The sequence below is a fragment of the Haliotis rubra genome, unplaced genomic scaffold (assembly GCF_003918875.1).
Source record: "Haliotis rubra isolate DU_JTF1 unplaced genomic scaffold, ASM391887v1 Scf31, whole genome shotgun sequence".
Classification (NCBI taxonomy): Eukaryota; Metazoa; Mollusca; class Gastropoda; order Lepetellida; family Haliotidae; genus Haliotis; species Haliotis rubra.
In genome coordinates, this window is record NW_025766980.1 from 2251881 (window position 1) to 2396059 (window position 144179).

The 144179-nt window shown below is 41.0% G+C and overlaps 4 protein-coding genes and 1 pseudogene across 4 annotated transcripts; 3 read left to right on the forward strand and 2 right to left on the reverse strand.

Moving 5' to 3' along the window:
* Positions 1–4342: 4342 nt before the first annotated feature.
* On the forward strand, positions 4343–8202 carry LOC124283102 (RWD domain-containing protein 2B-like). The gene is made up of 3 exons (XM_046719128.1): positions 4343–4708; positions 6189–6371; positions 6941–8202. The coding sequence occupies exons 1-3, from the start codon at positions 4649–4651 to the stop codon at positions 7622–7624; spliced, it is 927 nt and encodes a 308-aa protein (XP_046575084.1). The 5' UTR covers positions 4343–4648; the 3' UTR covers positions 7625–8202.
* A 1293-nt stretch (positions 8203–9495) lies between these two features.
* LOC124283101 (coiled-coil domain-containing protein 22 homolog) lies at positions 9496–30508 on the reverse strand. The gene is given in 17 exon segments (XM_046719127.1): positions 9496–12296; positions 13625–13699; positions 13849–13908; positions 14226–14321; positions 14830–14937; positions 16161–16262; positions 16761–16877; positions 17988–18227; positions 20051–20110; positions 20358–20435; positions 20437–20565; positions 21138–21307; positions 21570–21654; positions 22146–22276; positions 22777–22909; positions 27024–27195; positions 30438–30508. Coding segments are annotated over 17 exon segments (1923 nt in total). The 5' UTR covers positions 30488–30508; the 3' UTR covers positions 9496–12179.
* Positions 30509–30703: 195 nt separating this feature from the next.
* LOC124283103 (sodium channel and clathrin linker 1-like) lies at positions 30704–60757 on the forward strand. Its single transcript, XM_046719129.1, has 23 exons — positions 30704–30870; positions 32010–32071; positions 33782–33822; positions 35153–35225; positions 35463–35518; positions 36269–36419; positions 36999–37070; positions 37637–37687; positions 37952–38022; positions 39252–39342; positions 41454–41545; positions 43178–43264; positions 48562–48652; positions 53257–53355; positions 54059–54130; positions 54488–54562; positions 55100–55248; positions 55907–56099; positions 56579–56715; positions 57175–57313; positions 57944–58039; positions 58464–58564; positions 59242–60757. Exons 1-23 carry the CDS (start codon positions 30834–30836, stop codon positions 59378–59380), a joined length of 2175 nt encoding a protein of 724 aa, XP_046575085.1. The 5' UTR covers positions 30704–30833; the 3' UTR covers positions 59381–60757.
* A 3551-nt stretch (positions 60758–64308) lies between these two features.
* On the forward strand, positions 64309–75410 carry LOC124283133 (acylglycerol kinase, mitochondrial-like). Its single transcript, XM_046719162.1, has 15 exons — positions 64309–64467; positions 64895–64922; positions 66271–66310; positions 67259–67338; positions 67988–68063; positions 68403–68501; positions 68803–68835; positions 70570–70664; positions 71831–71965; positions 72160–72240; positions 72414–72625; positions 73007–73110; positions 73654–73724; positions 74007–74109; positions 74681–75410. Exons 1-15 carry the CDS (start codon positions 64359–64361, stop codon positions 74792–74794), a joined length of 1380 nt encoding a protein of 459 aa, XP_046575118.1. The 5' UTR covers positions 64309–64358; the 3' UTR covers positions 74795–75410.
* A 486-nt stretch (positions 75411–75896) lies between these two features.
* Positions 75897–114907, reverse strand: LOC124283134 (annotated as a pseudogene).
* Between the last annotated feature and the right edge of the window lie 29272 nt (positions 114908–144179).

The window sequence follows — 144179 nt, forward strand, 5'->3', positions numbered from 1 at the left end:
TTCCAGCTATATGGCGAGGCCTGGAAATAATCGACTCTGGACCAGTAATCCAGTGATCAACAGCATGAGGATCGATCTACGCAATTGGGATACGATGACATGTATCACAGTTCTAGCTTGGTTGGAATCTTACCTGGACAAGAGATCTATGAGCGTACAGATTGACGGAGTCTGTTCTGATCCTAGGGACCTGAAGCGTGGAGTTCCACAAGGATCTGTGCTGGGTCCTGTTCTCTTTTCGATGTCGATGTACATGTACATTCGCAGCTCTTCCACAGCATAGGAAGTATACCATTCGTCAGCATTCACTCAACTTCCACAGCTATGCAGATGATTAGCAGTTGTACATTGGCATAAAGCATAAAAGAATCCAGGATGGAGTTTACCAACTATAGATATGCATCAAGTGCATCCAGGACTGGATGTCAGCTAATTTTCTAAAGCTCAGCAGAGATAAAACTGAGTTTATCGTCATAGGAACACCTCAACAGCTAAACAAAGTTGACAGTACCAGACTATTGGCGGGAACATCTTCTGTGACTCCGTCATCCTCAGTCAAAAGTCTTGGAGTTGAAATGGACAAATGCATGTCAGGAAAAGCACAGGCACTCAAAACAGCAAGAACCGCTAATTTCAAGCTCCACACCATCGGTAGAATCAGAAAATATTTAGATTCTGATACCTGCAAAACGTTGATTCATTCTTCCGTCTCGTCCCATCTGGACTATTGCAACTCTCGTCTCTCTGGATCCGGCATTGTCTCACATCTCCAGAGAGTTCAGAACAAAGCAGCCCACCTCATAACCCGCACTAGACTACATGAACGCATCACTCCAATTCTCAGAGAACTGGCTACCCATCAAACAGCGAATATCCTTCAAGATCCTGACCATCTGCTTTTCTGTTCTCCACTGTGACACTGCTCCAGCCTATCTGAAGGACCTCCTCACTCCCTATCTCCCTGCTCGTAGACTCCGCTCATCTGATCAACTCCAGCTCTGTGTACCCTTCACGAGGACAAAGTTAGCTAGCCAGGCTTTTTCTGTTGTGGCTCCAACTCTGTGGAACAGCCTCCCAACATCTCTTAAATCTACGGACTCTGTCCAGTCATTCCGCCGTGACTTGAAAACCTATCTCTTCAACCAATAACTCTGTTTATTTTATTTTTAACTTTGTTAAGCACCACTGAGGAGCCACCGGTTGGAAATCAGGTGCTATACACGTGCATTATTATTACTATGTGTCAACCAAGTCAGCTAACCTGACCACCCGATCCCGCTAGTCGTTCTTGCGACAAGCATAGATAGCTGAAGACCAATTCTAATTCACTTCGACTAAAAAAAAAAGATTAGTAAAACAAGATTGTTATGATGTTCTTGGACAGTCACCTGAACCAATCAGTCAGTCAGCCAGCCAGTCAATCAGTTAGGTGATATATTATCTTTTGTTGTTATTTTTCCCCTCATGCGGATCAAGAGGAGGGATTGGGTGGGTAGGTGCAGGGGTATAACATATTAGGGGCGGTGGGGTTCTATTCCCCTACATGGGTATAATGTTTTAAGCCCGTTTCAGGTGTCCACGGTCATGATATTGAATATATGCTTCTTCTCACAGAAACAGCCCTGAATGTATTTTACGAACGCTTCGGTAACTAAAGGCAACCTGGTGAGTGAGCATGCCTTTACATTGCTTCTAGAAATATTCCAGCAACAACACGACACCAGAAATGAGTTTAACCGATTGTGCACATATGAGGAATCTAATTAGGACCTTCTGTATATCTAGTCTTTGTATATATATCGGAAGGTAGTATGACAAGCCATTTTGCGAGGGTGGCGTTGCTATCGTGAAGGATTTTTAAACCGACAAGTGTTGCTCCACGATATCTCTGAATCGGCGGGTTTCTTTTAAGATTTATAATAAGTTGAAAAGATCGGGGTCGGTGAAAAGGTGTATTCACAGGACGTAGACATCACTGTATGAGAATCTGCACAGCAAGATAACACTGCTGGTCGGATTACTGAAGTGGAGCATTTTCTGAGCACAAAGTGGCTAGGTACAGAATGACACACTTATAGTGACTTCAACGTAATGAATATGTTTACAAGATGCTTATCGCCGTATACATGTACATGTATATCTAAACGTAAGGTCAAAATTTACCTTATGTTTTGATGTCGCGTTATGAGAAAACAAATACGTGTATAAAAAATGCATATTGTGGTGAAATAGGCAGTCAAGAGATGTACTCATCAAACAGAGTGAGGTTAGATCATAGCTATGTAATACCACGGTCATTTTAAAATATGCCTTTTATTCTGAATAATGAAGGAGATATTAACAAAAACTCCAAATAAGGTGATGCACAGCCTGCTACAATGATTCGGTGCACGTGTACTAGCTGATATGGCGCAGCACATAAAGCATCGTACACACTGGTCAGTGCTTTCTCGTACACACTGGTCAGTGCTTTCTCGTACACACTGGTCAGTGCTTACTGACTTACTATTCCGAATAATGGGCTGAATGTCACATTCCATGACAAGTGCTCTGTATCAGCAACACTGCTCCTTGTCAACATTTTCATTCTGTAGAGCTACCCACAAGGTGGATCCGTTCACCAGAATCAGTCACTGGAATGTAGACATGAGGGCCTGCTTTACCCCTGCGAGAGGTGTCCTTATACTTGTGTTTGATTTTGCTTTCAGCTTCTTTATCTACTTTTCAAAATATTTATGTTGTTTCGAATTTGTCTGTACATATTTATGCTTCTCAAAGAATTCCTGTTTCCAAAGGCAGAGTATACATCTACAAGAAATGTGTAGAATTTTATATGTTGTACAAAGCGTGACACTGTCATAAAATCACCATCTTCTTCCTTTTTATTATAGGATATTCATATAGCGCATACATCCACGCAACTAGTACATGCTCAAGGCGCTGGTATTTTTTTCCTCGATAATTGGATGTCACTCTCAGCGCACAATCTCAACTCCTTGGGGTCATACAACTCTTGCAGCCACTAGGCGCACCGAGTTAATGTAGCTTTCCATCCTTACGCATTCTCTTCCCACAGAGGTTACTTGTCATATCTTTCGTAGGAAGAAATGACAAGTAACCTCTGTGGGAAGAGAATGATCCTTACGATGTAATAAATCAATCCATTTGGTGAACATTTAATTAGTCTTGCTTTGGCCACGACCTCCTTCTAAACCCGGATTTAGCAAGATGTTATAACTGATTTAGGCAAATATTCGCTCAACATCCCAAATAAATTCAGATTCATTTCTGGAGAATAATCCATGATTTGTTCAGTAGTTATATCACAAAGTGTGAATACATATTATTTCATATGTATTTGCCATGTTTTATAAATTTCTATTTCCAAGCCAACACGTCGGCCTTATGAATCTTGGGTTCATTTCCCCATAAGGTGATGAGCTGTATTGGAAAAACTTTACATATATATAGAGGTAAACTGAAGTCTTTAGATGTAAATACGTGATATTTTTAAGTTGATTTTTTGCCAAGACAAAAAGAACGTAAGTGGGGTATTGCAGAACTGGTGACTTGAGAGATTCGGGAATTTAATAAAAGAAACATATTAACTGAGACAAACTTTATGGATAACATCTTCTTCATTACGAATGTGCATTCCTGCTTGACCACGGTACAAGAATCTGTATCGAAACGTCGCACACTCGTAATAGAGAAGTTGTTATCCACGAAGTTTGTCTGTATTGTACTTCCCAGTTTCTAAAATGCCACTCAAAGAAGATATAAACTGAGGGTAGGGATTGTGTCCAGTTCCAATTCTTTCCGCATATTTTAGACGAAATGAAAGAGAATTTTGTTGAAACCCTCGGATGTTGAGAACTTGACCTTAGTGTAAAGGTGGGTATGTATTGAGGGCAGCTCTTGAACCTTCCTATATTCCGTCAGGAAGATTTTCGTAGTTAGTTATACTGTTATAATAGTTTGAACTGGCCTCAAGTTACGGGAGTAGCTTTTGTATCAAGAGTACAGCTTTCAAAACGTTCTGTATCGGAAATATCCCGCTTTTGTGCCTCTTGTGCTAGTACTGCAGTACCTATCAATTTAACTTGCAGGCACCGTTTGGATAACTATAGTGTTCACTTCACCATCACTTTCGTCCGCTTTTGTTGGCCTTTTACACGAAGATCGTGTGATATTTGAAGAATAAAGTGCAATTAAAAAGGAAGGGCGAGTTTCGATACCCATGCGCTGTTTCACTAATATTAATAATCTAATGCATTTCCACACTGAAGACGATTTGTAGTGGGCTTTAATGAAGGACTGTGGTTTAGAGTTATCTCCCTTAGATAGTTTGAGACACTGACACGAATGCTTATCTTTGTCGTTAGCTGCCTGAAAGAAACGACTTTGACATTGTTCCAGATCACGTGTCTGTCAAGTGAAAAAGTCCTCCTCGATTTCATCAGCTTTAGGTGATACAGTATACCGCATCAACAGAGACGCCAACGTGATATTTCCCCTGCAGTTGTCAACAAAAAGTTTTACTTCGTTTGCAACTTTTTGTTTCACTTTGACAGCGAGACAGTGTCCGTGTTGGTATTTGTAGAACATTGTACACAAAAGAGGGATAGTTGTGACAAAGTTCTGAGAAATGCCAATGGCAATGGCCTTAATAATGGAAAATGAAGATGCCAGCAGTGTAGATTTAAAGGTAGGTTGCTTCCTGTTTCTTCCTTCCATACTTCTTAAAATATGCGTATCTTAAAATATCTTCTTAAAATATGCACTGTATAACTTAAAGTTTAGTTCTGTTATTGACATGTACTCGCATCAGCTCAGGGGGCGTTTCTGTTGGTCTCATACCACATACTTCTTGGTCCCACTACCCATGGAGATCTTGGTTAGAATTAGTCTGAATCATTCATGGAAGAGGCGACTAATGGGATCAGGTGGTCAGGCTCGCTGACTTGGTTGGCACATGTCATCGTATCCCAGACGAGTAGATTGATACTGTTGATCACTGGTCCAGACTGGATTTTTTACAGACTGCCGCCATATAGCTGGAATATTGCTGAGTGCTGCATAAAATAAAATACACTCACTCACTCTTGTTCTAACTCAAAGACTCAAAGGGAAACAACTCTCAACTTTGAAGGCATTGAAATATGGATCTGTCTTTCCCTTTTCTACCACCTAAGATAAAAAAAATAGCTGCTGTCCAGCTGGCATAAGATTGAATTGTTGATTAATGTATTCGTGACACTATCCATCATAGTATGTTCAGGGAAATCTACACCCTACCCCAACAGAGAATTTAGGTGAAGGAACATCAGTCAAAGCATCAGCCAAGAACACTTAGTCAACTATATTATCGGCTGATCCTTTGATCAATGTTTTTGCTACATAACTAAACATTTCTGTAGTTTGCTGCTGGATTTATAACCCAATATTAAATTGAAAATTTACCCCCAACGCGAGAGAAATGTACTCTGATAGCTGTATAATCATTACATGTGTAGAGCCAGGGGTGAACGTTAATCAACTGAACGATGACAAATACAAAGGTGTGTGGTTTATACCATAAAAAATGGATGAGAAGAAGGGAATGGTACCTGTTATATTACATGAAATTTGCCTGAAAAATAAGAGCCATCACTGTTTGAGTATCTGAAATTAACTTCATTGTGATTGTCTCACTGATTTTATTGTTTCACATTTTTTAAAGACATTTGATGACTGTGGGGAAATTTCGAAAATGATTTATATTTTTTATACTTAGGATTAACTTTTAACTCTGAGAAGTTTACAACTGTTGCCCCAGGTCTCATAATGATGGCATGAGATGTAATCATGGTAATTGTGACATTGACATGTTATTAGGATAACCATTGATACATGTATCTAGATCAGTATACTCTAATCAACTGTAGCAAACAGATCAAGTAATTTGAATTCAACTTGCTACAACAGCCAAAATGCCAGAACCCAGGTCTTCAGGAATTTCCCCAAATTGTGTGAGGGTAATGCTCAGTCACTAGTAGCATAATATGTTGAGGGTTATAACATCAAAATTATGCCTATATTTAGAACTGAGATAATATCTGTAAAACTAGTAAAACATGGTCTTAAAATAAAATAATTCAAAGGCTGAGACTGTGACTATGGCTGAGACTGTACATTGTTGTTGTCAGGAGACCCTGGAGCTGCAGTTGTCGGAGGTGGAGATGTTGCAGAGCATGTTCCCCAACCCAGGGGAGTTCAAGATGGAGGACGGACCTGAATCCCTGGAGGAAATACAGGCTTTCCTTGACAACAAGATCAGAGCTGAGTTCCTGGAGAGTCGCATTGGCTTCATCGTCAAAATCACAGCCAATGTTAGTAGCAGCATTACATTCATTGTATACCTTATTGTATACCATATTCACCATGTTAAGTGCCCTGCTTCGATAAGCATATCCTGGCCAGCTTCTCAGACAAATCTGAAACTATAATCTGTCTATTTACCCCCCATTTACATACAAGTACTTACATAGATTACAGATGTTTATAATCAGTACAGCATGGGGATGGGTGTCATTGACGTATATCATTTCTTCATAATGAGTGTCCATATTTTTGTGTCCGCTGGTTGAGTGACTGAGAGTGGTTTCAATCTGCTTTGCAATATTCCAACAATATCGTGATGGGGTACACCAGAAATGGGCTTTACACACTGTATGAGAGTATTTAAACAATATACAAACATATCTTTTGGTTGTATTCATATACCACATACACTTGCTCGCTCAATCACTCACTCTCTCACTCACTCACTCACACACACACACACACACAAACTCTCTCTCTTTCATACATACATTCTATTTATGGTAAGTTGGACAGTGGGAACTTATTTTGTGCATGCTGATCTATGGAATGTATAATTTTAAATATTTTTTTACAGAAGAAAACAGCTGAGCTGGTATGTCATCTTCCCCACGATTACCCCCACGCATCCCCCGAGGTCTTCCTGCGATCCCACCACCTCAACAGAGAGTCCCACACACAACTTAACGAGGACCTCAACGAGTTCCTCACAACACTGGACCGAGGAGAAATATGTATTGGTTCTCTGATTGAGTGGTTGCAGGAAAACCTGCCTCACTACGCTCAAATACAAGACACTCCGGTCCAGCAGGAGAAGAAGGCTCCCTCTAAAGTAGACACAGTCTTCACACGACTCTGGATCTACAGCCACCATATATTCAGTAAATTCAAGCGTCGGGATATTTTAGCGTGGGCCAGCGAGCTTAAGGTGACTGGGTTTTGTATGCCTGGTAAACCAGGTGTTATTTGTATCGAAGGTTTTAGTAGTGAGGTTGATGAGTTTTGGTATCGACTTAGACGATTAAATTGGAAGAAAATTGCGATTAAGGAGAAAGAAGATGAAGAAATGGGGAAGAAAAATATAAAATATTTTCGAAAATTTTCAACTTTTGAAGAGGTTGGGTTTGATGTCCGAGGGGGAAAAGGGAGAGAATATCACATGGATTTAGGGAAGTTTTACGAGTTTCTTGAGGAACATAAATGTGGGAAAGTATTCAGTTTGTATTTTGGTGTGGAGGGGAAGTCAGGTCCTGCTGAATAAACTAGGGCATTGTTAACTTTCTTCTTTATGACATTTGGAACTTAATATTCAAGGGGGCGGTGGGGTAGCCTAGTGGTAAAAGCGTTGGCTCATCACATGGAAGACCCGGGTTCAATTCCCCACATGGGTACAATGTGTGAAGCCCATTTCTGGTGTCTCCCGCCGTGATATTGCTGGAATATTGCTAAAAGGGGCATTAAACCATACTCACTCACTCACTCACTCACTCACTATGCAAGTATTTGTACTGTTTGGAGGACATACAAATACAGAATTCTTTTGAAGAATTTCTGCCTCTGACAGTGATGGTCTGTACATATATGTAAATACCTTCTATATTACTGATAACAGACTTAGCAAAGCCTGTACAGGAGTATCATGAATTAAGAATTGTCATGACTACAAATGGAAGATTATGTATTTTCTTTAAAATATGAAATACTATGTGATTTTTGTGATGTAAATAGCCTGTGAACCTATGTGATAATCGTGATGTAAATAGTAAGACATGTATATAGTTTGATGATGGCACTGTAAATAGTAGCAAATACTGCCTTGTGAATAAACTTCAACTTCTTTCATTGTTTTTGTTTCATGTGATACAGCAAGCATTAGTGCTTAACACTGAGATCACCATATGACTGAGTGTCAGTGGCTCTCTGTACAGATGTGCAGCCATTTACATTAACATGTGATATAAGTTGAACTGATTCTCGGCAGAGTTACCTCCCTTTAACCATGCCAGGTTACAGTGACCAATTGCTTGTCCCATCTTACCTTTTATAAAGCATAGTCATGGATTTAGCCTATAGTAAATAATATATCCTCTTTTGAAACACTTACCCGTGAAGGTCCGTGTTAGAATATTGATCTTCAGTAACCCATGCTTGTCGTAAGAGGCGACTAACGGGATCGGGTGGTCAGGCTCACTGACTTGGTTTACACATGTCATTGGTTCCCAATTTCGCAGATCGATGCTCATGCTGTTGATCTCTGGACTCAATTATTAACAGTCTGCCGCCATATAGCTGGAATATTGCTGAGTGGAGCATAAGACTAGACTCACTCACTTTTGCAACACTGGCATTCAGTGTGGAGTGAGTGAGTTTAATGCCGCACTAAGAAATATATGGCGATGGTCTGTAGATAATCGAGTATTGACCAGACAATCCAGTGATCAACGTTGAATGTGGAAGTGACAGAGAAAAGAATTGAGACATTTGGGAACTTGGAATTGAGATTTTTGCATTACTGACATGCATTTGGAAGAAGGGATACAAGCACAAATCATTCCTCAAGTGGTTACGGTCCATGGAAAGGATCCCAATCAAGTGGGTGAGTTTATGTGATCCCAATCAAGTGGGTGAGTTTATGTGAGTGAGTGAATGGTCTTATGTTGCTCTTATCAATATCAGGGCCAGGTGACACTAGAAATGGGCTCCACAGATGTGCACCATGTGCAGTGGTGAAGCCCGGTCCTTGGTGTGATGAGCCAGTACTGTGACCACAAGGCTATCCAACATAGAGAGAGCCAGTACTGTGACCACATGTTGTCTTGAGTGGAGGTGATTGAGTTAGAGACTGATGTACTGGCAATGTGTCATGGTAACTATGTTAATGTTGATACACAGCGCAGTGAGCAGTTTGAAATCAATCATACTGGCAGGGATGAAAATAATAACGTCCATTATAATGTCACAGATTTCATTCACAAGTGAATACTGATGGTGCTTAAGTACATCCCAGTCAATGGATCAGTGTGCAGTCGAATTTTATTCTCTACTCCCTGGGGAGTACACAAACCCAGTAAATGTAGGTGCTGGTGCACTGAGACGTATCAGTCGTTTGGTTCTCGTGACAACAAACAAGTGTTTTGCGTATCATTATCTTTATACAATCAACAATAGGCAAGCTTGTACACTGTACACTTGTTCACTGGCCATTACATATAATTATCTCAAGTGTTGTCATGTAAATATACATTGAAATGTTCAGTTTCCTGATTCCACTATAATCAGTACCTGTTATTGCACATCGTGTGGAAGGAACGCCACAGTGATTCCGTTTGTAAGCAGGTACACTAATGAAATCAATGAGCCGGGCTGTGGTGCAGACAAACCAAGAACCATTGAGATTTGAACTCAGAACCACTTTCAGTTGACATATCTCATGCAGTTGTTTCAACCATGACACTTGACAGTACTTCATGTTTTGGAACAGACTCAGGCTACAGGCATTAATTCAGTAACGAATTACATTAACTCATTGAAAATCAGTTTATCTTCGGATTTCGGCAATATTCTGCAAAACAATCTTTCAACTAAGACTACCAAAACTCCCATACTTCAAATACGGTCTTACAATAATAATAGCACAGTAATTGCTTTGTGGAATCCACTCCTGCATTTATATGATGACATAGGTACAAATAATAAAGACACACCTTTATACACTGTTGTAGAGGTTAGAACACTGGTATCTTTGGTAGCTAGCATCTCCTGTTAGGTTACATGTTAATCTAGGTATTCCGGTCTTAAAATATCATTCAATGACTTCCTTTAACCAGTAATTATTTGTGAAGTTGTTTTAAGCAAGATTCACTATCTTTCTAGCTTTATGTCATTCAGTTACATTCCCATGAGTGTGAGAAGTTTGAACTGCAGCATGAGACAAGCTTACCATTATCATGAACACCTTGTGCCATCACTGATTATAAGTGATCCTTCATCTGATATCCCCTGCTACACCCGTAAGAGGCGACTAACGGGATCGGTGGTCAGGCTCACTGACTTGGTTAACACGTCATCAGTTCCCAATTGCACAGATCGATGCTCTTGCTGTTGATCACTGGACTGTCTGGTCCAGACTTGATTATTTACATACCACCACCATATAGCTGGAATATTGGTGAGTGCAGCATAAAACTAAATTCACTCACTCACCCCTGCTACACCCAGTGGAATCTGTTCCAGGAGACAATTGAGACTGTTACTGCCTAACACTGACATTATATTCACAGACAGTAAAGTACTGTTAGACTAACAGTACTTGAAGCCGGTGTTCTGCAGGTACAATCTCCTGTGTTTGCCCAGTCCTTGACAACACTGTACAACGTATCACATGGTTTATTATGTATCGGGCAGTGGATCATGAAGCTATTCATAATTCATAAACATATACAAGAAAACAAAACATATGATAAAAACAAAAGGTATATTGATTACCTTTCCAAGATACTTTAGTACACACCAGCCTATAGATGATGTCATCGACTGGCCGGTTTTACATTTCGAAGAAGCATGAGTGATTATTGTATAATGCCACAGTTCCCTTTATCCCTGCTACTTCACATCTATAAATACTGAGCCTCCTCATGGGTGTTTACACCAGGGTATTGTGCATAGACACACCCAGTCCACAGTATAACTGTATATACTTAATATTTGAAAAATGTCAACAATTAGATAAAAACCTTTTCCTTTCGCAAAAAATATAATGATAAAATTACTTTTATCTTTTCAAATGAAAAGGCATTTTAACATTACTTAAGGAGTAATCATGAAAAAAGCATTCACTGGTCCTCTGAATAAAATACAACTCAGACAGTGGACTATTGTGAACTAAAATCGCTCTGTTGAAATCACACATTAGCAGAGACGTTTGTTGTCAAGTTTATCATGCAAAACAAACTTTCAATGTGTAGACATGTATGAGTATTCATGTTCATGTACTCAATATTGCCATGCACGTGCATCTACAAATGGACATTTACAATGTACAGATTTATACAGGTTTTTGGCGCTGCACATTGACTAAAAGTGCAAAACTGGCTCTGCGAACCACCAATGGAACCAGTCAAAGTGAGACCTCTCCAAGTCAAGTGTTAGCTTGAGGTTAAGCAAGGGTATTGCCTGGTGCTGCTTTAGTAAGGAACAACCTAACATCAGCACCTGATCATTGACAAACAACAAATACTTTATACAAATTACTGACAAGAAATATTGTCAATGGAAGCACAAGTTCGGTTCCCGACATCTGTGACTAGGATTTGTTGTTCTTGACCTATAATAGATTAGAATGTCTGCGAACATGTGTGTCTGGGAGTGGAAGCTGGAATCTGTGTGGAAATGTGAATAGTATGATTTTTCAAACAAATATCTTTCAGTGTATGAATTTCCTGGAGAAATTTATTTTTGTTTGTGAATGGTATATCCACAGCATGAAATGTTTACGACTTAACCTCCCGAAGACAATATTTACCTGCCATCAAATTTCCTAAAGCAAACTCTCTAACACCTGAGTGTGTGTTACACATCTTCAGATCAAATCTAGGTCACAAACTCAGGTTACCACTGGGTGATCATCTTTGGTGAATATGAGCAGCATATTTGAATATAACAGAGTATTGATAAAGTGTCATAAGGCAATCCAAAGTTAGTCTCAAACTGAAACTAGCCCACATATTCCTCATGGTAGTTCATCAAGTGCTGTTTTCCTCCTAAAAGGAGCATCAGAATTAGATAATTATTATGAACAAATCTTTGGAAGGATTTAATTATGACTGTTGTTTTATTTTGGCAATCATGGCAGAGTTCTCCTTCTTCATCTGTTGGAAGTCAGCCGTGATCTTTTCCAAGTTAGCTAGCACCTTATTCTTACTCTCATTTTCAATCTGAAAAGCAAAACATGTTTTGATAATAATCAAAGAGCAGAAAACCTTCAACAACCGTACGTTACAATATGGCAATTTAGGAAATTATTAACTAGCTAGCTGCTGCCCAACCCAACGACTAATACTAAACTAAGGCCGTGACAACACATTCAGACACCCATTCCCTCTTGTCCCGTCACAGCACTAAAACACCCTATCAAGGGACAGGGTCCAGTTCCATTGCACTAAAATGGTCGAAACTCCCAGGCTTCAACACTAACTTTAAACAATCATAAAGCCAGGATCACTTTGTGGACTGGGTCCTTGGCGACTGTTCGAGAGGTGAGTGAATATTGTTTTATGCTGATGTTAGCACTGTTCCAGCTATATCACACAGGCCTGGATAAAGACTGAACATGATGACATACAGCCAGGCCACCCACTGATCTGACTACCAGATTCACCAGTAAGCTTGGTTGACACACGTCATCGTATTCCAATTGTATAGATAGATGCTAATGCTGTTGATCACTGGATTGTCTGGTCCAGACTCAATTATTTACAGACCGCCATATAGCTGGAATATTTCTGAGTGTAGCATGAAACAACAACCAAACCAATCCAAATCTTACAACAAGCAGGGGTAACCTGTAATGCCCTGGAATCCCGCAGAGTTGCTAGAGCTTGTGAGTAGAGTCCAAGATTTGCACTAGTTGTTAGTTATTGGTAGGGGTGGGTATTGCAGAGAATTTTCATATTGCGATATATTGCGATTCGAAAGCATATATTGTGATACGTATTGCAATATATTGCAAGAATATTTTTTTCACCAAAACTTACTTATAATCGAGTTAATGCTTGATTTATAAAGCAAAAACACAACAAAATCACTACGCTTGATTGAGCTTTAATAAAAACTTTTAATCATGTTAAAATGAAGGAAACAAGGAAAACATCAACACAGTGGTTACTAGTTTGAACTAGTTTCTCCACTATCAAAAAAGCCCCGAGATTTGAGACAGCAACGTGACCTGGTCAGGACATATCAGGGATCACTGGTCATTAATGAGTAAATATATATATAACATTCAGATCAAAAACTTTGTGAAACACTTGAACAAAAATTAAGAACACAACTTCAAACCGAACTTAACTTGATTTTTGGTGTGAAAAACGGAAATATCCGAAGATTTCCGAGTGTTACAAAGTTTTCTGAATGCATGTCGTAAAACCGGTTTTCAATCCGGCTATCGCAATACGTATCGATTTCATGTCTGAACCGGTAAATACCGGTAAACCGGTTATTTGCACAGCCTTAGTTATTGGTGATGTATATTCCTTCTACTCACCTGGTCCTCCAGATCTCGGATCTCCCTCATGATGACTCCTGTCTCCTCCACAGTCTTGATCAGGTGGTCACAGTTCTGGAATAACATATCGCAGATTATTGTAGCTATACGAACATACCGGAACTGCCAAGACATACCTGCACATACCTGCACATGCCAGTAAATAAACCAATACATCCCTCACAGATGAAGACAATCATTACATGTACACAAGGGTCACTTACTTCATGTAGAGCAGCAAGAAATCTGTAAGCTTTCTTCACCGCCTCATCCTTCTTGGCATCCTGAAATGGAGATTGAGACGTTGAGTCAGCAGGGAATCACATGTACTGGAACACTGTGTTATCTGTCTCCTGGTATGTCACTTTAATATGGTGAAAGTCCCTGAGTGCCGCAGGATGTAAGTGTAACTCCTAGGGTACAGACCTGACAACCCTATTTTTATATACGAGCAAGTGTGTGTGTGAGAGAGAGAGGGGGAGAGAGAGAGATGGTTTTAAAGCTACTTTGAACAGTATCCCAGTCATATCATGGCATTTAAGTTTATTGTGGGAGGAAAGTCAAATAGAGTAAGTATAAGAAATGTTCGGGTTTTACGTACCTTAAATATCAACTCATCGGTGACAATAAACGTTCTATCAATTTTTCCTGATAAAGAGTTTATTTCCTTTTGGATTTCTCTTGTATCCACTAATACCTGTGAATGGAATAAGACAGATTACTGAATCTTATAACTACATCTTAATGAAATAAAGAATATTTACTGATTGATATGAAAACTGAACATACATTACACCTCTCTCAAATACTATCAGACTGCCTCTATGGTTTGTGGAGAGAGCATATGACAGATGTGAATAGATAGATCACAAAGTACATTGAAATATGGAACTTGCTGTTTCCCTACACAAAGGGCAGGGCACCTCAGAGTCAGGATAAAGTTCCGGTATGACTTAGATTCACATGCACACGCACAAGCACACACCCAAGCATATGCACATGCACACACACACGCACACACACGCCAAGCACATGCGCAGGCTCAGAATGAGCACATTGTGTCTGAGTGACCAACAATGTTAAACTGTAGCAGGCAATCCCATTAGCCTAGCACCATAACCCTGACATGAATCAGGACTATTGAGACACACAAACAAGTTGCTATTTAGTCTTAGCACACAACAATAAACAGACTGACAACAAACCTTGTCTATCTCTTGTTTCTGTTTCTTTATATTCCCTACGATTTCCATAATTTTCCGTGTATATGCTGACCTGTTTACATCTTTGGTCATCCTTTCATACTCTGATTGCTGAAACAAAACACCCATCAATAGGTAAACATCACATATACAGCTTTCCTCGGACACACATTTTCTCATGGCTGTAAGACTTTTGACAAGCAGCCTTGAGTGACATCTCTCAGACAAGAGGAGAAAATATTTAAACCCTCAAATATATTTTAAAAAACTGTAAGATGAAATTACATGTTATACATGTTCTGAAATTTACTACTTTTCATTAGTTCCTTTTGCAAACACTGACAAGAATGCTAAATTTGAACTGTGTGCTCACAAGTGATATTATTGTGCTTGTAGGTGATTAAAAGATCTTATAACTCAATTTTTTTGTATTTGATTTTCAGTAGGCCTTAGTATCTTAGTACAGAGTAAGTGAGTGAGTTTAGTTTTATGCCACACTCAGCAATATTCCAGCTATATGGCGTCGGTCTGGAAATAATGGAGTCTGGATCAGACAATCCAGTGATCAACAGCATGAGCATCGATCTACGCAATTGGGATACCGATGACATGTGTCAACCAAGTCAGCGAGCCTGACCACCCAAGTCGCCTCTTACGACAAGCATAGGTTACTGACGATCAATTCTAACCAGGATCTTCACGGGTTCAGTACAGAGCAAACAGGGAGTAGTCATCACAGGGTCATAAGAAACAGTGGTTGATAGCATGAGCAAGAAGGTCTGCCATCATGTTGCTTCAGAATCCTGATCAGCAAAATGTTAGTTGACTGCCACCATACTACATGTACTGGGCAGTAGCTTTGATATCAACCGAAAATTAACCTCATGGAGGTTGATATATATCACGACTGACCACACCCTGGTTGATATATATATGAGGGGAGGACTTATAAATAGAGGACTGACCACACCCTGGTTGATAAAGGGAGGACTGACCACACCCTGGTTGATATAAGGAGGACCACACCCTGACCACATATAAGGGAGGACTGACCACACCCTGGTTGATATAAGGAGGGACTGACCACAACCTGGTTGATATAAAAGGAGGACTGACCACACCCTGGTTGATATAATATAAAGGAGGAGACCACACTGGTTGATATAAGGGAGGACTGACCACACCCTGGTTGATATAAGGGAGGACTGACCACAACCTGGTTGATATAAAAGAGGACTGACCACACCCTGGTTGATATAAGGGAGGACTGACCACAACCTGGTTGATATAAGGGAGGACTAACCACAACCTGGTTGATATAAGGGAGGACTGACCAGTTGTTTGTGAAGCTCCTCTTTGTGGCGAGTATCATCAGCGACCTCCTTCATTCGAGCACGGAATGCCTTGATCTCCTCCAGTTTCTTCTGGGCTTCGGACTGAAAACACAATATGTATACATCCAACATTGGCAAGTATCAGACTGTGAAGTTGACAGTGTCAATTTGACTGGAGGGCTATATATAGAGCTGTCATTCAAACTGGCCTAAAAAAGAAAACAAGGCAAATGGGTCCATGGCATATATCAAAACAGACTGTAGAAAGGATACACTTGATGATTGTGGACACCATCTCATTGTTTTTTAACATGTTTACAAACCAGAATATAATAGCAAATTATTTATGGGAAAAAGACACTGCCTTCATTTATAAATATATTCATCACTACATTCCTACGCAAAATATAAGGAACAAAAATCACTTCATTGTTAAATATCTATTAATGTGATCAATTAAAACTCCTAACTCTGTCAAAAAACTGTCATACACCCAAATACCCCAAAGTGGTAGAAAAGTTCCTTTACAATAACAGTGTGAGGAGCAGCTACTCTTGGATATATCATGTCAACTGAAGGTATGCTACAAATCTGTCCCACCTCTTTCTTTGAGTTGAGGTCGCGGAGTTCTCGGTACTGGTCGATGAGTGGCGCCCTGTGTTCCTCCCACTTGGATGCAAGGAGGATCAGTTTCTTGCCACTATTGTCCACCAGTTCCTGCAACACAGACAGCCTTTCACAACCAGCACTGGTTGATGGGGATTTAGTCTGAGCAATAATCCCCATCATCTCATGGTAGTCACACACAGTGAGATTAGTAACACATTACAACTACTGGTACATTCTAGTATTTGTTCAGTGTTTAATACAAACAAAACATATGACAATGGTATACTGTAAATCATGAAATTAATGCGTCACGAATTTAATGCGATTGCTAGGGTCTAGACTAAAATGCGTCACGAAATTAATGCGAGCTCAGGAATCTGTGTTGATGATAAAATGTGACACCCTGAATCTTTGGTGTTATTCTTTTTCTTTTCACACTTGTTATTTACCAAATAACATGAATTGAGCTTGTTAAACAACGAATGGAAATGAGCTGACGATGTTTTGATTACGCTGCCATGTTTGATCACAAGCTTGCTTGCTACTACTTGTCTTATGACAACATGTATAAACGTAATCCGACTTGAAAGACACAAGTCATCTACCAAGGTACAACAAACACGAGGCTGGAGAATGTCCGGTCTGGCTGATGTGCTTGAGTGACTTTAAACAACGACCAGTGATTGTAACCAGTGATAATTACATGTGGTTTGAGATACCTGTAATGTGGAAGTGACCTGTATTGGTGTAATGTGTACTGTCAACAGATTTACGTTTTCTGTCTTTTATTAAGTAGACATGGTCAGACTGAAATGCGTCATTATAATAATGCGAGAAGAGTACAGACGCATTTTTCGCATTAATAAAATGCTCGCATTAATTTCATGATTTACAGTATCACAAAGACTGGATGAGACAATTCGGTGATTGATATTTTGATATAAACAACTATGTACATACCTGCAAAACTTAACGAAACAAAGCATGCACATGAACATGCTCAGATAACTTTGAACTAAAGATCTGATATTTTAAAATGATTTTTTTCAAGTTATACCCAGCATCAGGTAGCAGAGTGTACTTTCTTGACACTCACCTGTAATTTGTCTATGTTATTCTCAGCATCAGGTAGCAGAGTGTACTTTCTTGGCACTCACCTGTAATTTGGCTATGTTATTCTCAGCATCAGGTAGCAGAGTGTACTTTCTTGACACTCACCTGTAATTTGGCTATGTTATTCTCAGCATCAGGTAGCAGATCTAGTGTCCTCTTCTTGACCCTGTATGCTTGCTCCTTGTCATCCATCTTGCGAGTATCCGTACTTATGGCGTCCTGCATCTGCTGCTGACTGGCTGCAAACTTGCGGTTCTCAGTGTCCAGTTGTTCAAGTCGTGACGCCAGCTCCCCCAACTCCGCACGCAGAGACTCAACCTCCTCCTCTCGTTTCTGTTTCTGCTCCTGGAAACACGCAACGATCGGGCAGGTCATAGCTGCTACAGTCAGGTAGGTCAAAGATGTCACAGTCAGACAGGCCACAGATGTCAGAATCAGGTAGTTCACTGTTACAATCAGATATATATACAATCACAGTCCAGTACAGCAGAGCTGTCACAGTCAAGTAAGTAACACCTGTCAAAGTCACGTAGGGCAGACAGTCAATCAGGTCACAGCTATTGCAATCAGGAGGGTTACAGCTGTTACAATCAGGTAGGTCATATCTGTCAGTCTGGTAGGCTAAAGCTGTTACCATCAGGTAGGTTACAGCTGTTATAGTCTGGTAGGTCATAGCTGTTACAATCAGGAGGAGGTTACAGCTGTTACAATCAGGTAGGTTACAGCTGTTATAGTCTGGTAGGTTACAGCTGTTATAGTCTGGTAGGTTACAGCTGTTATAGTCTGGTAGGTTACAGCTGTTATAGTCTGGTAGGTCACAGCTGTTATAGTCTGGTAGGTCACAGCTGTTATAGTCTGGTAGGTCACAGCTGTTATAGTCTGGTAGGTCACAGCTGTTATAGTCTGGTAGGTTACAGCTGTTATAGTCTGGTAGGTCACAGCTGTTATAGTCTGGTAGGTCACAGCTGTTATAGTCTGGTAGGTCATAGCTGTTCTAATCAGGCAGGTTACAGCTGTTATAGTCTGGTAGGTCACAGCTGTTTCTGGTAGGTCACAGCTGCTATATTATGGTAGGTCATAGCTGTTACAATCAGGTAGGTTACAGCTGTTATAGTCTCGTAGGTCACAGCTGTTATAGTATGGTAGGTCACAGCTGTTACAATCAGGTAGGTTACAGCTGTTATAGTCTGGTAGGTCACAGCTGTTACAATCAGGTAGGTTACAGCTGTTTCTGGTAGGTCACAGCTGCTATAGTATGGTAGGTCATAGCTGTTACAATCAGATAGGTTACAGCTGTTATAGTCTGGTAGGTCACAGCTGTCACAATCAGGTAGGTTACAGCTGTTATAGTCTGGTAGGTCACAGCTGTTATAGTATTGTAGGTCATAGCTGTTACAATCAGGTAGGTTACAGCTGTTATAGTCTGGTAGGTCACAGCTGTCACAATCAGGTAGGTCACAGCTGCTATAGTCTGGTAGGTCACAGCTGTTACAGTCAGGTAGGTTACAGCTGTTATAGTCTGGTAGGTCACAGCTGTCACAATCAGGTAGGTTACAGCTGTTATAGTCTGGTAGGTCACAGCTGTTATAGTATTGTAGGTCATAGCTGTTACAATCAGGTAGGTTACAGCTGTTATAGTCTGGTAGGTCACAGCTGTCACAATCAGGTAGGTCACAGCTGCTATAGTCTGGTAGGTCATAGCTGTTACAATCAGGTAGGTTACAGCTGTTATAGTCTGGTAGGTCACAGCTGTCACAATCAGGTAGGTTACAGCTGTTATAGTATGGTAGGTCACAGCTGTTACAATCAGGTAGGTTACAGCTGTTAAAATCTGGTAGGTCATAGCTGTTTACAATAAAAGGCACACACACAAGTATTTTGAGGGCAGATATCATCTACCAAGTACATGCTCATGGCACTAGAACATTATTACCCCAGCCAATGGATCAATGTTCACTTGATTTTATAGCTGCCTGAAAGGTGCTTGGAGACGAACAGTCACATTAATATGAAACAGCCATCTACCCTGTATGATGCACATGACAGTACACTGTACTGTAGACTGTCATTGGGGTGTAGTGTTATGATGAAAACAAAGTATCACAGACAATTACTTCAGCCCTTAACGTCTTTGAGAGTTACTTCAGCCATGTTTATCAGCAACTCACCTCTTCTGTATCTTTGGTTGGCACTTCTCCACCAATCTGGGCCATGGTCTTCTCATCATCCTGATCAAAACAAACTATATGTCACATTTGGTTCATACATGAGATCTACTTGTAGAGAGCACATATATATGAACAAAGACTTAATTTAAGTAATCAATGAAGAAATGACCAATGAAAGATCATGTTAATTCAGATTCACTGGGTAAAGATGATATATTTCGTATGATGTACTCAGCTATGCAGCTATGCATATTATTCCCAAGTCCTGGGACACATTCACTGAATATCTCCCAACCAACATGTTTACCTTTCCAAACATAAGTTTTTCTGTATGAGCAAACCGTGAGCCTTTCGTTTTGACTCCCGACTTGGCTCGGATTGCTGATAGAGGAAATGACTTGTTGAAGGTCACGGAGCATGTCTGCTTCCCGAGCTCCTTCTCGCCTCTGTGCGTCCTGACGCAGACGGTCAGATATCATTCGCTGTATCTTCAGTTTCTTTTTGGCTCGGAATTCCTATAAAGAAAGTACACAAGTAAATGAGAATCATCTTTTCTACAACTACAATTTGTGATACTGATTAGTCTCCGTTCTTAAGGCACGTAGCTTGCTGTATGAAAAAGAGTCATAAATGAAAATGGTAATCCATTTTATATACAAAGAAAATTCTGTGCAAAATAATAACAAAAGTCCAAGTCTTCATATGATGATTAGTCTAGATGACTTACAAACTGGAAAAGCTTTCAAACATTGCTATGACAACAAGCATCTATCTGTTGGAACAGCCTGGTTGAATGTTCCTGTGAAAACAATTTGCACCTACCTGCTGGGACAGTCTAGATGAATGTTGTTGCTATGGTGACAACTACCACCTACCTGCTGGGACAGTCTAGATGAATGTTGTTGCTATGGTGACAACTACCACCTACCTGCTGGGACAGCCTGGATGAATGTTGTTGTTATGGTGACAACTACCACCTACCTGCTGGGACAGCCTGGATGAATGTTGTTGCTATGGTGACAACTACCACCTACCTGCTGGGACAGCCTGGATGAATGTTGTTGCTATGGTGACAACTACCACCTACCTGCTGGGACAGCCTGGATGCCAGCCCCGACTGGTTCCACTCAGTCTCCCACTCCTGGTGCGCTACAACTTCACACGAGTTCTGTTCAATCACAGAGGGTGCAGTGTCAAAATGGTGCAACGTCTGCTTTGTAACAAATGGGAGGCTCTGACTGTAGTAGGCTCGCAGCTCTGGATTGAGGAAAGGTTGCTTCAGAAATGACAGTAATAATGAACACTGCATTACCATGACAACCAAGGTCGGTAGCCAGAGGACACATCACACATTACGTTAACTACATGAGCTCAACAACATTAGTTCAAGATTTATAAAATATAAATGCATCACAATAATTCACTTTTTACAATCCTTTTAGAATGTGATATTTCAATGCTGACAAAGGAAATCTGTAACTTTTGTAATATTCTTCATGGCACATAATACATATCCTACCTTTCGGTATTTTCTTGCTGAGATCAGCTATTCCCTCCGGTGCAGTCAGGTGTGATGCATGGAAGTTATGCATGCAACATGCACTCTGTGGGGTACAAGTCAAAGGTACATTTACATCATATATTTCTTTGTATATTTGGCCAAGCACTACCCTGGGTGCAGCAATGTTATCCCAATCTAAATGTATGTGGTGACTCGATGAGGTGAGAGGTGATAAACAGACACTATTTGAAGTAGACTGGATACACAACCACTGTCTTTCTGGGTAAACATGTTTTACTTAAAACTTATTGACTTAAAACTGAACAAAACAATTAACATCTACAGAAGAACTAGTTATTCTATCAGTGACTGAGTGAGTGAGTATGGTTTTACGCCACTTTCAGGAATATTCAGCAACATCATGGCTGGGTACACCAGAAATGGGCTTCAGACATTGTACCCATGTGGGGAATCGAACCCATTTCTTCAGTGTGACAAGCGAACACTTTAACCACTAGACTACCCCATCGCCCCAATTCTATCAAAAATATTACAGCATGAAATCAACTCATAACGTGGCCATATTAGGCCTACCTCTCTCTGCCAAGTAGGTGGTTTCCCCCGCCATGTGACGCCCTTATTTTTTAAATATGGTGGTGTCCATGGCGACTGCATCTGCCGAGAAATAACAGCGGAGATTGCTCTCTGCAGCAGCACAGAGGATCCTGGATAAAACACAAACACGATGTCGGAGACTTAGAATACTGTATGTACATTGTCCTTTATTATGTCTCAGCATTCAAAAGACCAAGCAATACATAATTTCCATTAACTGCGACTTACAGCTGTAATTTTAAGCTAGGTTTACACGTGGGTCTTGTTTCTGTATGACCTTCATGCCAGTGGATCGTTTAGCTTAATTTGGGCTTATGGTTCATCTTGCATGAAACCTGCATGCTTTCAACAACTGCTTCATTATCTTATGTGTGTGTTGTTATTATATGACGCTTAACTTATGTTTATTTCAAATTTGTTATGGTTGACTGTTAGGGCTTGTTTGCTTAATGCATGGCATGTTTACTATCAGATTACCGGTTTTATAGATTCTGTGGAGTTTGGAGCTTATATCATAATTGGCACTCATATCAAAGGTGACTACAATTCAGTCCCAATTACACAATTCCTGGCAACTCTCTTAACTGGAAGGAAGCCCAGAATCTCCTACCTAGTGGTTCCTCAGCTGTCTGGGAGGTATCTTTAGGTAGCTTCTCAACCAGGAACATAAATATCTTCCTGATTTCACTCTCATTGGAATACAGGAATGTTTGGTAGCCCAGGTCTCCACGGTATCCAAGATCCTGAAAAATATGGGCAACCACATAACGATAGTAACAAATCAGATGAGTGTCAACAAGAACAGTTAAGCCATATAAATTCGTACAAACCTGTAGAGGTTATTGATTCTTTGAAGAAAGTCTTCCTTGGGGTACATATAAGCATTAAAATGTCCATTTAAAAACCTACGACAGTTGTAACTATATTTTGAATAAAAAACATGTTTTTGTCTTGTTAGACCACCCCAATATGGCCCCACAGGGCCCCTTACAGCCAAGAGCAGGTAACTCTAGCTGTCTACCTCGCACCTCACTTTTCATGCTGAACGAATCAGACAGAATGAGGGGAGGCGGGTGGCCATACTCAAAGGAGGACTTTCTTCAAAGAATCAATAACCTCTACAGGTTTGTACGATTCTTTTACCGAAGAAGTCCTCCTTTGGGCATTCTATCTGACATAACAAACAATTTGGAAGTAACATTTTACAACCGAGCAGAGATAGAAAATTACACTTTCCAAGTCACCTGATCGCCAATGTCAATCAAAGCAGGGGGCATGGCTAGAGTGAGGACCCGAAATGTCTTAGCCTATAGCTGATTGGCTAACAGTGTCTTGTTAAAATACACACACACACCACCACCCCCATCCAAGGTTTGGAGGAGTATACTATGGGGGACTCGCCAAAAAAAACACAGTCAGTAACGCCCAGCCAGCAAAGCGTAGTGAAGTGGAAATTATGAGTAAAGTACACCGAAATACCAAAGTAGAGTGGGAATAAAAACAAACACCAAATACCACCACCGATACAAGGGGAATGATAAAAACCTGACACCAAGTAAAATACAGAGTATGTAGTCTCGAAAGCTCAATCGGCTAGAGAGGTACTACTCTGTCCACTGTGGAGAAATGTCTGGCCAAACCGAGCATGCTCACGTGAGTGTTTGTCCAGCTGATAATGACGGATGAACGTACTCGGTCGGCTCCATATAGCCACGGAGCAGATCTCCTCAATGGGCAGAACAGCAGCATATGCCTTGGAGGTGGCTACTGCTCTAACTGAATGAGCTTTTAACCCCTCAGGGGGAGTTAAGCCTTTATTAATGTATCCCATACATATAACAGAAACAAGCCATCTCGATATGGTCTGTTTGTTAGCTGGATGACCGGCCTTGCCACCGCCATAACAGCAGAACAGCTGTTTATCCTTACGGATGCCTTAAGCATCCTACGAACGTCTAGGACGTGAACACGCCAGCTAGAGTTGCCAGACGATGGAGGCTGGGTGAAGCCTGGATAGATTCCCGGTGTCGGTCCACCACTGCAAATGAGGTATGAGCCACTCTGGAGTTACCAGAAACTTCTCGTAACTCTCCGAACTATGTCCCAGTCCACTTAGCTGGCTCCTTCCCCGAGGTGAAAGGGTATGCATTGGCAAGGACCGGGGGCTGTGCCCGAGGAGTGGGGGGTTTGCTTAAGCAAGCGTTCTTGAATTGGCTAACCGCCTCCGTGGCCTCTTGAACTACCATCAACGCCCCCGGGAATAGGGCTGAACCCATCCTGAAGGGGAGTGACAATAGTGCCTGCTGAGTTGCCGATGAGTACAGGGCGACCGGGAAAGTTGATGGAGGCCCATGACAGCACTCATCTGACTTGGTTGACACATGTCATCAGTTCCCAATTGCGCAGATCAATGCTCATGCTGTTGATCACTGGACTGTCTGGTCCAGACTCGTTTATTTAAAGACCCTGGCCATATAGCTGGAATATTGCTGAATGCAGCGTAAAACTAAACTCACTCACTCACTCACTAGTTGCTGAATGGCATTACGGTACTGTTCCTCGAAGGAAGGGTAAGCCGATTTCAGAACTTGGCTATTAGAGGTGAAGGGAGGCAGGCGCCGGCCTTGCCGAGTCGAAGCTTGGGTATGACCGGACGACCCTCCCCCAGGGCGACCGAGGCATAAATGCACTCGTCGATGACAGGGGGGTCATATAAACCTTCCTCCCCCATCAGGTAGCGTCGGTTGAGCTCCGGGAGATCAAACCGAGAATGGCTACCCAACAGGAGAGGATTGATAACCTCACCGATTAATGATGGGAGGATAAGCAATTGGGTTCTTGGCAACCAACAGGGAGCAAATGCTTCACCAGGAAGTCTAAACTCCGCGGGGTTGGGGACGTCTGAGTGGACGACCACCTGAGGCAAGACAGTGGCAATCCTGTCGCGCACCTGTCTCAGGGACAAGCCGAGCAAGAAGCCAACTTTACCCGAGCACTCGTGACCCACGTCCTCCTCCACGGCCTCCTCATCTCGCTCCTTGAACATGCTTGGGACATTATTGGAAGCCGTGTTTACGGTCTCCATGTTCACCCCCAGACTCTGGATGACCTTGAGCAGGCGTTACAGAGAGACTGGCAGAACATTCCTCAACAGCAACCTTCAACGCTCATTTGGTCAATGCCAAGACTGTAGAAGCTTGCATTTGTGCTCATGGTGGATCATACGCGTTACTGAACACTGCTTCACTGTCCAAAACTAACTTGAACCTTAATGTTAACATTTTGCTCCATCAATGCAGCACATTTTGCACGACTGTTTCACGGGTACATGCTTTTGATGATTTATAAGTCTCTTATTGCTCAATACCATTACATTTCAATTTGCTAATCTTGTGTACATATGTTTCACCTTTCTATTGCATCATTCCATGATTTGCAGTTTCAATAAATGAAAATGTAATGAGACTAAACATTTTTTGTTGCTTAACTTCTTGTGAGGAGTATATATAGCAAATACCAAAGTACATGCTAATATATATACAAAAAGACTTACTGTAAATTCACTGAAAGCAAAGGTAATAAAGCAAGCCTACTATATAATATATAAATATATATTATACACAAACATTCTATCGTGGTGAAAGCCATCGCTAACAACACAAATAAAGGACGAATGTACACCTCATCGTCTGCCATATTGCCTGCCACATGGCAGGAATAGAGCACTGTACGGCAAAGTAACAACAATTTATGAATGAAAACATCAACCTATAAATTCCATCTAGTGCCTGTGCGGAAGAAAAGGAACCATGCATGCAGTAGCTGATTCTTGTTCACTCATGTCGAAGGTAGAAGACAAAAACTTCCAAACGAACCACGCAAGTCTTCTATACAGAAAAGTAAAGTGAAAAGTGAGGTGCGAGGTAGACGGCTACAGTTACCTGCTCATGGCTGTAGGGGGCCCTAAGGGGCCTGTGGGAGTGGTCTCACAAGACAAAAACGTGTGTTTTGTTTTGTAAATATTTTTTATTCAAATTATAGTTATAACTGTCATAGGTTTTAAAATGGACATTTTAATGCGTATATGTACCCCAAGGAGGACTTCTTCTGAAAATGAATGAACATTAGATTATCTTTCCTACCTGACTAAGTATTTAGTCTGAACTGCTACATGTATGATCTCATGTTTCTCTACTTGATGAAATACATAACATACATATTCCTTATATCTATTTCTATTGTTGTATTGGAATAATCTGAAAGTAACATCAAAATGTGACCAACTATGAAATTACATGTTCATAACAGGAGACGTCTCCAATCAGATATCTAACAGGTGAACCTGAAGTCAATTCCCTCAGTTTTCTCATTTATAAGCAAGTGCTGGAAAAGGTGTGCATTGAAGACTGTTGAATACATGTTTCCTAGTAATACAAAACTAAGCCTAGTAAATTAAGACATAGATAGTTATAGATTAAATTACAGGAAGCAGACGGTCTTCCTCTAACTTACTTCAGTACTTAAATGAACAGAATTTTTGACTGTCACCAATTTGGTGTTGCACTGTGTCTAAAAGGCCAAGCAATGTATAATACATATAGGGTCACAAATTTAGGGATCATGAATGCTCTGATGATGTGATTCAGGGTAATATTACAGTCATGGTAAGTAAATTAGCATTGATTTTGAAGGTTTATACAGGGATGTCGCTTTATACATGGGGGTCGCTATATACACGGCAATATACTGTTTGTACACAGATGCCTTCTTTCCTACCATATTTATCAGCCCTGAACATATACTGCTGAAGAACATGAATTAGCTTTTACTTTATCTGCTTGACTGCTTGCAACTGACCTGAATACAGTTGGCCAGGCTGGCTCCCATTCTGAAGCGAGCAGACATGCCCGGTGGGAGCGTGTTTGGCAAGTCAATCTCATTGTTGATGAACTTGATGCAACTCACGATGGTTGAGACAATAAGCTCTGTATTAAACTGTTTCAGACTGACAATATCATCGTCAAGGTCGCTGAAACCAGAAATATAACATATATAACATCAGATACAGTTAACTCACTTCAAAAATATGCAATGTGAATAAAATCATTTAGGAAGCAATGCACTAATAGTCTATGGATGTTAGCAGTACAGTATATGTTCCAAAAGAGGTACAATGGTTTATATATAACATAAAATATGTAATCATACAGACTTTTAGATATTTGTAAAGGTATTCAGATATTGTGCAGGCTAAAACATCACCTAAGCAAATGTCACCCATACAAAAACAGCATAATATGATGATGTTTTTGATCAATAATAATAATAATTTCGACTTCCTTCCAACTTTTGCTGCTCAGTGGCGAATTTGAGTTGTAGGCATCATTGAAAAGAAAAGTTTTCACAAGGGTACAAAATGACGAGTAGGTCTTTATCTTTTGTGGCAGGTGATTCCACAAAGTGGGAGCCTTCACCGAGAATGCTCTATCACCCATTTTGTTTTGTTTTTGTGTGGGATTGTGAGGAGGTCATTTTCTGCTGAACGTAGGGAGCGCCTCGGACAATACTTGTGAAGTAGGGACCTCAAATACAATGGTGCTACAATACGCTGCTTGATAGGGAGCCAGTGTAAACTTCTGAGCACTGGAGTGATGTGGCTGATCTTTTTGCTCCTTGTGATGACTCGTGCAGCATTATTCTGAATCCTCTGGAGATGTTGCACTGCTGTGGCCCCGTGGATCAGTGAGTTGCAATAGTTCAGACGGGAAGTTATATAACAGTGTGTCAATAACTTTGCGGTGTCTTCATTAAGGCACTTCCTGATCTTCCCGATGTTTCTCAGGTGCCAGGATGCAGATTTAGCGACAGAAAGTACCTGCTTGTCAGAGGACATTGTTCTGTCAAAGATAACACCAAGGTTTTTAACATGTTCAACTGGAGCAACAACAGAGTCATTAACCACAATTGGTGCCATGGATGCCTTGGTCAGTTGTTGACGACTACCAAAAATGATGAATTCTGTCTTGTCTGGATTGAACTTCAGGTAGTTAGCAGTCATCCATCCCTGCACATCTTTGATACAGAGCTGCAGCTGCTGGCGGCTGATGTCGACGCGAGAGGGAGAAGCACGAATATACACTTAATTGTCATCTGCATATGCATGCAACTCAAGGTTGTGTTGACAGAAAATATTTCCTAAGGGCAATATGTAGTTGAGGAACAGAACTGGCCCAAGGACGGATCCCTGAGGAACGCCACAGTCTAGAGAGGACCGTTTTGAGAAATCGGACCCAAGTTTGACAAACATGGATCGGTCAGACAGATATGATTTTAACCATGCCAAGGGCACTCCATCAATTCCCATTGACAATTCCCTTCTTCTGAGCAAAATAGAGTGATCAACAGTGTCGAACGCCGCCGACAGATCGAGCATCACAAGGAGACATACCTGCTGCTGATCCATTGCTCTGTGAATGTCGTCATGCACTCTTAGAAGTGCCGTTTCCGTACTGTGCTCGGCTTTGTATGCAGACTGGAATTCCTCAGACAGTCCATTTTGTCGAATATGGTCCTTTAGTCTGCTTAGTACTACCTTTTCAAGGATCTTGGAAATGAACAAAAGATTTGACACAGGCCTAACATTTTTTAGAATAGTGTGAATCTAGCGCCGGTTTCTTCAGAATTGGGTTAATTACCGCTTCTTTGAAGACGTTCGGAACATTCCCACTGGATAATGACATGTTTATGATGCTCCAGATTGCCTGTGTACATTGCTCAAGACATCCCCTCACCATCCATGTAGGGGCAGGATCAAGAACACATGATTTATTAGGTGATTTTCTAATCAGCTTTACTAGTTCTTCCATGCCACAATCTGTGAAAGATATCATAACAGTTCCAGTAAAAGGAGTATCGTATCTCAGCGGATCCATCTGCTCATGCATAGATGTAATACTGTCACGGATATCGCACACTTTTTCCTTAAAGAAGGTAACAAAATTCTCTGCAACTTCTTGTGTGATTGGTTTGCTTGGCTCTCCAGTTTAGGTTCTGTCAGTTGCTTTGTAATTGCTACAAGTTCTTTAGAATTATTCCGGCACTGCTGAAATCTATCCTTAACATGGCTAATCTTAGCCTTCCTGATAAGGATATTAACATGATTTCTGCTTTGCTTGTATATTTGACGATGAACTTCCAAACCTGTTGTTCTCCAAAGTTTTTCAGTGGGTAACGAAAAATGAAATACCCACTCAACATTCATAATACCCACTCCAAAAAAATACAGTGGGTACAGTACCCACATGAGCTCAATCTTATCTGGAGCTCTGCTAATAGGTCCTCTCTGGTATAGCTTGGGTGCTGACAGCTGGTTTGCATTGTTCCTGGCTGATGACTTAACTGATGGGCTTGATTGGTGGCTTGGTTTCTGAGTAAATTCCCACAAGAAAATACACAGAATATGAAGAAAAACTGCAATACCTCCTTCATTTCTTGATATTTTTTAGTCTCCAAATTTCAAAGATAGCTGGCAGATGTTATCACAAACATCCATGCAGAAGATCTCCTTCTCACACAACGACAGTATTTAGTTATTAAGCATTTTCTAGAGAGCAAAAATGTATGACCTGCCGCTACCAAACGCTGGCCATTCAGTGATGTTCATTTCTGTTTGGGGCAAGGTTTAGTTAATGCCACTTGGCGCTGTTTTTGTTCAGTGACATTGTACTTCTGTGATATTTTAGCGTAAACATTATGATTGCATAATAAATGTTAATGAATATGGACAGAGTTTTCAAGTGGATATATATCTAGGTGTTTATGTTTTAAGCAAAGTTCACATGACAATGACTGCAATAACAATTGATGGATGTAGATTGTTTCATCTTTTGTTTGTCAATGGTTATGTCAGGTACTGCAGTTTTAATAGTGTTGGGTCACTGTTGGCATTGTCGTATAGTCTACAGCAACGATATAAGTGCATGTAACCTTTTTTATATTGTGCTGATATGATTAAAATGACAATGAACTGGTAATTAGGTAGTGTCATATTAACAACATCCGCCAAGATATCATGCAGCTGATTTGTACTGTAGAGTTGATTACTGACACTGTATCTTGTGAAAGTTTACGGCATTGCTTTCCAGATGTTCACGCGTTTGAAAATAAACTACCATTAAACAATGACAGTTGGGGCCGACAGTTGTTACAGAGAATTCAAATGACGATTCAATTCTTATCACATATGCACTAAATCACTGTCACAATAATTACCAGTCAATGGATTTCAAGGAATGGATAATGATGTTATCCACCTCCTCCATCTTGGCCAATCATGTGACTTTTATAGTTCGGAATCAGAATAGGGGTGTATTTGTATTGGATAAAAACTACGGTCGGTAATAATGAAAAATATAACAAATATGTATCAGATGCATTTCGACAATATAATCATAATCTGTGCAAAGTTTGTATTTGCTAGCAAGTTTCTATTTGTTTTCTGAGAAATTCGAAGTGCGGGCTTACATGTAAACAAATATGGCGGCGAAATACAACCGTCGTGTAAATGTCGAGAGCATTTTTCAAGTCTGCGTTTCTTGCGATTATCTTTAATATCTCTAATACTTTGTCACCACCGAGTCGCATCAAACACATTCGCATGTAACCAAAATGGCAACCCAAGACCTCGTATTTTTAAATGATCAAGGCAAGTTTTTGTCCAACAGGCATTATTGCTCATGTTTCAACATGTATCGATACATAGCCGAGTAAAAACTCTGAGTTTTATCTTCTTTATCTACAATGAAGTGTGAATAAAGTTTCAATGTAGCAAGTCAGTTATTTGTGAATCTTTCTTAATCTCTACAAAGTATAAATAAAAGGTTTCCGTAAGGTAAATATTTGAAATAATAAAAGAAAAATGCCGTCTATTTGTTATTTGGATGACTACAGCATGTCAACAATGTCAGATCATACATCATGTTCATGCACCAGTTATTTTCATAGTTATTTGTTGTCCCTCACTTTCTAAGCATCTTGTCCATGTTATCCATGTTACCATACCCAAATTATCGAAATTCAATTGCAAAAATGACTAGCAAGTTTATGAAAAACATGCATGTATAGTTTCCAGTGCACAAGAGCATAATGAGGCAGAGGATCCAATTAGGGAATATGTACATATAACATATATTTCTTGTTTGTGTACAAATATGCAACCATGCATGAAACATCTCAAAGACCAAATGGCAATGCAATTAATTTTACTGATGAGGTTGACAGATGCTTTCATGATTTTTCCATGTTTATTTATAGCTTTGATTGATATTCAATTTTGAGGTTTACTCTTATGAGCCATGATTATAAATGCAGTGATTGTTTCTGCCGAGCGTAACTGCCACTATCTTATACACTAGTTTCAAATGGTCACACTGTTGGATAAAACTATAATAACATGATAAGTCGTGCCAAACATACATGGTGCATTGGTATTCCAATATATATATGTATATTTTCTGATATTATTAGTCAATGTGGTTACCAATTTTAGGAAGGAACTTCATATAACATTGTCTTAGAATAATCACCAATCTAAAACCCTGAGTTGTAGTAGCACTAATCACCTAACATGATATTTATAGAAATAACATTACAATTCTTTTTTCTTTTAAAATTGCTAAAAGTTTTGTTCCTAAATAATTAGACATGATATGTAGTTGATGATGAACTGACTGAATATTAAATCATTTACTCTGACACTATTCAGTTATTGTGGGTTGTTGTATTAAGTATTAAGTTTTCATTGTTTATGTTAAGTATTTGTCATTGTTTCCTTTTGCCTTACAGTTGTGCGACTAAATTCTCTGTTGGCCAGCTATCAGAGGAAGTATCCTTCATACACACCAGAGGTGAGGTAGCTCTGAGATAACTACATATATGTACATCAAATTCAAATCTTAATGCTCATCCACTGAACAGAGATCTTGGGACATCTATAGCATTACTGGTCATTTCAGGACAACCTTTGATCCAACCAATCAGAGCATTGCTTACCACATACAGAAAGTGGCACTCAGAATGTTTTATCTAAGCATGCAACTTGAAAAGGTTAATGCAGAGAATTCCAAATGAGTGTTTAGGACTGTACAACTGATTCCATTAAGATCATTGTCTATCTCTCGCTTCAGTGGAAAACTTTAACCTTTGGGAAGTATTGCCATACATTCTGACCATCTATTAACATGATTAAACATTCCAGAATGTTTATTTGTTTAGTTTTCAAATTTGTCAAAATATTTTGCAAAGCATAATCTGATCCATTTCAACTGTTAAATGTATAACAAAGCAGGATAACAAATGAGTTATCTCCCCTTGTTATAAATAAAGCTACTGCTTGACTCGTATTAGATGAGCCTGCGCAGTACACGCGTTTGTGACAAGTAGGTGGGGCAGGGAATCTAGACAAATACACTTGGTTACTACAGGTAGATTGGCGATTAAGCACGTGCAATACATGCTGATCGTGGCGTGAACTCAATGCTGCTGCTGTTTAACACGTGTCTCGTAGAGCAATTTAGTTCAGCAAGACACCATCTCGTCACGAGTCAATTATTGGAATGTTTGCAGATTTTAATTAATTTAACATTCCAATTTAGGGAAGCATGGGCGAATTGTTCATTCTCAGGCAAGGGAGTTAGCCTACAATGTTATTATTTATATGGAAAAGACGTGTACAACCAAAGTAGACGCTATGTCAAAAAGTAGCCTTGCTACTGGTCTTTCCAAGGCAACTTTAAAACATATTAAAGTGGAAAGTGATAGCAGTGTGAGTAGGCCTACTTTTATTAGTCCAACCAAGTTGTGCAAACCCAAAATTTCCAAGCACAAACTTGATGATTTTGACCGGTGTGCAGTCCATCAATTTGTACAAAGTTTATATGGAGTACAAAAGCAACAGCCTACTCCAGATATGATATATGATATGGCAAGAAGCCAATTGCATTACCAGAATTCAAAGGAAAGTTTTGGAAAAAATCTGAAAGACATGGGGTTTAGGTGGTGAAAAACGCAGTCAAATCGTAAGGTTTTAATGGAACGAAAAGACATCGTTGCCAAACGCGTGCAATACTTACCGTGCAATCAAAAATGTCGAGATGAAAATCGAACAATCATCTTTATCGATGAAACATGGTTGCATGTACACCACATTGTCCCAAAATGTTGGCAGCTTGATGGTGAGGTTGTGATAAATGGGGTTCAGCCTCTGTCCGGTACCGGACAGAGGCTTATTGTTGTTCATGCAGTGTCTGAAAACGGTTTTGTACCAAATGCTTTACTTGTATTTGACTTGTAATGAGAGTAACATACACTGGATGGAGACTGTATTTTGGGCCTTGCCATGCTGATCAGAACACTTCTTTATAATAATGCAGCTGCTGGGTCTGTTTCACAAAGCTGATTTAGTGCTAATGCACCTTCTCGGCCTGTTAACTGTCATAACTCCCATACTTTCACATCAAATCAGTTGTAGAGCTAAGATCACTTTGTGGAATGGGCCCTCAGAAAGAAGCTTGTTTCTTTTCAGACTTGTTTATGCTTATTCTTCCTTCTGTCAACAGGCTCAAGGTAGTTATCTCTTACCAAGCACAACAGACAGAAGGTAATGTAGATTGGAATCTTTATGTTTGGTATGATATAAGATTGCCATGTAAGGTGTCATTCCGTCTTGACATTATGTTGATGTGATGTCATCAAGGGATGCTGCCTGTTTTGTTGTGGTTTCATGTGTATTCTCTCATAACTCTTTTCTTTGGGCACACATTTACCTTCATGGTGTCCATTTTATCTCTGAGGGGTGATGTGTCCAGTAAAATATCCTGTATTATGGATTTTCTTTGTGGACATGTCATTGCTAGAAATGGAGAATCGTGGGTTTGAATTTTATGTTGACCCTGATGATATTTCTAGGTTTTCAGCACCACAACCATAATTGTGGGACCTACATCATCTCAAGAAAAGAGAGATTTAGGGATGTCAACTTCTTTATTGTGAACAACACGACGTTTCAGAGTGTATGCTTGCTCCTTTGTTACGAGAGTGTGTTTTTTGTAATTTGTAATAGCATTGATTAGGTGATAGTTATTATGAGTCACAATGTTAAAAGTTTTGAGTTTGGGTTGTGGGCCGCATTTCGCGTCATATATGTTCAATAGCAATAGTATTTTAGCAGCACACGTTTGGGGATAGTGCTCCAGAGTTACCTCCCTTGACCGGTTGTTTATTTGTTGACGTCGTCATGTCGTGGAGTTTTCCACAGATTTCCAGAAAGTTCTGAGTGGATACAGAATGTTCTAGACTCTGTGTCAGTATATATAAAAGCTGGTTGTTGAGTTGTGCCACGTGGAATCACACACGGACTGACACACAGAATTACACAGGACTTTTCATGGAGTTGTCTACCATTGTTGTTTGCCTTAGTCAACATAGTCTGACCCTGACACTTCGTGCTTGACTGCTCTCATTTGTAAACAAGCTTCATTTAGAATATCTGATCTCATTGTAATTACCAAGGCTCGTGGTGAGTTGATATTTTATATTTGTGACTCAAAACTTTAGATTTGTGACTCAATTGCATTGTACTAGAAATCTGTATTGTGATTCATTGTATCTTGCTCATTGTTTGCTCAATATATTAAAGAATATTTTAGACTTGTCTGTGTTATATTTTGCTGGTTCTTATACCTGTTGTCACTGCAATTTATTAACTGTATCACCTTCATCAGGTGAATGTGCAAGCATACAATCCGAAACGTCGTGTTGTTCACAATAAAGAAGTTGACATCCATAAATCTTTCTTTTCTTATGCATCCCACTTCTAAATGCCCTTCAAAGATTTACATCATCTCAGGCTCTTCTCAATACTGTTCAAAGCAACGTTAGTGATTGGCTTTGCAGGGGAAATATTGGTTTTGAAATCTGGCTTGTTTCAGTGTCCTGACTCCACTGCTGATCGAGTATGACGGAATCATTCATGCACAAGAAGCTGAAATAAGTAATGAAAAGGTATTAACAATGAACTAATCCTACACTGACACAGTTACTCTAATTGATACATTTGTGTGTTGCTGTTTCCTTATTTAAGTTAGTTTATGGTTTACACCTTCCAGGTGATGTATTTCATATCATATTTGTAAGATTGAATGAACGCCAGTAATTTGAAAAAGTTGAAATGTAATCCTCCTATGTCTGTGATCCATGGAGGGGAAAGTCGGTGCCAAAATTGTGTTATTTCTTCTTCAGGCTGAGCTACATAAACTAAGGCAGACCACTGAAGAATTACTCTCAGAAAATGAAAGGTGATATTGTGTTTTAATTACTTTTCTGACATCCCAATGTGTTTGTTTAAAGAAAGTATATCTCATCTTTGGACATTTACACAAGCAAAGTCTATTCTATGTTCATGTTTTGGTTCTGACAGTTACAATAATCTTGTCACTAAGATGGCTTTCTGCACAGGAACCCAGGGCAATAAACCACAGTGTCAAACTGATCTTTTTTCAGAGCAATAGATGACATTTAGATTAGTAATAATTGTCCTCCTTGAATTCCAAAGCATATTTCTCATCAGGAGCACAATAATCATCATAATACGCCCTTCAAGTTGGGTCACAAATGTGTTTTGATTTTAAGATCCTGTCTATGTAGCACCTATTTAGTGGCTTTTTGGTGTCAAATACCTTTGTTACTCATTTTGGCGTGTCATTTGCATTTTACCATTTAGTGAAAATACATGAAAAGTTTTCCTAAGGTGAGACCACATGTATCACATGTGCTTCGTTGTGCGGCAGGACTGAAGCCTTAGATATGTTACTTGTTATTGGATTCTTCTGGACGTCTACACAACATTAAAGTGTTTCACATGATGCTCTCTTCTTTAGCTCCATTAGACGGGCATGATATAGAGACACATTTGTCCTTTGTTTTGTACCAGTGCCTCTAAAAGACAAGGGGGTCTGTCTATAAACATGCTAAGTCAATACACTTGCTGGTACTGCCCTGCAAGTCCTTAATTGTCATGATCTGTTACACTTAGTGGACTGTTGCAGACTGGGTGGCGAACTCCGTAAGAATGTGGAAGATCAGCTGTCATCAGGGATGGGGATGGTGGGACTGTCTGGGGTGGAGGAAGGAGCACCTGCATTAGATGATGACCAGATGCTGCTAAACTTCCAGGAACAGCTGAAAATGGCTGCCCAGGTGAGACTCTGAGAGGGGAGGGAGGTAGATGACTGTATAGCCAGATAGCAATGATGGCATGTTAGTCACTATCAAGTACCTGGCTATAGTTTGGAAGCTGAAATATATATCACAGTATTGACAACAAAGTGGAAATTAGAACTCAAAATCATTAATAACCCCTTAATGTGCTTCAGACCACCTCCGTGGTGTAGTGGTTAGAGCGTCCGCCTGGAGAGTGGTAGGTCGTGGGTTCCATCCCCGACCCCCTCATACAAAAAGACATTAAAATATGGTACTTGTTGGTCCCTGCCTGGCGCTTGGCATTAATGGGTACAACAAGGACTGGTCGGCTCAGAGTCAGTATAATGTGTCTGAGTAGGGTATTCATGCTTCACTGCAGCATGGTATCTCAGTGGGGTAGCACCATAAAACCAGCTTCAGTCTGGGCTAGTACAAGCAGCCGCACATACACATACACATACACATGCATGCATTCTCAAGCACAACTTCAAACCCAAATTCTCAAGCTCACCTCACCTCACCTCACCTCACCTCACCTCACCTCACCTCACCTCACCTTAATGTGTTTCACCACAGGAGAAGGAATCAGCTGAGCAGAAATGGAGAGCAGCGTCTCAGGAGATCGACCGTCTGGAGAAAGAGCTGGAGGTAAGTCAAGGTCACTCAAGTATTTGAATAAATGCTATATGTTGTATGTACATCGTCAATACTTCAAAAGTTTTGTATACTCCACATAGAAGTGATAATGTTTCATTAAGTTGGTGTGTTGTTTAATGCCACACTCAGCAATATTCCAGCTATAATCGAGTCTGGACCAGACAATCCAGTGATCAACAGCATGAGCATCGATCTTCGCGATTGGGATACGATGACATTTGTCAACCAAGTCAGCAAGCCTGACCGCCTGATCCCCTTAGTCGCCTTTTACTTGTTTCATTAAGTAATGAAATGAGGCTGTGTCTAAGTCAAATTAGTCTACTCTGTACATGAAGTTTGTGTGAACCCAACCATTGCCTGACATTGACACTCTGCGGAGGAGATGTCCAGATGTGTGGTAATATGTGAGAATAAGGCCAATTTTGTCTATATAATCTGAGCCCTTGTACATCTGATATTTAATGATTTGAACCAGGTCATGTCATTGGATGAACTTAGGGAGATACATTTAAACCATTCTACATATTTCATGAAAGTTTCTGTTTGGTTTGTTCCAGGCTGAGAAGGAATCCCATCAGTGGAGGGTGGTGGAACAACAGGCACACCAGGTACACTGAGTTGTGGTGCATCACCTCCTCAGTTTTCAGTTATCATATGCTTCAGATTCTAATGGCTAAAGAAACTCATGTTACAAAGATCTGCTAAAGGCCACATTGGATTATTTAACAGACTTGAATGCATTTTTTATACAGAAATATTCCTTTGGAGGCATTTTATATATTGATTGTTTTATAGCAACTCTCTTGTTGCTATTTCCTGCTTTACTTTGAACCTTTAGATTAACACAAAACCCTGTACTGAATGTTTCTCAGGTCAAGGAGCAGTACATGCAGAGTATGGCTTCGGTCACAGCCCAGGTGGAGACACTGCAGAAAGAACTCAGGTGAGGTGTATATAACAATAGTTCACTGCCTGATGCTGATAGTAACAGGTTACAACTCCAGTAGGATCTGCAGGGCTCTGGTGTCTGGTCAGGAAATGGTTGGGTGCAGATGGACGTTTGCATGACAAAGGGAGATAACTCATAGTTGACTTGTGATGCTTGTGTTGCAAACAAAGGGAAGTGGTGCAGAATCCAGACACCTTTTAATACATATCACATAGAGAGAAAACAACGAAGTGTCAGTTGTATGTCATATTACCATGGAGTTCTCAGGTCTAGTTTGATTTTGAGACAAGAATAGTATCATGTCTCTACCCCTCACAGTTCTGAGGACAGGTGTGGACCAGGACCCCATTCAATCTTAACGCCATGACAGTCTTAACTCAATGGTCAACTCGGATGGGTTACAATACCCACTGCACTACAGATGCTTAGTTTCCCGGACTTAGAACTGACTATATAGCGTTTGTTTGTGAGACGCCATGACTTGCCTGATTGTGTGTCATGGCACACATGCTCATGCTTGACTGTTGCGTTTAACATCATTCACTCTCTTATATGCAAAACCTTGTTGACATCGGCACTGTGATATGACAGAAACACTTTTCACAGCAGGGTGGTTCAACTCAGACAAATTCAGACAACTCAGAAACAATCTTGACATCAGCACTGTGATATAACAGAAACACAGCAGTGGTAGGACCAGTTGACCAAACCTTTATGCCTTGGTTACGATCATGCAGGTCTGAAAGTAAGACTCAATAAGACTGGTGTGTAAGTACATGCATACTTTACTTCAATGGATTGTTAGTGGTTCAACCCCTGTCCTTAAGAAAACACAGTTAAAGACAGTACTTGCTGTTTTCCTGCCTAGCCTCCCAGTACCAGTGACATTTGTTTCCTAGCTCTAGGATCATGATTACTACAAGCAGGCCATCATATGGACTATTATTAGCTGGAATAACTGGCCCAAACAAAATTCTCAGGATCAGGGTCTCCTTTCACAAAGCCCTAAGGTGATTGTAAGTCACTACGGTAATCTTAGCGCAATGTTAAAGTATGGGAGTTAAGGTTAACCTTAGCAAAAAGGTTGCTTCGTGAAAGGAGCCCCTGGGCTTGTGGCTAAGATCACACACTGCTAATATATGCTCATTCAACATTCAGCTTGCCTGTTTGAAGGTTGACTACACTGGAGAACACATTAGAAAGGTTACAATACACTGTTCCAGGCTAGCCAGAACAGAGTTAGTGACCTCGGAACAGCTGATCAAGGACCAGAAGAGGACAATAGCTGACCTCCAGTCACAGCTGTCTTGGAAGGTGAGTTCTTGTACATTGTGGAAGATTACATCATGTACATCAGGGAAGGTGAGATCATGTACATCGGGGGAAGGTGAGATCATGTACATTGGGGGAAGGTGAGATCATGTACCCGGGGAAGGTGAGATCATGTACATTGGGGGAAGGTGAGATCATGTACATCGGGGAAGGTGAGATGCTGTACATCGGGGGAAGGTGAGATGATGTACCCTGGGAAGGTGAGATCATGTACATTGGGAAGGTGAGATGATGTACATCGGGAAAGGTGAGATGATGTACATCGGGGGAAGGTGAGATGATCTACAATGGGAAAGGTGAGATGATGTACATCGGGGAAGGTGGGATCATGTACATAGGGGAAGGTGAGATCATGTACATGGGGAAGGTGAGATCATGTACATCGGGGAAGGTGAGGATCATGTACACAGGGAAGGTGAGATCATGTACATTGTGGAAGATTACATCATGTACATTGGGGAAGGTGGGATCATGTACCCTGGGGAAGGTGAGATCACATACTCCAGGGAAGGTGAGATCATGTACCCAGGGGATCATGTATACACTGGGGAAGGTGAGATCACATACTTCCAGGGAAGGTGAGATCATGTACAATGGGGAAGGTGAGATCATTTACTCCAGGGAAGGTGGGATCATGTTCACTGGGGAAGGTGAGATCATTTACTCCAGGGAAGGTGAGATCATGTACATCGTGGGAAAGGTGAGATCATGTACATCAGGGGAAGCTGAGATCATGTACTCCAGGGAAGGTGGGATCATGCACATAGAGGAAGGTGAGATCATGTACTCCAGGGAAGGTGAGATCATGTACACTGGAGAAGGTGAGATCATGTATATCGGGGGAAGGTGAGATCATGTACACTGGGGAAGGTGAGATCATGTATATTGGGGGAAGGTGAGATCATGTACACTGGGGGAAGGTGAGATCATTTACACTCCAGGGAAGGTGAGATCATGTTCACTGGGGAAGGTGAGATCATGTACTCCAGGGGAGGTGAGATCATGTATATCGTGGGGAAGGTGAGATCATGTACATCAGGGGAAGGTGAAATCATTTACTCCAGGGAAGGTGGGATCATGTACACAAGTTAAGGTGAGATCATGTACTCCAAGGAAGGTGATACCATGTACACTGGGAAGGTGAGATCATGTATACTTGGGAAAGGTGAGATCATGTACTCATGGGGAAAGGTGAGATCATGTACATCAGGGGAAGGTGAGATCATGTACATCCAGGGAAGGTGAGATCATGTACATCAGGGGAAGGTGAGATCTTGTACTCCAGGGAAGGTGATACCATGTACACTGGAGGAAGGTGAGATCATGTACTCTGGGGAAGGTGAGATAATGTACTCCAGGGGAAGGTGAGATCATGCACACTGAGGGAAGGTGAGATGATGTACTCCTTGGGAAGGTGAGATCATTTACTCCAGGGAAAGGTGAGATCATGTACACTTGGGAAGGTGAGATGATGTACACTTGGGAAGGTGAGATCATGTATATTGGAGAAAGGTGAGATCATGTATATTGGGGAAAGGTGAGATGATGTACACTTGGGAAGGTGAGATCATGTAGACTTGGGAAGGTGAGATCATGTAGACATGGGAAGGTGAGATCACAGACACACATAAAAAGTCGCTCATACTGTTAATGTAGCAGCAGTACACATCTGTGTAAAACATAAGAACTGATATTTGTGTCTCCTTTGTGTTTAAACATAAATCGACAATTCCTGTTTACCGACTAAAGCAAGACAGTATGTGTTACCAGCATCATTCATTGCACGTTACCAACATCCAGACTTTGAGTTACCGACATCCTAGTGCGATTTTAAAAATGCTTATTCTTCAACACATAGGCATTAATTAGCAAATTCAGTGCATTGAATGTATTTCCACCATCAAAGTTTATCAGTGTGCTAAATAATGTTGATTATATACACATGGAAGGCTGCTAATTCGAGGGGAATAATCTCCAAGCGATCTTACCTGCCGCCATGTTAGGATGCTTGTAACATGCATTACCAGCATTACCTTAGGTACAGTGGTATTGCCCTTGACCTGACTGTATGAGTGAACTGTTTGTGTTGTCAGGACCAGGAGAGAGCGGATGTAATATTCAAGGAAGGCATCACTGACACAAGGCTCATAGAACTGAAAAAAATCATGGAAGATCTTAAACACCAGTAAGTAGATGTATCTTCTTCGCTGTAAGCTTCAAGTTTGAAAAGAATCACAAGAATAATTGGGATACTCTGTACTCCAATGCTTCAAATTCATTAGGACTGGCCTCTAGAGGGTCATCAGGGTAAAGAATAGGCACAACCTGCAGTTCTTGAAGGTGGGTGCTTCACTGTTGGCCTTGGAGATAGGCACCATGAGAAAAGTCACCTCAGCTTAAATTTTTGCTTAGCACAAATTTTGTTGTCATAGCACACATGGGCCGATTTAGTTTACAATGTACAAACAGATGGAAAGATGAATGTAATGTGTGGGTTCGAGTGTGGATGTGGGTGTAGATGTAATTGTGGATGTGGATGTAAGTGTGGGTGTGGATGTAAGTGTGGATGTGGATTTAAGTGTGGATGTGGATGTAAGTGTGGGTGTGGATGTAAGTGTGGATGTGGATTTAAGTGTGGATGTGGTTGTAAGTGTGAGTGTGGATGTAAGTGTGGATCTCAATGTAAGTGTGGATGTGGATGTCAGTGTTGACATTGATCTGGATGTAAGTGTGGGTGTGGATGTAAGTGTTGATGTGGATGTAAGTGTGGATGTGGATGAAAGTGGGGACGTGGATGTAAGTGTGGATTTGGATGTAAGTGTAGGTGTGGCTGTGGATGTAAGTGTGGGTGTGGATGTAAGTCTTGGTGTGAGCTGTGGTTGTAGGTGTGGACATGGATGTAAATGTGGATGTAAGTGTGGGTGTGGATGTAAGTGTGGATATGGATGTAAGTGTGGATGTGGATATAAGATGTGGATGTAAGTGTGGATGGCGTGTGATGTGGATGTAAGTGTCCCACATGGATGTTGATGTGGATGTAGGTGTGGATGTGGGTGTATGTGGAAGTATGGGTATGGATGTAAGTGTGAGTGTGGATGTAACTGGGATGTAAGTGTGGTGTGTGTCTGTGTGGATGTAAGTGTGGGATTTGAGTGTGGGTGTGGATATGGATGTGGAAATAAGTGCGGATGAAGTGGATGTGGATGTAAGGGTGTAGCTGTTGATGTGGATGTAAAAGGTTGATGTGGATGTAAGAGTGTGTAAGTGCGGAGTGTGGATGTGGATGTAAAGTGTTGATGTAAGTGTGTGGGATGTAAATGTGGGCGTTGATCTGGATGTAAGTGTGGGTGTGGATGTAATTGTTGATGTGGATGTGGATGTAAGTATGGGTGTGGATGTTAGTGTTGATGTGGATGTAGGTGTGGATGCAGATGTAAGTGTTGATGTGGATGTAAGTGTGGACATGGATGTGGATGTACGTGTGGGTGTGGATGTAAGTGTGAATGTAAGTGTGGGTATGATGTAAGTGTGGATGTGGATGTAAGTGTTGGTGTGGATGTAAGTGTGGACGTTGATCTGGATGTAAGTGTGGGTGTGGATGTAAGTGTGGATGTAAGTGTAGGTGTGGATGTAAGTGTGGATGTGGATGTAGGTGTGGACATGGATGTAAGTGTTGGTGTGGGTGTTGATGTAAGTGTGGATGTAGATGTAAGTTTGGAAGTGGATGTAAGTAGATGTGGATGTGAGTGTGGATGTGGGTGGCATAAGCCAGGAAACAAATGTCACACTGTCTTTGATTGATGGATATCTATTGCAGACTGTCACTGGCCAGTAGAGAAAACGGAGAGCTGAAACGAGATAAGACTGCAATGGAGACAAGAGTCTCTGAACTTCAAAAGAGAAAGTGAGTTTACAAGTCATATGTTAGCAGTGTATGAAATAAGGCCCGTCCAACCGCCCAAGGCGGGCAAGATTTCTGCCGGACGGTCTAATTTTACAGCTCGGATGGGTGAAAAAAAAATATTCAGATAACTTGTCCCTGGCACTGTCTATTTAGTATTTAAAGCACTGGTTAAATCACTTCTGGGCTGGTAAGTTTTTTGAGCCCAGATGTCTAACTAGGTTTTTTGGCTTATTTCATACACTGGTTTTAGGTTAGATTTTACTGTTACTAAATGTTCATGAACCACTTGTGGTCAAAATCACCATTTACCCAAGTGGATTTACAGGGTAACTTGGGTCAGAATGTGTGCAGATTTGTATGTCTGTGTCGTTTCACAATAGCTGTGACTCATATACCTGGACACAAACTTATGACAGATTTGTATGTCTGTGTCGTTTCACAATAGCTGTGACTCATATACCTGGACACAGACTTATGACAGATTTGTATGTCTGTGTCATTTCACAATAGCTGTGACTCATGCACCTGGACACAAACTTATGACAGATTTGTATGTCTGTGTCGTTTCACAATAGCTGTGACTCATGTACCTAGACACAGACTTATGACAGATTTGTATGTCTGTGTCATTTCACAATAGCTGTGACTCATGCACCTGGACACAAACTTATGACAGATTTGTATGTCTGTGTCGTTTCACAATAGCTGTGACTCATGTACCTGGACACAGACTTATGACAGATTTGTATGTCTGTGTCATTTCACAATAGCTGTGACTCATGTACCTGGACACAGACTTATGACAGATTTGTATGTCTGTGTCGTTTCACAATAGCTGTGACTCATGTACCTGGACACAAACTTATGACAGATTTGTATGTCTGTGTCATTTCACAATAGCTGTGACTCATATACCTGGACACAGACTTATGACAGATTTGTATGTCTGTGTCGTTTCACAAAAGCTGTGACTCATGTACCTGGACACAAACTTATGACAGATTTGTATGTCTGTGTCGTTTCACAATAGCTGTGACTCATATACCTGGACACAGACTTATGACAGATTTGTATGTCTGTGTCATTTCACAATAGCTGTGACTCATGAACCTGGACACAGACTTATGACAGATTTGTATGTCTGTGTCGTTTCACAATAGCTGTGACTCATATACAGTGAAGCCTCGTTAATCCGGACGGTTGCGTTTCTCAGTAAATTCGTCCGGATTGCAAATAGTCCGGACTACTGAATCAAGACTCAAGTTGCTTCCCTAACTATTACAAAAACGACACGAATCTGGATAAAACAAATAAGCATTTAATGTAAAGCTTAATTCATCACATCAATAATTTTACCGAGTGACATCCGCATGTTGATCCGACGTGTCTGATCACGTCCTTCCTCAGCACAGGTGAGGTAATGTCTAACAAGCGATCTATTGTAGTATGCCTTGAATGTCCGAATTATTCCTGCATCCATCGGTTGAATATGAGACGTGGTATTTGGTCACATTTCGCAAAGTTAGCGAAGCACACTTGTGACTTGCAGCATTGTCGTAAAGCAAAATCACTTTAAGTCCACGTGACCGCATCTGTCTGTCAAAGTACATTAACCAATCACAAAACAGCTCACTTGTCATCCAATGTACAGTATCTTCAGTCGGAAGCTTTTAATGTCTAATTAAAACAACAACCCAGTTGGCCAGTTAATTAAGTAAACATCGCCGGGAGGTGTTGTTACGGTTCGTGAACACGACTTACAGCGTCCGGACTGTGAAGCAATTTACTGTTTATTTTACTGATTGGTGACAGCTACTTACCGTCCGGTTCTGGAAACCGAATTTCCGGATTATCGAGGCAAATCATATAGGCATAGATTGGTAACAAGCTGAAATCGCCCGGGAGGCGAGACATCCGGATTATCGGAGTCCGGACTAACGGGGCTTCACTGTACCTGGACACAAACTTATGACAGATTTGTATGTCTGTGTCGTTTCACAATAGCTCTGACTCATACACCTGGACACAGACTTATGACAGATTTGTATGTCTGTGTCATTTCACAATAGCTGTGACTCATATACCTGGACACAGACTTATGACAGATTTGTATGTCTGTGTCATTTCACAATAGCTGTGACTCATGTACCTGGACACAGACTTATGACAGATTTGTATGTCTGTGTCATTTCACAATAGCTGTGACTCTGACTCATGTACCTGGACACAAACTTATGACAGATTTGTATGTCTGTGTCATTTCACAATAGCTGTGACTCATATACCTGGACACAGACTTATGACAGATTTGTATGTCTGTGTCATTTCACAATAGCTGTGACTCTTATACCTGGACACAGACTTATGACAGATTTGTATGTCTGTGTCATTTCACAATAGCTGTGACTCATGTACCTGGACACAAACTTATGACAGATTTGTATGTCTGTGTCATTTCACAATAGCTGTGACTCATGTACCTGGACACAGACTTATGACAGATTTGTATGTCTGTGTCATTTCACAATAGCTGTGACTCATATACCTGGACACAGACTTATGACAGATTTGTATGGGTGTGTCGTTTCACAATAGCTGTGACTCATGTACCTGGACACAAACTTATGACAGATTTGTATGTCTGTGTCATTTCACAATAGCTGTGACTCATATACCTGGACACAGACTTATGACAGATTTGTATGTATGTGTCATTTCACAATAGCTGTGACTCATATACCTGGACACAGACTTATGGAAGCTGTAGAGTGATGGTCACTTCATGTTATCGTTCCCTCTAAGCCTAGATTCAGGAAGAAGAAATAAACACAAAACCTGTTCAGCTATTTAAAGGTTCAAACAGATCAGAACTATCAGTCAGTGTGATGAAACCTACTGAATCCACAACCCCTAATTTGCCAGCACTATATGAGTGTGGTGTGTGGTATCCAGCTGAGGGTGATGTGTGGTATCCAGCTGAGGGTGGTGTGTGGTATCCAGCTGAGGGTGATGTGTGGTATCCAGCTGATCCAGCTGTGGTAGCTGAGTGGTGTGTGGTATCCAGCTGAGGGTGGTGTGTGGTATCCAGCTGAGGGTGATGTGTGGTATCCAGCTGAGGGTGGTGTGTGGTATCCAGCTGAGGGTGGTGTGTGGTATCCAGCTGAGGGTGATGTGTGGTATCCAGCTGAGGGTGGTGTGTGGTATCCAGCTGAGGGTGGTGTGTGGTATCCAGCTGAGTGTGGTGTGTGGTATCCAGCTGAGGGTGATGTGTGGTATCCAGCTGAGGGTGGTGTGTGGTATCCAGCTGAGAATGGTGTGTGGTATCCAGCTGAGAGTGGTGTGTGTGGTATCCAGCTGAGGGTGATGTGTGGTATCCAGCTGAGAATGGTGTGTGGTATCCAGCTGAGGGGTGGTGTGTAGTATCCAGCTGAGGGTGGTGTGTGGTATCCAGCTGAGAGTGGTGTGTGGTATCCAGCTGAGAATGGTGTGTGGTATCCAGCTGAGGGTGGTGTGTGGTATCCAGCTGAGGGTGGTGTGTGGTATCCAGCTGAGGGTGGTGTGTGGTATCCAGCTGAGGGTGGTGTGTGTGGTATCCGGCTGAGGGTGGTGTGTGTGGTATCCAGCTGAGGGTGGTGTGTGGTATCCAGCTGAGGGTGATGTGTGGTATCCAGCTGAGGGTGGTGTGTGGTATCCAGCTGAGGGTGGTGTGTGGTATCCAGCTGAGGGTGGTGTGTGGTATCCAGCTGAGAGTGGTGTGTGGTATCCAGCTGAGAATGGTGTGGGTATCCAGCTGAGGGGTGGTGTGTGGTATCCAGCTGAGGGTGGTGTGTGGTATCCAGCTGAGGGTGATGTGTGTGGTATCCAGCTGAGGGTGGTGTGTAAGTATCCAGCTGAGGGTGGTGTGTGGTATCCAGCTGAGGGTGGTGTGTGGTATCCAGCTGAGGGGTGGTGTGTGGTATCCAGCTGAGAATGGTGTGTGGTATCCAGCTGAGGTGGTGTGTGGTATCCAGCTGAGGTGGTGTGTGGTATCCAGCTGAGGGTGATGTGTGGTATCCAGCTGAGGGTGGTGTGTGTAACCAGCTGAGGTGGTGGTGTGTGGTATCCAGCTGAGGGTGGTGTGTGGTATCCAGCTGAGGGTGATGTGTGGTATCCAGCTGAGGGTGGTGTGTGGTATCCAGCTGAGGGTGGTGTGTGGTATCCAGCTGAGGGTGGTGTGTGGTATCCAGCTGAGGTGGTGTGTGGTATCCAGCTGAGGTGTGGTGTGTGGTATCCAGCTGAGGGTGGTGTGTGGTATCCAGCTGAGAGGGTGAATGTGTGTGTATCCAGCTGAGGGTGGTGTGTGGTATCCAGCTGAGGGTGGTGTGTGGTATCCAGCTGAGAGTGGTGTGTGGTATCCAGCTGAGGGTGGTGTGTGGTATCCAGCTGAGGGTGGTGTGTGGTATCCAGCTGAGGGTGGTGTGTGGTATCCAGCTGAGGGGTGATGTGTGGTATCCAGCTGAGGGTGATGTGTGGTATCCAGCTGAGAATGGTGTGTGGTATGTGAGGTGTGGTGTGTGGTATCCAGCTGAGGGTGGTGTGTGGTATCCAGCTGAGGGTGGTGTGTGGTATCCAGCTGAGGGTGGTGTGTGGTATCCAGCTGAGGGTGGTGTGTGGTATCCAGCTGAGGATGGTGTGTGGTATCCAGCTGAGGGTGGTGTGTGGTATCCAGCTGAGGGTGGTGTGTGGTATGCTGTATCATCAGCTGAGGGTGGTGTGTGGTATCCAGCTGAGGGTGGTGTGTGGTATCCAGCTGAGTGTGGTATCCAGCTGGTGTGTGGTATCCAGCTGAGGGTGGTGTGTGGTATCCAGCTGAGGGTGATGTGTGGTATCCAGCTGAGGGGTGATGTGTGGTATCCAGCTGAGAGTGGTGTGTGGTATCCAGCTGAGGGTGGTGCTGAGATGTGGTATCCAGCTGAGGGTGGTGTGTGGTATCCAGCTGAGGGTGGTGTGTGGTATCCAGCTGAGGGTGGTGTGTGGTATCCAGCTGAGGGTGGTGTGTGGTATCCAGCTGAGGGTGATGTGTGGTATCCAGCTGAGGGTGGTGTGTGGTATCCAGCTGAGGGTGGTGTGTGGTATCCAGCTGAGAGTGATGTGTGGTATCCAGCTGAGGTGATGTGTGTCCATGTGTGGTATCCAGCTGAGAGTGGTGTGTGGTATCCAGCTGAGAGTGGTGTGTGGTATCCAGCTGAGAGTGGTGTGTTGTATCCAGCTGAGGGTGGTGTGTGGTATCCAGCTGAGAGCAGTGTTTGTTGTTACAGTTATGATATGGAGAAGAAGGAAACAGATGCCGTCATAAGGGTGCAGGATGCAGTACAGATGGTGGAGAACGCTGTGCTGGAGAAGGATCAAGTAAGTCGGAGGTCAACTTGTGGAAAGAAAAGAAACAGTCTAACTCTTTTATTCTTTTTCAGAAGAAGTCCTCCTTGGGGTACATATAAGCATTTAAATGTCCATTTTAAATCCAACGACAGTTGTAACAATATTTTAATAAAAATAATTACAAAACAAAAAACTCGTTTTTGTCTTATGAGACCACCCCTACAGGACCCCGCAGGGCCCCCTACAGCCAAGAGCAGGTAACTCTATCTGTTTACCTTGTACCTCACTTTCATGTTGTCGTTCTCTAGAACAGACGTGCGTGGTGTCCTTAGAGTCTTATCTCTTCCTGTAATTGACGATGAGTGATAAAGTTTCTCAAACTGTATCTATGGTTCCTTTCTTTACGCACGGGCATTATAGTCCGTTTGGCTCAAAAGCGGACTGATGAATTGCAATCTAACTCAAAACTGATCATAATGAAAACGTCAGACCAACTCTGAGAGGTGTTTGCAGAATTTATGTCCGAAAAATAAAAAAGTTGTTTAACAAACTATCATTAAAATATCGACACAGTTCAATATTTGTTACGAGGGAGGAGTGCAGAGAAAGGGACAGCCGAGTGTGCGAGAAAGGATGGAGACGGCACAGCACAGGTTAATGAATCAATAACTTGTGCACGTGCTTCTCTAACACCTGGCTGTCCCTTTCTCTGCACTCCTCCCTCGTAACAAATAGTGAACTCGGCTCCGGGGACGCTCTGAACCTGGGGACTAGCACTGACCCGGCTTCAGCCCCAGTGCGGCGTAGATCCGCAGTGCCGGTAGCTCAGGTCTCGGCCTGATGTCTATCAGCGCCCTGGCCAGGAGGCTGTTGAGTGTGATGGAGCTACCGAGCTGCTGATCACCTCGACACTCCGAGGTCTACACATGTACACCAGGGGAACCCTGCATTGCCAGGCTACACCCATGTGTCCCAGGACCGGGGTTCAGACTAGCACCGGCCTGAGCTTCGGCTCCTGTACGGCGCAGATCCCCGGCGACAGTAGTTCAGGTTTCGGCCTGATGTCTATCGACGCCCTGGCCAAAAGGCTGTTGAGTGTGACGGAGCAACCGATTACCTCCACCCTCCGAGGTTACCCGTGTACGCCAGGGGAACTTGAATCACTGACCCGAGAACCGGTACATATATGTATGTATATGGGTGTTTATATAGCGCTATAGGCAGTGTATGACTGTATGCTCAGTGCGCTTGTGGTAAAAGTACCAGGGAAACCCTGATTTATCAGGCTACTCCTACATATCTTGGGGAATAGCACCGACCTGGGCTTCGGTACCGGTAGGGCGCCAATCCCTGGCGCCGTAGTTCAGGCCTCGGCCTGATGTTTATCAACGCCTTGACCAAGAGGCTATCGAGTGTGCCGGATATGCCAGTCACCTCGACGCTCAGAGGTCTGTCTGAGTGCTTGGGGTACCCTGATTTATCAGGCTACTCCCATGTACCGCGGAATCAGGGTTCAGGCTCAAACAGTGGTCAAGTCGATTTGAGCATGGGCTCTTTTCCATACTTTGAACTTTACAATGATTAGGTTCGTCCCTGTGGCAAGTGCAAGATAGAATCGCGGCTGTGTTGCCTAAGGTGTTGTCCACGACGAGGGCCAGGACAGTTGGAGTTCGCCTCCCGAGGGGGAAACCTACTTCCAGCAAGGCATCCGGTTCACGGCCTCACATTCTACTGTCAGTCTGCCGTCCTTTCCTCTTAACAGATCTACGCTGTATGCTTCACTCGATGCCTCTCCATGCTCTGCAGAGGGAGCTGGTGGAAAGGGGAAAGAGCGCCGGTGATTCTTCATCGGCGTCTCTGGGCGGCAGCTGGCGGAGGTCCTCTCTCATCTGGCTAATGACTGCTTTGTAGCTGTGCCAGCCAAATGATGAGTGCGGTTTTAGGCCTATGACGCCTGGGACTATTTCGTGGAATGTGGAAGTTTGTCGGGCTTCTCAATAATCCCTCAGGTGCCTCGGCACCGGCAAAGGTTATGTTGCCGGTTGCAGGGGTTTACTTTATTCTGCCGCAAATCCCAGTAGGAGTGTGACACACACCAGTGTCAGCTTCCCGGGAGACGACAGAAATACTCCGTGCTGAGATCCAGTCTCTGCTGGGCAAGGCAACCATCGAGATGGTATCAAATGGTCAGGGAAATGAGGGGTTCAACTCCACTTATTTCCTCTTTACCATAAAGAACGGAATGTTCAGACCCATTCTCATCTGAGAGCTGAACAAGTTAATAGAGGTACTGTCCTTCAGGATGGAGACACCGCGATCAATGATCTCATCTGTCGAGACAGGGGATTGGCAGACGTCAATCGACCTCAAGGTCGCATACCTCCTTGTTCCAATGCACCCTGATTTCAAGAACTACCTTCGGTTCTTCTTCGGCGGGACGTGCTACCAGTTTCGTGTGCTCCCCTTTGGCTTCTTTAAGGCGCCAAGGGTGTTCACCAAATTGAGGTTTATTAAAGCTCAGATAGCCAGATAGCAGTGCCGGTGTTGTCACCCGTAACTAGGCGACTGGCTCATCTGGGTTCTAGAATAACAGTGTTTTCTCACTCTTATGAAAATGGGCTGAATTTTCAGTCTCAAGAAGTCAGACCTCGTCTCTCGGAGCAGGATTCGGTCTTTCTTGGGGTGATGCGAGTTTGAGGATGAGATCCATGCAGCAAGCTTTAGCAGCTGGGGTCCCACTCATAGAGCTACGAGAACTTTCTCGAGATGCCAGAGTGGTTGATTCCTCATTTGCAGTGGTGGGCAGACGTGGGCGGCTCTCCAAGGGGCTCGCTCTCAGTCCAGACAGATACATCCCTCCCGGGTTGGGGCGATGTTCTGGGTGACCCACAGTCTCTTGAAAGTCACTACCTGCACATCAATGTGCTGGAATTGACAGCAGTCAGGTTGGTTTTCGATCCCACACGCAGGGTTTTGAATTACCTTTAAGGCCAGACATTCTCACTCTGAACGGGGCCCCACCCGAATCCTCGGCTTCTCTCGGTGGCTTGGCCTCTGTCGGGTCTAAGCTCCAGACACGTGGAATTCCTGCAGCTGTTGCAGACACAATTCTGGCTTCGAGGTGGGATTCCACACCCATTCCGTATTGGGGGCATGCTGGTGCGCGTATACGGGGATTTCAGAATCTCTATTCTGTGGACTTGAGTTACTATAACCCCCTTTTGGTTGAGAGCCTTATGGCCTCCACCATTCCCGGGTACTCCATGGCTATTTCCATGTTTCACACCCCATTCGATTGTGCTCTGCCCTCCCGAGACTTCGGTATTTGGGGGTCTGTGTTAGTACTTTGGGTGATGGTGGTTTACACTTACCCTCCTCACTCTGAGAGCGTTTGGTGGGGGTGTTTTATCCTGCTTTTCACTCGTACAATGGCGTTTGTCCTCGTTCGATTTCCTCAGAAAGTTCTTCGCGAAGCTAATGATTTCTCTGGGTTTTATCGAGGTCCCGGCAAAGCCCTCTTCCAAACAGGAGGGGTGCATTCAAGCCATTAGTTTGCAGTACTTATTGGCTCGACCCCGGTGTTTTTGGCTTTTAAGCGTTTTTTACGCTTTCCCTACCCTTATACCTCTCGCCACGCTTCGCTGGTTTGGGCTATTTAGGTTGGGAGTTGTTTCGGCATGTCCCCATACATTCCTTTCCATTGTAATGGTTGGGGGTGGGGTTTATGTCATTCTAGATTTGAGCCAATCGAAATATATCCCGCCCTAGCCACGCCCCTGCCTGATTGACATCAGCGGTCAGGTGACTAGGTAAGTGTGTTTTTCTATCTCCGATTCGGTCGTAGATCTAACTCCACCACAGGTTTAGTGTTGCCAGACAGAATGCCGCTCCCAACTCACAATATTTGGGAGTCTGTCTTATGCTTATATGTACCCCAAGGAGAACTTCTGAAAAAAATCGTCCAAACCTGTAGATGTTTCTGATTCTTTGAAGAAAGTCCTCCTTGGGATACGGCCACCCACCTCCCCTCATTCTGTCTGATTCGTTCAGCATGAAATGTGAGGTACAAGGTAAACAGACAGAGTTGCCTGCTCTTGGCTGTAAGGGGCCCTGTGGGGTCCTGTAGGGGTGGTCTTACAAGACAAAAAAGAGTTTTTTGTTTTGTAATTATTTTTATTAAAATATTGTTACAACTGTCGTAGGATTTAAAATGCACATTTAAATGCTAATGTGTACCCCAATGAGGACTTTCTTCAAAGAATCAGAAACCTGTACAGGTTTCTACAAATTTCACACATCTAATCCATTATCATGCATTCTAAAAACAAACTGTAAGAACATTTTGCAACACTTGTTTGTTTCATGTTTGTTATCACCTTTTCACATTACCGTGACATATTTTACAAAGCCAGTTGGAAATCTGGTGTATTGTGTATGCACATATAATTATTATAACACAAAGAGTGTGGGAATGACATAAAATGACCACAGTGTTTTAGTGTGATGATGTGTATGCTATATCATACAAGATGCTGCTCCTAAAGCCGTCTAGTTCTGAAACTATCATATCGGAGTATGGAGATAGAACAGGCCTAGTTCCACTTGAGTAAGATGTTCCACATGTTGTGTTCCAGGCTGAGGTGCAGAGTCGTCAGAAAGATAATGAGATTGAACAGATGCAGGATGTCCTCAGCAAACTCATTAACGAAGCCGGAGTCCGCACCCGCCAAGAGGTAGGAGCACTGTGTTAATGGCTGCCTTGACCAGGCGGTAGAGTGTATGTGTGTATGGGGTTGAAAGCAGCTCAATAGTTTCGATGATATCCGATGTGATATCCGATGTCCCATCATTACCATGGGACCAGCCTAAGGGACTGTTCATAAGTTATGGCTTTAGGGGGGGGGATGTTTCATTAGGATTTTATGGAGATATGTGTACAATGTGAAAGGACACCCAATCACAACACTTCACCCACACAACATTTCTGTACAAAGTAAGTGGAAACCACCCCACCCCCACCCCCACTTTTTCCCCTACACACACACACCCTACATATCATTTACAAAATCAGTGACGACCCCTCTAGTACATGTGTACAAAATTGATGACCCCCTGCCTCCCCAGATCAAGATGGGTGCTTCTTCCTCCCTCCCACCTCCCCTTAAAATCATCATCACCCCCCTAGGGATAAAATATGAACGGTCCCTAAAGGGATGCAGGCAACAGATGTTTACCACTTGACTGAACCAAACAACAGTCAGCAGATCCTGATGCAACTAAAGGATGCAACTCTCCACTGGCCTGCCAACATCAGTTCCCTTAAGTAATACTGTGTTAATCAAATTTTGTTAATCCATCACAGTTGGTGTTTTATGATCATGTAAGCTCACTAAACAGTGCCAAAGTCTAGCCGATGACTACATTTTCTCCCTCCAGGTTGATGCAGTAAGGAAACAGTGCAATGAGAGAATCGGCAAACTCACAGATGAAGTCCATTCCCTAGAGATGGTGAGCCTAAGATGTTGTACACCCTGTGTCATGTCTTGTCATGTCGCAGTATATATGTTAGTTTTGCTGTTTTGTTTTTAGGTGAAATCTCTTGACTGAAAAGTCTGATGTACGCTTTTATGTAACAGTGTTATCCCTCGCCTACTGGCTATGGTGACACTGCTACAAACAGGCGTACATCAGACCGTATTACCCTCGAGAGATGCATACAACTTATAATAGCAGGAAATGTAACAATGTATCATTAGTAGTTCAATATTTCTATGTATGCTTTTCAAACAGTAAATCTGTATTGTGTTAAGTCGGGTGCTAATGATGGGCACAAAGAAGTTAGTTAATAACATGATGACATTCCAGGAAGGAGCTGAGCGCGAGGCCCAGATTGAGAGACTTGTGAGGGAGAAGAGATCTGTGGAGTCCGAGTTAGAAAAGGTCAGTAATATTAGTCCTTCCTCAGAACAATTCCAGCAATATCTCCTGATTCATCAGACACTCTGGTTGAAGACAAGCAATGACTCAGGACCCATTGGTCTAGTGAACTCATCACTCGACAATGTGTGTAAAATTCAAAAGCAAATGAAGTAGTATACAGTGAGCATTGCATTTGATTCAGACCACTGGCTTGACCCTACCAAGACCCTACCAAGACCCTACCAATACCCTGCCCTATTCTGATACCAAATATGACCCTTACCCTGGCCCCTACCTGATTCCTACCAGGGCCTACCAGGACCTACCAAGGTGACTACCCTGCCATCTAGCGTTGTCCTTACAGTGGCCTGTGTCGAACCCCATTCCCAGCACATACGCTGACCCCTTAACTGCAATTATTCTTGTCCATACCATGCCTGTGCCCTTACTCTGACCTTGCACTTGGCCCGTGCCCAGACCCTAGTCGGGATGGCGTTCTGTCTTTGAAGAAGCATATTATTCCAGCAACATTCTTGTATCCCCTTTCACATGCTACAGATCTACAAGGATGGTATAGTGCAGGGATCCAAACAACACAGTGCATACGAGGATCTGAACCGGCGAGCTATTGATGCAGAGAGACGGCGAGATGAGGCAGAGCTGAAGGTGGACACACTGGAGTCTACACTCAAGCGGGAATCAATGAAGTGAGAATTGTCATTAGCTCAAAGTGAAACGTCGTTCATCATATGTTGGGTACGGTGACTTTGCATCTATAAATCTTGCCTGGATTGTTGGTTGTTGGTCCCCAGGATTGGGACATTGATTGGTCAATGTGTACCACAGGTTCCCCCCAGTTATTACCATACAAAGCCTGTGGGCACACCCCAATTATAAGAACGCCTCCGTGGTGTAGTGGTTAGAGCGTCCGCCTGGAGAGCGGAAGGTCGTGGGTTCCATCCCCGACCACCTCATACCAAAAGACATTAAAATATGGTACTTGTTGTTCCCTGCCTGGCGCTTGGCATTAATGGGTACAACAAGGACTGGTCGGCTTGGAGTCAATGTGATGTGTCTGAGTGGGGTATTCATGCTTCACTGCGGCATGGTACCTCAGTGGGCTAGCACTATAAAACCAGCTTCAGTCTGGTCTAGTACAAGCAGCCTCACATACACATACACACGCATGCACGTCATCATATGAGCAAAATATTCTCAAGCACAACGTTAAACCCAATTTCACCTCACCTCACCACCCAATTATAATCATAGGTTGGTCAGCACCATACAATATCTGTGGGTTTACCCCAACTATAATAGTTTGGTCAACTCCAGCCCCACTCACCCACCTCTCTCCCTGTACAGCTCTGAACAGCTGAAGAACCAGCTGGAGTCTCAGCTGAGCGGGATGAGGGAACGCCTGATGACCATGGAGCTGGAGTTCGAGAACCTGAACGACGACCGTGTCCGCTACCTTGATGAGATCGACAAGCTGAAGCGCCAGCTACAGTCTGCCCAGCAGGATAAGGAGGCCGCTCAGAGGAAGTACAACAAGCAGGTGAGCTGTCAGGTTGTGGGGACTGCTTTCATTTCCTAATGCACCATCGTGTAGTTCATGGGTTATAATTGTATGTTAAGACATAGGAGCATATAAGTCTGTTAGATTCTCGCCACTTTGTTGTTACTACAATAACAGAAAACGGTGACTGGGCTTCATAGGAAGGATATTTGCACCTCTCTATCTTCAACACAGTTGCCTTTTTGCAGTGGTATGTTTCACAAGAAGGCACTAGTGGCCATGTTGTCAGAGGTGCCATGGTTTGCTGTGAAGGGTTGTGTCCCTTAGCTGTGCTGGATTCGCTGACCTTGGGTTTAGTTTAACCCTGATTATGGTTGTGGGTTTGATAACAGTGGTAAACATGGACGACTGCTTCAGCTTTGGTTTCCCTCCCATATTTAGTAAACAACTAACCATGCCATCTTATAGTAAATGCCCAACAATTAAATGATGAATGGTAGATGTATTATCCTCTGCAGTCAGTGATGATGGAGCAGGGGCAGCAGCTGAAGATGCGGGACTATGAAGTGAAGCTGCAGTCAACGGAGGACGCCAACAGACAGACCATGGTGGAGCTCCGCAAACTCCTCAATGCCCAGCAGAGGATGAGTGCTAGGTAATGGTTTACTGTAGCCTGGAGGGTGGTGGGGTAGCCCAGTGGTTAAAGCATCTGCTCATCACGTAGAAGGCCTGGGTTCGATTCCCCACATGGGTACAATGTGTGAAGCCCATTTTGCTAGGTCCCCTCACTCGCTTTAGCCATGATATTGCTAGAATATTGCTAAAAGCAGTGTAAAATCCAACTCACTGACTCACTCGCTTTAGCCAGGAACATCTGTATATGAAAGGGACTTAACGATGATTGCTACACATGGTTCATGGATACAGAAAGGTTTTACAGGGAATGGTATCTACCAGTGTTTCATCCTGGTTTTGACTGTTGTTCTGATCTCTGGTGGATCACTACTCTGTGAGTCGAGAGACATGTGTTGATATCATATCCATGTATACATCAATCATATCATATGTATTTTTGTGATTTTGAACAAAATTCACTTTTAAACATTAATTTCAGGTGGAAAGAGGAATGCAATACTATTACACAGAAATTTGAGGTCAAGGTTACAGATCTGAGGTCAGAGGTCAGCATGTTGAAGCGGCGAAATGAAGAGTTAACATCACTGTTGAAGGAGAGTCAAGAAAAGACAACCGAGGTTGGTCAGATTGTCTTGTGAAAATACTTATTAGGCTGCAGTTTGATTGGTGGAGGAACATGTTCAATGACTCAAAATCGTCTGAGCTATTCATGGCATTTTAATAGTTTTGTTTTAAATATTTATATATCCCCATGATAAAAAACAACATTAACGTCATGTTTGCTTAACGTTATTTAGTGTTTGCAAGAGTTTCTTCCCTTAGTTAAGCTGGATACACTGGCTGTGGGTTTGGGTTCCAGACTCTACCTGATAATGATCCTTGGTCTGTCAACAGTGTACTCAGTGTACACATTGAATTAAGGCCTGTGTCACAAGGATAGCTGGTAGTTCATCAGTATTAACACTGACTGCCATAATGTTATAAATATACATAATACTAGTAAAATAGTTACATAACCACTCACAGTTGATAGATGTGAAAACAAAGGGCAGATTATCTGAGAAACCAAAGGGCAGATTATATACAACTTTGGTTTTTATTGGACATAGAATACCAGCTACAATGTGTGGTAACTGTGTAAATTGTGTTTTATATATGGGAGTGTTCTAAAGTAAATCTATCATAAATGTAAGGTGGTGGAGCAGAGATTCAAAGGTTAATATTCCATACATTGTGTGTTCGTGCAGGCAGAGCGTGTGATCAGCGAGTACACGAAGAACGTGAGGAGGATGGAAGACCGCGTGCGGGAGTCAGAGCAGAGGGCAGCGGAGTCCACCAGGAAGGTGAGTAGATAAGTGTGTGTGGGAATAAATTGGTTTTGACATCTACCCGGTACTCTAAATACATGCTGAGTGAACCATTTATTACATGTATTGGCATTTTAAATATTATAGTGATATATTAGTAGTTTAGGGACAAAATTGTGATAGATAGTGCTAGTTCAGTGTCCCACTCCTAATCTGGGGTGGATCCAGGCGGTGGGGTGTGTGTGTGTTTACCCCTTCTCCCTGATAACAATTTCCGTGAGGAGCATTTCCCCCTTCCCTTGGGACTTCATGATTTATGTGCACCCCCTTCTGCAAAAGCGTGGATCCACCCCTGCTAATGTTGAGCCCTGGCAAACACAAGCTGGACATGAGCAAAAATGGGAAACAAATTGAAACACTTGATGTGTTTGATATGGATATATTGTGTATGTGTTTTCAGTTATCTCGGCATGTGGTAAGTGAGAGGCAGATGGCAAGTGAAAGAGAGAGCCTTCTGCAAGAACTCAGTCGCAGCCAGAGAGAAACAAACAGATCTCCCAGGTAACACAGAACAAAGGCAGTGCAAACACGTTGAGCCAATGACACCACATCACAAAGAATCACTGCAGGAATGTACCCTGGACTGAATCAAAAGACAGAAAATAGCCCTTACAGGCTTCTGTGACACAGTCAATGTAATGCAGGATTACAGTAAATGCTGCCTGAAAACCATTTTGGTTTTAAATGTACTGCACATGTACCACAGAAACAGATTCTTCTGTTAACATGGCAACCCTGAACTTTAGTTAATTGGTATGAAGGCATGTGATCCCAACTGTGGAGGAATGTCTATGGTGACCAGGTCCCAACAATTGTGACGTTGATCCTCTATGACACCTGCCCAGCTGCTTGTGATTGACAGGATCTATTAATGCCATATGAAATTCCTGGTAAACAGTAAAACTTTGAAGGTGAAAATTGGTATTCATGTTAAGGGGTATGTTATGGTATGTATATGTGGTTTCATGTTCTGGGGCAGATAAGCCAGTTGTTACAATGTGAGACCTTGCTAACTTTATGTCATTATACCACAAAAGTATTGATCTTTGTATATTCTGTCAACCATTTGTCACAGATTGAATATTGAACACAGTCATGGTGCAGATGCAGTATTACTGACTGCACATCATTCAGTGTTTGTTTTCGATATGTTTATTTTATTTTTATTTGTTTTCCAGGGGCCAGAATATTTCAAACCTGAGTCACAGTGGCAGATTAGCAGAAAGTCTCCGAATGGCTGACATTTCTAATGGTCACACAAATGGATCTCCCAGGCAACATAGGGGTGATATCGATGACATGTTGTCTGAGAGATGACGCGATATTTCCAAGCCTCAACTTCAGTATTGTCATACATGAGTATTGTCATACATGAGTACTTCCTCAGACTTCATCAGACATACATGTATTTATACTATGCAAGCACTGTGCTTTATGACCTAGGTGATGGCCTCTTTGGTCTCATGCAGGCCAAGATCTACCTGGTTCCTTCAGAATGTAATGAAGATGTTCTCAGATTCAGTGGTAATCCAGTGTCTAATCTGTTCAAACTGTTTCATTTGTATGCTTGTCAGTCTAGGGTAAAACATCAGTTCCTGAAACTTTATCTTAACTTTACACTGGACACTGTCTTGACATATATTTTGGAGATGGAAAATATAGGAAAGCATAGTGGATTTGTATTTTTATTTTATAGTTTCTTTACTTTCTTCCTCTGTAGCTCTTTAACAATTGCAGTTGTACCAAGAAATCAATATTGCAAGTTGAAAATTGTATGATGAAACCAAGTAAAGAAGTTGAAGTTTCACCATGTTTTAAATATATTGGAACATAAGTAACTTCACGACATTAAGGAAGCAGTGCTCTTCGTAACAACATCGAACTGATCTGATTTTGTTAGTATTATTTAGTGATCTCTAACTGAGAATTGCAAGTTGTAGGGCACTGTATGTGGAAGATATGAATGATCACAAAAATCTTAGTCATAACCTATAACGTGATTTGTTCTGTGCTAACATGAATACTTATGAATCAGTTATGCTCATAAATAAACTGAAGCCATGGTACTGAGTAACATTGTGTGTTGAGAGTTAAACGTGGAAGAAGTTTGAAACATATGTTAGTTCAAATTATAATTAGTCCTAAAACACTTCTGTGGATAAAGAACAACTAGGGACTAAACATGTATGGAACAAGACTGATGACACACGCATCAAGTATTATTTATTGGCCACAATTAGCTTGCTTGTTCTGTAAGCTAAAACCCATAGACACATTTATTTATATGTATACAAACATATATATTCCACAGTACTAACAGCTGATTGTGGGTGTGGAAGACGGTTGTGTCTTTGTTTTGATGTGATGTATGACACTGCCATCTGCTTATGTATAAAGTATATTTTGTGTATGTGTGATACTGTACTCCGTCCAAACCAACATGTATTCCATGACATTAATATGCAGATCTCTCTGTGTCTTGTACCTATATCTACCTGGTGTTATATTTACTTTCTAACATTCACTTATATCTATGTTATAATATCAAATCGTGTATATAAGAAATAACAGCGCATACATGAGTATGGGATGTGTTGTTAATGGAAATAATACTCATATATATTGTCACATGTATTTTGTGCCTTTAATTGTGAATGTACAACTAACATGAATAAAAAGAAATGTATGATCTGATGTTTCGTTGTTTCTTTCACAGTTTTAGATGTTATTCTCTGTAGTTGGAATATTGGGTTAAATGTTTGTCATTCACACTATCATTCTTTGAACTGGTTGATATTGACATCCAAATTGACCATTGAGTCATGAATTGGGCATGCGTGCTGACAGTAAAGCTATACATGTGTCCATTTCCCTCATCTATGTAAAATTACGTACAGCTATGGAAGCCATAGTCGAAAACCGGCTCCAGTGCTATCTATGAAAACAACCTAATCAATCAAAACCCGAAGCGTCTTCACTCCAGGTTGCTCCACCTTGGACAACCTTGTCTGTCTAGAACAGGATATAACGGCGGGCGAGCTATAGGCCGCCAATAAACAGACCTGGATACAAAAGCGTGTGATATGGCCTGGCATAAAATATGGTCTGGCACTAAACAAACTGGAAGCTTGGTCCGATCAGAGTTTCTCAGCAAGCGCCGAAAAAACACCGTAGTAGTCTTCGAACGTAAAAAATACGTCATCAATTTATCTTTAAAATAGTCTCATTAAATTTTAAAAGCAAACTAAATTCTAGGCCTTATAGCCGATGGGCACCTCACTTATCTCATTACAAGCAATAACAGCGAAATCCCCTTAGAATTAAGACGAGAGCAGTTAACCATCAACTTCTGGGCATTAACCACCATGAAGATCCCGGATACAATTGATCTTTAGCAACCCATGTTTGTCGTAAGAGGCGACTAATGGGATCGGGTGGTCAGGCTCGCTGACTTGGTTGACACATGTCATCGGTTCCCAATTGCTTAGATTGATGCTCATGCTATTGATCACTGGATTGTCTTGTCCAGAGTCGACTATTTACAGACCGCCGCCATATACCTGGAATATTGCTGAGTGCGGCATAAAACTAAACTCACTCACTCACCCAAACCATCCATCCGAACCGATGCCCTTGAAACACTACAGACGTTTAGGTTCACTCGCCTGTACTCTGAGTTTCGCCCTCCTGGGTTCCTCAAATGTCATGTCTTCGGGTTTGTTTCTAGCTCGCTTTTTAACTGTGTTCTCCCGTTTGATTAAAATACTGTTTGAATCTGGCGTTTTTAGTTGAAACAGCACCTTTCTTTTTTACATATATGTTAAGGTGACAGATTCACTTTATTGACCCTACGAACTCTGTTAGATGCTACTCTCTGTCGACTGGCTATTATCTTTGGGGAATGTCAATCTAGGTGCATAAATGACCACATTCATCTGCACATCACAGAGTGCGGGGTTAAACAACAAACCAGCCATCCAACCTTAATCAAACAATTCATAAATACTAACATAAGCCCAAAACTCCTAGCGCTTGCTTGCAAAATCCCACTTTTAACCAAAATATCGCAACACGTAACAAACCTCATAACTGAACACAACCTAAATAAGCTAACACAAAACACCAACCCATCCAGTATTTTCACACCTAAACTAAAACTTCCTAAAATAAACACAAAACTCTCCTCCGAAATAATAAACAAACCAAACATCGCGGAAAAACAACAACACCAGCTTACATCCATGAACACTTGCCAAATTGGAGCCACATTTTCAAAAACGGGTCCTTTGACCCGGGTAAAAACTCACAGGTTTCGGCATCCACACATCACAACGTTCTAGGCATACTAAATCATACAGACTCCCAGAAAACCAATCAATATTCACGACAGATCTATGGGCATAGTAACAGCACTCGATGATCCGCTTGTCAAACTACGCAACAGACTTTCAATTCTTACAGACTTACTCAGCAGGCTGAGGGAAAAAAGGCACAAAACGTGACCGTTAAAAAGTGTGGCTCTAAACCTCGAATCATTGTCACCTAATCGTTATTTAGACGTCGACGGGTCCGAAAAACACAAATTTGGAAGAGTCTGCTTGCATTTCTCTATGGCACGGCTAACTGAAAATGAAAGATGGCGAGCCATTGAAATGCTTGAAACCGGAACACCCCAGCACAACGTTACACATAACGTGCACAGGAACACTACTATATATGTCGCTTGTGGAAACGTTATCAACGCCGTAGATGCAGACCGTCCCCGAAGTGGCCGTCCACCTGTAACCACGCCACGCAACGATCGGTGGATCCGAACTACCCATCTGCGCCAAAGATTCCAACCAGTCACACTGACAGCCTGAACAGTTCCTAGTGTCAACAGGATATCGCCAGGGACCATTCGGGGGCATCTGGCTGCACACGAGATACGTGCTATAGACGTCCTGCCAGACGACAAATGTCCAGATTCGTCTTGCACCGCGGTGATGGCCGAACCCGAGTTCACAGGCGACGTGGTGAGCGTTATGTTATAGGGACTGTGTCCTTTAGGCCGACCGTTAGCGGCGGTCGAGTGATGGTTTGGGGTGGGTTCACGAGTGCTGCAGACGTACACCTTTGCTTGTCATTAATGGAAAATTAACGGTCTCAGGTAAAGAAACGAAACTGTGAATCCAGACCATTTCCCCAGCAGAATGGTCCAGGAATGATCTTCCAGCAGGACAACGCCAGACCTCATGTCGCCAGAGTGGTTCAGCGGTTCTTGGGGCCGCATATTGAACTAAATCCCTTATCCAACACGTCTGGGACGAAGTGGAGAGGAGATTCAGTGAGACGTTGACGAAATCCCCCAGTCAAGCTTCAGGAACTCCGCTAGGTGCTTCCACTGATATGTTCCTCCTTCAGGTCGCCTTATCTTTCGGTCATAATCACCGTCTTTCGATCAAACAATATAAATGGCCTGGCGGGCCCGTGTGCGAAATGTCGGAATGAGCACGTAACATCTCCAAATCATCATCATCATTATCATCATCATCGTCAAGACACAATTTGGGCAAGCAAGTTGGTGTAGCTAAAGACTATCAGACCTGTAATTTATCAAGCATGAAGACTGTCTAGCCATACAGAGTAACCATGCTTTCTGTGAATCATGACTTTGTGATGCCTGGAAGTTAGGTGAACGATGAAGCCATTAGCTGAGTGTTTAAACCAGAAACCAATTAATGAGAAACATTGGTATTCATAGCGTGTTTACAAAATGCAAGATATAACCTTCCTAATTAAAGTGAAAACTTTGCCACTTTTAACAAATTCATTTAACTACCATGTACACTACCTAGGTCTTCAAAATGCAAGGAACTATACAGCAAAACCGTATTTTATAGCATTTCCTTCTTCACATGACCCTAAACATAAAGTTGAGGAATTCTTCACTAGTTCAACGATGTATCATTTAATTATCCATCAAACGTTTTAAATCTTACGTCAATAAAATTTTCTAATCAAGTGACATATATCGAGTTCCTTATTCAATTGAAGAGTGGCACAAAGGAACTTATAAGTTTTCACATTTGCCTAAAAAAAATATTAATAAATTCATATGATTAATAAATATATAGTTTTTTTAATTTTGAGGAAATTACTTTAAACTGCCATTGAAATGTTTAATTACCAACAGAGCGAAACAACATGTAAGAAGACTTTCCTTTTGCAATAATTATGTTGGCGGTATTTTCACGTACTTTTCCTGAGTTATCTACCTTGAAATTACATGTGCTAGAAGTGATTGAAACATGACATGGCTTTCATCATTAAGTCAGCGAAAACTGTTCGGACGCACTGGAAGAAATCAACATTCGGTGCATGTCTGCTAATGTATGGTGTTAAGTTTGGTAATGAAAAAGAGCGTAAGTATCTCTAGTCTATGAACACGTAACATTACCGTACATTTTGTTCAGTTTTCGATCATGCTAGTCTTCACTATAGGCTATATGAGTTGACTGATCTCACGTGTTGACGCTGAGCAAACATGGATAAATGCTTACATGCCCCTTCAAGTACTACCGCTGGGATCTAGTTAAATGGGCTGAAGGACAAAAGGGCCGAGAAGTGCCAAGTCAAATGGGCCGATGGAAAAAGTCAAAAGGGCCGTGAAAAAATGTCAAAAGGGCCTTATTCTTATTCTATCAGGGAGACTCTATACGTATGGGCCGAACAAAAAAAGAGTTTACAATTTTTTTCATTTTTGATTGACGTATATAGCATTAAAACATATTATCATAACAACATCCTCAGCTATGGACCTGGCAGACTTGAACAGGTCTTGTGTTGCAGGCTTCTTCACCTATAAACAATGTTCAAGGTTAATTGATCTAATTAAGATCAATTCGATTCGTTAACATCCCCAATTAACAATTAAGGAAGTTCAATTAACAGTTCGTTAACATTTATGGTCCAATTTACTACTAATTAGGAATCAATACAGAATACAGAATACCGGATACCTTCCGTTATCTTTGAAAGCGAGCGAGTTTACTTTTGGTTAGGGTTAGGATTAGGGTGACGTGACGCTAAACAATATGGCTGGTAGGTATCCGGTATTCTGTAGGTGTACCAAAGTAGTCTTCACGAGTCATCCCTGTGCCACAAACCATGTGCGTCAATGACTGACACTGATCACATTCTAAGGCGTGCTGGTTCCTTCTAACAGTCTTGGAACACTGCACACTATACAGATTAGTGATGACACTGAGTCAAGACACTTAACAACGAAAAACAATTTGAGTCACATGTTCTAATTCCATTTAAAATAACAACAACAAATTAAACACTATTTTATTATGTAATTTATTCAATTTATATTCTTCTGCCCTTTTTTCAACCCTTTTGACTTTTGATTCCGGCCCATTTGACTTTTTTTCCGGCCCTTTTGTCCTTCAGCCCATTTGACTACAACCCCTACCAAGTCGCATCTCAGTGAATCTTGTTGTTTTACCTGTATATGCACGTGTATCTACCGGATACACTGGATAAATGCTTGTATGCCCCATCAAATGTAATACCGATTCCAAGCTTCGCGTCAAAGTGAATTAAGATATCCTGTTTGTTGTTTCACCCATGTATTTTTTACCCAGTGAGATTTTCAATTCGGTGCATATCACTGAAAATTGCTTCTAACTTGCACCATGTGCTTAGAGACAATCTATCAGACAAACAGTCACATTGTAGACATTGTGGAGACGTATGCAGATCAGGGGACATAACATACCGAGGTTTCTTGCATCTGTGTTATGAGAGCCAGCTGTTTGTAACCAGATGCTTGATGTACATATGTTTTAGATCTCAAGTCAATCTTGAAAACATCAATGTGATTTTGAACTGACATTGTTGTGTATATTTATGTCATTTTTAAGTAACCTAATTTGACTTTTGTCACCATAATGCCAAATATTACAAATATATATTTTCACAGAGTTTCAATATAGTAATCTTGGTAACATATTATTTGTATACTAAAACATGCTGGTAAATGATATCTGGTGTTATTATGTATACACTCAGTGAATCTGATCACCAGTAAGAATTCTGAATGTATACGTGTATGTATGAATAATGAGCACCCATGTGGGGTGTTTTTGTGTGGGGTGTTTGTGTGGAACATTCACTCTAAGGTATAGTTATCATCAATATTTATCTTTAATGTGCTTCAGAGAGGAGCTGATCAGGAGGGAGTTCTGTGCAGAAGCAGTGGTAATATACTTATGGATAGTCTTGGTTATAATGTTGATATAACTTGTGATAGGCATAATCAGATTTGTCAATCTATTTAAATAGACAATTACTGTATTATCGTTAAGATTATTATAGTAATTTTTGTGTATCTTGAAAAGACAAAAAATAGACCTATGAAAAGTGGATTAGTTTAGTGAAGATTTAATATACAAATCATCATCATCATCATCATCATCATCATCATCATCATCATCATTTGAATTAAATGTTTTTTGTACTGAATAACATGAAATATTTTCATGCCCATATTGTGAGACCTTGATGTGTAGTTTTGATGATCCCGGTGTGTTTATCTTTTGTCCTATTATTCTGGACGGGTGGAGTTGATATATCCTATAATGAATGCAAATGTAATGCCATGTTTGTACGGCCTGATTGATGTAGTGATTATATAGTGAGTTAGTCAATGAGTTCAAGTAGTGGTTAAAGCGTTCGCTCGTCACACCGAAGACCCAGGTTCGAATCCCCACATGGGCACAATGTTTGAAGTCTATTTCTGGTGTCCCCCGCCGTGATATTGCTGGAATATTGCTAAAAGCGGCGTAAAACCATACTCACTCACTCACTTTCTCTCAATGGCTTGTTGCCATAGACCTTGGTTTGATACCGCAAATAGGAACAAAGTGTGTTCCACACTGTGGTATGAGTAAAACAAAGTTAAAAGAGGTGTAAAACCACATTCACCTACTTATGCTGATGCAAAGTACAAATGAATTGATTATTAAAAAAGTTTGGTTATAGCTGCAGTATGTGTTGGATGTGTCAGAAACTACCACTCAATCACCGTCTAGTGCATAGATACAATAGATAATGCATACTACCAGGATACAAATAGGAATCCTATGTTATAGAGCTTTAATAATGAAATGATCCAAGTCAATACAACAACTGACTCTGTTTGTGTAGGGATATGGCAGTAAAATCATGTTGTATAATGAGAAGCCGCGGCGAGTGACAGTCTTCCTGAACCCAGCAGTTAAAGGAGGGTACGTATACACCAGCAAGAAGCTGCCATACTGGCATTCTACATAATCAGCGACACAGCTGATTTAAGGTGCAATATTTGCTGGGGATCCCTTAGTTATATGATACATGGAGAGGAGCGGTGGGGTAGCCTAGTGGTTAAAGCCTTCACTCGTCATGCTGAAGACCCCGGTTTGATTCCCCACATGGGTAAAATGTGTGAAGCCCATTTCTGGTGCCTGCTGCCATGATATTGCTGGAATATTGCTAAAAGTGTCATAAAACTGAACTCACTCATGTATGGAGACTGGGGGTTTGGATCCCAAGAACTGCTATAATCATGATGGTTGGTCGGCCTGCACTATGTTCATGGATTCCACCAAAGTGGGAAACATTTGTGGCTGGTTTTGGGGAGTTCCTATCACAAATTACTTGACACCCTGTGATACAGCTGAAAAACTGTTCCAGAAGGTGGAAGCCAAGGTTCTCAGTTACTGTGATGTTGACATGTCTGTATGGTAACATGGTTCCAGAAGGTGGAACCCAAGGTTCTCAGTTACCATGGTTACTGTGATGTTGACATGTCTGTGTGGTAACATGGTATTGTTGCAAAATGTTTTCATGGATTCTTTCTGCCGTGTCCTTTTCTCAAACGTGTTTCTTTTTTAACAGAAAAGGGACCAAACTGTTCACCAAGACTGCAGCCCCCATCTTGTACCTGTCTGGGATGGAGGTGAATGTCGTAAAGGTATTGTCCTGCAGTCATTGGCTTCCACATCAGCAACATGTTCACAGGGTTTACATTACACTGGGGGCTCCAAGACATGTTGGTTCAGTTCTCACGGTTCACACGGTACTGGGTTTTCTCACTCCTACACTTCTGAGAAATTCACTTGTCTCTGAAGATTTTCTCTACTCTTGGATTGCTGTTTCACTGGTTCAAATAGATAGGCTGGGTACAACAGGAGAGGACTGTATGTGGTTCAGAATGTTATGTTGTTTCAAGATCTGGCCGCAGATTATGTTGCTTCGTTAACAAGTTAACTTTTACATTTGGTTTAACATGGCAGACTTGATGTGTTTCTAGACGGAGTACGAAGGCCAAGTGAAGGAGTTTATCAAAGTCTTGGAGTCCCAGGACACTGACGCCATTGTCATCGCCGGCGGTGACGGCACTCTCCTGGAGGTATGTGCGCCAGTGTTTGTTGAGCATCTAGTTGTTTCTTTGATCATAACCTATTTCTTTGACCACTGAATTCTTCTCAGCATTGTAAATTATCTAAATAAAATAGGAACAATTAAGTTTTGGTGTTTCATGGATTGCAGTTCATGGTTGGATGCTTTAAACCATATGCCGGTGTGATCTTACAGCGAGGATGTTTGTAAGCCTACATTAGTGTATGGGAGTTAGAATCATCTTAGCGATAAGATTCCTTTGTTGAACGAGACACTGCATGCTTTCTCTGACATGCTCTTCCTGTTGGCAGGCTGTCACTGGCTTGATGAGGAAAGAAGACAAGGTAAGTGAGAATAGAAGTACTTCTCATGTAACTGTGCATTCATCCGACAGTGTCCTACCAGGGTGACACCTTGATGGCCTCACTGTATGACATGTTCCCTGTGCATCTGTCCCAACATGTTTTCATCACAACTGTATATTGCAGAAGAAATGTGACTGTATTATGGAATGGAATACCAAGGATATATGGCTGTTATAATGCACCTCATATACTATACTACCCGTGAAGGTCCGGGTTAGAATATTGATCTTCAGTAACCCATGCTTGTCATAAGAGGCGACTGACAGGATTGGGTGGTCAGGCTCGCTGACTTGGTTGACACATGTCATCGGTTCCCAATTGCGCAGATCGATGCTCATGCTGTTGATCACTGGATTGTCTGGTCCAGACTTGATTATTTACTGACCGCCATATACCTGGAATACTGCTGAGTGCGGCGTAAAAATAAACTCACTCACTCACTGATATACTATACCAGTGTTTTGTCTGTACTTCCCAGACTTAAAAACAGTTAGAAGCAAATTATCTGTTTCTGACACAATGTTAACCACTGCATCCACATATTCCAGCCCAGCAGCAACAACCCCTGACACATGTTAACCACTGCATCCACATATTCCAGCCCAGCAGCAACAACCCCTGACACATGTTAACCACTGCATCCATATATTCCAGCCCAGCAGCAACAACCCTGACACATGTTAACCACTGCATCCACATATTCCAGCCCAGCAACAACAACCCCTGACACATGTTAACCACTGCATCCATATATTCCATCCCAGCAGCAACAACGCTGACACATGTTAACCACTGCATCCACATTTCCAGCCCAGTAACCCAAACCAGCAACAACAACAACAACCCTGACACATGTTAACCACTGCATCCACATATTCCAGCCCAGCAGCAACAACGCTGACACATGTTAACCACTGCATCCACATATTCCAGCCCAGCAACAACAACCCCTGACACATGTTAACCACTGCATCCACATATTCCAGCCCAGCAGCAACAACCCCTGACACATGTTAACCACTGCATCCACATATTCCAGCCCAGCAGCAACAACCCCTGACACATGTTAACCACTGCATCCACATATTCCAGCCCAGCAGCAACAACCCCTGACACATGTTAACCACTGCATCCACATATTCCAGCCCAGCAGCAACAACCCCTGACACATGTTAACCACTGCATCCATATATTCCAGCCCAGCAGCAACAACCCCTGACACATGTTAACCACTGCATCCACATATTCCATCCCAGCAGCAACAACCCCTGACACATGTTAACCACTGCATCCACATATTCCAGCCCAGCAGCAACAACCCCTGACACATGTTAACCACTGCATCCATATATTCCAGCCCGGCAGCAACAACCCCTGACACATGTTAACCACTGCATCCACATATTCCAGCCCAGCAGCAACAACGCTGACACATGTTAACCAGCCTGCTTTATGTCATATCATTCCATCCGTTACACTTTCCATGTGTTACCACATAACAATATCACCAGAAGGAGGGACAGTATTGGAATCAATGTTAAGAGAATTTAGGTCTCCTGTTGCTCATAATTGTGGATTGAACTTCTTCCTGTGAATTCAGCTATTAAACATTTCGAGGTAAAAATGCTCAAGTTGTATTGCTTTATGGTTGAAACAGCTGGTGTGACATTACAAATTTACTATCTCTCACATTACTGTCTGTTTGATATGCAGAACCTCCGAAACAACATACCTATTGGAATTATCCCCCTTGGCAAGACAAATCGGTTTGCCAAGCTGTTGTTTGGAAACGATCTGAATCAAGTCAGGTAAGCAGCTTGTCCTGTTTTTCCTGAGTGTAGCCCCCACATGTATTTAACATTTGATCTCATGTGTACAAAATGTATCAGTTATTCTTTAAAACATGGATGACACAAAGTCATTGTAATAGGTGAAAAGGTTTATGTCATTGTTAGGCATCCAAATATTTGGTCCTTTTATCAACATACTGACAGAGAACACTGACTAAGTTAGTGTAAGCAAGTTGTTTAAGTGTCAAATGCTGCAGCTGCCACTTCCTCTTTCACATGACCCGTGAAGATCCTGGTTAGAGTTATCTACAGCAACCTATGCTTGTAGACTGACACGATCGGTTGACACATGTCATTGTATCCCAGCTGTGTAGACCCGTGAAGGTCCGGGTTAGGATATTGATCTTCAGTAACCATGCTTGTCGTAAGAGGTGACTAACGGGATCGGGTGGTCAGGCTCGCTGACTTGGTTGACACATGTCATCGGTTCACAATTGCGCACCGATGTTTTCTTGCTGTTGATCACTGGATTATCTGGTCCAGACTTGATTATTTACAGACCGCCACCATATAGCTGGAATATTGCTGAGGGCGGCGTAAAACTGAACTCACTCACTCACTCTTTCACATAACCAAGCTTGTCAGCCATGAGTGTGTCATGCATTGGGGATTAAACAGCTGATTATTGGGGAAGGGAACTAAAGGACTGGGGATGCTGCTGGGGGGATGGAGTCCTCCCCATATTCCCATATAGAGCTCCCATATTTTTGTTTAATCTGTTTGTAAATACATGTTCTTGGGACTGATGTCGTATAACATCCCAGTTTGTAGTTTCATGTATATCTCAACTTGGCCTGGATGGTGTGGTGTTGATTATGGTTAAAACTTAGTTTCTTGTCTAATGCTGCACTAATCAATATTCCACCAATATGAGGGCAGCATGTAAATTACTAAGTTAGTTAATTTCTGTGAGGGATAACTGAGTACAGCATAAGGAAACAGTCTTGTCACACAGAACATGTAGAACCATGCTATCCTCATTGATGGTGGAGAACTCCCTCAGGAGTAGCAGAAACAAGATGTTTTTAGAATCTTCCAAGTTTTGAAATGGACCCTTTCCTTGTATGTACAGTTTAAGAGATGGTAGATATCAATGTGGAAGTTATCTTTACGTTTGTTTCCAGACTAATTGCGGAGTCTGCCATGGCAATCATCAAGGGAGACACCAGCCAGTTTGATGTGATGAAGATAGAGGTGGGGGAATATGTGGAATATTATTTTATTTTCAAAAATCATGTTCTGCTGAAACATTCAGTTGTGTAAATCGATGCTCATAATGTTGATCACTGGATTGTCGGGTCCAGACTCAATTATTTACAGACTGTCACATTGTGCTCATGTTCCAATAAAAAGGAAGTTGCTACTCGTACAGTCTGGGGACAGATAAACCATGAGGGAGGTAGCCCAGTGGTTGTGAGTAAGTGTATTAACGTCTTGTTGTTTGTGGACCTAGGGGGAGGAGGGGGAAGACCACCTATGCTGTGTCTGGTCTGGAAGCAGGGCTGTACCGAGATGCTGAACAGAGGAAGGTCAAGTAGGTGACTGTTTGGCTGTGAGGAATGAGTCTGGGTAATCTGATCTCAACACAAGGCTTCTAGACACTCTGTACAGATAACACATAATGATACACAGCATCATTGTCCTATCAACGCTTCCCATTCTTATGTACATGCTTGCTTGAAGTAGAGCATCTCAACTGCATTACAGGAACTGGTATTTTGGCCCACTGAAGCATTACTGGACATATATCCGAACCACACTGAGGAACGACTGGCCGGCCAACTTCAAAGGGAAGATGAGTTACGTGGAGGCAACATCAGAGAACACCAAACTCGTGGCTCCCAAAGTTGAAGCTCCACCCAAGTCCAGAACATGGAGTTGGCTTGGGCTGCTGTACAACCAGTCACCTAAACCTGCTGGTATGTACTGTCAGGGGCGGGACAAGGATAGCGGAGGTGGGCCAACAGGTCTGACAAAACTGAAATTTGGAGAAGACAGATGTGTTCTTTTTCCATTTAAAGTCATGTTAGGTCAGTTATGGTTCTTAGGATTACACTCTTTCAGAAAAGTAACGACTCTAGTACTTTCGGGGTAAGTAGTATCTGGGATCGGAACCCACAGTCTTAGAGTGAGGCCCCCTCCTTGCACTTAGTCCCCAAACCCAAATAGAACATATGCTACATTCACAGTATGGCTTTGAGATTAAACTGTACCTGTCCACCTGAATTTAGAAAGCTGTGATGAGACTTTGCATCCCAAGTACGAGTCCAAGTACGAGTCCATACACTCTGCTTTTCCAGCGTCAACAAGTGACTTTGTCATGGACAGCTCTACGGATGCAGAACAAGAGCGAGATATTGCTGCAGTTGAGCTGACGGTCATGTCTTCAAATTACAAGAATGAGGTAACCCCATCACCCCTATTGTAGCACAAGCTTTGACGAGGTTCCAAACTTTTGTCAGGAATGGTTTCATTTGGCTTTTTGCGTGAGTACATGCTCTTTATCTCATGTGAAATCCTTACATGTGCAATGCGCATCACGTAACAGAGTTACCTCCCCTAGATCATACCATGCCTCATAACAGATAATACCACATCCACATTTACTAAAAATTGAATAGTAAGAACTGTTCTGAGAAATGTACTGCTTTTCTTAGTTTTAAACAGTTTAACACACAAGATATACGAGGCCTGATAAAGTAGACAGTCCTATCTCTGGGAGATCTGTCGTCGGTTGATTCCACAGTTCAATGTATACTGTCTGTTGGTACTGGAGACCACGTCGTTGAGGTTTGGTATACTAGTGGTTAAAGTGTTTGCTTGTGAGGCCTTGGTCTGGGTTCACCTCCCCACAATGGTCCATATAGATCTGAGAAGAACATATATGTCACCGATCAAAGCCTCCTCATATACCCGAGTTTCTTCCTACACAACATTGATGTTTCAGAATACAGTTCCATCTTTAGCGGTTGGCATTGGACCTGCAGAACCTGGCCGACAGGAGTTAATATCGGAAGGGTATGTCATTTGAAATATGTGCATCAATGTTTCTACTCATTGAAAAGCCATGTTCCAGTATGCTGTAATCATTAGAGTAGACAACAAGGCCAGTCACTTGCACAGCCAGGATACAGTAATCTCCATTTTGGCTGACTTGAATTTTGTACAAGTTTATTATTTTTACTGTATATGAATTAAGTAAATTATTGTCAAGTAAACATAGGTCCAGGCAAAGGGTATAATGTAAATTATAATTTTACAACCCGCTATACATCTGGAATGCATCGTCGGTTTTATCAGATGGAGGAGAGTGAAGAAGAGGGAGACAACTCTCTCCCTAGGAACTGACTCCAATGAACAGATTCATGTGAAGTCTATGCGACTTGTGCCTGATCAAGAAACTGTAAGTTATATATTGTCTGGGTCATAAAGTACTTTCCTGAGAAGTCGATATTGGAAAATAATAGCAAGGAAGTTGATCACAAACTATGAATTTGTTTTATTGTTTTTAAGCCCTTGTTTTAATGTATTGTGACACAATATTTGTAAACATAAGTGTTAGGTATGTGTGCAGAAATATTTTTATGAAAAGTCAGAAATACAAATAAATACATTGATCTTTATGATCAGCTTTCATTCCTTCCATTCATACCTCTCCTATTGTATTGATCATTAACTTAGTGAAACGCTCCAGTAACCCTTTGACCTATCTTTAATGCTGGTCAGTGACATTCGAAATGAAACAACAGATAAATTGTTGACACGTAAAATAATAGGGGCATGTGTGGTTGTAGTCGCTATAACTTGTTTTGTGTTACTTCCCTTAACCGTGCCAGGATCCACTATGAAACTAGATATAATGCAAAAAGTGAAAAGTATTTTTGATCTTGCACTTTGGCCTTTCCTTAAACATCACGTTGAAATAATCAGGGATAAACCCACGTTGTGCCCTAATTTGAACTCCTCCTTTCCAGTGTGAAGGTCAGTGGTTCAACATCGACGGAGAGGCCTTCGAGGCAATGCCTATCACCATCAGCCTGTTGCGGAACAAGCTACGAGTATACACCCGACCTGTCTCGGTCACATGATGCTAAGCCTGTCTTAGTTTTCTAGTATACGGAAGTACGTGGAACAGGTGCTTCTTGAAATGTAATGATCTGTAGGCTTGTATTGCCACAGTGGACATATTTGGGCATATTTTGTGTTGATATGTGACTGTATGTAGTGGTTAAAATGTTCGCTCGTCATGCCGAAGACACGCCATGGATGCGTGAAGCCCATTTCTGGTCTACCCTGCCATGATATCGTTGGAACATTGCTAAGGCCGCATAAAATCATTCTCACTCACTGTATGGACTATGTCATGTAAGACTGTATTGTATGACAGTTTATCAAACACGCTGTGTCCCTACAGCAGCCTCTATTCTGTTGTCTGTAGGTACAGGCAGCCAGTTGTCGCTGTACATACATGTGCATAGCTGAGTTGGTGTGTCTGCTGTGAAAAAATTCAAAACTCAACAAATTAAATTTTCAGTAATGATTTACTTAAAAACTGTGTATGTATACAATATCAACCATTAAATATGAGTATGATTTGAAGCATTGCACAGATTGGTATGGAAGTCAGCGTCATGGTGACAGTTCAACAGGCACCATGTGTACATAGTATACAAAATACATCTCATTAAACTAATACACAAAGTCTAGCTAGTTTGTCATGTTTGGGGCAGTATTCATGTGAAGACTACACCCATCCTCTTTGATCACATTTGTATATATGGTACTCAAAAGAGGTTAAGGAACAGTATTATAGTTAATCTGTCGTTGCATAATATATAACTCTAGTAATAAGAATTGTGTGTTTCAATCTTGTTGTTCTTCTATCTCCAGATCTGTCCTTGTTTATTCTATACACTTTTCTTTTAAACTAAGGCCAGACAAATTTTATTTCTTGTTTTACTGATCCACCGGTTGTATTATTTCAAGAATAAGAAAAAAAATATAAATTAATTTTTCCCGCTCAAAAAATAAAATCCTTTTGTTTTTATTATCCAAAAATGTAAACTTACAAGAAATGTTTTTTTTAATTTTTTGTTTTGGCCCCCTTATACACTTCATAAATTGCCAGAAGTTAAATAATTGTAATATTTAGAAGGAATATTACTTTGACGGTGATTTTTTTTTTTTTTCCCCTCCTGCCTTTAGGTTTTCTGAGGACAAAATCCGTAAAACAAGAAATAAAATTGGTCTGGTCTGGCCTAACCTATCATTATCCATCAATTAAAATAGATTAATCCGACTCCATAAATTTAATCTGCAAATTCTATGCTTAAAATTATGAAGAAATAACAGGTAAGATTTAATAAGAGTACTTATCAGGGTATTAATATAGTGAATCACCATGAGTACACAGTATTTGATAAGTAGAAAGCACTGACTGTTGAGAAGTGTTAATACTATTTACAGTTTCTATGGTAATGGTTAATACTATGCAAACTGAGGTCTCAAATTGGTCACATGATATATGTTTCAACAAGATACTACTTCGGCAAGTTATTCCACAATCAGCAATACTTCAGGGTATTATTCCATAATGAGCAATATTCTAGGCTGTACAACAATATTCCAGTCTGGTTAAGGGTTGACATTATTGTTGACTGTACAGATAATTGTTTTGTCTCAACCAGATCATTATGAAACAATAAATACAGCACCAGACTAAATTGTCTTGCCTTCAAGTCATCCAAGTGCTGTTGCTATATATAAACATTTGATCAGTGCTCAATCAGTTTGTTTGATCTAAACTGCTTCAGTCATCTAGGTAACCGTGGAAACCTAGTTATACTAATATCCTGTGAAAGAACTGAAGTAAGGAGACTTTTGAAGATATATTTTGTAGGAGGCCATCCTTTAGCTTCTGTCCTTTCTAACACCACAAACACATCATACAGTGATCAAACAAACCAAACAAACCATTTCACGAAGCAACTCTTACTAAGGTTAACCTTAACTCCCATTCTTTAACACTGCACTAAGGTTACCTTAGTGACTTACGATCACCTTAGTGCTTCGTGATAGGAGGCCCAGGATGCTTTGTTTGTTGTATGAAACAAGCAATGTTCCAGCTCTAAGATGGCTGTCGGTAGATGGTCGAGTCTGGACTAGACAATCCAGTGACTCACATGATCTTCAATCAAAGCCTGACAACCATATCCCATTAAAGGGTTGCTCAGGACCAATTCAAACCTGGGCCTGTTTCACTAAGCTATCGTAGCGCTATGACTGTCGTACCTCCTACTGTAACATAGACTTACGGCAGTTGTAGTGCTATGACAGCTTTATGAAACGGGGTCCTGGTTCTTAAGCTGACGGGTGTACATGAACCAGACAGTCATGAAGTGCAACTATTCACAAATCTGTAGTGGATAGAAAGCCAGCAGACCAGTGGGTTGGGGTTTAATCCATGCCCTTATCATACTAAAACATGTTACAGATGCTACTTGTTGTTTCCCTGTCTGGTGTAAAAAGGACTGGCTGTCTCCAAGTCGGTATACTGTTTCTGAGTGGAGTATTCATGTTAAACAAGGTATATCAGCAGGTTGTACTATAAAACTGGTATTTAGGCTAATACAAACAGACATATGTGCATGCATGTCACTAAACAAGTGCATCTATCTGATACGGGGGTTAAACCCCCATTTTACCTCGCCTCTGTTCAACATAGTGGGGATCAGACATCCTGCTACAACTGTTACAGTCTTCCAGACCGTGTTGTGTTAGTGCTGGCACTATGAGTATATAAATGGTGGTGGCACAACTGTGGTTTAGCATTGTACAAAAATATGAAGGCACTTCGGAAGACGTACATATAAATATTAGGCACATGATGATACAATAACATTGTCAGTATTATACATGCATCCTAAGCACTTATTTGGCACAGATTATACACAGCTACATAGGATAACACGACGTGGTAAAATGCATTTCTTTGGCAACAAGGTGTGCAAAAGTTACATGGTGGTGTAAAACAGATCCAAGATTTAAAATGGATTTGAACAGATTACATTAAGAAACATTGTAAATGTCATGTTAAAAACTATTAAAACTGTACATTTTCACAAAAACAAAAAGTGTATTTACACACACATTCTCCTCTATTCTCAGATAATAACATTCAGTACTTCACGTTGGATAAAAACGTGAAGATATACAGATCGTCAAACGTTGACCACTCTGGTGACAAACCTAGAAACCATGGCAACACAGGATTCAAACCCACACTCTTAGGTTCCGATTCAAGGCTAGGATGTGGCACGTTCCTAGGAACATGCTTGAAATTGTCAAGAAACAAACATTTGTACGAAAGAGTCGTCACACTTCACTAATTGCAGGCAGTGTGTAAACTGGGCAAACATGGTCGTCTTGCCAGGATATCTCTGTGATTTTATATATGACCACATATCCAAGTTTATTTATAACAAGGCCAGACAAAAATATTTTTTTTACATAAATTTACCCTTAACTTTCTGTTTTGCCTCATTTTGCACTCAGCAATATTTCAACTGTCTACAAATAACTGAAGCAGACAACCCACTTATTGATAAAAATATATTAACCATAGAGAGAGTAACTCAAAAAAAAACCATTATGAAAACTGTCAACAAGTTGAACTGACACCTACTGATTTCCCAGGAACTGTATGATGGGCCACTGGTTGAGTGTCGAGGTTCCCCTACTTTATGTAATCTTGCTATCACAGTAATGAAATGCTAGCCATACATTATTTCTAATATGGAACCCTGTATAGAACCCTGTAGGAGTGAATGTTTACAACAGCAGTATCACATCGGCCTGTAAACACACACACGTCCGAGAGCCAAGTAAACCAGTGGTGGACATCATGAACAAACCAACAATGCTGTCATGGTATACTGACACTATTATCCAGACCACATCATAGGCCTATCTACCAAATGTTCACCCAAGTCCACTCTATGAATAGAGGTTGCTACAAATGCTTGTGACCTGCACTGAGAGTACAACAGTTGATGATAGATTTTACTAATCAAATTCGCCATAATAAGCTACCTGACAAACTTCTGCCAGCTTTCTTCTTGTGTTTTCTGTAGTGTAGACTAAGTATTTAACTGCATTGGAACTATTATCCAAACATTTAAGTTTAATACATGTTTGCTCTTGCTATCTCAAACAACAATCTGAACTTGTGTTTAGTTTTACTAAGCACTCCCTTTGTTAGTTTTCCAACCACACACAGGCACTCATCATGGCAATTGTGGTAGTTCTACCAGGATATACTAAAAGTCTAAGCATTCCATTCATAGCACAGCCATCTTTCACAAACATGTATTCAAAAATATGTATCTCAAATACTACTCAGGAACAGTGAAGAGTATATATCAGGTCACACATTGCTTCCTCAAGAGTCGAGTGCATGTTATGATAAATTGTACAGTGAGATTCAAGCTGAAAGAATGTTCAAATATCCAGTGAGGAATTGGTAAAGTAGTTCCTCTAGGAGCCTGAACTATATCGTTGTCATATACATGGCTACTGATGTATTCGGTGTCCACAACCTGGACTGCCTTGTATCACACAAACCACTGTGCTGAACCATGTTTCAGTACAAATCCAGTCAAATGTCCTGCAGGTTAGAACGTAATCCACATGACTTGACACAACAACTTTGTCTGGACCAGTAGACAACACAGGCACAGAGTTAGAGATTCTTTCCTTGAGTGTATCCGTAACCTGGTAGTCTTCTGACAATCAGCAGGATGCTTGGTGCAGCCACTGAAACCTTGCTAATCTGTAAACCTCACATTCCACACAATGCTGGGAACTCTATGATCATACAAAGTGACTTCACTCTGAAAACCAGAAATTAGCTCATCCTTATGATTCCAATGTGAACACTGTCGTCCTCAGGTTGGGTGGGCAAGTTGATACACTTGGTCAGATCTTCAGATATACAAGGAACTGTTCAGCAATGTTCAGGCACTGTTAACAGATATATCCTGAAGGAAGATGGTTCAGCCGACCTGTCTACACGACGGACTGTCAGTTGGAGGCATCAGATCTACAGATATACAAGGAACTGTTCAGCAGATATATCCTGAAGGAAGATGGTTCAGCCAACCTGTCTACACGACGGACTGTCAGTTGGAGGCATCAATCTTCAGATATACAAAGAACTATTCAGCAGATGTTCAGGCACTGTTGACAGATATATCCAGAAGGAAGACGGTTCAGCCGACCTGTCTACACGACGGACTGTCGGTTGGAAGCATCCACTACATGACTCTGGGGATACAGTCCAGTTGTACCATCCGCCAACATCCCAATACACCAGCCTGGCCGACCTATGGCCTGAAATATGGTTCATCAAGGTAATAAGTACATATACATTACCCAGTATATTTGCAACTGGTAAAATATCACAACTTTTTCTATTTGATCAAGGCTTGCATTGTGCATGTACATGTGTATATACAAATATCCACATAAAACCCCACAAGTGAAGTGACATCACTTTGTAAATTTACACAGCTGTAATGTCAAAGCAATCAACTGTTTGACCTTGCATGGAATTTACCACAGAATTCAGTAATTTGAAGGTTGTCATAACATCACCCTAGACTATTATTTTGAAGGTTTTCTCAAATTACTTACTTTGCTCATTTCCTTGATAAAACTTCCTTCTTCAAAAGTTAACTCCCCCTTGCCCTGAGGCACATGGCTCTTTACAGCTCTTCTCAGGGTCTTCTTATTGGCACCCCTGTCAGGAGCGAAACATTTTACCAATATTAGTTTGAATGACATGTTATAGATGGAAAATATTTTCCTTTCACTTCAAAATACGCTATGAATCCTAAATAACATTCAGTAAAGGAAAAATGTACAAATACAAGTGACCCACTGTCACAATAGTCATGTCTTCCATGGGGATTTCTGCCCTAGAAATGGTCACCAGCAGTCCATGCTTGTTGTACATGGCAATTTAATGTATCCGGTGGTCAGGCTTAGTGACTTCATTAATAGTACGTCATCAAAACCCCAAAGGCATGGCCCATTGCTCACCATATCATTCATCAGTTTGTCTAGTTCAGACATGTTTGTTTACAGGAGGCCATCATGTCATGGAATCTTTAATATGTGAAACAACAAACAAATAACAACACTTACCCTCCATCAGGATTCCCCATCCTCTGTGTCTGGGGAGGTGGGGATTTGGGGGGTAATGGTCTTGCAGGAGGAACAGGAGACCGTTCCTTCCTGGGAGAACGTGGCTTCTTAACAGGAGGAGTTGGCTTTGGTGGCACTGGCACAGGAGGTTGATCATCCATGCTGCTTGTCTCAGATTGCTCAGGCGAGACTTCTGAATGACCATTTGGAACTTCTGGAAGACCATTAGATGGCGCCAAAGGTTCAGTTGGAGATGCTGCTGATTGTTCAGAAGAGCTGTCATCAGCATGTTCTACATCACTACCCAGAGGTTCTGTTTGAGCATGTGGAGGTTCTGGCAGACCATTAGAAGGTTCCATTTGGTCAGCAGAAGGCTCTGCATCACCATTTATCGGTTGTGTGAATTCCAACTGGCCATTGTAGGGTTCTGACAAACCTCCAACACAGTCTGGTTCAGGAGCAGCATCTGCAGATTGTGGAGGATCGTCCTCAACTGAATCCACAGCCTCAACATCTTCATTAGCACTGGTTTGGGTGTCTAGTTCCAGGTCATCACTCTCACCAATATCATGTCCCAAGATGATCTTGCCAGAATCAAAACTCATGTCACCATTTGTCAGAGGGGTATCACAATCCTCTCCAACCTTTTCAGAAATATCAGTTCTTTGTGCATCAGGAGTTTGCAAGAGTTCATCACTATTAGGTCCAGGACTGGCTACAACAGGGCTAGTTCTACCTAAGTGTGTATCACTTTCATCACACAAAGGACTCGCATACACATCATCAACAGCACCGTCAGTTTCAGGATGTTGTGTCATCTCCTTTAAAGGACTACAAGAATCTGACGCCACAGGTGGAGAAACTGACATGTCTTTGTGAGAGGAAAACTTATCTATCTCCTTGATGATATGAGACACCCTACCACTTACTCCTTCAGGGGGAACATCTATTGCTGCTGGTGGGTTGATTATTTTCGGTTTGGGAAGTGTTGGCGGGGGGATTCTTTGTGGTTTTTGAGGAGTTGGTCTCTTGGCAACAAGATTGCTGATTGGATCATTAACCACATTATTATCCAAGTTATTTGTCGGTGATGAACCTAAGACAGGACTGGAAATAACCGTATCTGCATCACTGTCATCATTTGTGGGTGTTGGACTCAAAACAGGACTGGAAGTATCTTTATCTTCACCAATATCCAAGTTATCTGTGGTTGTTGGACTTAAAAGAGGACTGGAAACAGCTTTATCTGCAATTGGATTTGAGTTGTCAGTTGGTGATGTAGTTGATATAGGACTGATAACTTTATCTGTATCCAAATCTCTGTTCTCGGGATCTGAGGATACAGCTTTAGCAGGGGGATCTCCTCCACGCTGATCTTGCTCAGGTACAGTTTGAACAGAGGAAGTATCGTCCACTGTTTCCTGCACTCTTGGAACAGCAGGTGCTCTACTCTTCGCCTCCTTATTAATCACTTGGTATATAGGAGTATCATCCACAGGCCTCTGTACTGGGGGTGAAACTGGAATAGCTGGGGAATCAACAACAGGTGGTGAAAGGGAAGGCCCAGATTCAACATAATACACAGGACTGTCTGGGAAGGGAGATACTTCCCCTGCTGGACCAGCAGTAGATCTGGAGTCTGATATAGCACTAGGAGTATCCTCGGATTGGGTGTTAACAGTTGGCACTACTGACTGATCATCAGGGCTCTTACCAAACACTGGACCTCTCTCTGGTGTTTTTACTCGAGGACTTGGTATTGGAACTGTTTTTGCAGGTTTGTTTGGCACCATTTCCCCGGGGCATGATACTGGCCTGTCGATTGATGGGTTACGCATGTGACTGATAGCTTTGGGAGGCAGCACCACAGGTGGAACCTTCCTTGGGGTCAGGTGCTGAGCATGATCGCCTGGATAGATACCAGCCGTTTGAAGGCTGTTGTCACTCTTTGTAATATTCACAGGATTAGAAGGAGACCTGCTAAGATCAGTATCAGTCTTTTTGAGGTATTTTCCTGAAATACTGTTAGAGGATTGCACTCTGCCAGCAGTGTTACCATGCATATTAATCTTGGGAGGTGGTGGCCTTGGTGGAGCAGGGCGAGAAGACAGTCGTGAGTTTATAGCCAGGTTTTGAAGTCGTGAAGACTGGCGGGGTATATGGATAACTTTAGGCTTGGCAAATCTTCTGGGTAAAGCAGGTTTCTCTCCAGGTTTGAGCTTATTTTCTGAAGGAGATACTGAGGAAGTGGCAACGGTTGTGGGTACCAGTTCCTGCAGTGGTGATCCTGGCTGACTAGCGATGGGAGATTTCTGACTGTTATTACGCTTAGGAGGAGCAGGCGCTGGTCTTTTAGGCCTGGAGTTAGAAGGTGCTGCCATCAAACCTGGACTGGGTCTCTTATTGTTGTGACTGGCTTGATCCTTTCCTTGAGTATTCAGCAGGACATTGTGGAGTTCACTCTTGAAGCTGGAGGTCGCCTGGAGGTTGTGTTGGCGATCAGGTATTTTGAGCGGTTTAAGTGGTTTGGGTTTTGGAGGGGGTGGAGCTCTGCGTGCCGGTTTCGGCTTTCGGATCACTAAACGTGGAGTTCAAGGTGGTGCTGATGCTGTTGTTGCTGGTGATATCAGATGTGTCTTCATCATTCACTCGACTCCGGTCTTCTCCTGAGCTGAGGACGCTAGATACATCTGATTTACTGTCGTCATCTTTACTGGTGTCCAGTATCTGAAATACACAGGCAAGTGTGAAGGAACTGAACAGGATCTTCTGGGGAATGATTTGCTTCGTATGTTACTCACCTACAGGAGTAGGATCTTGATAATTCATAAGGGTGAAATGACACGCTAGAGCCGACACACGACATGATAACACATAATACTGACAATACAAAATACATACATTCCTTTTCGAAGAGAATAACCCAATCTTGCTCTAAATCTGATGGATATTAATGAGCTTGATGTCATGGATGTGATGAAAAGTTGTTACTCAGGTGACTGTCCAGTAAGTAGCTTTATCTATTTGAAATCCTTTTCAGTACATGGCCTTAGTGTTAATATTATTGGGGGCGGTGGGTTAGCCTAGTGGTTAAAGCGTTGGCTCGTCACGCCGAAGACCTGGGTTTGAATCCCCACATGGGTACAATTTGTGAAGCCCATTTCTGGTGTCCCCCGCCGTGATGTTGCTGGAATATTGCTTATAAGTGGCGTAAAACCAAATTCAGTCAGTCAGTCAGTTAATATTATTGTGCAACTAAAATCATGAATAGCCCCTTAAAATATATATTGTGTTGTGACCAGTGTATCAAACTTCATATCACATTGCCATCTTCCTTAGTGCTGCATCCAAGATTCATGATGTTCAGAGGCACATCAAGGAATCTACGTATCACCCTGCTGGTCCTCAGAAGTAAGTTGTGCTTAACCTTATTTGAGCTGCATTACAGTTACATCTCTACTAGACTCATATACTTTCATTCAGACTTAATACAATCTTGGTAGAATAAATTCACATTATCTTCCTTTTAAAGAACATATAAATGAATTATTTTTTGTCTTAGAAACAGTCTTGTTATCAAAACACCTAAATTCATTGATGTCTTACAAAAAACAACAAAGTTTTCCAGTGGATATTGATCAAATGTTAATATTGCATTAGAGTGGTATCAGTTGGTTTGTGTTTTGGTCAAACTTGGATAAAACACACCCATCAAGGAACATTATTGAAGGTGACAGATCTCAAAGATTTCAGGGATTCAATCTAGCATTTTCTGCCAACCAGATTGTAGCACTCATTCCCTTACAAATATTCTACTTAGTTAAATCTGACAATCCACAAGATTCCACTGGACAGGGTTTCACAGCCTACTGTTTCTTGCACATGTCAGTGTGGTCATCCACAAGCTGACCTCTACTGACCTCGAGGTATGATCCAGGCAGCCATCCAACCTCCTCCCCACGACTTCCCAACCACCATCCATTGTCAAGCGTCTCGTAGATGATAATGATGTCACCAGAGTTAAAGGTCAGATCCGTCTCCGAATGTCCAGGGTATGGATGAATGGCACGGTGTTCTGAAGGCAGATACATCACAATCACATCTGTATCAAGTTTCTACAATCCTCATGTTTTCCTGTATTTTAACAGGGGCGCTACGGTAGCCTAGTGGTCAAAGCTTTCGCTCGTCACGCCAAAGGCCTGGAGTTCGATTCCCCACATGGGTACAATGTTTGAAGTCCATTTCTGGTGTCCCCCGCTGTGATATTGCTGGAATGTTGCTAAAAGCATCATAAAAAGTGATATTCACTCACTCACCATATTTTAACATGATGACAGAGAGATCCTGATCCGTATATGAAACTACAGCAGACCATGGTGATCATCGATACAGATGGATCGAAGGATCGATACAGATGGATCTGGTTAGTTGACATGGTTGATGCATGTCATTGTATCACAATAGCGTAGTAGATCCAGGTTAGAATATGTCTTCAGCAAACCACTGTCATAAGTGGTGTAGATAGATGCTCATGATGTCATCACTGACTGACTGACTGAGTTTGTTTTTAAGCCGCTTTTAGCAATATTCCAGCAATATCACATGTGTATGGGGGACACCAGAAATGGGCTTCACACATTGTACTCATGTGGGGAATCGAACCTTATACTGACTCCAAGGTCTTTGGCGCGGACGAGCCAATGCTTTAACCATCAGGCTACGCCACCGCCCCATGTCATCACTACATGGATGAAATAATGCTGATGTGACATAACATTTAAACTCACTTTTGAAGAAACTCATTATGTCATTCACTGGAGTGAGTGAGTGAGTGCTGCATGTGAAAGTATTCCAGTTTTATCATGGCATTAATGTGGGTTGAATCCCAAAGAGATGCACGAAATCCATAAGCATGTGACTGGTGCAGGCGAACCTGGACACATGATTAAGGTGAACCAGGATTTGAAAGATGTCCATCACGTATATTGTTTTTGGTCCAATCTCCACGTCTGACATCTGTGATAATGCACATTTATCAAGACAATGAACATATTTGAAGCAGATAATGACAGGTTGAATGATCAATTTTCTCAATTAGTTCCACTCAGACACATTTCATTACGATCAAGGATATTTATGTCATGACATGAACAAACCTATTCCTAGCCACTCCTGATCTGTGGACCTGGTTTTGTTGGGTGCCAGCTGATCATAGATGATAGGACAGGAATGAGTGCTCTCCCCTGATATGGAGGCCGTGTCAGATGGTATCTGTGAGACAAGACAAGATCTAAATGACACTATATATAAAAATCTTAGTATATATTTTTATCACAATAAACTCACAAACTTCAGACACTTTTGCCTTAAACAACATTACTGATATAAATAGCATATTGTCTTTTCAACCCACAATTTCTTATGTACAAGAAGTTCACATAAATAACACATCATAATGGCTGTAGAAGCAATGCCTATAGCTTTATCAACATTTTCTTTCAAAAGTCAGCAACAATTACATGAGAACCAATTCCTTAAGAAACACACATTTGTTTTTTATCCAAATAACTTTTGACATATTAATAGCAATGTATGACACTTAGACTAAGTGCCAAGAAAACACCAGTTCCGATACATTTATAATATAGGATGTTATGACTGACCTCATCAACGTAGACGGCTGGGAACCACCCTTCCTCTCTGTCAGCTTCCTTCCTCCCATGCATCCACCCATTGCGGTCCTTCTCCCAGGCCCGCAGAATGTCCCCTTCCTGTATGGAGAGCTCCCCCTTGGACGAACCCTGGTAGGCAAACAGTGCTCGGTACAGCTTCCCTGCAACAGTAACTCACATGCTAACACCTGCTCATATCCAGTACTTGTGGACTGAAGGGTTTTCCAAACTGTAGGGCAGTTTCTCTAATGACTAACATATTTAAAACACAAGTTTGAAGTGATCATTCTGAAAGTATGGCAATGCAGGTTGGTGCATGCTGACAACACTTTTTTTGGTAAATATCCCTCTTTGTGTTGTATGTATTACTGGAAATAAAGGCAGTTATTTCATTTACAGTGGAATCTGTCTTTTATGGACTGGCCTGGGACCAACTCATTTGTCCGGATTATAAAGCAGTCCGGACTAGTCAACTTTTGTCCATTACCACACAAAAGCACCGTAAGTCTCTCTTTGAAACCTTTCCACCCTTTGCAGCATGGGCTTTGTCGGACAGTGTCTTGTCCGGTAAGGCACGAAGGAAAAGTCCAGTTTCATCACAGTAAAACATTTTCTCCATCTCATAATCACCAATCAAGCTTGGTAGGCTTGTGTTAATTAGCTATTGAGAACAGAAGTAACGGAGATGTTTATTCAATGGACTGTTATTTTTGTCAGCTACGTCCAGATTACAAAGCATTGTTCTCATAGCAAGTTGATTGATGTTATTTTAGTCTGTAATCTGTAATTATTGAGAGAGTTTGGAATATAAGGCAAGCTTTAATGATAAATTATTTGTCCAGGACTCAGAGAGTGGTCTGGATTATGGAGAAAAGCGATTTACAAAGCGTCTGGATTTGACAGATTCCACTGTAATTGTTTCATAAACATCACACACATTTAATTGTGAATTTAGGAATATGGTTAATGATTTTTACCCCAAAATGTAAGCATTGTGAATTTTAGCTGTTTGGTAGCTGAACCCACCAATATTTACAAACTGAAGACTTCTAAAACTACTTAAGAAACAACGATTAACACCAATTTGTGTTCTCGACTTTCACTGCAAGTAGTTGTGGAAGTAAGATGGATGCCTGCATGTGCTCACGCTAAAGGCAAATCATTACTACTAACACCTAACTCTGTGACCTGCTTGTTGAAACCTGTTGATCACTCATTGATAGTGAGGTAACTCGAAAGGTGAGGTGAAGTTGGGTTTGGATAGATGTGTTTGAGAATGTGATCGTGTCGTCCAGTACATGTGCTGCATAATGCTGTTTTGACTGTACGAGCTCACGGAGATACCATGTTGTAGTTTAACATGGACACCTGCCTCAGACACTGTGTACTTACTGCAAGCCCCTCACATCTTGTTTTATCCCTTTTCTGGTGAGTGGTAGGCAGAATAACAAGTACCAGTGAGTGAGTGAGTGAGTGAGTGACTCAGACACTGTGTACTTACTGAGTTTTATCCCTTTTCTGGTGAGTGGTAGGCAGAATAACAAGTACCAGTGAGTGAGTGAGTGAGTGAGTGAGTGAGTGACTCAGACACTGTGTACTTACTGCAAGCCCCTCACATCTTGTTTTATCCCTTTTCTGGTGAGTGGTAGGCAGAATAACAAGTACCAGTGAGTGAGTGAGTGACTCAGACACTGTGTACTTACTGCAAGCCCCTCACATCTTGTTTTATCCCTTTTCTGGTGAGTGGTAGGCAGAATAACAAGTACCAGTGAGGGAGTGAGTGAGTGAGTGAGTGAGTGACTCAGACACTGTGTACTTACTGCAAGCCCCTCACATCTTGTTTTATCCCTTTTCTGGTGAGTGGTAGGCAGAATAACAAGTACCAGTGAGTGAGTGAGTGAGTGAGTGACTCAGACACTGTGTACTTACTGCAAGCCCCTCACATCTTGTTTTATCCCTTTTCTGTTGAGTGGTAGGCAGAATAACAAGTACCAGTGAGTGAGTGAGTGAGTTTGTGTGTGAGTATGGTTTTATGAGGCTTTTAGCAATATTCCAGCTATATGATTGTGGGACAAGTACCATAGGTGAAAGTCTGTATGTATATCCTATTTACAAGTCTGCATGATGGGTTACAAACCTCCTTCCACTCTTAAGGTAGATGCCCTAACTCTTTTCGAAGTATAAACATCATACCATAAAAGATAAATGACAGAACCAACTCACCTGTAACATCAACAATAATCACAATTGAATGTGCCATTAATACATAATTAATACTAAATTCAGCCACCATTGTGACCAACTGATCACCATTCAGACATCAAATATGAAAAACTGAACCTTTTGTCTGCATTAAACAATTCTGAGCAACCATTTTCTCTCTTGATTTATCAGTCCAGCTAGAAATATTTTCTGACACTGAAATAAAATCTCACCATCATTAAACCTGCTAATATCCGCAGAGTTGAGGCTGGGGAGAGCTGATGTACTGGCGTACAAAGGGGCACCTGCAACAGACAGACACAGTGACATGGGTTGATCAGTCTGGTAGATGTTTCATCCTGTACAGAGCATGGGGACAACATGCATCTCATTTGAAACCTAAATCTGAAGGTCAGACACAGAAGATAAGAAACAATTGCTTAACTATTTAAATATCTATGCATTGATCACAAATAATTATTTTACAACAAGAATTTTGTGAAAATTTATTTGTTGGAATGTGAGGCAATTGTATAGATGGGAATTTGATTCTCTGAGCCACTTTCAGACCAACTTGTTGAAGTGGGCACACTGGTTTTGACACAGAAAGTTATTTTATAGTATTTTATGAATGCAAAGTCTCAGGGATGAGACCTTCATCAACCAATCAGTGACCAAAGTATTATGGGATGTTTTCTTCATGCTACTCACAGGATAATCAGGTGACTGGACATAGGGGGACATTGATGTTGCGGATTTCTTCCGGTTGCGTTCTCGCTTTTTCAGCATGAAGGAACTGACACGTGACCTCTTGGTCTGTGGCCCTTCTTCTGCATCTCCAGCTAGAGAGAAGTCATGGATACCTCATTAATGTCACTTTACAGAAAACAGTATTAATGTCATTAAACGATAACTCTACATGTCAGGGAATTGATGTCACCTTTCAAGTCAGGACATAAATGTCAAATTTTCATTTGTTCCAATCCTCATCTGTTCCAACCCTGGCGCTGAGCGACCCACCATCGCACACTGATGATCCACCTGTTTTAGTCTAGTACCCTTGGAACCACGATGATGACCAACCCTGACCCTCAACTACTATGACCCACCCTCATTCTCACAAAATGGGATCCACCCTCATGACTCATCCTCACAACCCAACCTGACCCCTCACCAACTGGGACCCACCCTTGTGACCCAACCTGACGCTCACCAATAGGACCACCCTTGTGACCCAACCTGACCCCTCACCAACTGGGATCCACCCTCATGACCCCTAACCACTAGGACCCACCCTTGTGACCCAACCTGACCCTTGCCAATAGGACCTACCCTCGTGACCCACCCTCATGACCCAATCTGACTCTCACCAATGGAACCCACCCTCATGACCAATCCTGGCTCTCACCATCCTATGACTCAGTCCAATGAAACACGGTAAAGACTCACTTTTCTTGATCTCCTCTACATAGCACCCAGGGAACCACCCTGATCTCGTACCACTCTGTGACACCCCCCGCCACCATCCGTTGTCCGCCATCTCGATGACCTTCACCAGTTCCTTCTCTGTGATGCTCATCTGACCTTCAAGTTGTGCAGTGAAGCCATAGACAACACGATACACTCGGTCACCTAATTCAAAATATCAGAGAAAATGTCATCAATATTGTGTTCAGGGTTCAAACTGCTCTACCTTGGTGGAAGCCAGACAAGAAAAGTACAATTATAATATTGAATAGAGAAACAATTAAACAGAAATGTAATTTTTAGAGTAAAATTGATATTTTATACTTATCCTGACTCATGCTCTTTTTGCTTGTCTTCTTCTTCTTGCGAACATAGTGGAACACTTGTATCTCCCTAATTGAAGCTCCCTTCAATGTAAAATCACTAATTAGTACTCACCACGAGTTACCTCCCTTCCACAAGCTCGGGAACGAGGGCGCCACCTCCACCCATGTGCCTCACTCTCTCCTCATATACTGAGCCCAACATTTGAATTTACAGGGAAATCCAAAGTGTTATGTGGGGAGGATGGGAGGGCTTACCTCATGAGTCAGGATAAGTATAAAATATCAATTTTACTCTAAAAATTACATATTTTTCCTTATCCTGACTCATGCTCTTTTTGCTTGTAGAATCCTACGGCAAAGGAGGTGGGAATATATAATACTTTGGATTTTAATAATTAGTGATTTGAACTGTGATGATTGTAATAACCCTATGGGAACTTCATAAAGGCACTGAACTGATGAATTCCTGCTGCAAACTTATCAGCTGCCATATAAAGGTTATTACAATGTACTTATTATGATAAAGTATATATAACATTAATACAATGCTTAAGACTAATAGACTTAAGCTTGTTAATATGCTAGTATAAACTCCTTAGAGTTTGTTAGCTAAAATACTTTAAGATATAAACATAGTACTAAGCTTAAGATATGATTAAACTTAAGCTAATTATATAATAGCAAAACTCTTTAGAGTTTGTTAGTTAATATACTTATATGATATAGATATAATGCTGAGCTTAAGATATGAATAAGCTTTAGCTACATATATAATAGCAAAACTCTGTAGAGTTTGTTAGCTAATATATTTTTACAATATGAGTATATACTGTGCTTAAGATATAATTAACTGTGCCAAAAACTCTGTAGAGATATAGTTAATAGATTTATAATGTAACCATAGTACTAAGCTTAAGATAAGATTAGACTTAAAGGTAAATGCCAAAAACTCTGTAGAGTTTATTAGTTAATATATTTGATAATGTTATAAACCATAGTACTAAGCTTAAGATAAGATTAGACTTAAGCTAGCTATATATAATGTTTTGTTGATATCTCACAGGCGAGAGTTTTGTTAGTTAATACATGTTATAATGTAACCATACTATATAATTTGATTTGTCTATTTAACCACACGCTCTTCTTACCTAGTCACTTTTAGAGTTCGATAGCTAAAATACCTATATGATATAGCTTTGACACAATTTCTAACTGTGAAATAGATATGAAGCCGCAACCTTAAAACTCAATGTCTTGTTTTACACCTGTGTGTCTGCTTGTCCATGTCTGCTAACAGGACAACATTCATCAATAACTGAGAGTTTGTTAGCTAATGTTATAATGTAACCATGTTAAACACATGATGATATGCCTGCCAAATGTCTGCTAATATACCACAATATAGTCAATATATGAACTTTTAAGTTACATATATAATAGCAAAACTCCGTAGAGTTTGTTAGCTAATAAACATGATAATGTAACATGCAAGATAATACTTGACACTTAACACATTGTATAATAGCAAAAAACTCTTTAGAGTTTGTTAGCCAATATACCATATGATATAAACGCATTGATATGAATGGCTTAAAATATGCTACCTATATAATAGCAAAACTCTTTTAGAGTTTGTTAGCTAATATATTTTTACAATATGAGTATAGTACATGCTTAAGATATAATTAACTTACAGATATAATAGCCAAAAACTCTGTAGAGTTTGTTTAGCTTAATGCATTTATCATGTAACCATAGTACTACTCTTAAGATATGATTAACTTAAAACGTATGTATTAACAAAAAACTCTGTAGAGTTGTTAACTTGTATATTGTATGATGTAATAATCATAGTTATGATACTTAAGCAAATTATATATAGCATGTAGCTATTTAGTACTGTTATAAGATAAGTAGAAATCTGTAAGATTGACTTATCTTCTCCAGTCCAACTGTTGTGCCCATGGATCTTGTATACCTGAGACGTCCCTCGGTGGTGATATCTCTCAGATATGACAGTTCGGATCTGATCCAATTTCAAATAACATTTGTGTAGATATAGTACATGAGATTTCATGGAGGGTCGGATTGGGTCCATCCGTCTTGTATGCAGTAGTATGACAGTTCTGATAGAGGAAATAATACTGTTGCACTTTTCCCTAAGTTGATGTTTCTGGTTTTTCCTTCCTGTTTGGTTCGGTGGAGATAAATTTACAGTGCTCTTGCTGGCCATCGTGATAGAATCATCGTGATCATGGAGTCCAAGTATGTCATCCAGGCGTGTTCATAAACCTCACTTGTGAGGTGTTGGGAGCACAATATTCAGATCCCCAAGTTGGAGGGTGAAACTTCCGCTTTAATTCTCCAATCAGAAAGCTTAAGTAGGTTTACTAACCATCTAGTTGTGTTAGTAGCTTGATGATGAAATTCAGCTGTAGTCTGAGACGCTGTGGATTTAGATCCACTTGTATCCCGTCGTCTAGGTTATTAGCTCACGCGAGTCCTTGACGATGTAGGTGCACAACCAGGTGTGTCTGTCCTCGTTGAACTTTATGTAAAAATCGCCTGACTGCCGTGCCCTCGCCCTAACTTGACAGGGGAGGTCTCTAATCTGAAGAAAGCAGCCCAATCATGAAGGTTCAGATTAACTGGACTGTAAGGAGGCTTGCTCGCTTCACTGATATATAGTTGTCACTTGTAACGTAAGTCTTGAACTGTGAACTAAGATCGACCTCTGCGAGGTCGTTGTCCAACGCGTCCAATCAGAACAAGGCATTTTGATTCTGTAGAATACCCGCCACTGTGATGTCACCGGTGTAGCAGGAAAAAACTTGTATAAAATCTTGCCGCCGCTGATATTAGCATAATCGCCGGTTTTCACCGTAGCTTCCCGAAGTTACCTGAGTGACCACGTGTTTCGAGGGTTAAAGGTAAACGCTAAACCTCCTTCGCCAAATACCTCGCTCTGTAATATTAATGCTGGGTAGGTTATTTTCCTGGCTGTCGTGAAAGTAACTTCAGTTTTGAATATAATTCCGACTTCCTTATATAAAGGTACAATAAACTTGCAAGTTGTCAGCTTGTAGACTGTATACATGAATGTATCGTCATAATTGTAGAATTAAAGCTGAACTTGTTGTACATATTTCTTCTCAGAAACTTTGACGATTATGAGTTATACTCGCTGTAACAAGGCTGCTGTTCAATTTCGATATTGAATTGTCTGCAGATGTGCGTAATGGTCACGCATGTAGATAATCGTATCGTAGTCCGGGATTGCATATTCTAGCAATCTATACGGAAAGGTTGATTCCTGTGAAGATCTATGAAACGTCGTTGACTAATTAATACAGCGACGTTCTGTGTTGTAAATAGCCTGTGCAATTGTCTTCGCGTAGGCTTATAGATGGCATATGGCATACAGTTGATAGACAACTTATGCGATGTCTTGAACGGACTGACGAAAGTAGCTATATATGACGAGTGGCTAATATATGGAGACCTTGGAGGAGATTTCCTCGGTGGACGCCGGAGACTTCGCGAAGCTCTCGAAGTATCCATTCTAGATTTTCTGGGTGAAGTAGACTTGTAGCCACTTAGCCTTCGCGACCTTCGCGAAGGTATCGAGTCAGAGCCCGATCAGTATATATATATATGAGCGCTTGCTTCGCGAACGACCTCTGTGTTCAACAGGAGGAATGAGTGAGTGAGTGAGTTTAGTTTTTTGCCGCGACTCAGCAATATGTGGGGTCGGTGAAGCTACTCCTCTGCGCGTCCCTTGTAACTGGTGAGGCTCTAGCTCCTTCAAGGAGGTGGCCTGGGACTTCCTTAGCCGGGTGTCTAGAGTCCCATCAATATATGAGCGTTAGCTTCATACAGGGTGTGGTCCTTGCTGGTTCTGCATAAGTAGAGCCGAGTAGATCATCCTATCATCTTCAGAAGTCGTGTCACGAAATCTGGTGATAAGAATCTCATTGATCGTTCTAGATCTATTAAGGCCAAGAACATATGCCTCTGGCGTTTGAACTTTTATGGCTTTATGGTAGGCTGTGTCCACATTCTGTGGCACCGCAGCAATCGAGTCGATCGGAGGTAAGGTGATGGCGTCTGCATCGTCTTCCTTTATCAGGTATGTCTGCGCCGAGTTGCCACTCTTGGAAGGTGAAGAGAGATCTAGGTTGTTTACCATCCTATATCGTATCTCAGCGTCTGAGAAAATGATGCCTCCATCATCTTCTATCCCAGCATCGCTGATGAGAGGTTGATGCTCTTCTGATGGTGGACTGTGTATTTCTATCTCTATGTCGGGTGATGCTCGGGGAGACCTGACTGTAGACTTGTGTGCAGACTTGTGTGGTGACCTGTGAGGCGATCGACGTGGTGATCTGCGTGATCTGCGTCTATGGGTTGACCTTCTCGGAGACCTGTGAGGAGAATGTTGATAGCTTCGCTAAGCTCTTGTGTAGTCAGGTGTCCTTCGCGGGCCTTCGCGAAGCTTCCTCTGCGTCCGGTCCTGGGGAACGGCGACTTGACCTTCGCGAAGGCTTCCGTGAGGTCTGGTGGTCTGAGTCCGCATCTAAGGATGAAGCCGAGGAAGGTGATGATCTATCCCGCCTTCGCGAAGGCCTTCGCGAAGGCTGTACATCTGGGTCCTTCGTCGAGGTGGTCTGCGACTTCCTTCGCGAAGGTGGCTTCGTCGTGGCTGCTACGCTGACGGGGGTGCCTCTGGGGTGTCGTCTGCGTTGGAACCTTCGCGAAGGCTCAGGCCTTGGGCTGGCTGCTTCTCCAGTCTGTAGTGGCCGTCCATCATGATCATGATTTGCCGCAACAGTTCATCTGGGATGGTCTGCGACGGTAGTCAGGTGCCCTCTCTGCGATGTTAGCGGGCGGGGCCCTCAGGGAAGTCGCCTGACGCCAGTGTAGAGACATCAGGCTGCATGGCGATCTCTGCTGATGTCACTGTAGCTGTCTCCGGGTCGCTTCTTGTGGCGGCGACGTTGGGGATGATGATCGGCTGATCATCGTAGAGGCCCAGTTCAGCGGCTGGAACGATCTCGCTTGAGAAAGTCCTAGTAGACTTCGTTGATTTCCCCTCAGAGGTCGACGCTGCCCTGGGGTGCGAAGTCTGCGCTGAGTGTTGGTAGCTTACGGGACCCTCAGGAAGATCATAGAATATCAGCGCGTTGGTACATCAGGCTGCATGTTGATCTGCGCTGACATCACTGTTGCCGACATCGGTCATTCTTTGATGTACATCAGGTATGATGATCGGCTGATCATCATACAGGCCCAAATCTGCGACGGGAACAATCTCGGCTGAGAAGGTTCAAGTAGACTTCGTTGATTTCCCCTCAGAGGTTGCGTTGAGATGCAGTAGAAACCCTCTAGTCTTCGGCTGCGGCGATGGGATGTCTGGGGAAGCAGGACGCTTCTTGGAGGCGGGCGGACTACGCCCCACGCCTCTCCACCACTCTAGCGAACACCAGACGGGAGGGGGTCGACCAACAGCAGTAGACTGGCGAGGGTTCAGGTGTATCAGTCATGGCTAGACTCTGCATAAGCGACCTATCTGCTGCGCGTTCTCAAACGCAAAGTATTTATTTATTAAAGGCAGAATTGGATAATTTAGTACCGCAACTGCAACGTGAATAAAATGAAACATGGCGCAGTACAGCTAGGGCATATTAAATGCGGATCAGCAGCAGAATAAAAAACGTAATGTGCAACTGTACAGAATTTTTATCAACGTAATCCACTGAAACAACACGGCGTCCCGTGAATAAACAGTAGAAACACGACTAAATATCAATATATAATTGTTGAAGGATACTAGCTAACCTCTATAGATGTCTATACGAGGTAACTAACTAAATATAATCAAAGGATATAGTGTGTCGGGAGACACAGGCGCTCTCACGTCCAGCTCACTGGGCGAAGAAGGAGAGAGTGAGGCACATGGGTGGAGGTGGCGCCCTCGTTCCCGCGCTTGTGGAAGGGAGGTAACTCGTGGTGAGTACTAATTAGTGATTTTACATTGAAGGGAGCTTCAATTAGGGAGATACAAGTGTTCCACTATGTTCGCAAGAAGAAGAAGACAAGCAAAAAGAGCATGAGTCAGGATAAGGAAAAATATATCAGTAACATGAACCGCCATTATGGTCTAAAAGTTGTGCATCAAACTTTTGTTTATGGCAGTTAAGCCTTTGTTCAGCACTTAAACATGCAGTGTTTCAACACAGAGCAAGGCTACTTGAACATTTAACAACTCTAAATTGAAAAGGGAACCAAAAACTGTATCTTCAAATGTGTACTACTAAAACCATACACACACTTGAACCTTAAAATTTCACAAGAAGAACAAGGGGGGTCTGGGGTACCAGTAGTCTGTCTCACAGTCCCTGAACAACATTATTTTCCTCAATGCTTAGCCCTCCCTGCAGCGCTGAAGATCTAAATGAAGCAAGTCTAGATTTCCTCAGGTTCACGAATCTCTGGTTTCCCTTGGGCTCCTTTTCAATTTAAATGGGTTTATTTGCTACTATCAAAATTATATGTATTCAGGGACTAAACGTTAGTCTAGGGTACCAGGGATACAGTGTGTTAACTCACCTGGCTTAAATCCAGGGACTAACTCTGTGGGGGTCTCTAAGGCAGAGGGGGTCTGGGGTACCAGGGATATCTCTGCCCGTGTATTCACCCACAGGTCTGGATTCTGGGCAACGGTTTGCTGAAAGCAATACAATCATGTTGTGTGTATAAAACATGATTCTAAGTGCATGGCTTGAACTAAACACAATTGTCCATGAGCTTCCACATACTAAACACAACACACATTCGTCTTTCTGGTTATTTACCTTTGATTTTAACACACAGCTGCCAAATTTCCATTCCTTTCAAGAGACTTCTAAAAGTATTACTTTATTAAATCTGCTGTCTCGCTAAACTGTGAAACAACAGATAATAGGTTACAACAGGTTACAATAGGTAACAGACTGAACCATGCTTAATGAATACTACACACAAGGCAATGTATTCAGGTAACATTTTGGATAAGAGATACCCTGAAAATGTCTTTTCCGTTAGTTATTTTTCACACATACGAAAAAAGTTATTTCACCTAAACATATTGCCTCAACAAGAACATGATTGTCTAGAATGAGTATGGTTACCATGGATACACAGCTTTAACAATATACAGTACTATCACGGCTTAACACTGGCTTAACATTATATTGAACATATATGGGACATAGAACCAGGGTATTTGGCCTCATGAATGAACCCTTGAACCGCCAGCCTACCTATCTTCTTCAGTTTAGTTAAAATGCTTTCGCATCATGTTCCTCCTCTATTTTTGATGCTTCTTGCTGCTTTGTTCAGAGTTTGAGCCATGTGAAAGCAAACTTTGGGAGTAAAGCTCACCAACATATGTTAACCACTCTGGCCAGTGAGTACAGTGAAGGCAAACCAAGAATCATGATCATATAAATCATGGAATAGTTATAACAATCAACAGATCCTGGCACACCTAAGGGATGCCACTCTGACAAGAATTGTAACATTAGCTCTCAATAACCATAACCATAACATTCTTACAAAAATATTCCACTACTTCTTTAAAGGGCGTGGCGGTGGGGTAGCGTAGTGGTTAAAGCATTCGTTCGTCACGCCGAAGACCCGGGTTCGATTCCCCACATGGGTACAATATGTGAAGCCCATTTCTGGTGTCCCCTGCCGTGATATAGCTGGAATATTGCTAAAAGCGGCGTAAAACTAAACTCACTCACTCACTCACTTTTTAAAGGGCATATAGAAGTTGGAGTACTAAGTAAGGATAATTATCAGGAGGCAGTAAAAGAAATGTTATGAAATGGAAAGCTCTCATGATCAATCTGGAGGAAATACATGTTGTACCAATCAATAGGCTCAAGGAGAGGGGCATAAAACCTGTATCCCCTGAGCAATAAATATAGCAGCCAAGAAACAAACAGAAAACATAATGGAAATACTGGGGTATTAGATTTAACATAAATTGTTTAAATTTCCCCACATAGTTTATTTACTTGATGCTATGTTGATCCATTAATCAGCCCACAACCTTCTTTTAACCCTCTACAAACAGACGGTGAAGAATCTTACACACAATTACCACTGCTGTATGCTCACATTGGTTGCCACGGAAACTGAACATATTTTTTCCTTATCCCAAGTTTACCTTTTTCGCATTCTTCCTGCGTTTGATGCAGGTAACCAAGACGACAGCCAAGATAAGCAGGGCCACAACACAGACAGGTACCAGGATGATGAGAATTGTTTCCTTCGGCATGCCTGCAACCAGAAGCAACATGTGGTTTATATGGCTGCCTGAGTCCCAGTGACAGTCGCTGGAGGAGGGGCATTAACTTCATGTCAGTCCATCTGAAACCTTTGGTAACACAGGTGCCTGTAGTGCATGAATGTCCTGTGCTAAGTTTTCTGTATCACAGCTGTGAGTGATTGAGTGAAGGTGAGTGAAAGTGACTAAAGGTTAGTGAGTGAGTGAGAAAAGGTGAGGGAGAGAGGAAGAAAAGGAAGGTGAGGGAGGGAATGAGTGAGTGAAGGAGTGAGAGAGTGAAGGTGAATCAGTGAGTGAGGAAGTGAGGGAGAAAGGGACTGAGGGAGGCAGGGAAGGAGTGAAATTGAAGGAATGAGGGAGGTAGTGAGGGAGGGAGTAAATGAGTGAGTTGACGTCTGCTACAGTCTGCTCCATCACAAATGCCTGTAGAATATTTATTCAGGACATATTCAACAAATTTATTGGAAGGGAAAACAATGCTCCAGATTTTGATGGTTTCACACATTGGGCACAATCAACAGTTTCATCTTCTCAAGTGTCCAAGCACTTCTCCCACTCAGAAACTATTAACAATGTCACATTGAAGTAGTCTGCTTCAGCATCAAAAGGGCAGACCGCCTGCTGCTGAGCCCCCATCAAGAGACAGACAAACGAAAATCATTACTAAGTGACACACTTTCATTACACACACAATAGTCTACATTGTTCTCCATGTTAAAATTTTCTCTTTATTTTACAATTATCTTACTTGTGAAAGTTCACAAATTTTCTGCTTGTAGATAAACAATTTGAAAATGTCTGTTTATATGTTAGCTTTGTTCTAAGCATATATTAAACCAGATAGAAAAATATGTCCGCCTGTCTTTTCACAGCATTCAGTCAGCAATAGTCCAGCTGTAAGTGGAGGTCTGTAAATAATCAAGTCTGAACCATACAATCCAGTCATTGACAATAGGAGCATCAATAGTCACTGGGATATGACTGGTCTTCTCCACCTGCACGTAAACAACACCCTAGATAACCAATTGCAAACAGACCCCTAGTTAACTGCTTTGTAACAGTACCCTTGTTAATTGCTTGTAAACAGTATGCTAGTTAACCACTTGTAACAGTATCCTGGTTATTGCTTGTACACCCCCCCTAGTTAACCATCCCTACTTGTGTATTGCTTGTAAACATCCCCTAGTTAACCACTTGTGTATTGCTTGTAAACATCCCCTAGTTAACCACTTGTGTATTGCTTGTAAACATCCCCTAGTTAACCACTTGTAACAGTATCCTGGTTATTGCTTGTACACACCCCCTAGTTAACCACTTGTGTATTGCTTGTAAACACCCCTAGTTAACCACTTGTGTATTGGTTATTGCTTGTAAACATCCCTAGTTAACCACTTATAACAGTATCCTGGTTATTGCTTGTAAACATCCCCTAGTTAACCACTTGTGTATTGCAAACATCCCCTAGTTAACCACTTGTGTATTGCTTGTAAACATCCCCTAGTTAACCACTTGTAAACAGCAGCCTAGTTTCTGCTTATGTTTACTGGATAGGTATAAATATAGCAATATTCCAGCAATATCACGGCTGAGGACACCAGAAATGGGCTTCACACATTGTGCCCATACGGGTAATCGAACCCGGTGTAACAGGCCAAACTTTCCTAATTCATAGTTATGAGTTAAGATTATAAGTCACATCGGCAATATTGCAGCCATATCGTGACTAGAACACCTTTTAAATTCACAGTAAGCACAGTTAACTTATAAAAACATGTCGACGAACGACAGTAAAACAACTTGAATATCACAGAAAAGAATTGAAAACTAGTATCTACTTTTAAAATTTGATTTTTATTTTGAACAATACAATATAAAAACTGGCGAAGAGCATGATAGTCAAGAGTAGTATTGAGATATTTCATATAACAAGTTGTAGGACAGCACTATGTTGTGGTACGAAAGCCCACCTGCTTCCTATGCTAGGTACTTCCTCTTTGGTTTCTCATGATTGCACACGATAACAAGCACATTTAACCATTATTACCAATGACCTTTAACCTTGTAGAGGCCAGACTGTGGCGAGACATTTGATTTCACATCAAAACTGTTCCACTTTGAATTGCACTACAAGCATGTAGCATTACATGAGACAAAACGATCAAAATACATTCTGTGTGTTTTCAAGCCAATTTCTAAATAATTGATCTATTTGGAAATCTGTCAGAAGCTGTTCACTGGCGGCTATTTTTGTTTGAGCGGTTGTAATTTTTTCCATGAACTTGACAGCATAATGACTGGGCTGGTTTAGCCAGTGCTGTGTGATGTAGTGATTGAATCACTGAGTGGGGCTTAACAACACTTTGAACAGCATTTAAGTTCAGTTAGAGCGTTTAACTTAATGTTGTAGGAAACTTGGACTTTTGTCAGTCCATGACCTACAGGTGTGAGTTGTTTTTGTTTTCAGACAATGAAAGTGGTGCAATCAACTTAATAATAGTCCATTATTGGATCCCTTGTATTAGTGACTTACTTAGAAGATAAAGCTACTCTGTTTTCAATTTTGTGGTCCTTGAGCGGTCTTAAATCAACGATAAAGGACCGCAAAATTGAAAACAGAGTAGCTTTATCTTCATTCTAGCACGACTGATAAGCATTTTGAAACCGAACTGTTTGGCGCGCAATAACACAAGGTGCGAAGAGGACTTTTTCCTGGAAATCGCTTGGAATCGTTCCGTTGAGGGACAGGTTGTGTAATGCGCGAAATAAGACATTTTCAACAACATAAATGCTTTATTTCAGGAACCAGTATGCTTGTATTTGTAACAAGTAGCATACATAAATAAAAAAAATACAGTTTATACTGTGAGCAAGTACAATTATTTGATTTTTCTCAAGCGAATTATTGATCTCCTCTACTGTATGACAATCGACTCGCCCAAATTCAAGCCGTGAACTCGCTAAGTTTAGTCGCCGCTAACTTTATTCACGGAAATAATTGTTGATAACCATCCTACAATTCCCAATTGGGAAAAGACCCGACATGCCACGTTTTATGTGGGATACATGGACAGTGGAAGTGGAAGGACTGGGCATTACGGCTGGGACGGAAGCGGTCAGGTTAGGACGTGTGGGCCGACGTGTGTTGTCGACGATAACACACGTAGATCTGGACCCGGTTTGAATATACTGCCGCTTTTGCGCTGCTGACGGATTTTCCAGCTTTGTAGTTTCTTCACTGGGATTAGGGTCAAGAAATTCTTCTTCAAACCATTCGCTTTTTACCAGTGTATGAAATAAGGCCTGTCCGACCGACCGAGACAGGCTAGACTCCTGCCGGACAGCCTAATATTACAGCTAGTCAGCCCGATGGACGGGTGAAAAAAACATTCAGATAACGTGTCCACTGGCACTGTATATTTAGTGTTTAAGAAGGACTGGTTAAATCTCTTCTGGGCTTGTAAGTTTTTGAAGTTACCAGACCAGATGTCTGCCTGGGTTTTTGGCTTATTTCAAACACTGCTTTTTACTTCAAAAACACCAGAGATGCTGCCGAGACAGAAATTGCCGATGTCCGACATGTTTGTTCACAAACAATAGGGTCAACGAGTTCGTTGTATTCATACGCGGTGAACTGGTCATTTTAATTAGCGGTCTTAAACTGTCATTGAAATAAGGTTTTGATGAACTCTCAGCCAAACAGAATCGAGTATTACACAATGTCGTGCTAGAATTGTCATTCAAGATTATTGTACTTTTCCTGGTACAGGTATGGTACTGACAAACCCAGAAGCATAAATAATGCGAGCCAGGATTCAAACTCAGAATCATGGGTTTCTGGCATGCTCAGTGAATAGTAACATAGATAATCACTGCACCAAGAAAATAGTCAAACTACTAAATAGAAAATAGACAAACCTGAAGATGGTTCAATAGCACCAGTTTTGTTTTCACCTTTCCGTCCAGGAGTTGTTTCCCCTGAAAACATCCCAGCACCAATGGAACTTGTGGCCATCACAGGCGGTGCTGTTGCCATGTGTGACCATGTTGTTGGTTTTAAATCTTTTGTTGGTTGGGTTTTCACAGTCTTATCCGTAGGCAAGATATTATTTGTCTTGGGTGCGGTAGGCACTTTTAGAGGCGTTGACTGGGATGTTTGGATGGTGCTGTATGAATCGATGACGTCTGCAGATGTCGATGCCATGTTGGAGGTCGAGAACTGTTCAGAAATTGATGGAATGATGACATCAGTCTGTGACTGAGTTGCTGTCAGAGGAAGGCTGGGAGTCATGGAAACACTTCTTGAAAACCCTGATGAGTATTCTGTGCTTGGATTCAGAGAAGAAGATGGAATCCAAGATGGTGGCATGCTTTGGGCCGTTGGAATCACATCTGCTAAGGGAGGAACAACGTTGCTATCCAAGCCTGTCCTTGATATGTACACACTGGCATCCTGTGAGGTTGATGATGTTGCTCTAATACTGATGTATGGAGACTGTAAGTTTGATACATTCTGGTTTGCCAATTGTGCCTGGGTCGACGCGACATCCGTAAAGGAAGTGGGACTGACATTTGTAAGTCCATCGCTTTGTGCTGGCACCTGGGATGAGGTCACAGAGGCCGATGGAGACAGATGGGCTGTCGGTATGACCTCTGACCCTCTTGATCCAGCAGATGTCATCTTGTGTAACTGTTGCAGGAAGCTCCCCTCATTTCCTGCAAAATTAAATTACAAGCTGTAATGATTCGTAAATCATTCAACTGTATCTCTGACATGCTTACTGCTTAAATAATGACAATGTAAATTTTGAAAATCAAATATGGTATTATCGATAAGGAAAACAAGAGGACAAAGTCATCAACATCCCCTGCAATGGCAACACACTCTTCATGAATATGTCAACTAGTTATGACTATGTCAAATGTTTTTACATGTATAAAGCAGTGAGTGAGTGAGTGAGTTTAGTTTTATGCCACACTCAGCGATATTCCAGCTATATGGTGGCAGTCTATAAATAAACAAATCTAGACCAGACAATCCAGTGACAAACAGCATGAGCATCGATCTATGCAATTGGGATACGATGACATGTGTGGAAGGAGAGGATTGAAAGCTTTCAAGTTCTGCTCCAGGAGCACTGCCACCAAATTCAGTCAAAGTCAAACTTGATGCCATGGAAATGCAAAAAGATATTTTATTCAGAGATCCAAAAGCACCAAAAGGCACCAGTTCAACACCAGACCTATGTGCCAGGTTTGGTGATAAAATATTGAACAGTATTTATGTTCTGGTCTGGAAAAGACGAATGTGCATGGATTGATGGACACATGGATGCACAGACAGTCCATTTTAACCCCTACCCCATCCCCCCAAAAACACATCACAGGGGAAAATTAGCTGTAGTTTCATCATATAACCTGGCAGTTACATATTGTGTAGCAAATATCTCATTAGCAATACCTTGAATTCAAAATGTGTTTGGTTATATTCAGCCTACTTTTGTTATTACATGGTTTATTAATTATTAGTAATCAGGTTTTATTAGTTATTAGTATGTCCAAAATATTGGTCAGAATATTAAATGAAGATAAACAAGTGTTCTTCAAAGCCATCTTTTAAATGTATAGTCATTTTGTTGGGTGAGTGAGTGAGTATGGTTTTACACTGCTTTTAGAAATATTCAAGCAATATCACAGCCAGGGATACTAGACATGGGTTTTATACATTCAACCATGTGGGGAATCGAACCCGTTGTTGGCATGACAAGTGAACACTTTAACCACTTGGCTATCCCTATGACCCTTGGTGAATACAGAAACCGTGACATGGAACAAAAGTGCCATGGACACTTGTCCTGTAGTGCTACCTTGAAGCTGCCTCTCAACACTTACATATGTTACAGAACTGGTGGCCAGATTATTTTACAAATTTTACTTCATATTTGGATTTGACAATCCACTAAGTAATTAAATAAAATGCCTCTCTAAAATGTATGAAAGTAGTTCAACAGGAAATTTGTGCTCTATGGCCTGAGACTGAATTCCTTATCAGTGAAATATTACACCCTTAAAGTCTTGCCGGAAACAACGACTGGTGATGGAGTTTTTTAACACAATAATCAACATAATTAATGCACTCCTTTAATAATGACACCAGTAATGGGACAGTCATAAATGTGGGGGTGAAGGGTTTTCATATTGATAGTAATAATATTTCAAGACTAGAATTATATTGCAGTGGCTGAGTGGGGAGAGATTGCTGACTCTGGTGATTAGGTGCATGACTTTCAGAGTTAGTGTTCCCCCTAGGCACATTTAGGAGGGTGCCGCGCCCTGCCCCTTCTTTTTCAACAGTGTTTGACTTTACAACAACCCGTGTGTATTTTCCGAATTTTAGGACGGAGTTCTCTCCCTTTCTAGGGGAGCCGCAAAATTGTTTTGATAATGGCATTTAAACCATGGCGAAGTCAAAGGTGTTTAATTCGCCTTACGAATCACAATGCCTACCAAGGAAAGAATCAAGAGGAAAAGAGAAGAAGCGGTGAAGGTTGAAGCAAGGAAGTGTCGCTGACTAATAGAGTTTTTCGCTCCGAATAGGTATGTGCCTGTAAGTTCGTGATTTTAGGCCGTTGATTTCCCTTTCCTTTTCACATGCCTTTCAAATAAAAAACCTTCATTTATTAAAGACAACGATGTGTGAACTACATGGGATGTATTTTGGTACGTTTGGGGGACCGATATTCATGTGACTGTGCTGTTTAGGTGAAAATCTGAAACTCGAAAATGTCCACCATTTTGAATCCATCGGCAATATTTGAAATTGATCTTGAATTATTTTGTTGTTTGTCCTGGGAAATGAAATAGTTAAAACAGCTTGCATAACAGCTCAACATAGTAGCCTTGTTTTTAGTGTTTAGTGCCGATTTCATAAAAAAAGTAAGTCTTGAAGGAGTAAAACTTTTTTACGATTTCAAACAATGGGAAGCCACACCCTTGTCGAAGCTCTCCACAGTAGATACTTATGTTTCGGTGGTGTATTTTTGGTGTATTTTTTCAGACCGGACTTAGACGAGTCTGAGGTAGTTTCCTATGAAAACTCAAGGGCACACGAGACAGAGTCAGCTAATCTAACAAAGAAAGATGGTGGTCACAAGACATAAAGTACTGGTCACACCCAACACCACATATCTATCAGTGCTTGATCTGAGGAAGGCTGGAGATCCTTCTTTCCTGAGGCCTAAAAAAAAAAGGCTTGTGGTTCCGATTTCCCGACCGACCCTAAATATTCCCGCTGAGCCTAACAATTTTACTCACCACATAATAAATTAAATTTATTTTCTGACACATGAGACGTGATGAGTAATGTAAAAATATTTTGCAAAAAAACAAACAAACCCTACCTACCTACCCTAGTTCTGAAATGTAGGAAATCGGAACCATAACATTTATTTTTTTTTGGCCTGACTTTCCATGGGGATGCTGAGGTATCACATTTATTAATAGTAATAATGCTGTCATGACATTTGACTTTTAGAAGATTCTTCTTTGTGTCCCAGAGAATCATGATCAAGTAATTTGTGTTAGTATTTACCTGTGATGACCAGTAACCTATTTGAAATAGAATTCTATCTGGAATAAAATTAATTTTAATGATTTAATTGATTTTTTTATAATTACATGCATTTTTTTCTTTTCAGATAACACAGCTGGCAGAGCATTTCGGACTTAATGTCGACCAAACACAAATTGAGTGTATCCAAACATTGTTCAGTTACTCTCCATTCATGCAACTGTGATTCTGTCCACTTGTGAAGTTGAGAGAGCGTTCTCAAAAGTGAAACTGATGGTGACAGATCATAGAAACAGACTCAGTGTTCAAAATTGCCACAGACTTCTCATGATTAGCCTGAATGCATCGTCAGTTTCAGACATTGACTTGAAGAAAGTTGTTAACAGATACTTTGCAAGAAAGAAAAGAAAACTGTAAATTGTTGTTTGCGTGTTTTGTGAAATTGTAAACAAATGTGGCAACAGATTAATGTCTTGAAATGCTTTTTTCCCCAAATGTTTATCTTAAAATACAAAATGATCATGAGAAGAGTAATAAATGAACTTTAAAATTTTATAATTATAAGAGCACTTGACTTCATATACATTTTGTTATTGTTATTTTTTCAATAATCCTCACCAAAATGCCCTTTTTGATTATGAAGTGCCCTTTTCTTTAAAGTTACCCTGCCCTTTCTGAATCCTAGGGGGAACACTTAGAGTGTATGTTTGAATCCCAGATAGGAGTCAACCCCAAAAACAAAAGTAAATAAAAGTTTATATTTATTAATTGTTGTTTTTCCAGTTAAGTTATACATTGTTTACTTTCAGTACATAATACTCCCATAAAAAGTCTGAATGCATGAAAGCTTACTACTTATGATAAGAATTGTGTGCACACTCCAGCATCCCACATCTGGATCCACAGATAACCCTCCACCCACTACATACTATGGCCAATGAATACGACTGAGTTGTTACTCTTCAAGGTAAGATGCCTTGAGCGAGTGCGTAGGAATGGTTTTATGCTTCTTTTAGCAATATTCCAGCAATATCACAGCAGGGGACACCAGAAATGGGCTTCACACATTGCACCCATGTGGGGGATCGAACCCGGGTCTTCAGTGTTACGAGCCACCCCATCGCCCCTGCTATGACTTCAACAAGTCTGACTGTGTCAAGCAATGATCAATGAGTAGTGTTGTTGTGAATTTATACCACTACCTAGATAAAAAGCACTGAACCCAACACACTGATTATATAAAACGATTATATTGCAATTTGACTTGATAGGTTATAAACAGATTGATGAATCAAGTGATGTAACTCCTATTTTGGAAATTTTAGAAAATTTCTTTGATTATATTTCATTTCATAAATACTCTGCACCCACTCTCTGCCATAGGCACTTCTGAGAGTGAGTGAGTGAGTAAGTGAGTGAGTGAGAGAGTGATTTTACAATGCTAAGTGTATCAATATTCCAACAATCATTTTATTGTTTTATTATGCGTGCATATGAACTTAGCACGGTGTATACATCTATAGTTCTATGCATACAACATGTCTAATGGCAGTACATAGCAACAACAGCTATATTCAGAAAATTCATCAACGTAAACAAACATTACAAATGGCTGCCATACCCATACAGCAATGGCTGCCCCACTTAACATGGATCCAATGGGTGTGCAATTATATGGCACCAATTATCTGTTTCCAAAAATAAGTTGCTTGAAACTGGAGCACTGGCAGCAAGGAATGGTTGCTCACATCTCACAGGAAATTAAACACACTTTTTGTGCATTAGCCCCCACTAATTTGAACACCTACAAAACATCTTCTGTGTATCTGCTTCCTCGAGGGGCACATGCTGCGTCGTGTGGCAGTTGGCCAAATAAACCTCTTGTCAGGAGCAGATAATTCAGATAGATATCACTGGCGTATTTGACAGATGTCTGATGAGAGATGTTCATTTGTTAATCTGTTTGCATTTCATTATCTTGATGCTGATTGTCCTCTGATCTAAGGAGAGAATAAGATTAATGCTGATTCGAGTGAGTGAGTATGGTTTTAAGCTGCTTTTAGCAATATTCCAGCAATATCATGGCGGGGGACGCCAGAAATAGGCTTCACACATCTAACCCATGTCGAGAATCAAACCTGGGTCTTCGGCTTGATGATCGAACGCTTTAACCATTAGGCTGCCCCACTGCCCCAATGCTGATTCGAACAATGTACAGTTACATCAAGACGTGTCATATTAATGTGAGAAGAATGTCAGAAGTCTCACATGTTTGGTGAAACCAATCTTGTAGGTATGGTGCTGAAAAACCTATCCACATCACATTCGGGTCAAACTGGGATTTGAACCCACAATGACCAAGGGACACAACTCTGCACTTTGAACTAAGGAACCTTACATGACATGGGTCCTCTTGCCCTCTTTGATCTCATGATGATAGGAACTAAGATGAAATCAGCATGAATTCAGTTTGAGCTCTGAAAGTCAGTTTGTTTAAGATAGGCAATGTGTTTACCCATATAACACTTCACACACAAAACTCACCTTGTATAAATATTCAGTAAGCTCCAAAAGGGGGAGAGGGAAAGGTCTGCACACACAACATCCCCCCTCCCCTTAAAGAACCAAACGAACTGCACAGGCCAGGTTGTCCCATTATCGCCCTAGTGCACTTCCACAACCATTAAAATGGGGAATATGTCTTTAACTGACAAATTCAAACAACTGTCCATGACAGTGTGCTGATAACTTGAAGGAAACTGACATAAAAACACAGTTAACTAAAGCCTTCCGTATATTCAGATCAACTGACTTCAAAATAGAAATATGAGACTTGCGCCTTCCCTATGAACATGTATAACAGAAGCACAACACTTAGCAACTTCCTTTTGGATGTGCTAAAAACAAACAAACCCCAGAAGTTTCAAGTAGTCAGAAGGAAAGAATATCTAGTGAGTGAGTGAGTGAGTGAGTGAGTGAGTGAGTGAGGTGAGGTGAGGTGAGGTGAGGTGAGGTGAGGTGAGGTGAGGTGAGGTCGGGTGAGGTGAGGTGAAATTGGGTTTAACGTCGTGCTTGAGAATATTTCGCTCATATGACGACGTGCATGCGTGTGTATGTGTATGTGCGGCTGCTTGTACTAGCCCAGACTGAAGCTGGTTTTATAGTGCTAGCCCACTGAGATACCATGCCGCAGTGAAGCATGAATACCCTACTCAGACACCTGACTCCGAGCCGACCAGTCCTTGTTGCACCCATTAATGCCAAGCGCCAGGCAGGGACCAACAAGTACCATATTTTAACGTCTTTTGGTATGACGTGGTCAGGGATCGAACCAGCGACCTTCCGCTCTCCGGGAGGACACTCTAACCACACCACGGAGGCAGTCAAGTGAGTGAGTGAGTGGGTGGGTGGGTAAGTGAGTGAGTGAGTGAGTGAGTGAGTGAGTGAGTGAGTGAGTGAGTGAGTGAGTGAGTGAGTGAGTGAGTGAGTGAGTGAGTGAGTGAGTGAGTGAGTGAGTGAGTGAGTGAGTGAGTGAGTGAGTGAGTGAGTACCCTTATCACAATACAAAGCTCAGACAGAAATACAGGATTTCAATGACCATATGCCAAACAATCTTCTATTTCTTCTATGTCGGCAACAAACCTTAGAGGTGAAACAGTTATCTCCCTTTGTTTCGTACTCAAAACAATCTAAGCTCAACCTTTGCTTGAATACTTGAGAAGCTGGATTAGTGTGGTTTAATAACTGAAAATAGAACTAACCAGAAACATGGAACTGAGTGTACCAGTGTACTACCATTCACCTAACATCTGTACCCTAAAATACCGTTATCACAAAACATGCCGAATTATACACCTAACAATAAAAATTAAGTATCCCTGTGTTTCTAGCAGGCTTCCAAGGGTATTTACCCGGGCTGAACTGAAAATTTGTTAAGTTTGAACGACGTAAATATTTCCTCAATTATGATTTCAGAGGAGGAAGAATGAGCTAATGGTTTGGTTTCATTGTGCAATTGTGGAATTACCAATCCCTTTATTCATATCCTCCCATTGTCACAGGGAGGTCGGAAACATTTGGAGCTTTCATCCCTGCCATGAAGATGACATGTACTGGTTTCATATAGTCACGTAGTTGCTTTAGTCCAAACCATTTTAGTGTTATTACCTTCACTGAACACAAAAATCAGTGTGTCCAAAAATTTACTAGCAGTACAGATTCTATACTCATCTCTTTCCAACCAAACACACACACACACACACACACACACACACAGAGAGAGAACTACATGTCTGACAAACTACACACACACACACACACAAACACACAGTGAACAGTGTACTACTACATGAAAAACAAACTGCAGTGAACAGTGTACTACATGAAGAATGCCAAACCTATAGATATGTATTTAAAAAGAGTGTCGAGAGTGAGTGAGTGAGTTGGATTTTATGCCACTTTTATAAAGCAAGATTATGTAGCAGGCAACACCAGAAATGGGCTTCACACACAGTAGCCAATCGGGGGAATCAAACTCAGGCCTTTGGCATGATGCTTGAACCACTGGACAATTAAATATCTGATTATCCCTAATAAATGTTTAATACAGTAAAATACCTTTATAACGAACTCCAAGGGACCACTGAAATTAGTTAGTTATATCCGTAGTTCGCTATTCAGCTTTTTATATGATAATATCAGGTTTATTCTGGACTTCCCTATAGCCGTCAGTTCGTTATATCCGTGTTCATTATAAAAGTATTCTACTGTAGTAGGAATGTATTTTTTATTCACTGATATCATAAACAAGCACAAATATTAAGAGGTACATGTACCTAATTGTCTGTCCTACTTCAGTGATTAACAACTTAATGTATTTATTGATATATGTGTTTCCCTCTGTATGGATGTAGTAAGCAAGGTGGCCTTGTGACGATGACAATGTTCTATTCTTAATTTGATGGGTAAACCAATACTGACAGCACTGACAAGAGAATAGCCTTCACCTATCTGATTTCCGAGAAACTCAAAAACAAACATTAATTGTGCACCAGTTTGTCAGAAAAGGTTAGTTCTGCTGATCAAGGTCACCAGTTGCTACAAATGAAAGAATATTAATAATTTCGCTACCACAAAATGTTTTTCTCTATCACAACATGCATCAGCAGAGCCACTTATTGTGCCCATGGTGTCTCATAATCAAGAGACTTTTCTCCAAAGGTGATTCTGTTCAACAAGCAGTGAATTTGATGACATAATAATGTGACAGTTATTACTCTAGCAGCTCAGACAGGTAATGATGCATACTCCCCAGGAAGCTGAGAACAGAAATTGAAAGTACGCTGACAGTGGAAATAATGTAATGCTTTTAGCATGGTTGATTGTATGGATTCAGCACAAAATAACGGGCGTTGGGGTAGCCTAGACTTTAAAGCATTCCCTTTTCACACAGAAGACCCGGGTTCGATTCCCCACTTGGGTGCAATGTGTGAAGTCCATTTCTGGTGTACCCCGCTATGATACTGCTGAAATATTGCTGAAAGTGCTGTAAAACGACACTCACTCAGCACAATACACACCTGATCCTAGATCAGAGTGAGTGAGTGAGTTTAGTTTTACGCCGCACTCAGCAAAATTTCAGCTATATGGCAGCGGTCTGTAAATAATCGAGTCTGGACCAGACAATCCAGTGATCAACAGCATGACCATCGATCTGCGCAATTGGGAACCGATGACTTGTGTCAACCAAGTCAGCGAACCTGACCACCCGATCCCGTTAGTCACCTCTTATGACAAGCATGGGTTACTGAAGGCCAATATTCTAACCCGGACCTTCACGGGTGATCCTAGGTCAGACTAGACTAACAATAAACTATAAACTAACTATAAATGCCTGTTGGACATTGAATCAGAGGCTTTCCATGGCTGAGTGGTCCATGTGTACAATGATGTACATATGGTTGTCTGTCAACTAACAAACCACAATACCCTGCCTACATGCTCACAATATACAGAGCACATCTCCCATAATTATAACGCAATCATCTCATCCCAAGGTGAACCGTGCTTATAAACCTACATCTAATGACACTTGCCATAATTAGGAAATGCAAGAAAATACAAAAGGTTTGTAAAAATAGATCAGCTATTACTTTAATACTGCGCAGTCACTGATGTGATTATCTTCATATTCACATGGTGTTCTAGGTTCTCGCCATTGTGAGCTACATAATTGCAGGTGTAGTACAGGGAGTGTTCATTGTTCAGTGGCGAAATCACCTACTTTAAAAATATATTTAATATAAGCTTATAAATGAAAGGACAACATCACTTCCATAATAAGAAAAAGTCTCTGCTAAAAGCAGCTACAATTGTATTGTTCTGCATTCATGAATCACAACCAGATAGTACCTGTACCAGGTGTTGATGAAAAGGTGAGGGTAAACTGACCATCTGGTGGCAACAATCACAAACACATGCAAAGGTGAGATGAAGTGAGGTGAAATTGGGTTTAACGTCGTGCTTGAGAATATTTCGCTCATATTTCGTGCATGCGTGTGTACGTGTATGTGCCGCTGCTTGTACTAGCCCAGACTGAAGCTGGTTTTATAGTGCTAGCCCACTGAGATACCATGCCGCAGTGAAGCATGAATACCCCACTCAGACACATCACAGTGACTCCGAGCCGACCAGTCCTTGTTGTACCCATTAATGCCAAGCGCCAGGCAGGGACCAACAAGTACCATATTTTAATGTCTTTTGGTATGACTCGGTCAGGGATCGAACCCGCGACCTTCCGCTCTCCGGGCGGACGCTCTAACCACTACACCACGGAGGCGGTCCACATGCAAAGGTAAGTCAATGCTTTTCAGAATGGTGCGAGGTAATACTGACCACACATCTTAGAGCTGATGAACCCGTCTTAAATATCAGCAAAAGTCCAACATATGTGTTGAACCCACTGCTAACTCCAAATGTACCAAACTTCATTCCATCCAATACAAAAATGGTGTAGTAATGGTCATAAGTATATCTGTCAATGTGTCGGCTATGGAGGCCATATCAAAATCATATCTGAACCTGTTGAACAAATCAGGGTTTTATTGTTGGTTGGAACATGTTAAGTTTCATTGGTGCACTGGTCTCTGAGGAGATGATGTTTTTCAAGCACAATTAACAACCTATGACAAGGGATCCCTAACAACAACATATGCTCAAATGCTTACCCCCATCTGACACATTATACTGACACACCAGCTTGCTTGTACTGTACATGCTTGGCGGTCTGTAAATAATCGAGTCTGGACCAGACAATCCAGTGATCAATAGCATAACCATCGATCTGCGCAATTAGGAACCGATGACATGTGTCAACCAAGTCAGCGAGCCTGACCACCCGATCCCGTTAGTCGCCTCTTACGACAAGCATAGTCGCCTTTTGTGGCAAGCATGGCTTGCTGAAGACCTATTCTACCCCGGATCTTCAAGGGTCTATAACACTTTGCACTGCACTTTTCCTATTAAAATAGGAGCCATTATCCAAACTCCATTAATGATTGTAAAGTTATTGGTAGAGCAAAATTAAGATGGACTTTTTCCCAAGTGCAAGAGATGTCATTTATGATAATTATTGATTAATTGAAAATATCAAAATAAAGATTTGTATTGGACATCTTTGTTTTTATGTTTCTTTGTTTCTTGTTTTATGCTGCATTCAGCAATATTCCAGCTATATGGTGGCACTGCATATCTCCTATAGACATAGAGGGTCATCCACAGATTTAAAAACAATCCATTCAAATGCATTCAAATTATTGGCTGAACAAAAATTCTCTTTGGAATATGTAAATTGCCGTAACTCTTTTAAAAATTAGAACCAAAATTTGAACTACACCTCTACTTTAGATAAAGAAGCTGTTTTCCAAATTTGAAAACCATTTAAACAATACTTTTCAAGTTATTGTTTGAACAACCTTTTCTAAGTTCAAATTTGTATATTGCTGTAATTCTAAAAGACCCATAAAATATCAGAATCAAAATGTGCACTGCTTCACTCCTTTAGACAAAGAAGGTGGTCCCAAAGTTTGAAAACAATCCAAAGAATAGTTTTCAAGTTATTAGTTCAACAAAACATCTTCAGATCAATGGACAGACAAAATAATTTGGAATAACTATATGCCCCCCGACTTTTTAGGTCAGGGAATAATAATGAGCTTACCCTGTGAAGAAACCAGTACACAGAGTATTAACATATTAATTCCATATCAACATTGAGAACAATCCCAAGATTGGTCTCAATAAAACAGTATATAGAATTCAAATTACCACATTAAAAACCGTAGAAGTGTTTGGTGATGCTCAAGGAGCTGCGGCAGCTACTCACGATGACTCCACAAGTTCCCACAATACATCAGTCAGCATGGAACCAAGTGTATCATGCTTTACACTGAAGTGAAATCACGACACTCCAAGTTCATATGAATCAAACTGAGGACTGGTTAGGAAGTACTTCATTAAACAGACATGCGTTAGTTTCTGTTTCGCAAGTGTTTCTACTTGTTGTTTGTATTTGTGGGAAGGCCCTGACTGCATGAACCAATGTTACAACCATCTAAAGGAAATGGAAACAGTCTGATCATTATTATCAAATATAGTTTAAATTATGACATTTATAAGATAATAATAATAAAAGTGCATTTATAATGCACGCAATCCAGACAGATATGCCTGCTCAAGGCGCTGCAAGGGGATTGTATAAAGATAAAAGTCAGATAAATATTATTTCAAACTTATTGCTAGATCAACCATCATCATAACAAGAAACATATGCTTCATTGCAGTGGTTGAGTGGAATAGATGGCTGACAATTAGGTCCCTGACTCTGGGAGTGAGAGTTCATTTCCTGGATGGGACTCAACCCCCTAAAGTACTAGAACCTGTACTTTACTGAGAAAGTGCAATCCCCCAAATATAACACATATTACAAATCCTTCATTATGCATTTCATAACAATTTTGCTTAAAATGTAAAGCTTTTATTTGATCAGTAGTTTACTGTTTTTTGACTGTTAAACCTCACATTTGTTTACTAAATTGAATGTATAGTTATCAGTGCAACACATGTGTCTCAACTGAAAGAAAATCTTTTAAAATCTAATCACCAAGTGGTTGGTCAAGTTTAGGACCCGACCAATTATAATTGTTTAAATCCCTCATAAGCATATGAGCTAATTTTACAATAATCACCTGTACAGCATAAGTTTTAGGTCAAAGAAAGACATCAGATATATTTCATAAAAGATAATTCAATAAATGTCTCACAATTACGAAGGGATTATTGCCCGTAAATTGTAATAATATAATAATATCTAAATGTATAGTATCATGATTCTTCAGGCACTCCTATTCATCTCTGTGTCCACACAAAATGTCACAGTGACCTATCAACCCCCCAACCCCTCAAATCCCCCTACTTCCTGTCACTCTCTGTCCGTGTTGTCAACACACCAGCTCCACAGTCTTCCTTCAACCACAAGATTTGTGTATATGTGTATATCTACACTTCACACCCTGCCAGTATCTATGTGTGAGCACACTGTCGGCCTTCACACTGCTAGCTCTACACCAGAGACAAGAGATACAGTCCCCACTCTCTCAACACTACATAGCGGCACAGCCACACATATTTCATGGTGGGAACTGTTGATAAAGCACCTTGTCGGAGAACCAACAGCGGATCTGTCTGGGAGGCGGGGCAGAGATCATGTTGAATCACTGTTGCTCATGATTACTGTATTTTCTACAGATATAATTCCATCCAATCCTGTAACTCTATATGGTTAACAGTTGCCACGAGATGCAGAATATGTAAATTTAAAGAATAGTTGTTGAAATGAATACCGTTTATGTCGGAGGAATGTGTCACACATGATTCTCCAGTCTTGGTTTTACAAAAGTAATTTCTTTTATAAGGCTGTGTTTGAAAATGCATACTTTCTTTCAAATATTTGTCTATATATCCGTGCTAGCTTAATTTCCTCCAACTGGCAAATATCTGCAAAACAAAAGAATTAAATTGCTAGGCCTCAAAATCTTTCTGAAATTTGTTTCACAAAGAACGAAACTGATAACAAATGTGTTAAAAACAATTTCTTTCCTCTGTAAAGAATCATCGAAACAGGGAAAGTTTTCAGTTAGAACTATGAATTTTTATATTTTTACTTTGCAACTTCTGTCTGAATTTGCGAAAAACAAAAACACACTTCTTTTAGAAGTCATAAAAAGCAAATATCAGGGATAATTAGAAACAGATGGAGGTATTTCTTTCAAAAACAAAAATAGAGCAACTATGACTTTGTTATTTCTTGTAATTGATACTTCTCCATTAAAACCAAGCTGAACCTCATGTGTTTTATAAGGGTATAAACTATGATTTACGACATGTCGACAGAAATATTATACTCTTCTCATTCCGAAACAACATTTCAAAACCCAAATTAGGAAACAGGAGGTGAAATAAAGAAATTATTCCTTGAAATCTATACTTTTACATCATTTCCCCTCCCCAGAAAACCTACATCATTAACCAGTGCAAGTGGTGATCATATTTCTCAGAGGATTTAAAGAATTACAATCCGCAGAGTCTGACTGCTAACGATGGCGAAAACTCATGTTAGGCAGTTAATTGAAATGCTGAAGGAGTACAACTGTGAACAGACACAAATACTCAGAAAAACGTGTAATTCAATGATAAACCAAATAGAAAGAAACACCTCAATAAATCCCTACCCAGGTCTTTTAGTTTTGCCAAAATATGCCAGATTAGCTAAAGTTAAATAAAAAGGGTGATCTTTAACTCCTTTGGAAACATATATTTTATTCACATCCCTTCATGCCAGTCTTGCTCCTTACATAAGCCATAAGATTGTGATGAAAGAAACTTCACCAAGGCAGCTACATCAATAAAGCCTTTGATCTCCCATCGAGACATGTAGTTGTAGAGGTGTCCCCCATCAGGCCTACTTCCTGTTAACTCTTACACCAACAAATGTATCTACACAAATACATTTCATTTACAGACTCCTCCATCAACAAATATATCTCCTCACATGTCCACCAGCAACAGCTTGAAACATACATTTGTGATCATTTACACTGGTCAAAATAGGTCCCCTGTATTTCCCTGCATGGGTTACAAGACAGAACAGCCGAAGTGACATTTGGTCATCTCCTTGTGGTGAGGGGCAGTGGGGTAGCCAAGTGGTTAAAGCGTCCGCTCGTCTAGCCGAAGGCCCGGGTTCGATTGCCTACATGGGTATAATGTGTGAAATCCATGCCTGCTTGTCTCCCTGTAGTAAAACCAGGGCAGAACAGGTCCCATGCATGCCTGCTTGTCTCTCTGCAGTGATTCCAGGACAGAACAGGTCCCATGCATGCCTGCTTGTCTTTCTGCAGTGATTCCAGGCCAGAACAGGTCCCATGCATGCCTGCTTGTCTCCCTGTAGGGAGTCAGGAACAGAACAGGTCCCATGCATGCCTGCTTGTCTCTCTGTAGTGATTCCAGGACAGAACAGGTCCCATGCATGCCTGCTTGTCTCTCTGTAGTGATTCCAGGACAGAACAGGTCCCATGCATGCCTGCTTGTCTCTCTGTAGTGATTCCAGGACAGAACAGGTCCCATGCATGCCTGCTTGTCTCTCTGTAGTGATTCCAGGACAGAACAGGTCCCATGCATGCCTGCTTGTCTCTCTGTAGTGATTCCAGGACAGAACAGGTCCCATGCATGCCTGCTTGTCTCCCTTAGGGGACTCCAGGACAGAACAGGTCCCATGCATGCCTGCTTGTCTCTCTGCAGTGATTCCAGGACAGAACAGGTCCCATGCATGCCTGCTTGTCTCTCTGAGCAGGGATTCCAGGACAGAACAGGTCCCATGCATGCCTGCTTGTCTCTCTGTAGTGATTCCAGGACAAAACAGGTCCCATGCATGCCTGCTTGTCTCTCTGTAGTGATTCCAGGACAGAACAGGTCCCATGCATGCCTGCTTGTCTCTCTGTAGTGATTCCAGGACAGAACAGGTCCCATGCATGCCTGCTTGTCTCCCTTAGGGGACTCCAGGATTCAGGGCAGAACAGGTCCATGCATGCCTGCTTGTCTCCTGTAGTGATTCTGCATGCCTAGTAGATTCCAGGACAGAACAGGTCCCATGCATGCCTGCTTGTCTCTCTGCAGAGATTCCAGGGCAGAACAGGTCCCATGCATGCCTGCTTGTTTCCCTTAGGGGACTCCAGGACAGAACAGGTCCCATGCATGCCTGCTTGTCTCTCTGTAGTGATTCCAGGGCAGAACAGGTCCCATGCATGCCTGCTTGTCTCTCTGTAGTGATTCCAGGGCAGAACAGGTCCCATGCATACCTGCTTGTCTCTCTGCAGAGATTCCAGGGCAGAACAGGTCCCATGCATGCCTGCTTGTTTCCCTTAGGGGACTCCAGGACAGAACAGGTCCCATGCATGCCTGCTTGTCTCTCTGTAGTGATTCCAGGACAAAACAGGTCCCATGCATGCCATGCTGCTTGTCTCTCTGATTCGTAGTGATTCCAGGACAAAACAGGTCCCATGCATGCCTGCTTGTCTCTCTGTAGTGATTCCAGGACAGAACAGGTCCCATGCATGCCTGCTTGTCTCCCTTAGGGGACTCCAGGACAGAACAGGTCCCATGCATGCCTGCTTGTCTCCCTTAGGGGACTCCAGGACAGAACAGGTCCCATGCATGCCTGCTTGTCTCTCTGCAGTGATTCCAGGACAGAACAGGTCCCATGCATGCCTGCTTGTCTCTCTGCAGGACTCCAGGACAGAACAGGTCCCATGCATGCCTGCTTGTCTCTCTGCAGTGATTCCAGGGCAGAACAGGTCCCATGCATGCCTGCTTGTCTCTGCAGTGATTCCAGGACAGAACAGGTCCCATGCATGCCTGCTTGTCTCTCTGCAGAGACTCCAGGACAGAACAGGTCCCATGCATGCCTGCTTGTCTCTCTGCAGTGATTCCAGGACAGAACAGGTCCCATGCATGCCTGCTTGTCTCTCTGCAGTGATTCCAGGGCAGAACAGGTCCCATGCATGCCTGCTTGTTTCCCTTAGGGGACTCCAGGACAGAACAGGTCCCATGCATGCCTGCTTGTCTCTCTGTAGTGATTCCTGGGCAGAACAGGTCCCATGCATGCCTGCTTGTTTCCCTTAGGGGACTCCAGGACAGAACAGGTCCCATGCATGCCTGCCTGTCTCCCTGTAGCGATTCCAGGCCAGAACAGGTCCCATGCATGCCTGCTTGTCTCTCTGCAGTGATTCCAGGACAGAAAAGGTCCCATGCATGCCTGCTTGTCTCCCTGTAGCGATTCCAGGCCAGAACAGGTCCCATGCATGCCTGCTTGTCTCTCTGCAGTGATTCCAGGACAGAACAGGTCCCATGCATGACATCACTGGAATACTGCCACATTGCACACAACCACTTCACTCATTCACTGTTCAGCAGACAGAAAAATCCTACTGATCATCGTGAAAATAGTACAGCCATGAATTTAACACCAGCTTTACAAGTTTTATTCAAAACATTTTCCTGATGACAGAAATTACATACTAGTTGCAAGAAAACATTAATTTGTAAATTTAAAGAACAACAACATCATGAAAATTGACTGTACATCCTTGTACGAACTACAAGTCTTGTCCTTGTACAACAAATACAACATCACTTATGTCCAGGATGTCCTTGTTAGACATACAAACCTAGTCCAAGGACAAAAACAAACATGACATCAACAACAGCAGCAACAACAGTGACAGCAACATAGATCTCTGATACATCCATGAGCCCTTGCCACTCCACAGACATCACTGTAAACATGCAACACTTGATAATCTCAACACCCAGCCCCAACACCCATTAGCAAGAAGTCAATGATAAGTTGTCACAGTATCAGAAAACTTGAAAATTGAAAACAAACCCTGACATGTGTTCAGCCAAGATAAATCCAATACCTCAATACCGCCAGTGTATGATGGCTGGCCAGCCACTTGTCTCCTCCCTGTTTGCTACCAACATGTGCCGCCTGTAAACACTACTGGGAACATGTGAAACAGACATTGTTTAGACTGCTGTGTTATCTCAATCTTAAACAGGAGGAGGACACCACAGAGGACCTTCCTGTTGCAGTCTGTCACAGACTACCGCTTAGTCTCTGAATAAATATAATTTTGATTGTAACAAATAAACCCATTTAAATTGCAAAGAAGCCCAGGAGACTAGAGATTCAGAAACTGGAGAAATCTAGACTTGCTTCATTTATGGCTTTAGCATTGCAAGGAGGGCTAGGCTGTAGGGAAAATAATATGGTTCAGGGACTGTGAGACAGGCTACAGTCTGTCAGTGCAGCAATATTCTGTGCAGGAGCATGGATGGCAGACACATGCCAACCTGTGATAACCACAGGCTCAAAGGAAAAATTCTTGGAAATATTTCTGCTGAGATTATTACCATTTGTTCTATCCCAACATTTGTGTCACTGTCACTTTTGGGCCATTTCTAGGCAATTTCTCTGTTGTGAATGACATCATTTGCTGTCCAACAGATACTTGTGTTCATAAAGTAGGCATATGTTGATCTAGGATAACCACAGGCTGCACTAACGACGGGCTCAAAGGGGAAATTCTTGAAAATATTTCTGAGATTGTTACCATTTGTTCTGTCCCAACATATATTTGTGTTACTGTCACTTTGGCCACTTTATGTTATGGATGACGTCATTTGCTGTCCAACAGTAACTTGTGTTCATAAAGTACTGAACTATGTCCATGGCCCAGTGGATAGAGTCCCAGCCTTTAAATCCATGGCCACATCTTACTAAAGGACACTGAAACATTGTACCTGTTTGTACCCCGCCTGTAAATCTGCACTTTGGGAGAAGTCAAGGACCAGTCAGCACTGTAGGTAACTCTGGCATTATACCTCAACAAGAACTAAACAAAACCAGCATACTTCCAGATGAGTACTACAAACCACACACACTGCTATGTAAGTGCAAAAGCCTTGAAAATGACATAAACCCTATCTCACCCCACCTCAGTGGCCATTTATGGTTAGTTTGAAGAAAAATAGTCAACACAATAATCTTGAACATTATCTTAAACTCAAGTTAACCTCCTAACACCCAACATCAATACTGAAAATTGCCATCTGAGCAGATGTTTGGAATTGTCGCAACTGAGAATGCAACCATTTCTTGTGTCGTCAGCTATTTCTGTTCATGGACAAAACGTCTTCAGGGAATTCAGAAACAACCATGGTGTGTTTTCCAAGTATACCTGTTGATTCAACCGTGTTTAACACTCAATCTGAACGTTTAGTTCAACAACACATGGCTCTATATGTCACCACATTGATGCAAGACATACAATGTCACAGTCAGATACAGAAAAGCAGTGAAGTTCAGCTCTCCGCTGTCCTTAAAACTTGTTCATTGTTCATTCTCTTTGTTTTGTTCCCAAATTAGTCAGACATTCAACATCTGACTGACTGAGTTTTGGTTTTACGCCGCTTTTAGCAATATTCCAGCAATATCACGGCAGGGGACACCAGAAATGGGCTTCACACATTGTACCCATGTGGGGATTCGAACCCAGGTCTTCGGCGTGACGAGCCAACGCTTTAACCACTAGGCTACCCCACCGCCCACATTCAACATCTGTTATAGTTAGGATTACAATTGCTCAGTAAAATACCAATGCTAGTACATTTGTTGGTTGAATCTCATCCAGGATTCAAACTCACACTCTCACTGTATTTTCAAATAATCACCAGCACACAAAGTCACTGATCAAAGTCATGATCAGGAGCCTTACTCTGAGTGTGGGTTGAGAATCGCCAGATGGAACTAAACCCAAAATTACTAGAATCTTTACTTTACTTCGAAAGTGTAATCCCAACTATAACATGTGTTGTATTTCACCACTTTCTATATAGTGACACTCTATGTTAGTAGTTAGTAGATGAGTAAATTCTGTCAGAAGACTAGGATGCTCAATATTAATGACAGGCAGGTACCCACACTTTTAAATCATCGATCAAGTCAACACTGCGCAACCAGCACGTAAATTTGTTAAACTGGCTATACAGTCACAATCTAAACTATAAACTACTGGGTGGCGCTTTTCACTGAATGCACTCAGGGTCATTTATGTAGGATGACTTTTCATAACACACTTTTTTCCATTCCATGAATACTTTCATTTATATATCCCCAACAGCCATATCTTTTTGCAACACATGCACAAACTAAGTCTCACAAAAATAAATCTTGTCTCAAGTTTCGTAAATGAACCCACCCTTAGAAACATATGCAGCTAAATGTTAAGATTTCTTCTCGAAGCTTGTACCTATGGTATACACAGCATCTCAATATCGCAGCTAAAACCACTTGACAAGCCCAGTAAAAGGATCTCCATCAGTGATCGACTTTCTTGCATTCTCTCAGAAAAGAGCAATGTTTGTTCTGTGACTTCTTTACTGAAGAGTTCAATAAAAAAGATATTTAGCACAAGTGGCTGTTGTCTGGTTAATTACGGAGTGCTCAAAACTCACACACTGTAAATCCACTTTGAAGAACGCATGTTGACAGAGGGGCCCCATGATTCTAGTTTCTACAATGACAGCACTACACACCTCAGAGGGAACCTTTTTCATGGGTAAACTTGGTGCAAAACAGACATTCCGTGTTTAATCACATGACTGAGAAATTACAGTTGTCATTTACAGCCTGAGTGAGTCCTCATTCAGGACCAAAGTTTACTTTCAGGATTCTAAAGTTAACACATAAAAATCTTTTTGTGTCTTTATGGGAATGTTTCACCAATGATTAGGAAGTTATTACTTTTAGTGCTGACCAAAGTGCACACTATATACTTATTTCATAACATGCACTACAGTATTGCTGACTTTGTGGGCTAGGATTCGGTGCCAGACTTCAAGAGTGTGGGTTCGAATCCCAGATGGGACTCAACCTAACGACAGTACTAGAATCTGTGCTTTCCTGAGAAAGTGTTATTACAAATTTAACACATGTTACAGTATTATTATTGAACATTTTTGAAAGTTGTATTGTATTTTCTCAGCTGTTAAGAATGATCGAACAGTATAGCCAGTGCTGTAACGAAACTGTTTACGCTAAATCCTCCCGGGTAATCCTCCTTCAACCATCACTGAATTATCCCCATTCCATTGTGTACACTTGATTTGTGCCCATGCAACCATAATTAAGCACATTATATCTTCATTGAATCGTTATCACCCATTCATAACTATTTTCTACACATTACTACATCACAGGTCCACATTCCTCTGCACACACACAGTATCTGTGGAGGGACTAGCCTTGCTCCAAGGCTGTACTGAATGCTAAGCTCATTGGTGTATACTAATTCTATCCTTTAAAGAGGCAAGTCTAGATAAGCAGACAGTTCTGAGGACACCATTCCGTCAGAGGAATATTTATACTTTATAGAAATTATCATTTAAACTATTTATTATTACCATAGAGACTTATGCAAGTCTATGGAGGGACAGACTCACAGGGAAGTTGGAGTGAGTGAGTGAGTATGGTTTTACGCCGCTTTTTAGCAATATTCCAGCAATATCACGGCGGGGGACACCAGAAATGGGCTTCACACATTGTACCCATGTGGGGAATCGAACCCGGGTCTTCAGCGTGATGAGCGAACTAACCACTAGGCTACTCCACCGCCCCTCACAGGGAAGTTGGAACAGAAAGTAGTCCTGATTGTTGACACTTCTACCGCTCCACTGCAAGGGTTGTCCCTCACCAATTACCAAACTCCATGCATACACTGCACACTTGTATCTATCTAATGTATTAACTTCATCACTGTCTCGGTCGTCTTCTTCGTCAAAAACACAGTTGACCAAGCAGCTCATGTTGACAACAACTTATGACAACATACCAACAATGACAATACGGCTTAACATCAAGAATTATTGCTGATAATTAGGTAATGGTACTTAAGTGAAGACCCTCTAAACAATGAATTCCTATTCTGAATAAATTTGAATTAATTAGAGAAATTAGAGCCATGAAACTATCCAGCACACATGAAGTCCGTTTTTATCCCCAGGTGTCTCAACATCTGTTTACACACTACAATTGAGATTTTAACTTGGCTCTCAAAAAAGACATCTGAATATGTTGTTTCAAGTGAAGTTTTTGTTAAACCCGGGTTTTTTAAATGAACCTTTCCCTCGTTTTACATTTTTCAGGGTTCTGAAAGCTCAAAAACATTTTTTTTATCCCTGAAAAAATAAATGAGATTCTAAACATAGAAATGAAGACAGCATTACAGAGATGTTTGCTTGATAACTGGGAAGGTTTACAGACAAAATTGTAATGTAGTAACACTAGACAATACCAGAATGAAGGATATGGGGTGTAAAGTTCAAAACAAAAATATGCAACAAAATGTAAAATATGTTTGTACACATATCACATACTTTGCACATCAGTTTCTCATTAATAAGCAGCAGAGAGCCGTAACAAAGGGCCACATGGATGGTTTCAAGATGGCTACTGTCACAGCTATTTGTGTTAAACAGAGTTGTGTTTGATGACAGCACAGCTGGCATTCCCTGTGCCAGTTTCAGTTTCACAGTCCTTGTTGGTTCATGTTAACATGTAATTGCTCAGGGCTGACAGATTACAAGACAACAGTTGACACGAACCAGGACATCGGCTGACAAAGACATCTGCACAGTTGGCTTGCTTCAAGCATCCATGTAGTTATTACACACACAGCGGGCAATTCACATGCAGATGACATCTCACAGAGGACATTCAACAAGCATGTATACAGTATATCCTCACAGAGGACATTCAACAAGCATGTATACAGTATATGCTTACAGAGGACATTCAACAAGCATGTATACAGTATATCCTCACAGAGGACATTCAACAAGCATGTATACAGTATATCCTTACAGAGGACATTCAACAAGCATGTATACAGTATATCCTTACAGAGGACATTCAACAAGCATGTATACAGTATATCCTTACAGAGGACATTCAACAAGCATGTATACAGTATATCCTTACAGAGGACATTCAACAAGCATGTATACAGTATATCCTTACAGAGGACATTCAACAAGCATGTATACAGTATATCCTTACAGAGGACATTCAACAAGCATGTATACAGTATATCCTTTCAACAGAGGTATAGCATGTATACATATATCCTTACAGAGGACATTCATGTATACAGTATATCCTTACAGAGGACATTCATCAAGCATGCATACAGTATATCCTTACAGAGGACATTCAACAAGCATGTATACAGTATATCCTTACAGAGGACATTCAACAAGCATGTATACAGTATATCCTTACAGAGGACATTCAACAAGCATGTATACAGTATATCCTTACAGAGGACATTCAACAAGCATGTATACAGTATATCCTTACAGAGGACATTCAACAAGCATGTATACAGTATATCCTTACAGAGGACATTCAACAAGCATGTATACAGTATATCCTTACAGAGGACATTCAACAAGCATGTATACAGTATATCCTTACAGAGGACATTCAACAAGCATGTATACAAGCATGTATACAGTATATCCCATACAGAGGACATTCAACAAGCATGTATACAGTATATCCATTCAACACACAGAGGACATTCAACAAGCATGTATACAGTATATCCTTACAGAGGACATTCAACAAGCATGCATACAGTATATCCTACAGAGGACATTCACAGCATGTATACAGTATATCCTTACAGAGGACATTCAACAAGCATGTATACAGTATATCCTACAGAGGACATTCAACAAGCATGTATACAGTATATCCTTACAGAGGACATTCATCAAGCATGTATACAGTATATCCTACAGAGGACATCTCAACAAGCATTATACAGTATACAGAGGACATTCATCAAGCATGTATACAGTATATCCTTACAGAGGACATTCATCAAGCAAGTATACAGTATACACATACAGATCTATACAACATTTATCTCACAGAGGACATTCATCAAGCATGCATACAGTATATCCTTACAGAGGACATTCAACAAGCATGTATACAGTATATCCTTACAGAGGACATTCAACAAGCATGTATACAGTATATCCTTACAGAGGACATTCAACAAGCATGTATACAGTATATCCTTACAGAGGACATTCAACAAGCATGTATACAGTATATCCTTACAGAGGACATTCATCAAGCATGTATACAGTATATCCTTACAGAGGACATTCAACAAGCATGTATACAGTATATCCTTACAGAGGACATTCATCAAGCATGTATACAGTATATCCTTACAGAGGACATTCAACAAGCATGTATACAGTATACACATACAGATCTATAAAGCATTTATGTCACAGAGGACATTCAACAAGCATGTATACAGTATATCCTTATAGAGGACATTCAACAAACATGTACACTGTACATACAGTATGCACATACAGATCTATACAGCATTCACCTCGTGGAGAACATTAACTTCATAAAGGAGATCCAACAAGTATGTATACACTTTACCCATACAGCACTGTATATACATCATTCAGCACATGGAGTACATTCTTTAACAGAGGACATTCACCTTTCAGAAGATCTTCACCTGGCAAAGGACATTACCTGATGAAGGACATTACCTGATGAAGGACATTCACCTGATGAAGGACATTCAAACGGAAGACATTCGCTTGATATTCGCCTAATGGAGGACATTCACCGAGTGGAGGCCATGCACTGACGTAGGAACAGGAGTACCAGTATTCATCCCAAAACTTCCCCTTTCTTTATACCACAAAAAGGTGGTGTGAATTTGTTCCTTATAGATTATCTGATACAAAATTCACCAGCAAAAACACAGAAACTTTGGCTTATTCTCATTCCAATCATTTCAGTTGCAACTTTTTAGCGCTATGTGAGACAGTCAGCAATATTCAAAGTACATCACAGCAACCTGCAACCATCCAATACAAAATAATCACCTTTTACAAAACTCTATACATATGAGTAGATGTTCAGCATTCATGAGGACACAAGTGTCCGACCGACAGGTTTACAGTCTCATCTTGGAGAGACACCACTGGTTGGACACAGTAAAGGAGTCAACCTCAGACCTTGAACACAACAGACAAACACACTAACCACCAGGTCACAAAGCCTCAAAACTCACACAACCGAAGACAGGTACATGTATCTTCAAAATGTGTTAAGAATTTTAACTGATTTGACCTCAGAACTGTGCACTGTTGTGGTAGAATCTCCAACTCTCTGAAAGGCCTCCATTTTGCTGTAATATTTATTCATGGATAATGCAATGGTTGACTAGGTCCCTTCAAAGCCACTTCTGTCAAGTGTTGATGTACGCAATGTGAGTAAATACAGCTCTTTTTAACCAAAAGTAATATATTTCAGTTTGTGTCATGTTTACTTACACAGGTTCACACAATGTTCTCTTCCCATCTTCCTTTTTTTCATTAAATATGTATGGTTGACTGATATATCTACATTTATAGACAGCCTGTCTCCATTCTGTTTGCGTAACGAAATACCCTGGACTGATTCACCTCCAACACTTCTTCTCAGACGTCAAGCATGTAGACCTCTCTCAAGACCAAACACTTTCTCATCATCATCATCACCATCATCATCATCATCATAGGCCCATACAGCATAACTTACAATGAAGCACTTTCTTTCAATCCTTGAATCATCAACTGGAGTGCTGTACTGACCTAATTTCAAAACTGCATCTTCACATGCAAGCTCTTGATACATTTCATCAAACGAGATGACTTTTAGCTAGGAAAGCTGTTTCCTGAGTATTAAGATAGGGGAGAGGAAGTGAAATGCTATAGGGTGTTCCTAGTTGTAGTTGTGGTGGCATAAAACACAGCAAGTTGTATACTGGTGATATCTCTGTCTTGCTACAAGCAACATAAAACCATACTCACTCACTCATTCATGCCCCCTGGGCACCTGGGCACACATACTCACATGCATGCAAGCACACGCATGTGAATGCAACACTTCATTTCACATGAAACAGTCAAAGTGATATTGCTGGAATATTGCTGAAAGCACCGTAAAACTAAACTAAACTCACTCACTCACTCAAACAGTCAACTCCTGGTCTGCCTGGTCCAGACTGAATTATCTACAGACTGCCTTGATACTGCGGAACTGTCAATGACTCAGCATTTACTTATTGAACATATGTTGTGCGGGGCAGTATAGGTAATTAAACAACTAAACACAGAAAACTGTTTCATCTCAGCTGATCACTTCAACCAAAATCATAAATCATTATGACAAAATGATGGCAGAAACTAAATATAACCTTTTCTTATCCTAATGTAGCTTCACCAGCCTGAAGGCGCGGTAGAGACCTACGCCATCAGTCACAACAAAGGTTCAGATTTTGCAGCATCAGTGAAATATAGCTCCCAAATCACAAACTCATCTCAAAGCAGGGGTTCTTCCTGGTTCTCACTTTTGGTTTTGTCTTGTAATGGGTTCCATATCATTTAGCAGAATTGTCTGTCAGCTGTCAGCAGGGTAAACCTGCAGATGTTCACACTATAAGTTCAGCTGTGAGTCACAAACCTCGCGCTATCAAGCATCATATTATCATTACCTCATCCCCCAACCCAGCGATTATTTCCGCAACAACTGCACGGCTTCATCCCAGAAGGTCATATCTCGGATACAGCCTGTCCTAAATCATCACGGAGGGAAGTAGATTGTTAAAACTGAATAACTGAAGACTTGTTTAGTTTAATCACCCAAGACATTGTCTGTGCTGGAATTACAATGATTTTGTCCCCCTCTCAAATCCAGCTCTTACCCTCCATTAAGGTGTAGTTATCACTCACTACTCAGAGGCTGGAGAAAAGGGCCAGGTGAGCCAGGACATCATATTCAACATTGTTGTACTTATATAGACACCATGTTGTACGATGATGATGAAACATGACAGAGAAACATTCACTGAAGGCAGCATATTGTTCAGATGACAAAATATATTCAGTTTCTGATGTCATAGACAAAGAATGATGTCATACTTGATTTTTCTCAACAATGAACCATTGTGACATCATATGGCTTCAAATAATCAATAAAAGTCAAAATCACTTAAATGCAAATATCAAAAAGTTACTCCACACAATTATTCAACCCTTTCCAGTAATATATTCCCATGTTAGATATACATACCCTCATACTGCACACAATGCTAATATATATAACATATGATAAAATATATTAAATACGATAGACCTCATACTAAACAATCGTGCTTAATGTGAATCAAATCCATCAACACTTAAGTTAACATACACAGATGCCTCAAATAGTTTGAAGAAAATCAAATCTTTCATCTAATAAATTTGTGTAAACAATTGGATGGCAATCTATTAATTAAGTTATTGTGGCCTGATGGAGGTTGACTGTACCTTATGGTAAGTAGATTTCAGGACATGACAAGCACATGCCTAACCACATGGCTCTCCTGATACTCCTATCACATAGCAGGCAGAGAAAATGAATGGCAGTTTTGACATATTTGAGAGAGGAAGTTCCTGTCTTATCAATTCAAGACACATACACATGTAAATACATCACAACATTCCTCAACTGTGGGGGCAATGGCAGCCTTTGTAGCTTTGTGAACATCGTGCAGTGAAATCAACATAAAACATGTATCATGTGAACTACTAAAGGCCTGAAGGCCACCCAGAGAGACAAGGACCGGTCATCTTATTATGGCCTACTAAAGCCAGTGACATTATTCTCAAACATAATTCGTTTAGTCAGCAAGTTTGGTTATGTGATATCTCATTATTGTTATGATTATTATTCACAGGTTGGAACCATAAGAATACAGCATTAATTACTGCCTGAACTGAATTTAATATATCATTTGTATGTACTGCCTTTCCCATCAACTTGAGAGTTGACACTGTCAGAACACTTTAGCACGGTCTCGAGCTGAATCTAGGTTCTAGTATATGTTCATCAGTATACATAGAGAATCTCACCCGAGGGTGTTTTGATATCAAATATATCACCACAAGTTGATAAAGTAACAAATATCCGAGGCTTGCCGAGGATATTTCTACTTTAATCAATGTCAGTGTTGATATATTTGATATCAGAAGACACAAGGGTGAGATTCTATTTATCATCAAAAATCACTCTCCATTAGGGTTTCAATGAAAAATGTACATCTCTGAACACAGTACTGCCATTAGATTTGCAGTGCAGCGATGTCATAGCATTGTGACGTCATCAAGTTCATGACGTCATAGCATTGTCAGGGCATTGTGCAAAATCTACTGTCAAAACGATATCTCCTAGGAGATATCGTCTGATCTCACACAACCGATATCTCCTGTGGAACACAGTTTTAGATGATAACTACATATACCACACCAGCGAGGAGACGGGTTTACCAGTCCCACACATCACCTACACCATCTGGCTAAAGGAAGGGTTAATTGGACAGAAGGATTGTACATCTTCCTACAAACCTCACCCAAATTACAGAATACCTCATAGAAGTAAACACACTCATCAAACATGCTCCATACCCAAACAAAACTCCCATGGAACTTGAGCACATCTCAAATGGGTCAAACATAATACACTTCATTTCTCAGTAAGTTGTAGGTATGTGGGCTATCAGCCCAGAGTACACCCCAGCTCCACATACAATGTAAGTAAAAGAGATACCTGTCTTCCACTATAACAAGGACATTCCTCAAGGGCAACACATGGTAAACAAATACAGCAGCAATTCTTTTGATACATTCCTTTTTCAAAAACATTAGAATTTAGAAAACAAATTAGGGCAGGATGTACATAATAATTGGAGGGCATAAACTCTTTTTGAAAATTAAACATCTGACACAGTAATAATAAATGATATTCCTTTTATAATGTAGCTCTGCTCACAAACATTTCTCTGTGGGTTTTAAATATCTGCCTCAGTCTACATGAAGAGTATGTGAGCTGCAGCTGAACTGAACTGAACTCATGCAAGTCGAAATTAATTAAGTGATATTTCAGCAATAAAAGGCTCGACAACAAATGGAGTTTTGAACAGTGAATAGGCAAACATTATTAAGCTATTTGTTAGTGAAGGTGACTTCACCAAACTTGTAGGACCTTGCTGGCAAGCCTCTATCAGTAATCTATGATTAATGCTTATCCTACACATAAGACCCATAAATAGATTAGCACCATGCTGGTTGTATTCCGACATCAGATTCTATAATAACAACTTCAAGCTATGTGACCCCTCATGCATTTCAACTTCACCGACATCACAAAAGATTGTTTGTACTGTTGTTCTGACTGAGGTGGGCGAGAACAGGCCGCTGTGCATTGTTGGCAGTCCTTATGTTCGAAACTGATGGGAATTCTCGGTTGCTCCTTTTTTTTCCTATGAGAAAATAATCATCACTGTTTATCACCTGCTGATATGATCTCTACCTGGAATTCATGACTTTTTCTTTGTTGTGTGTGAATGGAGATGAGTAGGTGAAACTATTTGTAGGTGTTGTCAGAAATATACATTGTCTTCTCTTTAGTCTAGTTTATTTGTTTACTTATCTGACCAAGCCGTTCAACAACTCCCCGGTCGGCAAACGTGGCTATTTCAGTTATATCATGGTGTGTCAGCTTTCTGTAGGAGGAAATCTTGAAGTGATACACGTCTTAGATGTGCCCCACTGTGGTGACACCCACAAGTACAGCCATAGTGCTGACATACCTACATCGTAACGAGGGAGAATATGGGATCTGAACCCACCATCAGCGGTTCCTTGAACACCTAAGGGATGCAACTCTGCACAACTATTTCTGGCCCCACAGATAACTGTCCATCAGGCCCCACTCTAATCAATCCACAATGATAACACCAGAAAATTTAATTCTGCAATATATTCCATCATTTCTGACAAATTTGCAACAAATGTACAAAATTAGAACAAATAAATATTTAACACATGTTGTATTTGGGATTACACTTTCTTAGGAAAGTACAGATTCTAGTACTTTTGTTGGGTTGAGTCCCATGCAGGATTCGAACCCACACCCTCAGAGTCAGGCACCTAATCGCCAGCACACAAAGTCAGCTTAGTAAAGTACAGATTCTAGTACTTTTGTTGGGTTGAGTCTGCAGGATTGAACCCACACCCTCACCTGCTTAGCCACTCGCGGCTTCCACGAATAAAATAAATATATATTTCATACAATATCCTAATATAGCGAACAGTGACAACCAAGCTGCATCTTAATTTAGAAATTAACATCTTAATGATGTTAATCATACAATAGTAACTATGGCAACTATGTTCATCTGAAAAAGGTACTTCAACTGAGCAGTCAGCACTTACAATGACTTACAACATATTGGACGTAAAGGGCAACTACAACATGAAGAAATGATCAACTGCTTTGAAGTGAAACTCACAATCTGCGTGTTTATCTTTATCATTGTTTATACATTCGAAAATATAACAAGGTCCTCTCTCCTCCATCAAGTCTCTGTAGAGTTTCACAGATATACTGCCATGTTTACATCAGATGTTTACGACCAGTAACTGCTTCCGTGTGGCTCAGGAGGATAAGCAGCTGTGATGGCTACCAGCTACAAGCACTGTGTAAGGAGTCGTCATCACTGGGACGTATCGGTACAGATACTAGCACATGTATCATTAACAAGGCATGTAGCAAAACGTTGCATAAAATAATAGACATTGAAATCCATGGCAACCAGTTATTCCTGCACCATGCTTGTGTAATTATATATTTATAATAAATTAATCAAAACCAGTCCAGTTCATACCATTGTCAAGCAATCATTGTGAAATCAATATAAACATTTGATATTTTAAAACAGAAGTATCTATTTTGTAATTAATGTTGTTATTCTGCACTAACCCAGCTGTTGAAGAAGGACAATAACAATCATATCACTGTACCAGACCAGACAATCCAGTGATTGATATTGTAAACAACAACCCATCTGTCAAGGTGGTTGTCGGTTCATTCGCAGGAAGGTGACTTTTTAGTTTTAGCTTTTCGCACGAAGGGGAAACACGGTACCCTTTGATGTTTAGTGTTGTTACAGTAATGTTTATGTAAGGGCTTACCGGGGCATTAGCGTTAGGGGGGCGACCAAATTTGTACTAATTTCTACCTGACCACTGTTCATGGGTGGTTCATGCTGAAACTGATTTCTTGAACAGTTTTTGCCGAACTGTTATTTACAATTGATTGGTTATCATAAGAATTGTGAGTTCGTATCAATCAACCAACCAGGAACATCTCTGTGCTGTTGACAGCATATACGGCGATGGAACTTTCTACGTAGCACTCCAACTTTCTACAAGCACTTGCCGATACGCCCCCAAGACCAACGATGCCATAGTCTGGCAGATCATGTCACCTCAATCTGGATAGAGGGCCATCTCCCAATGATAACCTGGAACCATTATGCCACAACCCGCCCAAGAACAAACAACAACCTTGAAGGTTGACATGGGTGCTTGAAGTAGTTGGTTGGCAAGGCCCATCCAAACTTTTTCGAATTCCTTCTATTTCCATTAAGAGAGCAGAAATCCACGGAAATCAACTTGGTGCACTATACCGCCGCTCAGCACCTCCCACCAAAGAACAAAGTTGGACAGACATCTTCAAAGGAAGCTTGAGGAACTCAAATGGAAGTTGGATTCCAACCAGATGATACTTTGTACATATTTTAATGATTAAGAAGGACAGTGGAAGTGGAAGTGAAATATTTTTTAAAACGATTTGTACATATGTATGTATAACGTAAACATGAACGTCTTGTGGTTGTCGCCTTCCTCTGGGATTAGGGTTCTTGTGTAAACACCCAAACCCATTGCTGCAAATGTCCACCCTTTTCGCACGAAGGCGAAAACGAAAAAACGGTCCATGATTTTACACGCCCAAAAAAGACACCTTCATGTGAAGACACTGTCAAGGTACAGTGAAATGCAATCAACCGAAACACCTCAATCAGCCTGAATCCCCTATTCAGTTGGTAAAATCTAATGACCAGCTACCAATGCCAAATAAGAATTCCGACAGGTTTTCTTGTGTAATGAAACAAGTCTGAGTATAAACACTAATCTAAACCCTGTCTCCATTGATAAGACAGCCACCAACCCGTGAAGGTCTGGGTTAGAATATTGGCCTTCAGTAACCCATGCTTGTCGTAAGAGGTGACTAACGGGATCGGGGGTCAGGCTCGCTGACTTGGTAGACATGTGTCATCGGTTCCAAATTACGCAGATCGATGCTCATGCTGTTGATCACTGGATTGTCTGGTACAGACTCGATTATTTACAGACCGCCGCCATATAGCTGGAATATTGTTGAGTGCAGCATAAAACTCAACTCACTCACTTTAGATACCACTTACAGATGGTATATACGGCCATATACTGTGAATCCCTACTGCTGTTCTCAGTGAAGTGTCTGGATTAAAAAGGACTCAGTATTATGAGGTCCTTTTGTAAAGGAAGTATCTTATATAAATTTAGGTGAAATCTGAATTCTTGTTATGAAACATGAATAATTAATGTAACTGCCAACTGTTATTCATGTGAAGATGTCTGATAACTGCACCATCAACGGGTGATCATGTTACTTCTCAGTGAGAAGGTGGTGGGGAATACTGTAAATGATGGAATTAATGCATCATCAACTTAATATGAATGTCAAACCCAGGCTACAAATGCACCATAATGTGACTAGCCCACCTTCATCACCAATAAAGACTGTATAGATCCAAGCACCATTACACAAGTAGGTGCTATAGCACGTATTCACCAGGGCTGCTGTAAGAGTTGACCTGATGATTCAACAAAGTTACCAAGAAGAAAGACACCATAATACACAGTTGGTGAATGTCACAACAGTTTGATCAACTTGTGTTAACCTGACCACAATGACACTAAACTTGCTGAGAAGCATGTTAAAACCCGAAGTTACACTGTTTATTGTGAGTTTTGCCATGCCATTGTGCGGACCTGTGCACAGCCAGACATGACAATATACTACAGTGTGTTCACATGAAATGCCTATTTTGTTAAAGCAAGCAAGGGTCATTCACATCTTCACATAAATTTAATGATTGCCAGTAATAGCTTCAAGTATGTAGCGGTTCTGAACTGTAATTATCCTGTTTCAGCCTAATGGGGGGTTTCAAACCACTCTGAGAACCACAAGTAGAAATTGTGTGATACATGTACTGTCACTTGTGGTGTATATTGACTCTGAGATGGACATATGCTTTCTCTGATGACTTTAAATGTGAAACAATTTAACAAATGATACTCACAAACAGTGGGCTGTTTACATAGCACATTGTCTGTTGTATATATGTTTATATCAACCATAGTGCAGCTGTCATGTATTTAGTGTGAGACACTCCTAAATGCACATGTCTATTCCTGATCTTCACAAAGTTTAAACAGATATCCCGAAATTAACAACAGATAAATGAAGATAAGATATCTTTCTAGGACTATGTACATAAATCTGTTTCTGCTTGACATAATAAACTAATAAACTAAATAAAAGACAATAATATTGACAAATTCTTTAAGAAGCCATACCTCATTCGGATTAAGTTTAACACACAAATATTCCCCCACCTAGCTTTAACACATTACATCCCAACTTTATAACTGGTGTTCAACATTTCTCATTGTATACTTAAATTAACAATACATCACATAAAATGATAATTATGAAACTATCAGCAAATCTCACCTAGTATTCAACATAGGTAAATCCATTCCCAGCCTGTGAAATACTGCACTTTATGTTCCTGACTGTGGAAGTATATATTTCTCTAGGCGGGCCCCCACACTGTTTGAGAGATGTTGTTGAAGTGAGTCTAGCTCACTTGGACTTCTGTTTGGCTACAGGAAGGTGTTGGAGACATATTTCCTGTCTCTCGCTGCTTGCAGTCAGGGTCACGCTAGACTTCCCTTCCTCCCTCTGAACAAGTGCATCTCAGTCTCGTGAAAACATTTGACGACACCTCGCCTGCAAAACACATTTGAGCTGCATATAATACATCTATCGCCAGTTTCAGTTACAAGTTTAAAATTAGGCTGTAGATAAATGTCAGCGATGAAAGAACATGTACATTTAACTCAGCCATTAGGAGATTGGGTAAAATGAGTTTTCTGTGACTTAATTCTGTCTTCCATACTCAGCTGTCCTCAAAATGATGAATAAGCTAATTTAAAAGTGCATGTTATGAGATGTTACAGAGTGGGAGTTTATGCGTGTTTGTGCATGATGTTTGATATATGGTATACTGCATGGGGTGTGAGATAAACTGCATATCACAGCTGATTCATCTTGCAGCTGTGGTTTATATAACACATAACACACAGTCTTAGTGACCATAGCTACATGTGATCAAAGTGAGTCATACAGTACCTGACATGTATATAATGTACAATCAAAACATATCAGACAGTCATTATCTCATTTGTTGATCTATTCTGACCAGAGGAGAAAAAGACAATCTGTAGATGAAGTAAGAAGAAGAAACAGTACATAAAATCATGTGTCACATAATTTAATTTTGTTTCTTCATGTTACAATTTCCTGCTTGACAACGGTACAAGAATCTGTATTGAAAGTCGCACTCATGAAATAAAAAACGTTGTTATCCATAAAGATTGTTCAATATTGTTTATAATACGTTGTTTATGACACACTGAGCAACATTACACTTATATGACAGAAGCCTGTAAATAATTAAACCTGGACCAGACAATCCAGTGACCAATATTATCAGCACAATATATAATCATCATTAAAGTAGACAATTAATAAATAGTTCTAACCAGGTAACCATGGTAACATAGTTGATGTTTAGATAAAAAGTGCACAAGAAACAAACAGCTAAAAATGAGTATCAATAGCAAACACAAAAATATTGATAAACACTGAAATCCCAAACTAAACAGTAACTAAGATAAACAGTAACATGTACACAGAATCTACACAAAGTATCTCCAACTTCTGTTTGTCACTATCTTCTCACAAGTTGCTCAAAGTCTGGGTTGAGGTAGTCAACTAAACCTTACCTCCCTCACACAGAACTTGTATATAACTACTTCAAGATTCTATCTGTCTGTTGTTCTGTATCCTGGTCTGTTGTACTATCAAGTTTCAAAATGAGGCTCAGCCATGTTTGACTGCCTCACATTAAATTTGGCCAGCTCACTCACAAAATGTCTTTTCCAAAGTGAAGAAATTTGATCAGCAGTGCCAATGTTTTCACTATGTCTCTGTGAGATGGCGGAGTCAACAGGAGAAATAATTACTTCAAAGTGTTTTATTGACGGCTATGATCAACAGCTACAAAGTACTGTACTTCACACAGCACCTAGTTTAACTTCACTGGTACTGGAAGTTACAAGTGCAACTCATTATTTGAAGTGGTTAGCAAGTTCACATCATCTTTACAAAAACAGTTCACTTCACAGCTGGGATCGAGTTGTTACGGTGTGCTGTTGCTTTCTGTTCAGTTTCATATTACACAGTGACATATCCATATTACACAGTCACATATCCATATTACACAGTGACACATACATATTACACAGTGACATATACATATTATGATATATATATATCTTGTTTATGTAGTTTATGGAATCTTGTCGTTGTTTCTGCATGGAACGTTTGCGCAATAAATATATATCTTATATTTCATACAGTAAGTGGGCAGTACTTCAATTTCTGAAATGTTGCAGAAGTTTAATTCTACTTGACATAAATTGGTTTTACTATGAACTGTTGTCAATAAATGATATCAAATTTTGAAAAAATATTCATTTTCATTACCAGAATTTCATCCTATGTTCTTGTTCATTTTCCTATAACCTACCATAGACCAGTTTTCATTTTTGTTGTTTATGCCACAATCAGCAATATTCCAGCCAGATGATTACAGCCTGTAAATAATCAAGTCCAGATCAGACAATCCAGTGATTGACATTATGAACATCTATCCACACTATCGAGGCTTGATGACATGCAAACCAACCCAGCCTGAACCCCCTGATCCATGATGTCAGCCCTTACTGTGTTCCAACACAGAGTCAAATATTGCACAGTTTGCTAGTAGCCATTATAGCTAAAATACATGGAATTATCATGAAACGGCCCTCCTATTATCAGGAATTTGCGGGCCACTGCAAATGATATTGGACCACTCAACCTTAACCACGTTAACGACGGGCCACTATCAGTTCTGTTGTCAAGTGACGTCATAGTGGGTGCGTGGGCTTACGGTTCATTCGAATTTGGCTTTGGACTGGCAGATATTCTGGGGCAAACAAGTCAAAGCAACCCGAATTCCCGCTTAAGCGGTAATATTGGCTTTCTAGCTGGTGCTAACCTTAACAATTGCACTATTAACATTGTTGTTGGACCAAAACCGAACACTGAAAACTGACGTTGTGTCTGACATAGTTTGACATGTTGCAGGCCATGGTCTTGTCAAAGGTCAAGGTCGAATATCGTCACGTTCTGTTGTGACATCACTTGAATTGTTCGATGATGTAATTGCATTCGGTCAGTCAACCCCGTCAGAAGTTGGTTTTGAGTAAACCTACAGTCAAATTCCTTCATTGTTTCCTTTTTCTTTTCAAAACAATTCCATGTATTTTAGCAATAATAACGGTAATGCTATTTTTGAGGGCATTATCATTTGCAGAAGCCCTCGGTCTTTTTCAACTGCCCTCTTTCGTCAGGCAGTTAATTGAAGACCTAGGGCTTCTGCAAATGACAATGCTCCTAAAAATAGCATTACCCTTATAATATCTGCCAGAAGAAAAGGGCATTGGATGGTAGTAATTATGAAAGTCAAGATTTCACTGGATCTAAAATATTCATTCCTACTCACATGCAAAATGATTTACATTGCCAGTTCTACAAACTATTCAACATTGTCATAGTGATGCAAAAAAAATGCTGTTTAAATAATTATAACTAAATCAAATTTGAAAATTGCAGGTTACATACAACTGACATTTTGGTTGAGGTAGAAGTGCAGTTAGAGTCAAGAGTACTAATGGTTTGTTTTCTTCAATCAGCCATTAAAACCCCATCTATAGAAGGCTGGAGGTTTCTGAATGCATCCAGTAATTTGACATCTGTAACAAACAAGCCAGACAAATCTCTGTGTTACCTCATGGAAGTGAGGCATCCTTTCAGGTGTGACTTGGTTAACAACTCTTGATTTCAGATAAAATATGAGCATCTACACCTGGTAGAAAAAGACTATAACAGAATTTAAGTTCTAAAACTTAAGAACCTATATTCTGTTCAAGTCTTTTGTTGTAACTATGAATACACAATGCCATTTAGAAAGTGGACAAATGTAACATCACTGTTATATTTAGGAGTGCACTTTATCAGTAAAGTGCAGATTCTAGTACTTTATTAGGCTGGGTACTAGAATATGTACTTTACTGACAGGGTGCAATCCCAAATATAACAGTGATGGGAAGTGGTTGAAATCTCACAATTTGTTAGCATCAATTTTCAGATTTGCCTATTCAGGTTGTTAATGCACATAAGCATAACATGGTCCACTGTTCTTTTTTGTTTTACTTAGAAAATGTGCCAATTGCATTTGCAAATTTCATATTCAATGTAAAGTGAGTGAGTGAGTGAGTTATTATTTAACGTCACATCGGCAATATTTCAGCCATATCTCAATGTAAAGTGATGCACCTTGCTATGTCTAATATATCATGAACATAAACTTCCTAGAGAGATCAAGAAATATTCAGTCAAGACTTTTCAGTAAGTGAAGTGAATTTTCTAAGAAATGAACATGTTTTCAGGCCCTGACAACTTCTAAGATATGTTCCATTGTCAAGTGTTTCAAACACTAAAACAGTAGTTCCAAAATCGTTCGTGTTCGATTATGAGAAAATGTGATCGATTGCTTTTCATTTGGACACTGCAACCAATCTTCGATTATTTCAATTAATCGGAACACCACTAAAATATAACATATTACATTTGACCAATTTCTCAATCAGTAAATGACATTGTGTAGAGTTCGGGCTTGGGAGCCATGATGATTAACACTTGTCAGAGGGGTACACGAAGCATGTGATCTGGACTACTGGTTGTCAGACTTCAGCATTGGTGGAAGCCGGTGTGGCTGAGTGGGTTAGAGCGCTGACTTTGTGTGCTGGCGATTAGGTGCCTGACTGAGAGTGGGAGTTTGAATCCTGTATGGAACTCAACCCAATAAAGTAGTCGAATTCATACTTTACTGAGGAAGTGTTATCCCAAACATTAGATATGTTACATTTTCTTGTAATTGGTTGGCCAAATTTTCAAACATTGATAGTGAATAAATTTGCAAAGTTTTTAGTAAATGTTAAAGATGTATCTTTGCAACATTGTTTAAGTCAAGAATGCTGATGCCCTGAACAGACCTTGGCCCTTCTCACAGTCATCATCATTCACACGAAAGTTTAATGCCGGAGGCCCTGCGTAATAAGATTATTAAACTATTGAAAAATGTATTTTTCTATAATTTCTCACAAAAGGTAGAGCCACAAGCCACTCGAACTATGAAGAAATGATGGTGATCCTGTTGGAAATGAATTCTGTATCCACTTTTAAAGTTGGTATCATTCATGCAATGTTTCATACCACAGTCAATGTTGAAAACACATCAGTACAACACAAATAGAACTACAGAAATATCAGAGGCTGTACTTTGAAAAAAATATATAAAGTAATCAAAATAGAAGTAAAAATAACACTGCATACTTCATTATTAATTCTATAATCAAAACCCTGAGTGACCTGTAAAAACTGCATTTTCAATATGGCCGCCGTGGCAAGATTATAGTTTAGCACCCATGACCAGGTTCCTTATAGTTTCAGAGTGGATAAAGAAATTGAAAACGGAACTACAGACAATAAAAAACATACCATGACAATCCTATCTGACTTTCAATCAGGTGAGCTACAATAAAATAACATCCTCATGTACATTAATAATCCCTTATCAAAGAAACACAGCATTAACAGTGGTTAAAAAAAGATTAAAAACATCTCCTTCACAAAAGCCTCCATGCAAATAGGAAGTTCACTGTATATCAGCAACAGCTCACAGGATGAGACTTCTATCTTATCTTTACAAGTGTTTGTAGGAAACTCCTCCTTAATCTCTGATACAGTGAAAAACAGACAAGGTGTCAGATATAATTACATAATTAAAACAAATGTAAGCACTACATGCCGTTACAAACTCCTCCGAGGAACGGCTACTGCACCTGCAGATTGTGACTTGGTTTAGTCTGAGAAAGATAAAGTGGAACTTTGAATAATGTACTCTCAAATTGAGGTTCAGCAAGTTGGCATTTTTTCCTAATAACAAATTTTCCTTAATTATGTGTTAGTGGGTGAAACTTTCTGTTATGCAAGTTTCTCCTTTAAAATAAATTCTTTTATGAGTATTTGATTGAGATAAGTCCTGCTTATAATGAAAATGGGAAATTGAGTACTTTTGCTAAATAAAATGTGTTTCCCATTTTGGCCCATCCTAAAATAGGCTAGGCAGGATAGTTCATGTTTTTCATTAAAATATTCAGTACATTATTCATTCTGAAACCTCAACATTTTTAGGCGCTCTTACCTACTGGTGAAAGGTTAAACAACACCCAGTTGTTTCCTGTTACCATAGTTGATATGTCATGACATGACAGGGTGACATGGAAATATTGTGATCATGTCACGACAGAGTAACTTGAATGATATGAAAGAATCAGGTGTACTACAACTTGTTTGACTAGTACATATATACTTGTATCTTTTTGTATCCATACATGACACATCGATACAATAATTATATCATGGCACAGAATATTGCACCAAACAATCGGTGATTGTTCGACCTTACTAAGTTTAATGTAGCCTTGCTCCAAGGCTGTACTGAATGCTAAGCCAATGGATGTACAGTAATTTTACCCATTAAAGAGGCAAGTCTAGATAAGCAGTCAGTACAAGGATGCCAGTCTGTTGGAAGGACAATGGGTTCTTTTTATTCATATTTTTATTAGAAATTATCATTAAAACAATTATTTATTACCGTAGAGACTTGTGCAAGTCTAGGTTTTGTGTAACAGTGAGTGAGTGAGTGAGTGAGTGAGTCTGGTTCAGGGCTCCAGATAAGGGCTGTATCTGCATATGTACGGATATAAAGTAAGCATGATACAGAAGGAAATAATTTAGAAAACGTAGCAGATACGCACCACAGCAATGGTGTATGGTCTTAGAATCATTTACAGACGTATTTATCTGAAATAGTATTGTTTTATTGTTAATTGCCCTGTTTACACAAGAGAAGCAATGTTGTGGTGCATATATGAAACGAAACACAAGATTACTGATACTCCATTAAATTCCATTCAGTACTCTAAATGTACTCTTATTGTTTTCCAGTACTCCTATATTGAGAAAAGAAGGAGTACGTACTCCTGATCATGAAAAATTATCTGAAGCCCTGTGGCTTTACGTCGCTTTTAGCAACATTCCAACAATATCACAGCGGGGGACACAAGATATGAGCTTCACACATTGTACCCATATGGGGAATCAAACCGTGATGAGTGAACGCTTTAACCACTAGGCTACCCCACCGCCCCATTTAGTGTAACAAGGCTCTATCTTCTGTGTATCATGATGCACTATACTTTAACATGACCTTACGCTTGGTTCAAGTACTGAGCACAAATTGACACTCAAATATATGTCCACAGCTGCAGTAGAGATGAATGTGTAGCAAAGGGGCATTCCCATCTCAACAACCTCATTAACAAAACAACACATGTAGGAAGGAGTGCTTTAGACTCACATTAGGTCTGAGACATGTAGTTGTGTAGTCTGGAAGACAGGCTAGGAGTGTTTATAACATGTGCAAAGGAAGGGGCACTTGTGCTTATTAACAATATTAGGTCAATATAATTCCATTTATCAACTGTAAAAATCAAAACATATGGAAATAGCAATACCACAATACATTTTGCCATGGATCTATATTTGTTATGTAAGTTCTTCAATATTCGTCAACAGGAGAACAGCTAAGATAATATGATAGAGGTTTTACACAAATGCTTGATGGGAATGAAAGCTGTCACTTTTTAATATTTTCCTTAAGAAATCTTGAGATAATTTCACTTTAACGACACCAATCAGCTGCTGCCAGACAAACCAACAAAAATACAACTTGTTTTCTGGTTGGGTAAGTGTTATTTGGGATAAACAATACGGATGAGGAATTTCTCATTTGTAACTGCCAAAACTCTTGACTCCTTGTAGCTGATTATTCATTCACTTGAAGAGATCCATAATTTTTTGTGTGCACCTTTCATTGAAGTCGAATACATATTTCATTTTCTGTATAAGAGAATACTATAAAATTTGTTATTTCTCACAATATAAACACTGCATCCTTATGACTTGTTTTAAAGTAATTAAAA

What these genes read in the sequence shown, in the direction of transcription:
- LOC124283102 (XM_046719128.1), top strand. Translation starts at nt 4,649, where the DNA reads ATGCCAATGGCAATGGCCTTAATAATGGAAAATGAAGATGCCAGCAGT. An exon ending in CCAGCAGTGTAGATTTAAAG is followed by an intron (nt 4,709 to 6,188) that starts GTAGGTTGCTTC and finishes TGTTGTTGTCAG; the next exon opens with GAGACCCTGGAGCTGCAGTT. An exon ending in TCGTCAAAATCACAGCCAAT is followed by an intron (nt 6,372 to 6,940) that starts GTTAGTAGCAGC and finishes ATTTTTTTACAG; the next exon opens with AAGAAAACAGCTGAGCTGGT.
- LOC124283103 (XM_046719129.1), top strand. Translation starts at nt 30,834, where the DNA reads ATGGCAACCCAAGACCTCGTATTTTTAAATGATCAAG. An exon ending in CTGTGCTGGAGAAGGATCAA is followed by an intron (nt 48,653 to 53,256) that starts GTAAGTCGGAGG and finishes GTTGTGTTCCAG; the next exon opens with GCTGAGGTGCAGAGTCGTCA. An exon ending in GTCAAGAAAAGACAACCGAG is followed by an intron (nt 57,314 to 57,943) that starts GTTGGTCAGATT and finishes GTGTTCGTGCAG; the next exon opens with GCAGAGCGTGTGATCAGCGA.
- LOC124283133 (XM_046719162.1), top strand. Translation starts at nt 64,359, where the DNA reads ATGGCTTTCATCATTAAGTCAGCGAAAACTGTTCGGACGCACTGGAAG. An exon ending in GTTTGGTAATGAAAAAGAGC is followed by an intron (nt 64,468 to 64,894) that starts GTAAGTATCTCT and finishes CTTGTGTTGCAG; the next exon opens with GCTTCTTCACCTATAAACAA. An exon ending in CCAGTCACCTAAACCTGCTG is followed by an intron (nt 72,626 to 73,006) that starts GTATGTACTGTC and finishes CTGCTTTTCCAG; the next exon opens with CGTCAACAAGTGACTTTGTC.